The following is a 120,835-nucleotide window of genomic DNA, read 5'->3' as shown; positions in this document are numbered from 1 at the left end:
ATTTCTCAAGACCCCATCAGGGGTATGTCAGTAACGTCACTGAAAAACATTGAAATCGCCTTCCAAGACGTCCGATATATTTTAAGAAGTTACTGAAACGTTTAAATTGGTTTCACTTATTAGCGACAAGAAGCGTCAAGAAGACGAAATTTGGCGACAAGAAAACATAAAAAATAAAATTATTATGCTTCTGTGAAAAGAAATTATTCTTACAAGGAAAGTATTAGTTGGTTCGAAAACTGAAAAGCCTGCATGGCCAATCTCTGGAAACCACGAATAAAGCAAAAGCAGAATACATATAGGTACCTATCCTGTAACGCTAATACAACTAAATCACAAGTAAGACCAGAGAAAAAAACTTGTAAATCAATCATTTCTTTTGATAATTTTGACTCTGTACATAAGCAACGTGACTCAAAATATGTTTAGCAAGTATGTAAATAATAATAAAAACCCAAATATTGCTGATGATATATGCAAACTGTCATCCATATTAAGTCTGCCAAACATCCTTTTTTGAAAGAAATTGCTCAGCTAAACCACAAAGTGTTAACTTGTGTGACTTATTAACTCACACCTTTGACTTTGCTGAAAACTTTGCTTACAGTGATGATCTTAAACATATCTTATTTAATAAAAACTATACACTCATCTTCTTCTTCACAAATGTTTAATTTATTTATTTCTGAGTCCCAATTTTGGTTTACCTCAATTATTTGAAAGGTGATATTTTCAAAAGTATGTCCTGTTCTTAAGAGGTGTCTCGTAATTGGACAGTTTCTTCCTTTTGTATAAAACGACCGATAATTGTTTAGTCTGATGTTAAATGTGGTTTCTGTTTCACCAACATACTGCAGCTTGCAAGTTCCACAAGTAAGAATATAAATACTATTTTCCGTTTTGCAATTAGATGTAACATAGATGTTGTATCGCTGTTCCGTTTTGCAATTAATTGAGGTAAACCAAAATTGGGACTCAGAAATGAGAAAAAAAGAGAGAAAGGTTCTGGATGCATCAGCTACGTACTCTTGAACCTGATGGACTTAATGAGAGGGATGAAAAACAGTTTTACCCGAAAGCAAAGGAATAACTCATCAATTTTACTTCTATTTAACTAAAACAACTATTTGTTTTAATTTTTGAAAAAAATGTTTATGTACAATAAACGGTAAAAAATTGTTTTATACAGATCATTAATCAATATGTTAAACTTTTGTGTAGCTCAAGCTACAAAGATATTTTTTGTCATGCATCCGATTTCACCTTGATAGATGCACACGCCCGATGAAGCTAATTTGTTTAGCGAAATATTGCGTGAATAATATATAAAATATAACACCTAATTTTATAACACTCATTAGTGTGTTAAAGTTACATTCTTAGACACTTATATAATTCAATTTAGTAACTGCATCAGTTTATTTACAAACTGATCCACACCTAGATAGATTGAATGTTGATTGTTGCTATTTTTAGACACTATATATATATTAAAACTGACGTGGAAAGGTAACATATGGCCACCGAAAGCTCTTTTTTGAGAGCCCAGGTGGTCGTGTGGTCTAGCGGGACGGCTGCAGTGCAGGCGATTTGGTGTCACGATATCACAGTAGCATGGGTTCGAATCCCGGCGAGGGAAGAACCAAAAATTTGCGAAAGCAAATTTACAGATCTAACATTGTTGGGTTGATGTTTAGACGAGTTGTATATACATTATGTACACAGCCATGTATCACCATCATTGATGGCGATCCGATGGATACATCTGTTGTAGGGTTGTCACTGACTCAGACGTACTTATGAATATAATTATTTTCTGTGACTGTATCTTACATTAATTTGTAGGATCCTTTACTATAGATAATTTAGCTGATCTGTAACAATAACATCTTCATGCCTTATATATCATGTACTGTAGTACGCCGCTAGATTAAAACTGACGTGGAAAGGTAACATATGGCCACCGAAAGCTCTTTTTTGAGAGCCCAGGTGGTCGTGTGGTCTAGCGGGACGGCTGCAGTGCAGGCGATTTGGTGTCACGATATCACAGTAGCCCGGCGAGGGAAGAACCAAAAATTTGCGAAAGCAAATTTACAGATCTAACATTGTTGGGTTGATGTTTAGACGAGTTGTATATACATTATGTACACAGCCATGTATCACCATCATTGATGGCGATCCGATGGATACATCTGTTGTAGGGTTGTCACTGACTCAGACGTACTTATGAATATAATTATTTTCTGTGACTGTATCTTACATTAATTTGTAGGATCCTTTACTATAGATAATTTAGCTGATCTGTAACAATAACATCTTCATGCCTTATATATCATGTACTGTAGTACGCCGCTAGATTAAAACTGACGTGGAAAGGTAACATATGGCCACCGAAAGCTCTTTTTTGAGAGCCCAGGTGGTCGTGTGGTCTAGCGGGACGGCTGCAGTGCAGGCGATTTGGTGTCACGATATCACAGTAGCATGGGTTCGAATCCCGGCGAGGGAAGAACCAAAAATTTGCGAAAGCAAATTTACAGATCTAACATTGTTGGGTTGATGTTTAGACGAGTTGTATATACATTATGTACACAGCCATGTATCACCATCATTGATGGCGATCCGATGGATACATCTGTTGTAGGGTTGTCACTGACTCAGACGTACTTATGAATATAATTATTTTCTGTGACTGTATCTTACATTAATTTGTAGGATCCTTTACTATAGATAATTTAGCTGATCTGTAACAATAACATCTTCATGCCTTATATATCATGTACTGTAGTACGCCGCTAGATTAAAACTGACGTGGAAAGGTAACATATGGCCACCGAAAGCTCTTTTTTGAGAGCCCAGGTGGTCGTGTGGTCTAGCGGGACGGCTGCAGTGCAGGCGATTTGGTGTCACGATATCACAGTAGCATGGGTTCGAATCCCGGCGAGGGAAGAACCAAAAATTTGCGAAAGCAAATTTACAGATCTAACATTGTTGGGTTGATGTTTAGACGAGTTGTATATATATATATATATATATATATGCGAGTGTGAGTGGGTACTAGGTTTGTTTTGTTTGTTTGGGTGCTTTTTTGTTTTTATTGTTTGTTTTTTTTTGTTGGGGGGAGGGGGGGTCTGATATCATCGTTTCTATATTTCGATATGTTTTACGTTTTTTACTTTTTCACTTTACTGCCAATTGATCTTTATTATATTCGACCTAAACATGCATCAAATATTTGCCACTGGACGTTTAACAACCATGCAACAATAAAACAATATTTTTCTTTATATTTCATCACCACTATATTCTTTCAACTATATTTTTTGGCCTCGCTCCTAGACTCACTTTTTTCACATTATTCTAATATCTGCAAAACACCTTTAATAATATCTTCATGAATGGTGACCTTATAGCCTCATACGTGTACGCGGTAATTGAAAAAAGAACAATAAAAACAAATATAACCGCATGCTTCGTTTTTTAGAGAAATGTATAAGTCCTAGATTCTGTTACAAACTAAATTTTAACGAAAATCAAATAGCATTTTATTAATGATTATTTAATAGGAAATGTCAATTCATTTTTCCTGGACAGGGGGAAAGCATTAGGGGAAAGGGGAGGGGAAGTAAAACAAATTGTTGATTTCCCTTGAAAATAAGAGGGGAATGAAATATGACATTCCGTTTAAAAAACATATATCTTCTTAGATATCAAAAAATAAATAGTTTAATTAGTTGCTGAATAAAATCACTAAAAGAAAGTTTTGGAAAAAACGTACATTTACAGGAAATGTTTGTACCTATTCTTCAAATACACAGATCAGAAGTTTCACCTGGTAATCAATCTTAATCGGCATTGTATTTTAAACAAATACGTACAATTCCAATCAACATGTTAATGTATTTTAGATAAAAGCTTTTGCAAAGAGACATTTATACACACAGGTGTCAATATTTACACACCCTCCGATAAGTTGTCATAAATCACGCATTGGGACGCTGGTATTAATTAACGGCCAGTTTAAGAAGTCGTCTAATCAAGCTGTGACAATTTCCGCACTAGATAAGAAGTTTTAGTAGATATAAAATTATGTTAGAAAACAAATTTGGTGACCTGAACTGGGGGGGGGGGGGGGGGCACGTGCCCCCTGTGCCCCCCGGTAAATCCGCCACTGTTAGTTATACGTCCTTGCTATTTATAAAATGAAAAAAAACCGATAAAATTTCGTTTTGTAATTATCGAGATATTTGCAAATTACTGTCAGTTTGTCATTTGAACCACAGGCACTCGTCTCAGAATTCCCCCCCCCCCCCCCCCCCGTATATACCTTTATCTAACACAATATAAAGGTACAGTTTTTTTTCTGAGACGAGTGCCTGATCGTGCCTGTGATTTTGTAAATCCCGCCACTACAACTCACTTCTTATTTCCAACGGAAGTGACGCACAGTGGACTATATGCGGATGTAAACAAAAAAAAACGTCTAGAATAACATAACTTTATAAGTATCCTAAATGTGACAACAATCAACTGACATTACATTTAGAATATCCATTGGCGTTTGCTGATTTGTTATATTCTCATATAAAGCAATGGGAAAAGGTTGTGCAGTTGCAGGGTGCAGTAATTCCATCAAAACTGGACATTCCGTACACCTGTTTCCTAAAGATGAACAACAACGTCTTTTGTGGATACGCTTTGTAAAACTGACCCATGTTGATTTTTCGGAGCCAACTCAAAACTCTGCTATATGTAGTGCTCACTTCACAGACGACTGCTACGAAGTTGACAGAATCAAATTTAAGGAGCTATTTGGGATGTCCACCAACAAGAGACTTTTGCCAAATTCAGTGCCAAGTATTTACCCCAAAAGACCTCCAGAAGTGATCAACATGGTCAATGAGGCTAAGAACATGAAGAAGAAACGAAAGACATCTATAACTCCACAGAAAAGAGAAAAGGTCAAGGTCAGATTAAAGTAATAAAGAACTTTTTGTGGGGTCATTTTGGGGCCTTTTATAGCGGACTATGCAGTATGGGCTTTGCTCATTGTTGAAGGCCATACTGAGACCTATAGATGTTAATTTATGTGTCATTTTGGTCTCTTGTGGAGGGTTGTCTCATTTGCAATCATACTACAATGACAATGAATGACATCTTCTTTTTTTATTTTTTTTTCCACTTTTCCACATATATATCATAATATTTGTTATGTCCCTTCTGCTACAGGGGCCTAGGGAGCATTAAGTTTTACCCTTGTACATCTGTTTGTCTGTAAGTAGATCCCAAACTTGGTATCTGTTCTCTAGTTAGTTTGCTTCAACTAAATGATATGAAAGCTGAACAAAATGCTTATTACCACAAAACACAGATAAAAATTTAATTTTGGTGGTGTCACTATAATCATTCTAGAGTTATGCCCCTTATAATACAAATGAAAAACTTTAGTTTGCTCCAACCAAATTTCATTAAACTTTTACACAATGCTTATTTTCGCAAAAAACAATAGAAGTTTGAATTTTAGTCATGTTAGTGTTGATACTTTAACAGTTTGAGTGTCATTAATGCCCCTTAACAAATGGAATAAATTGCTTTGCTGAGTGCAGCTGCTCAACCCTGATAAGTTGGGGCAAAAATGGACACATTATTTACGCTTGATAAAGGTCTTAATTTAGATTGTATTTAAATGTTTTACACATATAAATATCACCTCAAGACAATCATCAATTCTTAATATATAATTTACAAGCAGTGTAAGGGAGGTAATCAAATGTTGTTCTTTAAATTGATTAGAATTGATTTTGATTACCTCCCTTACACTTCTTTCAATTTGTCTCAATTGTTCTTGAACCAGAAATCCTTTATTTTCTCTTTTTTTTCTAACCATCCCTTTGTAGTATGGAAACTTGTGGTATAATTTCATAGGGATTCATACACCTGCACACAAGTTATTGTCTGGAAACTACAAAAATGCTTATTTGGGCCTTTTTTTTTGGCCCCCTTATTCTTAAACAGTGGGGATCAAAACCACCAAAATCAATCCCAACCTTCCTTTATTGGTTATAAACCTTGTATTATTTTTTAATTGATTTCTATTTACTTACATGTATATGAGACAATACATTGTATCTGAAAAAGTCTAGTTTTTGGCAACTGTTGTCTGTAACTCAAACAATTGTTTTAAAAGGAAACAATGGCAATTTTAAAAATAGTACAAAAAAATTTCAGTTCTTTCCTGTTACCAAAGTGAATCAATTTTAAAAATTTTCTAATGGGAATAAGGAATAAGTTTATAACACTATTTGTGGTTTACTAGTATATCCTACAATAGTTTATCAAATGCCAATCATTGATTTTAGCATTTGCAATACAAAAGGTTTAGAAATATACTTAAATATAGTCAGATTTGTCCGTAACATGAAATAATCTTGGGTAACAGGACAACGGTAACTGGACAGAGTTGGTAACAGAAAGGATTTTTCTGCTTTATTTTAAAGTTTAAGAAAAATTTATCATTTTAGATGGTTCACAATTGTAAGATAACAGCAAACAATGTCATTTATCCTTTGAAACTGTATTTGCAAGATGAAAAATCTGCCTAGGTAATGAAAAATTGTAAAATAAATTCCTTTCTGTTACTATCTACTATTCTAGAATTGCCTAAATGTTCTCTGCTGTTATCAAAAGCAAAAAGTCTATTTTTTAACTCAATATACTGTGTATTATTTTGAAATTTATTTGATATGGTGGTGATAACTTATATCAAATGAAATGGTTGGCATATAGTAGATTAACTTTTCGATTCTTCAGTGAAATTGTCTTGAACATCCTTTCTGTTACTGGTGATGGTTATGCTGTTACTTTTTATCAGGTAACATGACAGAATGTAACAGAAAGGAATTATGCGATAGTTTTTGTCCTTTTTATCACATTAAATGTAAGTGTATTTCCTGTGACATATAACTTTTAAAAATATGATATAAAAACACACTTATGTTGTGGTGCACAATTAAAAATATTCTCAGAAAGTGTAAGAAAAGGCCATAACAGGATAGAACACCAATAAGTATTTTTCTATAAATTCTTACCTTGGATGGGCTTGAATTTTCAAACCTGTCCGCCTTTCCAACTATTTCTTTGTACTAATACATTCAAGAAATTATGCTCTTCACAATACATAATGGGAAAATAACTCTAAGTCTTGTAAATGTTTCCACAGGTAAAAAAAACATGTGGTAACAGGAGGGAAATCACCCCTGGGGACATTTTTTTTTCTTTTAAAATTTGCAAAATTTTATTACATGCTATAGTTATAATATAAAAAAACAAATTAGGGGCAAGTTTATTATATATTATATCATATAATATGTGAGAATTGGACGCCTTTTTAATTAATTTGGATATTATTTGAATGATTTAGTTTTAAAAAAAACACAGGGGACAACATGATTTTAAGGGGGGTTGAACATTTGAATTACAATATTTTATCAGAAGAAATGTAAGAATGAGTGTTTAATTGGCAGGGGTTGGTGCATTATATAATTTAGTTTACACTGAAACTTAAAATTTTCAAAATAAATAATTGAATAAAAAAATAATTGCTGGTGAAGTGGGGGACATGGAAACTCGACTTTTTCAGATATTGTCTCATATATATATATATACTAAAGTTATTAACTGGAAACCATCTGTCTTTCGATGACGCTGACAACGAAACTGACGCTGATGAAAACAACAACATGATAACAATATACTACCAAAATTTTGTTCAGTGGTATAATTTTTTTTTGTTCCTGTTCACTTACATATCAACTTTATTTTGCCTAAACCAAATGTTATAAAACTAATACACAATACTTATTACCACAAAACTCAAGAACAAAAATGCGTAGCATCATGATCAACTATTGGACAAGAAGGCTCATATGATGAAATCATAATCTTTCAGTCAGTTTAATTGAAGTCTGGAGCTGGCATGTCAGTTAACTGCTAGTAGTCTGTTGTTATTTATGTATTATTGTCATTTTGTTTATTTTCTTTGGTTACATCTTCTGACATCAGACTAGGACTTCTCTTGAACTGAATTTTAATGTGCGTATTGTTATGCGTTTATTTTTCTACATTGGTTAGAGGTATAAGGGGAGGGTTGAGATCTCACAAACATGTTTAACCCCGCCGCATTTTTGCGCCTGTCCCAAGTCAGGAGCCTCTGGCCTTTGTTAGTCTTGTATTATTTTTATATTAGTTTCTTGTGTACAATTTGGAAATTAGTATGGCGTTCATTATCACTGAACTAGTATATATTTGTTTAGGGGCCAGCTGAAGGACGCCTCTTTGTGCGGGAATTTCTCGCTACATTGAAGACCTGTTGGTGACCTTCTGCTGTTGTTTTTTATTTTGGTCGGGTTGTTGTCTCTTTGATACATTCCCCATTTCCATTCTCAATTTTATTGATATATATATCAAAATCTACTAGAAGTACAGACAAAGTGATGCATCTAGGCTCTTTAACCTATAATGGTTTAATTTTTAAATTGTTATTTGGATGGAGAGTTGTCTCATTGGCACTCACACCACATCTTCCTATATCTATCTAGCATGGCAGGACCTATATATAGTAAAGTTATATATAAAGTCTATAGGTTTCAGAAAATTGAAAACTTACCTGGATTTTGATGTGCATTGTTTTATGCAGAATATAGCAAAATAAACAAACACATGAGTTAATTCATTTGATACAGTCCTGGTTCAGTTACAGTTTAAATCACTAATTTTGGCAAATGATTATTTAATGCTTTATTGTCCATCTATTGTACATTTAAATCAAAACAAACATAACTTTATTGCAAAAAGTGAAACAATCACAACATGTATTGTATGAGGGGAGCTAGCTTCTCAAATTTCTTTTCCAACTTGGGAACGAACAAGAATGTGTCCACAGTACACGGATGCCCCACTCACACTATCATTTTCTATGATTACTGGACTGTGAAATTGGAATAAATTCTCTAATTTGGCATTAAAATTAGAATGATCTTATCAAATGGAACATGTATACTAAGTTTCAAGTTGATTGGACTTCAACTTCATCAAAAACTACCTTGACCAAAACTTTAAATTGAAGTGTAACAGACAGACGAACAGACGGACGGAGGGACAGACTGAAGAATGTACAGATGATGCACAGACCAGAAAATATAATGCCCCTCTACTATTGTAGGTGGGGCATAAAAAAAATGAACAGCAAACTCTATTTTTTACATGTAGTATTCTGAAACTGAAAATGCATTTCAACTTTATTTATCCAGGTCCAACAGTACTCTAAAACTTTGCAAGATGCACAGGTTTCACTGTGAAATTTGTAGTACAATGTATAAGGGACCAGTAGAGAGGCATTATATTTTCTGGTCTGTATCGTACATCCGTTTGTCTGTCCGTCCGTCGGTCCCACTTCAGGTTAAAGCTTTTGGTCAACATAGTTTTTGATGAAGTTGAATTCCAATCAACTTTAAACTTAGTACACATATTCCCCATGATATGATGTTTCTAAATTTAATTACAAATTAAAGTTTTGACCCCAATTTCATGATCCACTGAACATAGAAAATGATAGTGCGAGTAGGGCATCCGTGTACTATGGACTCATTCTTGTTGAATCAAAACTCCTACCCAGTTTTTAAAATTTCCAACTGCATAGATTGTATATTTCTTTTATTAAAAGGGGAATTAAAACTTTCAGTGTATTTATTTTTCGGAATATATTCACATAAATTGAACTAACTTAATATATTAAGGTTCATGTGGACCCTATGGCTAAAATAGCTGTATTTTCACCTCAAAATTTTCTCTGAGTAAAGGCAGAAACGAAAAAAAGTGTATGGAAAAATCCAGTTAAGTTATTAAAGAGCATACAAATTTAACAAGAATCTTATTTATGAAAGATCTAGATCACTCACAGACCTTAGATAAAATGTAGGTTGCATTTCTGTAAATAAAGACGATGCAAATTCCCATAGGAACTCCCATTGCATCTTATACTGTGACACTTTTTACTATGAAGTTTTCCAATGGAAAGTTTATATTGACTACTTTTTTTATTTAAAAATAAAAAAATAGTGCTGTGTAGCATATTTTCAACATTTTATGCCCAGAACTTGTTAGATTTTAAACTTATATGACTTATACTAAAATTTTGTACTCCCCTTACCTCAATTTTTTGTTCACTTCAGAATTCATTTTTCCCCACAATTCTGTTGATTCATTTATTTTCCCGGGTGCCGTTTGCAATTTTTGTGGATTAAAATGAAAACTTAAATTTTGTTGTACTGACCAAGTCTGCATACACACCTATAGAAAATTTGTTAGTCGTTGAACATTTAATTGTGTGGTTAGCCATGTTAGCTAGTACCCAAGAAATCTATGAAAATTGGTATCCCACGAATAAAAATGAATCCACAGTTTCTTAGTAGTATGTTTTAATATTGGCAACTGTCCCAAGTTATGTCTCTATAGTCTATAAGATGAAACAGAGATCATAACACAGAACCAGTATGTCAACAAATAAATTATCTATGAATATTATATATTTCTCAAAAAGAGGCATGGTTTGAGAAACAGTTGTATTGACCGAGTGCAACCTAAATTAACCGATAAAAACCTTATAAGCCTTAACACCTGACATTTATTATTGACCAATTATGATAGAACTGCAGACAGATAAACCAATGGCTTGATGAACTGATGTACCGTTGATACTTGACTGAAAGTCTTTAAAATCTGAGTCTTGAAACTTGTATTAAATCGTTAATTTTTCTGATAAACTATTTTCCTAAAAAAAAGAAAACATAAATCTTACCACTAAATATGCTTTTAAAATTTATGTTTGTTTTATTTTAGGAGATGCCTAAAAAAAGGATGAAAGCCCATAGCACAATAGTTAAGGAAAATAAAGAAAGAATGAGAAAAATGGCACACAAAAAAAGACGAGAGAAAGAAGATCAGGAAACATTAAAAGTTAGTATAGACAGTAAGGTCTGTTTTGTTTACAAAAATTAGTGGTGTCTTTATATTGCTATATATTTTCCCATGTTAGTTGTTTATAAAAATAAGAAGAAGTGGTATGATTGCAGGTGTTAAATTTATGAAAGATCTAGAGATTCATTTCTCTGTAAATTTTTATGGCTGATACAATTTGTATCTTGAAAAGTTGCTTGTTGATTTGAATTACAGTAGTGAACCTCCATAATATATAGTTCCTGTACCAGAGGCAGATTTGGGGGGGGGGGGGGGGTATGGGGGAGGGGATTTGGTTCATTATATAGGGAATCACTGAAGCATGACTGGAGTGGGCCCCCACTTATGAAAATTTCTGGATCCGCCACTGTGTACATGTGGAAAAATATGGCAAATCATTTGTGTGATCCATCACTGCAACATACAAATCAAAAAAGGAAAATTTAAAAAACTGCACTTGCAGAGAGAGTATATAAAAGTGATTATATATAATCACTTGTATATAAATAATTTTATAACAGTTAGAAATTAAAGAATTATTGGAGGTGTATAATATATGTCATGCATTTTACTATTTGTTACAGATAACACACTCCTCCACTAGATCAGACAGTGGTGCTCCAATGAAAAGGAGAAAAGAAACAGACAAATATAACATGACCACTTCAGAAATTCCTCCTGTAAAGAAAATGAAATTGGAACAAAGATTAAAATGTGGAAACAAGCAGGAAAAAGTTATAAATGTAATTGTCTGTTTAATTTCAAATGGAGTTCTTATGTATAAGTCAATTATCTTTTAAAAGAGTGGAATATTTACACTGATATATATATATTTCTTTGGACTTTTTACATCATCATTGACACATAAATCAACATGATTGTTTTCTTCAAACCTATTTTTTTTTATTACATATTTAAAATTGAGAATTGAGATGGGGAATGTGTCAGAGAGACAACAACATGACCAAAGAGCAGACAACTGCTGAAAGGACACCATGAAACTAGAAACTCCTCACACTGAGGAAATTCTTCAGCAGACCTCTAAACAAAAATGTATACCAGTTCAGTGATAATGGGTGTCATACTAAACTCAGAAATATACACAAGATACTTAAATTTAAAATCATACCAGACTAAAAAAAAAAGGCCAGAGAATATATAAAATTAGAAGATGTTGGATGTATCAATGTGCCACCTATCATCATAAACCATGTCAATGAGAAACTATTCATCAGAGAGTGAGAAATCAAATGTCAGGGATGTAAGGCTTTTACAATGAGTAAAATTTACTGTGCATGCAGGGGCGGATCCAGCCATTTTAAAAAGAGGGGGTTCCCAACCCAGAGTAAAAGGGGTGGGGGGGTGTTCCAGCTATATGCTCCCATTCAGATGCATTGATCGGCCAAACAAAGGGGGGGTTCCATACCCCAGAACCCCCCCCCCCCCCTTGGATCTGCCAATGCTGTGTATTAAGCTATACAGATTGTCTGCCATTGATTTCAATCAACTTGTGCTGCACACCCTAGATTTTAGATTGTCAAATTATTTTCATTCTGAATATAAACCAATGAAATATTTGCCACTGGAAATGTAGCAATCAACAACCAATTAATCTCTTTTTCATTTTTTATGCAACAGAAAAATATGGAAAGTGCTGATGGAATCTCAACATCATCTGTTGTCAACGTAACTGTTACTAGACGTATACTACGTTCTGATATTGGTACTGACGTCAGTATGGAAAAGGGTAACAGTTTATTAGCCTCCAGCACCAAACATTCCGACAAGACCCAGAACATAAGAAGTTTATTACCCTTGAACATGATGAATATCACTGATAAAAAGACACAGAATGCTAGAAGTTTATTACCTTTGAATATAACGGATGAAAAGACTCAGAATGCAAGAAGTTGGTTACCTTTTAATGTCACGGATGAAAAGACTCAGAATGCTAGAAGTTTATTACCTTTTAATATTACGGAAGAAAAGACACAGAATGCAAGAAGTTTGTTACCTTTGAATGTCACCACAGATAAAAAGACTCAAAATCTTAGAAGTTTGCTAACCTTTCAAATCAGTACAGATAAATCAACACAGAATTCTAGAAGTTTATTACCTTTTAAAATCACTGATAAAAAGTCACAAAATGAAAGGAGTTTATTACCCCCTAATACAGATGCTGGTAACAAGAAAGAAGATGTGAACTGTTTATTGCCTTTGAATGTGGATCATTCTAACATGAAACAGAATTCTAAATGTTTATCACCATTGAAGGCTGGCCTTAAAACAGAGAATCAAGGTGCTAGAAGTGTATTATCTTTGAATGCTGGCCAGGTTACGGAGAGTCAAAATTCTACAAGTTTGTTATCTTTAAATTCTGGTCTAGTTACTGAGGGTCAAAGTTCTACAAGTTTGTTATCTTTGGATGCTGAACAGGTTATACTTACTGAGAGTCAAAATGCTGGCCAGGTTGCCAAGAGTCAAAATTCTATAAGTTCATTATCGTTGAATGCTGGTCAGGTTACCAAAAGTCGAAATGCTAGAAGTTTATTATCGTTGAATGCTTGTCAGGTTACCAAAAGTCGAAATGCTAGAAGTTTATTATTGTTGAATGCTGGTCAGGTTACCAAAAGTCGAAATGCTAGAAGTTTATTATCTTTGGATGCCAGTCCGGTTACTAAGGGTGAAAATGCTAGAAGTTTATTATCTTTGGAAACCAGTCCGGTTACTAAGGGTGAAAATGCTGGAAGTTTATTATCTTTGGAAACCAGTCAGGTTACTAAGAGTCAAAATGCAAGAAGTTTATTATCTTTGGAAACCAGTCCGGTTACTAAGGGTGAAAATGCAAGAAGTTTATTATCTTTGGAAACCAGTTCGGTTACTAAGGGTGAAAATGCTGGAAGTTTATTATCTTTGGAAACCAGTCCGGTTACTAAGAGTCAAAATGCAAGAAGTTTATTATCTTTGGAAACCAGTCCGGTTACTAAGGGTGAAAATGCTGGAAGTTTATTATCTTTGGAAACCAGTCCGGTTACTAAGAGTCAAAATGCAAGAAGTTTATTATCTATGGATGCCAGTCAGGTTTCTAATAGTCAAAACCCTGAAAGTTTATCATCGTTGAATGCTGGTGCTGTTACAGAGAGTCAAAATGCTAGAAGTTTATTATCTTTGAAAACGAGTCCAGTTTCCAAAAGTCAGAATGCTAGAAGTTTATTACCTCTGAATATTCATGATATTAGTACTGTTTGTGATACAAAGAATTCTAGAAGTTTACTACATAATGTAAAATTACCTTTGAATACTGACACTATTATCAAGACACAGAATCAGAAAATTTTCCAGAGTACTTTCTCAGAAAATAAATCACAAAGGGAGCACTCTCAAAATAGTGTAAGTTCTATCAAGGGACCTTCTCAGACTGTTCAGAGTGTTTTGGAAACAGAGAATGTACAAGAGAATATTTTTTCTGTCTGCATTAACAGGACCAAAGGAAGTCCAGATGTTAAAATTATACAGCCATGTATTAGACAGGTAAGATAGCAAAACATAATCTATAGGATGAAAGATTCTTTTAGACTTTTTTCCCACTAGATTCATTAAGTCATTATAAAATATGAATTAAAGGGGTGTCTGTTGAGCTCAAATGTGAAAAAAAGTTGCTAATGAAAGATTTTTTCCCAGTTTGTAAATAATTGGATGTGCATGTATGTACTACATATCAACAGTCAATGAAATTTGTAAAGTTTAAAATGCAACCAGTCTAAACCAGTTACTTTTTTGTGAATAAATTTTAAGGTCATGATAAATACATGATTGTATTAACATGATTTAATAAGGCTTATTATAAGCCAGATGAGTTTATGTATGCCCATCCTAATACCTTTGTTATTAATTGGGACTAAAATTGGTGAATATCTCAACAATGAGAAATTTCATTCTGACATCTGATACTCATGATGGATATATTTGTATGCAATTTTTCCTAAAATCATAATATTCATATAATTCAAATTTTGGTTGGTCGTCTGAATGCTTTTAATAATTTCTGTATTAACAATCAATTTTCAGGAAGTGAATAAAAAGAATAGACTAGAAAATATACTAAAACAGAGTAAGCTGTGTACACATGGTCTCCAGAACGAATCAAAGAAGGAAAATCTAGAGTCTACTGCTGCGATATCTGTCACAAAACCTTCTAAGGAGAAGAAGTCACAGCGTCATCTTAGAAGAGGGTAATATATGCTGAAGGTTTTATGTTGGTTTTATATATGTGATTATGAGTTCTGTGTCAAAAAAATTAAATAATGTACAAATAACACGTTCTCATCTAAAATTAGAAATTCTCATTAACGGTAATTTGTCATAATTCGTACTCAAATAGGTCGAATTATTGCTCATAAGACAATCTTATACAAAAAAGAGAAAATAAAGGAAAAACACATTTTTATTTTATCAAGCACTTGAAAATTGTGAATCTGGCATTTTAACACCTGGTATATGCTGAACTGAATTGTAATAAATTAACTTGCATTTCTCAGGCCTGTATGCTAGCATACGTACCTGGTGTATGCTAATATCTACATTTAATGAATACATTGTATTTCTCAGGTATGTATGCTAGCATACGCACCTGGTGTATGCAGAACAGCAAATATTGAATCAGATGTTGTATTTCACAGGTCTGTATGATAGCATACGAACCCGGGTGTTTAAAAAAAAACCTTTACGTCAGTATAGTTGTGGTTTTACTTTATTGCCGATTTCGAGTTTTTTTTTTAAACTAAAAGCCTAAAACTGACCTCTTTATTTTCTCCCGTTGGTAAACAGAAAGGCAAGGCAAACCGGTAATTGAAGCGTACTTTCAGTGTTGTAAATCGATAAATGAAAATCAATTCTCAAGTTCCATGATCGCGTTATTGACCTAGAGGTATCTGTTTTGTTTGCAAATTAAAATTACGGAAAAATGATCAAAAATGATGCGAGGTTCCAAGTTCAAAGTTGTTGACAAAAATTTATATGACGTCAGGGACCTTCTGACGTAAGGCGGAGGGATATAGATGGATAGCGTTGACTTACACAAGTTACTTTTCCAGTACACTAAATTAAAATAATAGCAATTGATTACAAAACAACCTGTTTTGTTTATACTTGGTATTGGTAATTATTAAAAAGTCAAAGAAAAAAGGACTATTTATCTGCGTAGTCACGCACTCCATCTAGATGACGTCATTTAAAAATATAAACAATTTCAATCATCAATGAAGGAGTTCTCCTCACGGAGAAGAAAATGAATAAACCAGAAGCAAAACAGAATGTCCGATATATTTATGGTAAGTAAACCTAGCTGTTTTTGTACATTTTTCACGATTTCATTTAACAACCTCTTTTTTGGAGGTCGGCTTGAACATAAACACATGTACGTACACATGTAGCAAGAGGTAGAATCTATTTAAAGGGGGTGCTATGCCAGCGCTTTGTGGGAAAACTTACGTTGATTTATTGAAGGAAACTGTACTGAAGCGTCCATCTCTAAAGAAGTCATGCAGTGCCCTCCCTATCTCATCCCCCTTATAAAACTTCTGGATATTCATGTCTTATTCTTACAAATTTTAGGGAAACAACTGTCTCAGGTAAAACAAAAAGGGGAAGCTGAGCGCTCACATGTAAAAACCGGCCACACTATATAGTCTTTTTATGCCTGTTCCAAGTCGGGAGCCTGACTGTTGAAGTTGTCATTGGTTTATATTTTTCCGGTTTTTCATTTTCGTAAATTGTTTTGCTATACATTATTATTTCTTATTTTTCATTTTGGGTCCCATAGGCGGATACAAAAGGTACCTGCCCCCCTTTTGTGGGAAACATTCGGTTGATTATATAGAAATCACTGAACCTTGGCTGGAACCCCTCCCCCTTTATGAAAATATCTTAATCCGCCACTAGACTGTTTAAATCAATACTGTAACAGGGTAATTTATGGAGGGGGGGGGTCTATGGGACAAACAAATTATTTTTTTCACCAGAAACTGGAAACACTTTTTTTTCAAAAAAAACATAGCCAACTATAAAGGACCTTTAGTTCATATAAACTTTAAAATCAGTAATTGTGATATAAATGTAACGCTAAATGGGTCTTTGTTCTGTGTATTTTGGACATTCATTATTTTGGATATATGTATCTGGGATCTAATCATTCTTGCCCGTTTACATAAGGAAATAGCTATTAAATATTTCAAAATATATATATAGGCTCACTACCGTCTATATACTAGTAACGAAGTCTGTTTAATGTTCACATGTTTAATCATATAAAAGTACATGTATATATGATATATATTTAAAAGGTTCACAGCCCAGGTTCACAGTTATAAATTCCAAGACAAAACGTTACTTAGTTCCAACTCTATAAAACAACATGTTACTTCATTATAATATTTATCTCAACTTAATTGATACTTCAAGCTACTGCACCAATATAAGTGATCAATGCACTTGAAAAGTGTCTTACAAAATCGTGCTATGAACCGCTGTCCTTAAATTAGAATAAACCTTGCTTTGATAAACGTCCAAATATTATTACAATTCTACTGTGCAACTCATGTACTGTACACACTGTCACATTTAATAAACAAGATGAAAGATCATACAACAAATTAAGTATAACTGACCATTAAATCTTTGATGTAGTTGACCACGCCACATCAATGTTAAAGTGAAGTGTAAAATATTTACTCGCATATATATAATTATATGTATATAATATGTAGTTTTCATTTCTCGTTTCAGCATTATTCAAACATTGGCTATACCTTTCATGTAACTATTTATGTGTTGCTTATGAATTCAATTGTAACACTTCTTAGTGACTGGATAGGTTAAACCAATGCCTTCCTAGAAAACGATGACACCAATGAACAACACCAGTCTTTTTGCTGTTCCTGCTAATAATGTATGCATGGCTTCACTAGAAAAGGCATCAATTCTTTGGCTTTCCTGCTGGTTGAAGGATTTGTTTTTACAACTCCAGTGTATACACAATTGTTACCATAGTATATAGTTGGTTGACCTTTGTGGAATAACCGTTTCACAGATGATATCGGATATGTTTCTCACGTCATAACTACAATCCCCTTCCCTTTTCAAGAATTTGACTTACTGTATAAAGCTAGCTATCGGGTTTGTAAAAACATGAGCAACCCGACGGTGCCACATGTGGAGCAGTATCTGCTTACCCTTTTGGAGCACCAGAGATCATCCCCAGTGTTTGGTTAGGGTTCGTGTTGCTCAGACTTTGTTTGTTTTCTATGCTGTTTCTTGTGTACTTTAATTTGTATATATTTCATGTCATGGTGTTGTCAGTTTTTTTTTCGATTTATGAATTTGACTGTTCCTCTGGTATCTTTCGCCCCTCTTGAAGTCTATAACTTAGAGAATGATGAAAAATGATAGTTTTGCAATTCAAAATTTGAATACAATATAAGGCTGGTTAGAATGCAAACCATTCAGCTTGCTTTAAAATATCTAATAAGTGCCACCAAATATGCAGACATTGAAGACTGGGGGCAAACCATACACTTTATAGCTTGTTGTTCGGTGTGAGCCAAGGCTCCGTGTTGAAGGCCGTACTTTAACCTATAATGGTTTAATTTTTAAATTGTTATTTGGATGGAGAGTTGTCTCATTGGCACTCACACCACATCTTCCTATATCTACAATAACACAAGCTTACTGAACACTAGCAAGGTTTGACAATACAAGAATGTATGTAAAACTGCAATTCAATAAAACATAGATGGGTGTACAAGCAATTAAAGCTTGTATGTATCCATGCAAGAAAAATAAGTTTTCACCGTACACCAGTGTTGTATGCCAAAATACCGTGAACTGAAAATGTCAAACTAATATGCAAACTTTTATGTTCCAATGGGTATATGATTATATGTTGGCATGCCGACAATCAAACCCATGAATTCCATTGTTTTACAAGGGTTTATTGAAAAGCGGGTTGGTATAAGGGAATAAACCCCTGAGTGTTGCAGTTAAGAATTAAGAGCTTTCTTTCAAATTCAAATGAAGTTGAAGGCTATTCATAAGAAATTCCTTACATCCATGTAATTCGACCTTTTCATTTCACAATCATACACTTGCCAATACAAACATGAATCCAGAATAAAATTTTAAAATCCACACAGGCATACAAGTACCTAGCAGAAAAAAGCCAAAATAATTTTTTTAAAAATCGGTTTACATATCCTAGGTTCGTATACCAGTCAGGGGCATTACTTAAACAAGTAACAATTAAAATTACCTATACAAGTAATGTTGAAAACGAGGCTAATTAAAATATAACTTATATAAGTTATTTTTCTGAATATTATTTTTATAGGTGTCCAAGAATACAGATTTTACTAGCTTTAAATAATTTTCACAGTTATCTGGTTATTTTTCCCTTGAAATATAAAAACTAATTCTTCTGAAACACTAATTAACTTTCCGACGCACTTATCTTTCATACCGACGCTTCTGGGTCAAAGATTGGTCTCTTGGGACTATTAAATTATCATTTTCCTCTAAAATCTTGAAGGTAGACTGATATAAATAGATAGATACTTGTGAATTAATTAAGACCTGAAGTTATTTATAATTTGTAACCTAAATCAATTAAATATGTGCCTTAGATAAGTGTTATTGCTATTTTTTTCAAAATTGTTTAAAATAACTTATTCAGGTAATATTTTTGTCATTATTTTTAAAGTAACCCTTTATCTCTTTACTCCTCTCAAATCTGATAAATTCTTTATTTTATGATATAAAATGTTGTTTAAAATCATGAAAACTACATTTAGTGTAAGTTTCTATTGAAAATTAAAATAACTCTATTAAGTAATTTTATTATTTTTAAAATAAAAAAATACTTATATAAGTAATTAAAAAAAATAACTTGTTTAAGTAACGCCCCTGACTGTATACAGGCATACAGACCTTAACTATGCCAAAATAAATATATTAAAGGTTCTAAATACACCAGATGTGTATGCAGAAATACAGACCTGACAAATACTTATATACGCAGAAAGTGAGAGTTAAACATACACCAGGTCGGGATGCTAGCATACAGACCTGAAAAATACTAGTATATGCATAGAGTGAGAGTTTAACATACACCAGGTCGGTATGCTAGCACACAGACCTGACAAATACTAGTATATATGCATAGAGTGAGAGTTTAACATACACCAGGTCGGTATGCTAGCATAAAGACCTGACAAATGCTAGTATATGCATGGAGTGAGAGTTTAACATACACCAGGTCGGTATGCTAGCATACAGACCTGACAAATACTAGGATGTGAATAGAGTGGCAGTTAAGCATTAACCAGGTCGGTATGCTAGCATACAGACCTGGAAAATGCTAGTTTATGCATAGAGTGAGAGTTTAGCATTAACCAGGTCGGTATGCTAGCATACAGACCTGACAAATTCTAATATACACATACAGTGAGGTTTCAGCATACACCAGGGTGGTATGCAGGCATACAGACCTGACAAATGCAAGTAAGAGAGAAAATACTTAATTTAGCATTCTTTTCATTGAAACATCTGAAATAAAGATGGGTAAATGCTATGTTATGTATATATTTCAAAAATGACATAAAAGTATAACAAAAATGCAGAATGAGTATTTTTTTAAGGTTTATTTACTTGAACTATTTCCTTGGTGTTAAAATTGTTCATTCTAGCATCCTATGAAAAAGGTTTAAGATAAAATAATGAAATTTTGGTTCGCATTTACAAAGAAAGATCACAAATCTTGCCAAAAGATGACAAACAAATATTGTTAATGCTATACAGTCAGTTTTTTACGCGAAATATATCAATATTTCCAAATGTTGTAGCCTTTTCACACAAAAATAAGTTAAGTGGCATATGAGAATTTCTAATTTTAGATGAGAACGTGTTAAATGCAACAAAATGACAAAGAGACAACTAGATGAGAACATATGGTCTTCAAACATGCAAGGTGATTTTTCAAGATCACTCTATGTGGTGAAATTCAGTTTTTACTAGCATGGGAGTAAATTCACTTCATACCTCTCTTAAAATATTCCATATGTAATACATTGGTTGTATTTTACCAATTCCTGCATATAACATGTATAACACTATAGTGAATATGTACTTCATTGAACTTTTAGGTCTGTGGTTCATGTTTACCAAAAAAATCCACAAAAATTGGTATCCCACCAATATTAATAAATCCACAGTATATATCATTTGGGTTTTAATGCTACTTAATGACATTGTTCAAGGGTGTAGGTCTATAGTATCTTGGACCCTCTTTCCCACTTTATTTCCTCTTTGTCCTGGAACACTGTTATCTCAGTGGCAATCATACCATGTCTCATAATTCTATATCAAATGCCAATAGTAGTAATACACCTATATTGATACAAGTTTTACTTTACTTCTATTTATAGACGTAGATTTAAAGAAAAATATAAATATAAAAGCCTGCCTGAAGAAAGTGAAACAGAGACTGATAAACCAGCATCTTGTAAGTTAAATATAAAGATTCTGATTGGTTGATAAACCAGCATCTTGTAAGTTAATATAAAGATTCTGATTGGTTGATAAACCAGCATCTTGTAAGTTAATATAAAGATTCTGATTGGTCGATAAACCAGCATCTTGTAAGTTAATATAAAGATTCTGATTGGTTCATCAACAGTTAACCTTTTGGGAGAAGGTCAGCATTTTAGGTTTTTGATAATTTTAGATCTTATTAGAGTTTCTCTGTATAATGAGATTAGTAAAGATAGAATGTCTTTATCAATAGTTATCAAAGGTATAAAGCTTATAATTTGATATGCCAGAGGCGCAATTTGTCTTCATGAGACTCGTCAGTGAAGCAGAAATCTGAATTTGAAATTAACGAATATAAATATGTGCTGTCCAATACTCTTGCATGGTGTTTCTAATTATAAGCAGTAGAGTTTTATTAACATTACAAATTATAAAAAAAAGACAGCTGGATTTTCTTGCTATGTTTAAAACTTATTGGTGGTCTTGGAATTTGTTCTGCTCTTAAGTTGGACAGTTATCTTTTGTGCACTTTCCCAACTTCCAATCTCAATTTTATTCCATATTTAATTTGATTTTTTTTCAGTGCTTAAGGAATAAAAATAAAACTGTCTAACATTCTTATTGCAAAGTATTGCATAACGGTAGAGTTATATTAAGAAATAATTAGTAAGATATTCTATATTTATGGAATTTTATTTGATATTTTTCAGTGCTGAGGTCCCAAGAGATCACAGACTACCAGGTACAAGATCTAAGCTGGTTGTTATCACTATTTACACATGGAATTAATGGTGTTTTGGCAGAAGAAATGGTATTTATAAGTTTAACTATCATTTATTTTCTTGTTTATTATAGCTGCTCTGTGATGAACAAATTGTGCCTGCAATCTAGAAAATTATAATTTCACAGAGTAACCTGTCTAAATTTATAAAACAACTAAATATAGGTAATATGAAAAACAGTCTTAAATTGAAAAAAGCAAAAGGTAGAAAAACACTTAACCATAGATGGCTTAGATAACCATTAAACATCTTTATATATTATATAATATATACATTTAAAATATGTGATATGGTTGTCATTGAGACAACTCTCCACAAGATACTAAGTACATATATAAATGACACAGAAATTAACACCTACTGTAAACCAACTTAATATTGGAGATACTGTATTTAGCGTTATGCTCATACTAGTCCAATAAGTGGCGATTTAATTTTACATGTTCTTCATGTAATAAGAAAAGAAAAGATACAAGATCTAGATGATTTACATAAACATTAATTTTCTTTTCACGAAAAATAATTCCCTCTGGAAAATAAGTTGATTTACAGTATAGGTCACATTACAGGCTTCAACAATAAGCAAAGCCCATATTCTGAAGACAGCTAAAACAGACACATTTATTGTATATTTCAGGGTTTAAGTAAAACAGTACAAGCTATAGCTTTGTTGAGATACATGAAGGACTATCAACAGATATCTGGACCTCATTTGTTTATTGTACCTCTGTCTAATATAGACCACTGGCTGGTAGAATTCAAACGTTGGAGTCCTGATTCCAGATTAGTTGTGATAAAAGGCACTGCTGAACAAATAGTATGTACTATGATATAAAAAAGAAGATGTGGTATAATTGCCAATGAGACAACTCTCCACAAGAGACCAAAATGACACAGAAATCAACAACTATACATGTAGGTCACCGTACGACCTTCAACAATGATGTTTTGAATAATTTCAGATTTGTACTTTGATTGAACAGTAAGTCTCCATATTAAGGACTTGAACACAAAAGTGACTAAAAACTAAAACAAATAAAACAAATAAAATTAAAAAAACAAAAGCAAAAAAACAAAAAAACACAAACACAACCCCACAAACATAACAAATATACACAAAAACAAAAATAAAAACACAGATAAAACAGAAATAAACACACAAACCAAAAATATACACAACACAGAAATACACTCACAAACTGAACATAAAAATAGACAACACATATACACAAATAAGGAGGTGTGGTATGGCTGTTTGTGTTATGATATGTTTATTTTTGTTGTATTTATTAACAGAGACCAGCATTCAAAGACATAGTGAAGGACAATGGCTGGGATGTTTGTATTACTAGTTATGAAACATGTCTCAAAGAACCTAATGCCTTCAAAGAAATTAATTGGAGATATTTGGTTGTAGATGAAGTCCAGACCATCAATAAAGAAAAGACACAAGTAAGGGAGCTTTAAGATTTCTTTTACTTCTCATACTCAAATTGATGCTGTATAAAAAAAAAAATCACAATTTTTGAAGACAAATGTAGGGAAAAAAAGGAAAAGAACAAAAATACAGAACTCCAAGCAAAAGGAAATTAAATCTTGGTGTGAATCAACTAATCATTCACCATTTTTCTTTGATTTTTTTTTAAATAATTTCTCTTGAAAAATTGAGGCGGAATATCTTTCCAATAATAAACGTTCATTTTAGATTTCGATGCATCATTAATATGTTTATTAAATAAAATGAATAATTAAATATTTTCTATTTCAGATTTCAGAGTTTATCCAGAGTATGAAGACATCCAATAAACTGTTACTGAATGGAACCCAGACACAGAATGACATACAGGAGTTATTGGCCTTACAGAACTTCCTGATGCCTGATTCAACAAATGTAATATTTTTGTATTAATTATTAGTTTCTTGATCACATTTTAATACTCCATCCTGCCAGAAAAGCTCAATTTATATAAATGGTTATACAGTAAAAAAAAAGTATGAAAGATAAACAAAAAAGTTTTATAAACATAATTTGTTTTCTTCTTTAAACAATTAAAAACTGGCTACAGAAATTGATTTTCAAACACCAATTTTCCTTTATGGCAATTGCATTATGTATTGATTCTATGGAAGCAAATGACTTTTGTCTTTTGTAAAATGATAGAATTTGAAGGTTTGCTACACTTTCAGCCTTTTGCAGGTGGCTCAACCTGTTTTTTGCAATATTAAAGTAAAGAACCTTTCATACAATGTTTTACAAATTTTGATCATAAATTAGAGATATAAAACTAGATATGGTAGATTTTAGCTTTTGAGGTTCAGAAGTTATGGTCTTTTATTAAGTGGATAATGAAAATTTATGTTAATTCAGTACAACTTTTTTTTTTTATTTTGATAATTTGGAATTGTGACTTTGTGAACCGTTTTGTGTACTTTAAAAAGTAGTGATACAAAATCCTGAGAATTTTTGGAGATTTTCACTAGAATATCTCTTTATATAGTCATCTGTGACAAAGTCTGATATAAGAGTATTAGAATAGTTTTCTTTATGAATTTTTGACTTTAGTAAGATTTAATTTTACTGAACCACATGTCGTTGTAATTTTATTGAAAATGCCTATTAATTCAAATTTTTTTTGCATGAGACACACTTGTGATATTATTTATTGTGATTTCATGAAATGCCAAAAGCAAGGAATGCTAATGAAATTTTAAAAGTGAGTTTATATTTTTGTCAGTTTTAATGTTTTTCTCCAAATTATGAATTCACAGTACCATATGCCGTATCATGCAAATTATACGTTTGAATTTTTTTGAATTTTTCAGAATACCATCTTCAGATCAGCTAATCATTTATGTGACAAAGAACTTGTGAACTGTTTACATAGCGTAAGTATTTATTATAATTTAATGTCATTAATGATATGGTAGAATAAATTTACAAGAAGTTTGTTTCAAATGCCTTTTTAAACACAAAATAACTAAGTTCAACTGCAATTCGTCTTTTAAAATCTCATTATTTTAGCACCAAAATGAAAATAACGTCATGGCATTGGTTGACACGACTTTGATTAGAACATTTTAAACCTGAATAAATCACAATTTTTTGTGTCCCCTTTTGAAAATATTACCCAGAATGCATTAGATTTTGTAACTGCAAATTATGAAAGGATAATAGTTACTTGTTGTCAAATACTGGGTTTATTTCCTGTACCTCATTCTTAAATGATAAATATCTTTGTCAACAGAGTCTAAAATAAATTTCAATGAAAAATCACTAGATACTTAATTATTCATTTATTAAAAAAAAAAAAAAGTGGGTGGGGGGGGGCTTTGCGTCTGAGTGGTCTAGACTACTGTTTCACTAGCCTGTCAAAACTGAGATTGTGAGATCGAAACCAGGCACATGGTAGGTGTGCTTAACTGCAATCAGGTTTACTTGACGAGAATTGTCAGTTTACTTATTGTAGATTAAGGGTTCGCTCCAGACACTCTGGCTTCCCCCACTAATAAAAACTGACCACCATTAAATTGCACAATAGTGCTGAAAGTGGAATTAAACATCAATCAATCATCTTTAAAAAAATAAAAACTTATTTGAATATTTAGATTCTTCAACCATTCCTGTTGAAAACAATTAAAGCAGACTTAGAAAAGGGATTATTACCAACCAAAGAAATCTACATATATGTTGGACTTTATACTTTACAAAAAGATTGGTAAATATTAACAATCAAGATTTATTTTTTTACTTTTAAACAGTGTTATAGAAGTATCAGAATAATATGAAAGATGAGATGGCACCCCAAATGAAAGGTTTAGCTAGCTATAAAACCAGGTTTAATGCATCATTTTCTACATTAGGGACATAACACTAACTTAAAGGGGATCACATTTGATAAGATGTTATCATTTTTATCATTCTTGCATGTTATCTTATATTCTTGATATGTTGATAAATTTTTCTTACTATTATCTCCCCTTATTTAGACCCATAGCATTATCTCCCCTTATTAAGACCCATAGCATTATCTTCCCTTATTTAGACCCATAGCATTATCTCCCCTTATTAAGACCCATAGCATCATCTTCCCTTATTTAGACCCATAGCATTATCTCCCCTTATTAAGACCCATAGCATCATCTTCCCTTATTTAGACCCATAGCATTATCTCCCCTTATTAAGACCCATAGCATTATCTCCCCTAATTTAGACCCATAGCATTATCACCCCTAATTTAGACCCATATCATTATCTTCCCTTATTTAGACCCATATCATTATCTCACAGAAGATTAACTATTAATCGCATTAATTCATAAGATAAACTATTTTTAAAAAACATTAATTTCCATAAAATTAACTATTTATTGCATTAATTCATAAGATAAACTATTTATCACATTAATTTCCATAAGATTAACTATTTATTGCATCAATATCCATAAGATTTTAATACTATTTATTGCATTGCATACTATAAGTTAACTCTATGATTAACAAAACATTTAGAATTATGTTTATATATTTTTTGAATTTAGGCAAACAATACAAGCACAAGACTTAAAGGACCAACTGGATGATAACATGAAAAGGGAGGTGAGTGAGGTATGATTTCTATATCATTTTACTGGTCCGGGAACTCTGGTGATTATTTTAATTTTGATTTATTGTGTAATAGAAATGCACAATGAAACAACAGTTTTATTGGGCCTTACTGGGAAATTTAAGGAATGCCGCTTGAGAATTATGGTTGTCTAAGCCTTTAAGTCTGTTTGGAAATTCCCCAAAAGTAAAAAAGGTATTTGACATCAATTATGGAATTGGGAATGCAGCATCTTAATGTTGAGTTTTTTGCTGGAAACTTTGACAATTTCTATATAAAAAAAATACTATTTAAAGTCATAAGAAACCTCAAATAAAAAAAAAAATATGCATGTTTTTTTATAACTCAATGGATAGTTTTCATTATAAAACGTATGTACACATATTTTTTTCTGAAGAAAATTCTTTAATTTATTCATATTTAGAAGAAGTTTACTTTATTTGAATTGCTTCCTTCCAGGAAGCAATTCTCCCGACATATTTTCCATGCAAAGTGACCTCAGTGTGACCCATCTCGTAAAAATCTGGTGATCACAATAAGCATGGATGTCCTTAAAATAAACTATTATCTGAATTTACATGTTAAACACATGCTCAATTTCCATGCTTTTTTGTTTATTTTTCATCAATTGTTGACAAACAGGTGACAATCGTTAAACTTCGGCTTCAAAACACGAACTTAAATTACCTGCCATATTTTCACAACAACACTGACCAATTGAAAAAAAAATTGACGATTATACGAAATTTACACGAAAAAAATGATAAATTCGAGCACGGAAGACTAAGTTTATGATGTTTGTATGCATCGGTTCAAGAATTGGAAGAACATTATTTTTCACGGGTCACTTGTTTCTTTTGACTTTAAGGTAAACTGCTAAATTTGAAATGATCAGATTTAAACAATTTTTTTGATTCTGAGCAAAAAATGTACATTTAAATGAAATTTATTTTTTCTACAGAAAAAGATTGAAATCCTTAAACATATCTCCTTACCAAATCAGTCAAAATTGGAAATCATTCAACCATGTAAAGTAATTAATCCCAGTGTTGGACTAAAAAGTTTATTAAAAAACAATACAAGTATTGGAAACAGGACCCAGAGCAGGAAAACTCTACAAAGTATTTTACCAGCCAATAAGTCAACACAGGGATCTTTTCAAAAGAATTCTACTAAGTCTTTTCCCTTCAATGGTTTACTGACAAAAGGATCTGGTGAGGGGTCTTCTCAGAATGTTCAGATTACCTCAGATTGCAGAAATAGTCCAGAAAGAATATTTTCTGTATGTGTTGAAAGTTTGAAAGGCAGCCCAAATATCAAAATTATACAGCAAGCTGGGGTTGAAAAGGTAAGTGATTATACAAGATTATATGGCACTGGACAACACTGAAGAGTGATAACTCTTTATTAGTTAGTAAAACGTTTTAACTCAATGTGAAATTAAAGCATCTTGTAAACTTGCTAGCAGACAGCACCTCTATTTTTGCTTATTTATTTTGTGTGGAAATAATGATCTATATCAATAATGATAGAATGCATTAAAATATAGCATTTTACCTAAAATAGAGAACGGCTATTCCAGGAAACACTATACCTCTGGAACAGTAAATGAGATTTATTTTCATGAGCAAGCAAGTAAGCTAACCAAAGATGTTACCTTTACAAACAATCTCAAGACATTTGCTGTAAAATTGATTCTTTGATTATGACAGTCTAACTTAAAGAAAAATAAGAACATTTGCTATAAATAACAGCTTCAGAGATCAGGTATCTATATACACTTGTTCTCTCCTGTTTCAAATAACTACACTAAATAAACAAAATGTGTATGCAAAACATATTCATTTTTTAATCGCAAACTATATTTAAAACATCTTTATCTATTTGTATATATATGTTGTGTACAAGTTATCATTTTGTACACTTATAATTTGTACAAAAATATTGTACAAATTATAATTTGTATTTTGACTTTGTACAAATTATAATTTGTATAAAACGTGCCTGTACAAATTACAATTTATACAAAATTTGACCAAAATTCACTTATAACTTGTCATGCTTGTACAACAGTTTTAAATATGCATTTTGGTGAAAAATGCAATTAATTCACATGATAGAATTGTAATTAACTGACCACACACTAAACCTTATTAACAAAATACACCATTTATAAATAAATGTGGTGTATTTACTGTCTTCTAATTGGTTAAAATTATTAGTTTTATTTTCAATGTTGTCAATTTTGATGGCGACACGCCCACTCTGACGTTGTATATTCATACGCCAACATGTGTGAACATTGTTATTGTTAATATAAATAATATAAAATGTTCTTTGAGCCTTATTTTTGATAGAAATTTATTTATAATGAATGGAAATAATTTATTTTGAGTTAATTGAGCCATAAAACTAATTTTTGACTCTTCACATTCTGCGAAGCTGATTATGTAAAATGTGAAGAGTCAAAAATTAGTTTTATGGTTCAATTAAATCAAAATAAATTATTGCCATTCATTATAGTCAAAAATTAGTTTTATGGTTCAATAAATTCAAAATAGATAATGGCCATTCGTTAAATACACAACTACAAAAGGCAGGTTGATCTTCCAAATTTTTTAGAGAAAAAAAAAGTAAACAAATAGAATTTTTTTCAAATTTTTAATATATAAACTTCTTTTTCTTTAAAAACAAAATCATTCAATAGTACTGCTTCATTAGTTCTTATCGTTATTTTGAGGTATCTTTTTTATTCAGAAAAATTGTGTACAGAGTTTTGATGATCATGAAAAGGATATCAAAAGATTTGTTGCCACTTATTCGTTATTTCTAAAAGTCCACGAAAACAATCAAATCTTTCTTTAAGCAATATTTGAAATTGGCACATCAAAAGTTTGGATTACATGACATAATCCGCTTCACTTTTTTTGTGAACTGATTGATGGTTCAATGCCATTGGGTCTGATAATTTTATAATACAACACCAACTAGTTTTCTTATAAAATAAAAGTCCGTCTGTCTGGTCTGCATAAATTTTATTTTGTTTATAAAGTTTACTTTGTCTCAACTGATTTCCGTTAAGTGTTATGCACAGTCATAAAACAAAGATCCTTGTTGAAAAAAAACATTGACAAAAAAACGTTAAAAAAAACAACTGACATATTCCTGACTTTAGCATGAGTCATATTCCTAACCAAATGGGGTGTTTAATCTCTTCTGAGATATTTATTTTGTCTAAAAGTCTGACTGAAGAAGTTAAATACAAATATTTATTCACAGCATCGGTTTATGAGCTTCAACGCTCACTATATGAAAAAGTTAAAATTCCTGTAAAACAGGTCGCTATGGATTTGAGTCAAAAGATGGTTTGCAATACCTGATTCCATAAATCACTAAATCACCTGCTCAAACGAATAATAAAGAACTACTAGTACATTTGAATTTTGTAACTTAGGTGTACTGTATGGTCATTTAGTAGCAATTCAATAATGTCAGTCAGGGGTACTACTTATACAAGTGTATTTTATTTACTTGAAGAAGTAAAAAAAAATATACACATACAAGTAAATTTGTAGGATACTTACACAAGTGAATTTTATTTACTTGTATAGGTAAAAAAAAATTGGCTTAGTTATGTCCCTTAGGCATTCAGAATTTTTTACTTGTATAAGTAAAAAAATCATCCTTTCTTCTTTTCTTGAATTCTTAAGATTTCTTTGCTCTAATAGAATTTTAAATTGTGTACCCTTTACAGATGTCTTTAATAATCATTTAAGTGTAATTTCATGGACAATGAAAGTCCCATTTGTTTGTTATCTTCTTAACACTGCTCATTTACAAGCCCCAAAGGAGCAATTTTTGAAGGCCTTGTGCAAATATACAAGATCTTTGCTCAATCAGTTTCTTTGATGAATTAATGAGATGAAACATTGATCTTTAATGAAAAAATTTGAGCAAACCTGGGAAAAAATTTTAAAGGCATGATTTTACATCTCAAAACTTGAGGATTTTTGTTGGATTGTAAGAAAAATTTACTTATACAAGTAAATTTTTCAGAAAATTAAGGGGAGATTATTCAAACATTATTTATTTACTTATATGTGTATATTTTTTTTCACTTCTTTAAGTAAATAAAATACACTTGTACAAGTAGTACCCCTGACTGAATGTGTATCAATGCTTTTTTCGCCAAAATCCATATGAAAAATTATTGTAGAAGTTATACCGTCTTTTGGTATGTATAGCGCGCATTGATGTATTGTGCGCACCCCCTTTCTGGTCCAAGAAACGAGAGAAAAAAAGTTTCTTGTTCGTATAATACTCCTAGACATTTTCGGAAAAGTTACAGCTCCAAAATCGGCAAACAGGAAGTTTTCGGTAAACAGGAAGTTTTTTAAATGGACACCAATGTTGGAGAATTCCGTACGGAATACTTAATTTATATGAAATTAAAAGTATTCTAACAAATGAATAAGAATTTTAATAGATTGAGATAAATATTTGAATCCAAATTTAATAAATGGTTTGAGTATCAAGGACAAGCTTGAATGTCCAAATTATTGTTCTGATTCAAACAATTTAATAATAATTACGGATCAGTTTAATAATTATAATTAATGTCATTAGTGCTGTAATAAATTGTTAAAATCTCATTGTTTTCATTTTTTGTTTGATGATTCTAGCTGTTAATCCAGATTATCACACCTCAATCAACAGGTCTAATCGATGTCAAAACAATTCAGTGACAGGTTGACCTTGTTCCTAATTAAATTTGTTCAGGTGACAATTATGGGATTATCATGTTTTCAATCATTAATTCTTGAACAGTTTTTAAGAGGGTTTCTTATCGTCGAGTTGCAAGTTGCGAGTTAAGAAAGTCGAGTTGCGAGTTATAAAAGTCGAGTTGCGAGTTATAAAAGTCGAGTTGCGAGTTAAGAAAGTCGAGTTGCGAGTTAAGAAAGTCGAGTTGCAAATTAAGGAAGTCGAGTTGCGAGTTATAAAAGTCGAGTTGCGAGTTACAAAAGTCGAGTTGCGAGTTACGAAAGTCGAGTTGCGAGTTGAGAAAGTCGAGTTGCGAGTTACGAAAGTCGAGTTGCGAGTTACAAAAGTCGAGTTGCGAGTTACGAAAGTCGAGTTGCGAGTTACAAAAGTCGAGTTGCGAGTTACAAAAGTCGAGTTGCGAGTTAGGAAAGTCGAGTTGCGAGTTAGGAAAGTTGAGTTGCGAGTTACGAAAGTCGAGTTGCGAGTTACAACAGTCGAGTTGCGAGTTAAGAAAGTCGAGTTGCGAGTTCAAAAAATATTGGGATTTTGACAAATTTTACGATCGCGATATCGGGAGTCGGGTTAAGGGGTAAAAATCGGGACGATACCGCGAAAATCGGGATAGTTGGCAGGTCTGCATCACAAGTCATTAAACAAAGATATGTGTGTAGACTATCGCTAAATAACGAACGGCCAATGCGTTTGAAGATGAGGATTTGCAACAAACAAATAGAACTTAATGATTTAGAAGAGAATAAAAAAAAACGAATCTATGTTTACTTTTCATATTCCATCCATCATTTTTAAACACGCCGAACATGCGCAGATTTATTTTCATATCTGAATATAACATTCGATCACCTGAAAAAAGCGATCGATCTAAGCATTTACACTTGAAAAAAGATCGATTCAAATAAGATTGATCTTTATAAAACTACATCGATATCTGGAAGTAGACTTTTTAAGACCGATTGAAGATCGATCTTTTCCGTTTTCATTATTCCATCCATCGTTTTGAAAAACGTGTGTTTTGCCGCCAAACATAGGTAGTAATTTCCATGCAATCGTGAGAGATATGTACAATAAAAGTGAATTATGTGCTAAAATAGACAATGTGTTTACTTCTAATTTTTATTCCCAAATTGGCGTAAACTAAGGGGATATTTTGAATCCCAACCTATTCAAGATTTTTATAAATGAATTTTACCGGATGCATTTTATCAAGGATTTGTATAGTTACTATATCCTTGATTCATTCATACACATACATTATACATTTCATTACAAGTTGTCCAGCATGTACAAAGATGATCTGTAGGGAGATATTTTTCAAGGAGATATTTTTCAGTATTTTTGCTAATTTTTCATATCTCTCAAATGAGTGTTGTGTATATTTGAGAATGTGTCTGTACATAGATATTTAGGGAACTACATTTGTATATTATTACAAGTGTAAATGTTACACGAAATCTAAATGAATATAATTATGTTACTTAACAATGATAATTGTAATGATTTTATAGTTCAGGTCCTCTCTTGAATTAAATATATGTGACTTATTAAGGTCTTTCCCCTACGTGAGGAAAGACCTTATTGTTTTTCTAATGTTTTTAAGGTCTTTCCCCTACGTGAGGAAAGACCTTATTGTTTTTCTAATGTTTTTTTTTCTTTTTCTTTTTCTTTTTTTTCTTCCAACATTTGTTTGACAAGGCCTCCTCCCCTTTCTGTTGAAGTTATCAAGACCAAATATGGACCATCGATAGACCTCATCATGAACTTTTACAAGATGAACTTTTGTAGGATTTCATCATCCCCTTTAGAAGTTATCTCCCTTTTATTGATTTTTTTCAACATGGCCCCCCTTAAATGTTTTAAAAGATATCATGACCTTATTTAAACAATAGCTAGATCTTATCATGATATGTTACCATATGAGGCTGCTAAGGATTTCATCATCCCTTATGAGAGTTATGTCCCCTTGAAGCAATTTCTTTCTTTTACATTTTTAGCAAAAAGTATTCAAGACAGAATCGATTTGAAAACGGTAACATGTACAAGAACAGATGGCAATGTTATTGAACATATACAATCATTTTGTTATTAACCCTTATAAGGAGTTATTCCCCTTGAAAAATTGTGAACAGTTTTAGAATTTTTTTATTTTCAGAACCGGAAGTCGTAGAGACTTGGGACCTGCACCAATAATCTGTAATTCATGTGACCTTGAATATGCACCCAAGGTCAAAGGTCACTGAGTGCAAAAAAAAATTACGCTGCAATTTCAAGCTTACATATTAGGAAAACGATAAGACTTTGCTGCATACATACAGCGTATAAAATGTTCCTCTCGACGAGCTCTACATTTTATATTATTAACCGAAAAATGTCCGACCGTCTGTTCAAAAGTAACAACGGGATGATTCTTAAAAATCTAGTATTTTGTGTATATCTTTTTTAAGGTAACAGATATCAACCTACTATATACTGCAAAGATGATCAGTAATTCAAGACCTTCAATTTGAGGTCAATGTTACGTCATGATGCAATTTCACCTTGACCTTCACATTATACTATGACCTTGACATTGTGATCTCTGAAAGGTCAAGTGGTCCTGAGTTGAATGGTGATAGTCCCATGTCTCTACGACTTCCGGTTCTCAAGTTTGGTATTGCATCATATATTTGATGATTAATTGTGACCTTGGTGAACTTTGAAATTGTCCCAATTCTTTTTCTATAATGTTGTCCTTCAACTGTAGATCATTTATCATTTAACAGATTTGAGATATCTATTGTCGTTATAGAGATACTGCAGTTTAAAGTTTTGCGAGCGGAGGCATGTATTTCTGAATCAACAAGAGCTTACCACTTAAAATGTTTAAGAAATTGAAGAGGTTGACATAGTTATATGTTTGACCAAATACCAAAAACATTCCATGGAAAAATACACCAAAAAATCATTTTGAAATTTTCAAGTTTTGCATTGACTTTGTAAGTTTCATAACTTCTATTTATATAGTTGATATTGCATCATTATTTGTACTTTGTCAAATGGGGTCATCTGATATATCAAATTGAAGGTCTAAATAAACTCTACCTAAAAATGAAAATTTTGAACCCCCTTTTCATCCCAGTGGGCAGGGTGGGTTCATTTAGTGCAAACATTCAAATTTCTCAGATGGTAAGGTTGTCGCATATCAAATGAAAGAACATAAAGCGTACATTTCACATTTCAAATTGACGTCTCCCAAAAATGGGTTGGATGGGGTCATTGAGTGCAAAATATAAATTTTCTTTAAAGATAGGGTTGTTGTATATCAAATGAAAGGTCATGATGTGTACATTTAAAATATCAAATTCCCGACCTCAAAAAATTAGTTGGATAGGGTTATTAAGTGCAAAAATCAAACTTTCTAGAAAATGGCGTTGTCGCATATCAAATGAAAGCTCATCTACTCTGTATTACATATATCATACTTCCGATCTCAAAACTGTAGGCGGATGAGGTCATTAAGTGTTAAAAGCGAAAAGTTTGAAAAGGTATGCTTGTCGTATATCAAACGAAAGGTCGTACAAAGTACATAACGAAAACATCACTTTTACAGGAAAGACCTTTCAATTGTTTTACAAACAATTGAGATACTAGTTTTTTCTTTTTTTTCCTTTTTTTCTTCCAACATTTTTTTGACATGCCCGCCTATTGTTTCTGTTGAAGTTATAAGGACCAAATATGGACCATAGATAGACCTCACCAAGATGTATTACCAAATGACCCTGTTAAGGATTTCATCATCCCCTTTAGGAGTTATCTTCCTTTTATTGATTTTTTTCAACATGACTCCCCCTCGTTGGTTTTAAAGATATCATGACCTTAATTTGACACAATGTAGATCTCATAATGATGTATTACCATGTGAGGCTGATTAAGATTTCAGCGTCCCCTATGAGAGTTATATCCCCTTGAAACAATTTCTTTCTTTTGCATTTTTCACATAAAGTATAAGAGATAGAATCGATTTGAAAACGGCAACATGTACATGAACAGATGGCAATGCTAATAAACATGTACACTCGTTTTGTTATTAACCCTTATAAGGAGTTATTCCACTTGAAAAAATGTACATAATTTTAGAAAAACTGTATTTCGAGAACCAGAAGTCGTAGAGACTGGGGACCTTCACCAATAATCTTTAATTCATGTGACCTTTAATATACAATCAAGGTCAAAGGTCACTGAGTGCAAAAAAAAATTACGCTGCAATTTCAAGCTTACATATTAGTAAAACGATAAGACTTTGCTGCATACATATAGCATGTAAATTGTTCCTCTCGACGAGTTCTACATTTTATACAATAAGCCCAATAATGTCCGACCGTCTGTTCAAAAGTTACAACGGGATGATTCTTAAAAGTATAGTATTTTGTGTATATCTTTTAAAAGGTAACATATATCAACCTACTATCAACTGCAAAGATGATCAGTATTTCAAGACCTTCAATTTGAGGTCAATGTCAGGTCATGATGAAATTTCACCTTGACCTTCACAGTATACTATGACCTTGACCTTGTGATATTTGAAAGGTCAAGTGGTCCTGAGTTGAATGGTGGTAGTCCCATGTCTCCACGGCTTCCGGTTCTTAAGTTTGGTATTGCATCATATATTTGATGATTAATTGTGACCTTGGTGAACTTTGAAATTGTCCCATTTCTTTTTCTATAGTGTTGTCCTTTAACTGCAGATTTTTTACCATTTAACAGATTTGAGATATCTATTGTCGTTTTAGAGATAATGCAGTTTGAAATTTTTCGAGCGGCGGCAAGTATTTCTGAAACAACAACAGCTAACCACTTAAAATGTTTAAGAAATTAAAGAGATTGACATAGTTATATGTTTAACCAAATACCAAAAACATTCCATGGAAAAAAAACACCCAAAAATAAATTTGAAATTTTCATGTTTTGCATTGACTTTGTGAGTTTCATAACTTCTATTTATATAGTTGATATTGCATCATTTTTTGCACTTTGTCAAATGGGGTCATCTGATATATCAAATTGAAGGTCTCAATAAACTCTACTTAAAAATGAAAATTTTAAACCTCTTTTTCATCCCAGGTGGAAGGGTGGGGTCATTTAGTGCAAAAATTCAAATTTCTCAGATGGTAAGGTTGTCGCATATCAAATGAAAGAACATAAAGCGTACATTTAAAATTTCAAATTGACGTCCCCCAAAAATTAGTTGGATGGGGTCATTGAGTGCAAAAAAAATAATTTCTTTTACAATAGGGTTGTTGTATATCAAATGAAAGGTCATGATGTGTACATTTGAAATATCAAATTCCCAACCTCCAAAAATTGGTTGGATGGGGTTATTTAGTGCAAAATTTAAACTTTTTAGAACATGGCGTTGTCGCATATCAAATGAAAGCTCATCTACCATGTGTTACATATATCATACTTCCGATCTCAAAAATGTAGGCGGATGAGGTCGTTAAGTGTAAAAAGCGAAAAGTTTCAGAAGGTATGCTTGTCGTATATCAAACGAAAGGTCGTACAAAGAACATAACGAAAACATCACTTTTACAGGAAAGACCTTTCAATTGTTTTACAAACAATTGAGATACTAGTGTTTTTTTTTCTTTTTCTTTTTTTTCTTCCAACATTTGTTTGACAAGGCCTCATCCCCTTTCTGTTGAAGTTATCAAGACCAAATATGGATCATTGATAGACCTCATCATGAACTTTTACCAGATGAACTTTTGTAGGATTTCATCATCCCCTTTAGAAGTTATCTCCCTTTTATTGATTTTTTTCAACATGGCCCCCCTTAAATGTTTTAAAAGATATCATGACCTTATTTGGACAAAAGTTAGATCTCATCATGATGTGTTACCATATGAGACTGCTAAGGATTTCACCATTCCCTATGAGAGTTACGTCCCCTTGAAGCAATTTCTTTCTTTTACATTTTTCTCAAAAAGTATTCAAGATAGAATCGATTTGAAAACGGCAACATGTACAAGACCAAATGGCAATGATAATAAACATATACAATCATTTTGTTGCTAACCCTTATAAGGAGTTATTTCCCTTGAAAAAATATACACAATTTTTGAAAAATTGTATCTCGAGAACCGGAAGTCGTAAAGACTTGGGACCTACACCAATAATCTTAAGTTCATGTGACCTTTAATTTGCACCCAAGGTCAAAGGTCACAAGTGCAAAAAAAAATTACGCTGCAATTTCAAGCTTGCATATTAAGAAAACGATAAGAGTTTGCTGCATACTTACAGTGTATAAAATGTTCCTCTCGACGAGCTCTACATTTTATACACTGAGCTCAAAAGATTCCGACTGTCTGTTTAAAAGTTACGACGGGATGATTCTTAAAAGTATAGTATTGTGTGTATATCTTTTTAAAGGTAACATATATCAACCTACTATAAACTGCAAAGATGATCAGTAGTTCAAGACCTTCAATTTGAGGTCAATGTCAGGTCATGATGAAATTTCACCTTGACCTTCACATTATACTATGACCTTGACCTTGTGACATTTGAAAGGTCAAGTGGTCCTGAGTTGAATGGTGATAGTCCCATGTCTCTACGACTTCCGGTTCTCAAGTTTTGTATTGCATCATATAATTGATGATTAATTGTGACCTTGGTGAACTTTGAAATTGTCCACATTCTTTTTCTATAATGTTGTCCTTCAACTGTAGATCATTTATCATTTAACAGATTTGAGATATCTATTGTCGTTTTAGAGATAATGCAGTTTGAAGTTTTGCGAGCGGAGGCATGTATTTCTGAATCATCAAGAGCTTACCACGAAAAATGTTTTAGAAATTGAAGAGGTTGACATAGTTATGTGTTTGACCAAATACCAAAAACATTCCATGGAAAAAAACACCAAAAAATCAATTTGAAATTTTCATGTTTTGCATTGACTTTGTAAGTTTCATAACTTCTATTTATATAGTTGATATTGCATCATTATTTGCACTTTGTCAAATGGGGTCATCTGATATATCAAATTGAAGGTCTTAATAAACTCTACTTAAAAAATGAAAATTTTAAACCCCTTTTTCATCCCAGGGGGAAGGGTGGGGTCATTTAGTGCAAACATTCAAATTTCTCAGATGGTAAGGTTGTCGCATATCCAATGAAAGAACATAAAGCGTACATTTCAAATTTCAAATTGACGTCCCCCAAAAATTGGTTGGATGGGGTCATTGAGTGCAAAAAATAAATTTTCTTTTACGATAGGGTTGTTGTATATCAAATGAAAGGTCATGATGTATACATTTGAAATATCAAATTCCCAACCTCCAAAAATTGGTTGGATGAGGTTATTAAGTGCAAAAATCAAACTTTTTAAAACATGGCGTTGTCGCATATCAAATGAAAGCTAATCTACCCTTTGTTACATATATCATACTTCCGATCTAAAAAATGTAGGCGGATGAGGTCATTAAGTGTAAAAAGCGAAAAGTTACAGAAGGTATGCTTGTCGTATATCGAACGAAAGGTCGTACAAAGAACATTACGAAAACATCACTTTTACAGGAAAGACCTTTCAATTGTTTTACAAACAATTGAGATACTAGTTTAGAATAATATTTCGTTTCAACGTATAAAATATGGCAGTGGCTGTTTTGTCGACTCCCTTCGGGGCTATTTTACCAGCTCCAGCAGAATAGCGATTTATACAGAGTTTTGCTAATTTGCCGGTTTTAATTAAGTTAAAAATAACTTATAATTGACAATATCAAACATGTGAACACTATATAACTCAAGTTTATACCTACGTGACTCAGTTTAATAAGTTACCAAATACTTTTAAAAAATACTTATGAAATCACGATGTAGCAATAATCATTTTATACTTTCCAATTAAATCTTGCCTGTAAAATGGCGCAAATGTAGTTTTTACAATAGTATCTTTGACAGCTACATTTATAAAATAAAGAATAAAAACGGGGAATGAGTCAAAGAGACAGCAACCAAATCAAAATATACAATTCAACCAAAGGTCATTGGGTCTACAACACAGCGAAAAATCACACACCTAGAGGGAGCCCTGAGCAGGCCCCGAAACACAATATTAGATAGATAAAGAATAGAGACGCCATTCTATGCTGCTAAATATAAAGATGAACCAAAATTAAAACATATACAAGAGCAACAAAGGCTAAAGGTTCCTGACATAGGTCAGACTCAAAAAATGCGGCGGGTTTGAACTGGTTTTATTCATCCCCATCATATATAATTTGCACATCCTCATGTTTGAGTGTCAATGACAAACAATAAATTTTGCGGTCCCTAACGAATCGGTATTGCCCGGCTCTGCAGCTGGCCCAAAAAGCCCACTTTAAACGAAATCTGAAATTTAAAAATAATTAAACTGCAAGCCATCTGCTGTATTTCAAAAGGCTATCTGCTTCTTCAGAATATACTATACGTAGTTATTATCTAGTCCATTTTATTTTTACCAAGAGACTCAGATAAAGTCCAAACCACAAAAATAATCAACAACACTATGTACAATTCTATAAGCAATCATCATTCCAAAATGTTATACAGTTACACCAAAAATTAAAATATTTTAGTTTCCACATTTTTACGCAACACGACTTTGTAACTCGCAACTCGACTTTCTTAACTCGCAACTCGACTTTTGTAACTCGCAACTCGACTTTTGTAACTCGCAACTCGACTTTCTTAACTCGCAACTCGACTTCTGTAACTCGCAACTCGACTTCTGTAACTCGCAACTCGACTTTCGTAACTCGCAACTCGACTTTCTTAACTCGCAACTCGATTTTTGTAACTCGCAACTCGACTTTTGTAACTCGCAACTCGACTTTCGTAACTCGCAACTCGACTTTCTTAACTCGCAACTCGACTTTCGTAACTCGCAACTCGACTTTCGTAACTCGCAACTCGACTTTTGTAACTCGCTACTCGACTTTCGTAACTCGCATCTCGACTTTTGTAACTCGCAACTCGACTTTCGTAACTCGCAACTCGACTTTCGTAACTCGCAACTCGACTTTCTTAACTCGCAGCTCGACTTTTGTAACTCGCAACTCGACTTTCGTAACTCGTAGCTCGACTTTTGTAACTCGCAACTCGACTTTCGTAACTCGCGACTCGATACTCGACAACAAGTGAATCTCAGTTTTTAAACAGTTGTTTAAAAGTTACAAAGTAAAAACGTATTTACAAAAATAAACTTCTCATAGAGTAAATCATCACTTTACAATACTTTGTATTAAGTCACATGACTGACCCACATGACTTGCGATCACCTGATCAATACATTAGAAAAAATGGCGGTTTATATTTTCAAAACGAGCGTGGTTTATTCAATTTTCATACACTTTTCTTTAACTCTCTATGATGAACACATACCAAAACAGTAAGTTATGACAACAAGGAACACAGAGGCAAATTTAATCGACAGCAAAAGCTTTATTGTGTCTTTATTAAGACTTGGCAAATTTCCGGATTGCGAAACAGATGGACAAATTTACACAATAAACGTATCAACAAAGATATTGAATGTATTTTATTTGAATAAAACATGACAAATCAAGAACAATACGATACATATTACAATTATAACATGTAAAACATAAAAACAATCTAGGTTTTAGCAAAAATATTCCGTACTCTTCACTTCACTTGGAAATTTCTTTGTCGGAGTTTGGACCTGAAAAAAAGACTAAGAAATTGTTTGTAGTCGTGTATAACACGCACCCCTCTTGCAAGAAACATGACCTAGGGTATAAATGTGCGCGTTATACATACCAAAAGACGGTAAGTGAATTTTTGGAAAATGACGCAGTCATTGTTCCATAACTGCCGACCTGAACTTCATTACATTTCTCTGCCTACCGCGCTTGGTTTCGTATTTCCTATTTTCCATACAAACTGGAATCTGCTTGTGTTATCATTATGCATCATTGTGTAGTATTAAATCAGCCAGGACCCAGTTTACACTGGTTTTTGCTTGTATTCCACTACACTCGAACAAAGTGTTGTAGTTTGACGGGAACCAGATTTAGAATTTGTAAACTACAAAACGTAATCGGTTATTGTTCATTCCGTTTTGGTGTTTCATACCGACTTATATGGTTTGAATAAGCTTAAGACCCTTCAAACATTAATGTGATAGGTATATTAAAGATTGTTTTACAAAAGGATTGAACTGTTTTACTTTCAAAGTCGTACTATAGGGATATCTGTCATATACGGATTTCCACTCTCACCGGTTAATTTCTTCTTTTACACGTGCTTTGGAAACTTCCTGTTTAATCGCAAGTTTTAAAATTGTTTTTGAGTGAATTAAACTTATTTTAACAATCATGAAGCGTTCCAGAATCATTTGAAAGCAGTTTCTTCTTCTCTTTGATGATGGAAACTAGGTTTTCTCAAGAAAATACCGCAAACGATCGCAGAGGAATTGAAACGTACAAGTCAAGTCGGCACCTGGTTAAATTGGCATCTAGTCAAATCGGCACCTATTCGACGTCAATTCGGCATCCAATAATATTTGTTATAATATTTTCTATTCAATTAATTAATTACTGTTACCAAGTACATAGTGAATATGTTGTTGTGTATTTTGGTAAACCACGAAACGAAAGTGAATATGTAGTGTATAAAGGTAAACAACGAAGCCCTTACCAAAGCTGTTGTTTTAACAATTAGACAATTTGTGTAATTGTAAAAAACAAGTCAATTATTAAAATAAAATGGAAAACTATGAGTCCCTTTCAATAAATCAAACTTTCATGCCAAATAATTAGCAAAGGAGTAGGTCCGGTAAGACCTATTTTTGGCCCCAAAATATAGCGGTTTTACAAAATTGTTAAAATGTAAACTTTTACTTAGTTATTGGATAGCAGAATGGTTCTGCTACATAAATATGGGCTGTTTTTGACACTACAATGTACATATATTGGGTACTAGCACCATGAAGTCGTGCTAAATTACTGAAATCTTCACAATTCCATCATTTTAGTTAAATTTTAGACGGTTTCCGGGTAAAACGAAAGTGGCCGCATTCGTGTTCATCCAAAATATTGAAATGGAAGTTGTATTTGATGATAATACATAACATATGTAAAGATTGAGGATGAACACGGATGCGGCCACTTCCGTTTTTGACAAAAACCATCTGAAAAGTGACATTTTTTCTGATATTTGGTAGATTTTCCATATTTGAGCTTGAATCGGATCGTTTTTAATTACTTAATAAGTTAAAATCTTGCACATAAATTAATTGAATCATATGAAATAGACACTTAATAGACAAAAAAGTGGTCAAAATCTTTCGTCAGATGAAACTGAAATTTGAGGCCAAAATCGGTCCTTAACGGACCTACTCCTTTAAGGTGTTTGTTTTTCAGTAAAGTTTAAACAGCATTAAACCAACAATCCTGTAAAATGCTCAACTGCCTGAACTGGTTAAAATAATGCAGAAAAATTACATAATATCTCATGTATTAGTCCAAATAATTATGACGTCTGGCAAGGCTATTTTATTATTTTTCTGGGACGCCTTCCTAAGACGTTCGTAGGAAGGCGTCCCAGAAAAAAATTTAACATAGCCTTGCGGTCATAGGAAGGTGTTCCAGAATAAAATTAAAAAGCCTTGCCAGACGTAATAATTATTTGGACTACTCATATATATATATTAAAAATACACCAAAAAAGTCATTAGTTGAGAAAAATAGATATATACAAAATGTACATGAACACCCAAAAATGTGAAAGTTAGTATTTAACTCTTTTTGCTTAAATACTGAAAAAAATTCTGGCAACCCCTTTCTTATTTTTACCCTATTGCTTAAAATACTGTTAAAAATATATATTTAACATGGGTGACGAATTGACTATATCAGGTGTCGATTTTAACCAGATGCTGATTTGTCCAGGTGCCAATTTAACTAGGTGCCAGTTTGACTAGAATTCTTTGACAAATGTTTGAAACTATCTGAGTTTCATTAGACCTTTGATAGCAGTAACAAAAAGATTATTTACTTAAAATTTTGTGGGAGAAGGGGGTTCAGACTGTGTGGTATCAGGTCTGTTTGTGCCCAATACATTTTCGCACCCTACACGTCGCCCATTCACACTCCACTCATTCGCGCCTAATTTTAATTCAAATTCAAGTTGAATAATTGGAAAATCATGGTTGTTGTTTTAAATTGCTTTGGTGTAAATGCTGAATGTATTTTTAGCTTGGTATGAGTAAAACATTGAAGATTTTAAAGGAAAAAACACAAAAGATAATTGTTTTTAACAGCTTGGTCCCATTGATCTGAAACAACGAAACAATAAAACATAGAAACCAAAATATAGCAATCCACTAATATAACCAAAACATGATAAAATGTATTCAACACGCAGAAACAAACATAGTCAGAATCTCACTTCATTTTGAAACAAGTCAATGAAACAAGTTATAGCAATACACTAACCAAAACATGATTAAGAGTTATTCAACACAAAATAAAACGTTGACAAAATACCACTTTATTTAGAAAGGATTATTATTATTTTTAGCAATACCTTATCCAAAACATGATTAAGATTTATTCAACACAAAAAAAAATTGCTGTCTCACTTTATTTTGAGACAATGACAACAATTATACTTATAAGAAAACACTTGCTTACATGTACAGAGTTATTAAACACAAAACCAATTAAGATTGGGTGCGAACATGTAGGGTGTTAAAGTGAAAGGGGTGAAAATGAGTGGGCGCAAACGTGAATGGAAGCGAACGGACCCAGATTCAGACTATGTACCAGTGAGAAATATACAAGCCTTTCTACGGTATTTATTTGTACAATTCAGCTAGTCTTGACCTATTCATTTGCCTTAAAAAAACAGCCAGTTGTCACCTTCACTTCACACACACACACATATACGAATATCAATTATATGCTCACGATACATGTTGCATTGTTAAACTAATTATGGTATGTGAAAATCAAGACTTGCATAAAAACTATCCCAATATTAGAGACAGTGGCGTCATTTTTCTTCAGAGCTGTCAGCTCTTTGATTGTCAAATTTTGTACAAATTGTAATTTGTACAAGCACTTTTTTGTACAAATTACAATTCGTACAAAGTCAAAATACAAATTATAATTTGTACAAAATGATAACTTGTACACAACATATACAACACTTATTTCAATAAAGCCTCATCACAACATTATTTCTTCAATCAATATTAAAGCCTTGTTAACAACAAAGAAGCTCAATTTCATTAAAAAATATTACAGTATATTGTTTAATATTATTCATTGTTAATTTCATGTACCGTTTTTATACCCCTGCTTAAAAAAGGGGTGGGGGGTATACTGTTTTACCTCTGTCTGTCCTTCCGTCAGTCAGTCCCTCCGTCCCATGAATATTTTTCGTCGCATTTTTCTCAGGAACTACAATACAAGGATTTCTGAAATTTGGTTTCAGAGTTAATCTAAGTCAGCTATACCGTCTGATGCGTTTTCAGATTGATCACTTGACAACTTCCTGTTTACCGAACACTTGTTTGATTTTACACATGATAGCCAAGTTGAAAATTTTTGTCACATTTTTCTCAGGAACTACAATACAAGGATTTCTGAAATTTGGTTTCAGGATTTATATAAGTCAGCTATACCGTTTGATGTGTTTTCAGATTCATCACTCAACAACTTCCTGTTTACCAAACACTTGCATATTTTTACACTATTTATATTATCCACTTGTTTCACTTGTTTTTTACAGATATTAGGACAAAAGAAGGTCGACTTTGAATTGCAATCATGTCCAGATGAGCTTAGCATCAGACATAAATTAAGAAGAAATAAAAAACATAAAAGTGAACTAAATGCAAAAGTTGAAAGAAAAGATGAATATTCAAATGAAGAGGAATCAAATGAAAGTGAGGATGAAAAGAAGGAAAAATCAAGTGATAATGAAATATTTATAAAAGATAAATTAAGTACAAATGAAATTCAAGAAAAATATTTGTCTTTTGTAAAACATTATATAAATGGAGAGTTTGAATACAAGGGTACCAGAAAATTGAACTGTATACCTGCTGTAAATGACCATCAGTCAGTTTGCCCCTGTATTGTGTGTGGAGACCAGGCTGTGGGCATGTACTTTGGTATTATGGTGTGCTATAGGTATATTTTTATTATTTTTAAAGTACAAGTTAAACAGTGAAAAACCTTGGAAAGAAAATGTTCGTCAAAGTTTTCTTGGCTTCTATTTAAAAGCATGATTTGAATGTTTGGATGCAGCTTGGTATAAAACTGCTAACATACGACCTCAATCAATGACATGCAACAATGCAGGATTAAACACAGTGTTAGTCTTGTTTATAATTAATAGAAATACTGGTTAAATGGTTAGGATTTTTTTTGGTACACATATTAAACTGTTGTAGTAATAAATTTTAATTAATTGATCGTTCCTATACATAACAGATATAAAAGTAGGTCATCAATTGCAAGAGAGAAAAAATATATTTCTTAGTTAAAAGGTTACTATATGTTTTAATATATATATATTTTCCATTGCAGTTGCCGTACTTTCATAGTTGCTACTGTACAATACAGATCAATCCTCAAGTGTGAAGCACATTCTAACTGTACAATTTATTACCGTGAAGAATTTTGTCCACATTGTCGATTTAAGAAATGCCTTTGGGCTGGAGCTGTTGTTGCAGGTAAGTTCTTCATGAAACCAATCAAATTGTTTGTTTTGAAATTGATATACCCAGGTAATGTTCTGGCACTATACCACACTTGTCCAACAGCCCAACTACGTTAATTTCTATCAGGTTTAGAATTTCTACCTTCAATTTTTTTAAAAAAAAATAAGTGCTGGGCTTGTGGATGCAAATTAAAAAAAAAGGTGTGGTATGATTGCCAATAAGACACCCCTCCTCAGAAACCAAATGACACAGAAAGTTTATCATGAAGACCAGTCTGATTAAAATGAAATATCTCAGTGCTGCAGATTTTCAGATATGTTGTATGGGAGCTCTCACCAGTGACAAAGAAATAAACAATAGCAAGTGAAGAGAGGTTTGATTTTAATTAGGATGCATGAAGACTAGATTAATTGGGAAAAAAAGGAATTCAATTTGAAAGTTAGGTTCCAAAAACTGGAAAAGTTGATTTTATGGTTTGATCTACAAATATGACCAGGGTTGTTAATGTGCAAAGAGTGCAGGATATAATATTCCCATTCTTACCAGACATGGCTGAGAACTTGGAGTTGGTATCACAAAAACACTTACTACTAAGATTGGTCTTCAGTCATGAACAAATCAGTATACTTAAGATCAATCTAAGTTGTAAGTTTTTTTTGTGAAATTGACTCTTGAATGCCCCCACAGCCAAATGGAAGCCCTTATTTACCAAGGGTGGCCATATTTCTATTCTTAAATTAGTCACCATTATGACATGTGCTTATATGGCATTGCATTTCAATAAGATAACTCTTAATTTCTGTATCTTCACAATTCTTATACTTTTTATTTTGCTTTTCAGAGGTTCCACTCAGACTTCAAAAACTGAGTAAGTTTAAACAATCTCTCACAGTTAAAAAGAAAAAGGTATGTTTATGAAATATATTTTTTATCACATATATATATATAATAGTAATTACATTAGATGTATGTTTCATTATTATAGGTTATTTTGATTGGTTAACATCAATCTCGTGTCATTCTTTATTTCAAAACGAATTGCAAGAATTGAAACATACTTGATGACACACATTTCCACAATAAAGTGAATAAAAGAAAAACTTCATAATAATCCTGTTTTCATTATCATAGCAAAAAATATGTAATTATAAATATTGAATGCTTCTTTGGTAATTTCATAAGGTTGTAAAGGGGTTGAGCATGCATACATTTTACACATGAAGCACATCTGCACTTCATATGTCATATAAAATGTACTTACACTCTAATGAATACACAAAAAAAAAGCATTGAATTCTAAAAACAAAATGATGAGAAACATGAAACAAATTATTATATTGTTCATATTTATAGGCAAAACAATTTCACAAAAGTGTGAGAATAAATCTTATGCTGTATGGAGGACTGCAGCTGCTTGAATATGCTTTGTTAGACTACAGTGTCTACAAATAAGTTCAAACTCAAATCATTTCATACCTACAATATTTTTCTCAATATTTTCATGCAATCAATGTTGTTTCTTGGGTATGTTTTTCTCTACTTGATTTATGAAATCTGGAAACTCTTAATTTATATTTTAAGCAACCCAAGAGGATTTCGAAATGTTTTAAAGAGAAGACTTGTGTGAAAGTCGCCACTGACACCAGATGTGCTCCAACTATGTATTTAACCAGTGATACTGACTGTGATAACAAAGATGACTGTGATAAACTTGTTGACAATTCTGATCCAATCAAATTATCAGGAGGACAGAAAGACAATTCTTATCCAATCAAATCGTCAGGTGTACAGAAAGACAATTCTTATCCAAACAAATCGTCAGGAGGACAAAAAAAAATCAAATTTGAAAAACTGACTAAAATTTCTTGTATCAAAAGTGAAAGTTCAACAACGACTACATGTTCTGGTATTAAGGAGACTAGTGGTACTGAGATACAGCTAAAACCTTTGTCAGAAAATAATAATATGGCAGAAAATTTCCACTACTTTAAACAAAACTCAGGACCAATAAGCACAAGTGATATTTTGACTGATTGGCAAAGGCTGCATAAAAGTGTTCAGGAACAATTCCAAAAATTGAAGAATTAACAAATTTGATATAAATTTATTGATTAAAAAACAGAAAATATGTTTGAATGAGAATGCTACTCCAATATCCTTCATTTAGGAATTGGTAACAGTCTTTATATAACCCGGAGATCTTACTGATCAACAAGCAGAAAAGGAGAAATCTGTTTTCTGATTGTAAGATCAGTCTGTACAATGTAATTGTCCCCAATCGATTCAGAAAATCAATCAAATAACAAGTATCTTTACTTGTAATTCTGTCTTATTTGGAGATTCAGAGTAATCTTCCACAAAGTATCTGCATAATTTGAGTTTCCACTCCACTCAAAGTTTAGCTACATTGATGCATTGTTAAAAGTCAGCAATTTTAGCATATTTTGAGGAAATGCCACTGGGAATCTAATCATTGTTCTGGGTCAGTTTTAGAAATCAGTCAAAAGTGTTGTTCCTTCTCAATCACTCCAGACCTGCTTTTGAAGCGGTGATAGTACTATTGACATTGGGTTTTCCATTGACATTTGGCTAGGAAAGTATAAGTCAACATATTGTTAGTCATAAAATTCAAAATGGAGAACTTTGATAAAATGTTTATTTTATCTCAGAAAAGAATGTGTTTTTAATCCCCCACCTGCCAGGGGAAGGGTGCATTAATTGTTACCCTTGTCGGTGCTGCTGTTTTTCTGTCTGTCTCAAAGTTTGTTCACATATTATAATAAAGAGGCGAAAGATACAGAAATAACATCAAACTAAGTTGAAAATGAATTGACTACGCCATGGCTGAAAAAGCAAAAGATAAACAGCAAAATACAAAACAAAACATAGAAAACTAAAGACTGAACAACAGTCCCAAACCAAAATTGGATGATTTCATTTGCTCTAGAAGATTAGGCAGATTCTGCTCCACATGTGGCACCTTTAATGTTGTTCATGTAAGTACAAACCCAGTGAGTAATCAAATTGATAAGTCACAATTGGGGAAAAGGGGACAGGATTATTGTTAAGGTAGATGGGGTGTCTAAATTATAATCCATAGAAGTTTTTAATACTTTGCCAAAATGTAGTTAATGACATGCTTTTTTAAAAAAAAAGTTATAAAAAGATGGATAACCGGGTTTATTTTCACGCTACATTGTGTTCAAAATTGTCAAATTTTGTATAGATTATGAATGGAAAACCCAATTTTCTGCATTAAAGCGTGAACTACACAATAGAATTTTGAGATAATATAGGAGAAGATGGCTTTAATAGAATGCTTTCAGTTGAGAAAAAGAAAAAATAGACCCGTTTTCTTGCTACACTATAAAATCGGTAAATTTCTTATACATTCTATTGTCTGCCCTTGAATTGGAGTTGCCTCCTCTTATGGGGAAAGTTGGGGGAAAAATATAGAACAAAAGTTTTCTGTTTTTTTGTAAAATACAACCATAAATATGATCAAACAGATAATTTTCTATATTGAAGTGAAAGCTCTTAAACCATGTAAACATGAATTACCTACTACTCTAAAAATTTGCACATTCTATTAAAGATATAGACCTTGTTTTATGGTATTTCCAAATCCAAGATGGAGGAAAACTACCTAATTACCTTAAGACAATGTATAATCCATAACAGTTAACCAATTCTTGATATTATATAATAAAGATAAAAAAAAAACCAATTCTTGATGGTGTCCACAAATTTAGAAAGGGATGACTTCAACTTCACCACTCAGAATTCTTTCTTTAACAGCTTCCTTGTAAGCAGCAACCTTCTATCAAGGAAATCAATAACAATAATAACAATATACTTTTATTTGGAAACACTCAGACATATATTTACATGAGGCAAAATACATAGTTATATTTATCATGTTTATGGTTACTACAAAACAATGTTAACATATTATCATATAATTAAGAGTATAATATCAAATATCATTCAAATTAAAAATAGCAAATACATGAATTGTTGCAAAACCAGTTTGCTATCGTTTCACAAAGATTCGTACGATTTACGTTTACGATTGAACTTACGTTAAGCGTAAGATTTTACCTACGAGTGTTTCACAAAGGTGATCGCAAACGTAATGTAAACGTAAAGTAAACTTACGATTATAAAGGAAAAGGGTTGCTTTCTTTGACAGCCGCGTTCATGTCTATAAAAAGAATCGTTCTTTCAGAACAAGGAAGAAAATTAGAACCATCGTATTTTGAAATAGTTGTCAGTTTTTTTGTTAGTATAGTAATGAGGTTTAGTGAGATAAGCATGGAAAGTGTCCAATCTAATTTTAAGATTTTTTTTGCCTTGGTTTTATCATGTTTATTAGAAAAATTGACGGGTGGAGGATTTTTTTGAAAGGTCTGTTTTTGCTATTGTTGAAGAATGATGAAGTCATACAAAGAAAACCAGTTAAATTCATTGGGACTTTTTTTACTAGAAATTATAAGTATCTTTGAATTTTATTTATTAACAGGTACATAACATTTGTTAAGCATTGTGATAGTTTCTGATGCGTGTCTAGACTTTTTTTTCAAGGAGGAACCCACAACAATCAATTATGGAAATGTAAAAAGAATATGCATATTTTTTTTTCATATTTTATAACGCTATGCGGTGTATTTGTCACTGTATCATCCAACAAATATAACTTTTAATAGTCATAAGGAGATTCAAAAAACATAACATATAAAAAAGAAGATGTGGTATGATTGCCAATGAGACAACTCTCATAAAGAGAGCAAAATAACACAGAAATTAACAGTTATAGGTCACCGTAAGGCTTTTAAAAATTAGCAAAGCCCGTACCGCATAGTTGGCTATAAAAAGGCCCGAAATGATAATGTAAAACAATTCAATCGGGAAAACTAAGTTCAATAACGGCCTAATTTATATAAAATTGAATAAAAACAAATATGCAACACTTAAACAAAGACAACAATTGAAATACAGGCTCCTAACTTGGGCAGACACATACATGTACATACATGTACATACAGAATGTGGCGGATTAAACATGTTAGCGGGATCCCAACCATCCCCCTAACATGGGACAGTGGTATATCAGCACAACATAAGAACGAACTATAAAAATTATTTGAAAAAGGCTTAACTCATCAGATGGACAAACATACAAATGGACGTGGATGTGTACTTGTTTATCCCAACAACAACAAAAACACTAGGTACAGATCTGAGAATACTCACAGTTAAGTGGCAGCAAGTTCAAAGTCTCCAACAACTAATAAAAAAATCATGCATATAAGACTAAATTATCAATCCGTACACATCCAACGTCCAATGAATTTCGTGTAAAGACGTCTTAAACAGTCGGAGCAAACCATGAGCTTCTGTAAAAGCATACATGTCTACATTGTTTTTATTATTTTGTGTTGTATCTGGGGCTTGTAATTTTCCGGCCCAAATTACTTATTCATTTGGATCATGACTAATATTTCTATTTGTGTATATATCAGTAAAGGGAGAATCTTAAATCCCGCTGATGCACACCCCTTTGTCTCAATTTCTTTACGATTGCGCTATATAGCTATGCGCGTGAATTCATTGTTACTCTTAAAGGAGATATTAAGAACATAACAGGGTTGTGGTTTTCTTGTAATGTATATTATTGACTTTGTCAAATAATTTTTCTATAATCTTTATAAATTTTGCTCATTATTCTCTATTCTGCACGTTATTCGATATCCTTGTTATTTTGGACTCTTTTTCTGACTACTAGTATGGAAATCTTGGTACAACCACAAGTGGCGTAAAGGGTCGTTTTTTTCTTCAGACCCGTCGCCAATTTCATTTATGTTTTCATGATGTAACTGTCTGGAAATAGTGAGACCTTTGTATTTATTTTATATACTATTAAGAATGGAAATATTATTCTGTTCGTAGCTACATGTATAATCGGGACGATAAAGGTGAATAGAACATTTTTACATCAATATGGTCCGGGAACAATAGCATAGTCCCTAGTGTGGACAGTGTGTTAGTTGTCATTTTTTTTTAATACCCCTTCCAAATTTATTTCTTAATGTTTAATGCTTTAAATAGAAGTTATGACACTGTTAAACAAATTAGGTCCTGGATTTTAAAGTAAAGAAACCCCATTGGTGGCCTTCGGCTGTTGTCTGCTCTGTGGTTGTCGCTTTTACACATTCCCCGTTTCCTTTCTCAATGTTATTGGTCTAGCTGAAAAGGTTAAAATTAGCATTTCGGAAGCTGTCAAAGAATTTCAAGACCCCCTTAACACAAAATTTTCCATATGTTGGATAAAAGCCGACGAAGTTTTCTAAAGTTTCTATAACACACTGTAAAATATTATTGAGAAATCGCAGTTTTTTTTTTGTTTTTTTTTTCTAAAAGAAATGTATTACAAACACTTAAGCTAGTGCAAACTTTGTGCCAATTGTTTTTATACCCCCGCTTTAAAAAATCAAAGTGCTGGATAGCACCCCTTGAAAGTTTGCAACTGTAGCTGTGTATTATTCCAAAAAGGTTATAGACGTGTATTATTTCAAACATGCATTTCATCACAGCTTTGATTATTTAAACTAAACCATTGTCTCGTCGGTAATTATCAAAAATCAGTTTTTTTATGTTTATCATAAAAAGTTTTGATATTTGTTCATGATTGCAACCTTAAACTGTAGATCTAAAATAATGAAATATACATGCAGAAAGCTCTATTAATTTCTTTAAGTACCCATGCCATGTCAACTTCAAGGGCCTGTGAATTTGTATTTTTCTATTGGTTTAGGTCCTTCATATTTGTTTTTAGTAAATTAACACGCAAGTTTTACTTTTGTTTGAATTGTTCCGCATGTTTCATATCTGGGCCTTTTAAAGCTTCCTACATGTATATGTCACAAACATTTCTCATTATTGACGACCTTTATTGGGGTCTATAGTTATTAATACATTTTCATTCTTTGAACTCTTTTAGATAGCATTTTTTTTTTGCAAAAAATACTGCAACCTTACTTATAAATAAGACAGTTACAGTAACTTAAATCAATACAACTGTAAAGAAAGTGAATTTATATTAAAGGCTTTTATCAAAAAAAGGGAACATGTCAATGGGACTCAAATGATGCCCTCGTTAGCATTAACGTTATAAACTCAAGAACTGTAAATGTGACACTACCAATAGTTTTACTTGATCTGAATTATGGGTTAATAAACATTGTGTATTCATTCTAATTATACAGTATTGTGCAATATAATTGTAAGATCTTGACATTTCTTTTGTGTCAGAAATCGCAATCCAAATTCAGAGCTGTATCAAGCTTAAATGTTGTGTCCATACTTGTCCCAACTGTTCAGGGTTCGACTTCTGCGGTTGTATAAAGCTTAGCCCTGCAGAGCATCTGGTTTCATTTGTAACAAGACACAACCATAGAACAGTAAAAATAAATCCACCAAATTTCAAACTTGATCAGTGTTTGTGGTAATGAGAATTGTGTATAAGTTTCATAACATTAACATTTGGTTAAGACAAACTATACTTAGAGAACAGAAACTTAAATTTCAAGCAACTTTTCTTTTTGTAAAGTAGCATTAAACGCTAGAATGGTAAAACTAAAATTCAAACTTGACTTGTGAATTGTGGTTATAAGCATTGCCTATCAGTTTCATACAATTTGGTTCAGGCAAACTAAAGTAAGAGAACAGAAACGAATTTTGGGATATACACGGAGGTACTTATGTAAGTAAGGGAAGAATATACATACTTACAGAAGAACAAGGATAAATTTAAACTCAATACGGTGGGAGCATAACAACAGCAGTATGACCATAGGAATAAAAAGTTTATATACGCTAGATTCATAACATTTTTGTTGTAAGCCATTCGTTTGATATATTATGGTAATCATTGCCTCCGTGTTTGGATGAAAAGAAGTTGAATTTCTATTTAAATAGGGCATGCTATATAATCTATATAAATTTTGTGGTGAAAATGCAGCCATTTAAGCCAAAGGGTACACATCATCACGAACCTTAATCATTTCTACAGCACTTGTCTTCATACCCGTCCCCGAGCTATGTTATTCTAAGAAGTAGATGCTGACTCGGTTGCCCTTAATACGGATGATAAATGATACGAATTTGCGATAATACACCAGAGGTGGTATGATGTAAATTATTAGAAGAAGACTGAAGAAGAATTGACGTTGGGTCAATGTTTTTCTGCTGTCAGTTTGATCCACTTGAGCATACTGAACGATTGAAGGTCCTTATATCTACATTGGAATGTATTTAAATAACGGAATTAAAGTTTTCAAATGATTTTTGGCATCAAAACCTTTCGATCGATGTTTTAGACAAAAACAATGCATTTTACAATAAAAAAAATTATGAAAGCCGGTACCGTATTTACCTGTACTCGTCCATTACTGAGACATTAGACATACACTTATCGAGTATTTTTCTATTCTATCACCTGTGTTTTGTTATAACAAACCATTATCACTTGTCAATTATCCGACGGCTTGGTCACCTCATTCCCGATTTTTTTCGATACTCTCGGGCTTTTACCACGTTTACGTACGTACATAGTAAACAGGTAAAAGTAGAGCGGAAAATGTTCATTCATGAAATTTTCATGAATGAAACTGACGCAATCTGGCGTAGATTTCTTGTGATTTTCTCTTCAGCGTATGGAAGATCCGCGAAGTAGTGTTTGAGATACTCATTTTCAAAATTAGTTAAATTCATCTGAATCGTCGGTGAACATTCAATTCTTTTTTTATTTAAGCTGTAATCTTTTCAGTCAAATGAGAAGTTACTCAAAATTTAAAAAAAAACTTCCAAGAATCAGAGTTTTAACACTAGTACTAGTACTAAATTATCTCGGATCAGAATAATGGCGATAATCTGTCACCATAAGTTTGAGGCCGACGGCTATGGAAAGTAGCTAAAGCAAACTTTCCAAAAAAGGGGGGGGTTTACTGTTTTACCTCTGTCTGTCTTTCTGTCCGTCCGTCCCATGAATATTTTTCGTCGCATTTTTCTCAGGTCTGGAACTTCAATACAAGGATTTCTGAAATTTGGTTTCAGGGTTTATCTACTATACCGTGTGATGCGTTTTCAGATTGATCACTTGACAACTTCCTGTTTACCGAACACTTGTATGATTTTACACATGATAGCCAAGTTGAAAATGTTCGTCACATTTTTCTCAGGAACTACAATACAAGGATTTCTAAAATTTGGTTTCAGGATTTATATAAGTCAGCTATACCGTGTGATGCGTTTTCAGATTCATCACTCGACAACTTCCTGTTTACCGAACACTTGCATATTTTTACACTATTAATATTAGGGCCTTAATATTATCCACTTGCGGCGGGGGTATCATCAGTGAACAGTAGCTCGCAGTTTCATTTGTTATTCTTATTGTGAGCATTTCCGAGTTATACGGATACTAGCAGATAAATGTAGTAAATATACTAAACTCGAAGTAAAAGTTTGTGAAATACGAGATATAGTCTAGTTCAGTGATAATGAACGCCATACTAATTTCCAAATTGTACACAATAAACCAAAATTAAAATAATACAAGACTAACAAAGGCCAGAGACTCCTGACTTGGGACAGGCGCAAAAATGCGGCTGGGTTAAGCATGTTTGTGAGACCAGGGGCGTAGCTAGAAAGAAACGATGTGCAAGCACCTTCCGGCGAGCGGAGCGAGGCGAAAAAATTTTGGGACCCTTTTATGCAGGAAAATGGGTTTTTTTCGGCTTTCTGTCATAGGACAGTTGAAAGAGGAGCTACATGTAGATAGGACTTATAAACAATTTATGAATGTAAGACTATTCATAACTCAGATCTCAACCCTCCCCCTATACCTCTAGCCAATGTAAAAAAGTAAACGCATAACAAAATAAATACGCAAAATGATACATATATTAACCATGGACAAATAGAAGTTTACTGTTACTGACATACCAGACCTCAATTAAACTGATATGAAAATCAAGCATAATCCCTCCCGTTTATCATATTAGTATTGTCCTTACCTATATAAACGCCACAAAATTGCTCGTCGTCCAATATTTTGTTTTACAAGAACTTCTTTAAAAGCCATTTATTGCAGACATTATCATCTTACACATTTTTAAGTACCCATTTTCAACAATGATTTTAGTCTAATTAACATGCATACATTTGATTTAGAATTGAAACTGTGTTTCATAAAATTCTCCAGTCTTCATATTTTTAGCTCTAAATAGCAGTTCAGTACCCCCAAATATCATTGTTTCTTCAATTTCTAGCGATTGTCCTTTATTAAGGGGAGGTAACGGGACAATAAGATTTCCAAGGCGCTGACAACTAGGATCGGTAACATAGCGTGGGTTAGTGTCATCTGATATATAAACAGTACACTCTAACGTTCTCTCGTCAGGTTTAAGAGCTTGGAATATTTGTCCATAGGAATGCCCAGCTTCTACCTTTTCACCTTTTACTGCAAATTTATAGAAAACGTCTTTACAACGATCGGTCCCCTCGATTCGGACACGTTTAGTTTCCGGATGTACTTCAGAATCCCATTCTGGCCAACTCTGAATCCCGTAGGTCTTTTTCAAAATTCGCGTCTTTATCTTTTCAGGCTGATGGCCGTATAACACGGCTCCTTTAAGCACTGCAAGACCAGCTTCCTCAGGAATTATAATCTTCTTTTTAGGAAATTTATCTTTCATTTCTTTTTGTACAAGTTCACATTCTGAAAACCCCCCGACCATAATAATATATTGTATGTCTGAAACTTTCGGATGCCTGAAAAGTTGTTCGAGGTGTTTTAATAATGAGTTGATAGTAGGCTTGAAAAGGTTTCTAAACTTTTGTGGGTTTACACGTAGTCTTTGACCACTGATGGAAATTGAATCACTATATGGGGATTTCTTTATTGCTGTATCTATTCCTCCGCAGTGTTTCTTGATAATATCTATGAAACCGACAGGCATTGTAATAACTACATCGTCAGTCGTATCTGTTTTTATCGATCGTTTTTTAACTTCAAATTCGTGAATTAGTTCTGTGTAGTCCTCCAATTCTTTCAATTTTAGTTCCTGCACTACTTTTTCTCCAAACACTTTTTCCAAAAATCTAAGATAAGCATCATCAATGGCCGTCCCACCCCACGCACCACTGCTTGGCGGAACAACTTCCTCTAATAAACCGTCTGTCAGTATTTCATGGACTGTAATATCTGCTGTACCGCCTGAATACACAAAAAAACCGAATATAAAAAGCAGACTATCTGCAAACATAATTGTATTGTCATTATCTGTCAATTTAGTTTTGAAAATGGGAGCTAAATACCAATTTCTTAACAAACTGCTTTGTGATTGTATTCTGAAAGAACGTATGTTACGGATTTATTTCTATTTTCTTAAGTTTAGATAAGTTATAGTTTAAGAGGTGACGAAACAATCATTGTATCACTAGCCTAGCTGTCTGAAATTGTAAATTCGAGCTCCGCTTATGGAAGGTGGGTTTGTCTCCATCTTAATTTACTAGGGTTATTAGTTTTCCTGTCGGTGGTTGAAGGTTCTATCCGGGCAATCGGCCGGAATCCTTACCAATACAAACTGGCCACAACGAAATTCCGAAACACAGTCAATATAAAAGAGAAGATGTGGTACGATTGCCAATGAAACAACTCTCCACAAGGACCAAATGACACAGATATTAACAACTATAGGTCATCGTACGGTCAACTTATATATATGCATAAGCCACGTTTCAGTATATATCAAATATATGTTAATTACCTCCAAGGTCTACCACTACATATTTCATGCCCTCCTTGATCGTCTCAGAGAAAGTAATATTTGTTTTATTTTCTCGATCTGTCCTTAATTCTTGACAATATATAGATGCTGCTTCTGGCTCCAGTGCAATTGTCAGCTGGTATCCTTTTATTCCAGCCTGTAAAATGTATTCACAAAGCATCTTTATCTCAAAGAGTTACACGCACCTTCTGAAATAGTGGAAGATATTAGCAAGCAAAATCGAGGGAATTGTGCAAATGCAAAAAAATATTTTTTTCGAGATGGCCACGGCCATTTTCTTAAATGGCTAATTTCTTCAGTTAGAAGATATATTGATTTTTCTGGAAAACTTTTCTTTTACCTTCTTTTATTAAAAACCAATCATTAGGTTTGGCGTCTACCTTCCTTACATCATATATTTATTAAAAATGAATATTTGACACATCCAGTATTTGCGCATGCGCGAAAATGTGACAAAATTCTTTCAAAATCATTTGAACTATTTATCATATATTTAGTGTTTTCGGATTTCTAATGATATTATGAATTGGTTTAATAACATTTTTCAAAGTTATTATACACATGTGTTTTACACTTTTGCGCATGTGCAAACTATTTATAGACATCAAGAGCGATTTGTATACATTGCCAGGAAATTCTTAGGTATTCGATGAATAAGGCGAGAATGTGGTGAGTCCTGCAGAAATATCAATTGTAACTGCAGATCAGCCGCTTTTGGAAATGCCTAAGCAAATTCACTGCGAATGGCCTGATTTGTACGGACAAGATAAGTATTTATCGTCATGTTTGGTTGATTGCACATTGAAATGACTTGTTATAAAACTCTTGGTGATATATTGCGTGATAGGGGATGGACATGTTGTCCAATTAAGGCCAATATTGCACCACCAAGAACGGTAGATTCTTTTTATGTATGTTTAAATGTACCTAGGAATAGACTGACGCATCAGACATAGTTTCATAGTTTTAGAGAAAACTCAGCCGCAGAAGACTGTGTAACAGGAGCATATTATACACAATATTACAACATAGTTCATAATACAAACAGAATACATTTTTAATTTATACGTCTTTAGAAATAAGTTTAAGTTTATTACAGTTTTAAATTAGACAAGCATCTTTTCTACCTTTTGCGTAAAAATTGACAGCTTAGACAGCACATTACTATTACTATATTTAAGCATGCCAAGTACTTTTTTTCATTTGGATATTTTAAATAATATGGAGGTATGAACACCCCCTTAAATCCTTAACTTCACAATTGGTACATTTACATATATAGTGGAATACATCCACAAGACCAGCTTTACAAAGAGAACAAATTTTCTCATTTCGTGGTACATTTCTCCTGTTTCGATGGGAATCTTTGTATTTCATACCCTTAATTTACATATGTTTACTCTATGACCCGTCCTTAATTTTACCAGATATGGTTCCAAGCAAAACTTTTCTTAAAAGTGTAGATAAAATTCCCCCCTTTTTGCTTAAACTGTTAATTTCCGATTATTAAAGCTCAACTCAGAAAAATAATTATATATGTCATGCCTCTGTGACGTTCAATGATTTAAAGAAATTGAGTCATCTCGACCACAGTTTCATTCCTGGCGTTCAATTATAAAATAAGAACTTGTTCTGATTTCGGTATTATGCTCATTTCATAAGTGAGATTGTGAGATTTCGTACTTTACAAATTAGTCCATATAAAGCATGATAGGGTATTGATTTAGGTCTTGATTAAGTAAATTATGCTCGATCGTTAACGACCCATATCCAAGATATGACTTCCTTTCCCGAACGTCACCCAAAGGTGGCAATGGAATTTGAAATGATTCTTGCACTGAACGTAAGACCAGCAATTTCTTTCTTATTACACAATTGATCAGGCACAAAAACAGAATAATGCAATTGTGAAGGGCGATATTGGTGCTCTAGGATTAACCAAAGAACTCATTTAGACAAATGGATGGATGGAGTCAGTATACTAGAAGATGAATTTGAAAGATCTTGTACTTTGGGGCATTCTATAACCGATGAACGACCTAATTAAGACTCTACAAAAACACGAAACGTTGTCTTTAAACAGCTTTGAAGGATTTGTAAAGTGATGAACAAGTTAAGAAATTCATTTCTAGAAGAGTCGTCAGATTTGTAAAAAAAAATATACTCCATTTAGGAAATTGTTGAACATATAAGATATGTAAATAAACTCCAAGATATTGGTCCAAACAATACGAAGATCTTTTGAAGCCAATTTAAAACGAAGGAGAACCTGCGTTTTATAACCAGATACAAAATAAAAACTTCCTATTTTGGCTGCAAAATGAAACTGGAAACGTCTTTCTCAAAATCAAAGCTAGAGAACCTTAAAAGTGATAAGGAAACTTTTCAAGACTTTTCATTTTTTGTCACAGTAGACACTTTTACTTGGAATATTTCTTTATCCATAACAACCAAACTGCTCCTACGTCTTTATCGCAAGATGCTTCTTAAAATAGTGGTATTAAATTGCTGCAAATGGGTTTACTTGAAACATTATGCGATTTGCTGATCCAAATTAGGACGCATTATCGTCGGTGGGGCAGCAAAGGTTCATTCAAGGTCACAAAGTTGGGCAAACATAGTTGATGATTATGCAAATAATGTCATGCTGCCTTACATATAATCTTGCATCGATAAGTACTCAAGAGTAGACATTGTATTTTATGTTTACTAAATGAAATATTTTAAGGCTATGACAAGACAAATGCAAGGTTTTTGTTCCAGATGGAAAGGTGTTGGTTCCGGTTACAGGTATAACACCAAGGGTTTGGAGTAGTTTTTTCCGTGAAGATGACAACGAAACAAAAATGTTTAAAGTTTCTTAAGAGACTAATAAAAATGTGTATGCTACTCATGGTGAACATATTATTTGCAATTTCAATAAGGAAATAATGAAGAAGCAATTACACGAATGTTTGTCCATGTTGGCATGATTATGAGAAGTACTGACACAGATGTAATGGTATCTAGAATTGCAGCAATCGGAAAAATAGTAAGAATACATTGTGGATAGGTAATGGAAGGAATAAAAACTTTTGATGGCTTCCTGTACATGACATATCAAATGCATTTGGTCCTTGTGTAGCTGCTCTTCCTTTCGTCCATCCATTCAGTGGATATGACACTTTGTCGAATTGTTGAATTGTCGTGGGCAAGGGCAACAATTGAAGATTTTCCAGATGTAAAGGACTTTATTTTTGGCTTCAGTATGAAGTGAGGCACGGTGTGAATTGTTTGGCATGAAGTGGCGACATTGTGAATCAGTTTCGCCTTCAAGAGGTTCTTTTCCAGAACACAACAAAAGAGAAGTAAACCAAGAAAGAGTTGTTTGGGTTCAGCCTAATTAATGTATTCGACAGGTAAATGTACTTAGTCATGAACACTGGAGTGGATGAAAGAAAGAATCAATGACAATTGGAAACCGAAATGGACTTCTTGACTGCCGTTGCATCCTCCTGCCAGGAACTTTTGAAATGCGAAGGCAAATATCCAGCTGTGTTTGTGACTGTAAATGCTACCGTTCTGGCCTTCCTTGTACGGGTTGTTTTATAGGCAACTGTTTTATAATTATAAGACGAGCAACCTGTCTTTCTAACAAAATAAGGCATTTAAACTTAACAAAGAGTGTTATAACTTGTTAAATAAGTTGTTGAAAATTATTTAAATAATTTCTACGTATTTGCCTCCAATTTGGAACCAGAAATCACTCTTTTTCTTCATTTATGTGTTGTTTTGTCGTACTAAGGAGCTGTTTTTAACATTTTATCATAACTTTATACATTGGATTATACACATAACACATCTATCAAGGATTAACATTCCTTGTGAAATTGCTTGAAAGTATAAAAATCGAGATTTTTTACTTTTTTACCGGCATTTTGAAACCGGAAGTCACCTTAAGTTTCATTAATGTATTGTCTAGTCGTAATTTATTAACTGTCATTTGCTTTTTATCAAATCTAACATTGGATTTTACATTTAACACACCTTTCAAAGGATTAACAAATAATGCTTAATTTCTAATGACGCCATTTCCGAAATATGTGGTGGCCATCTTGAAAAATGATTATTTTTCTGGCCAGCAGCGGATTTTTTATAAGTATCATTTAGTTAACCTTTATACCAAATTTCATGCTTGTATCACGATTTGCACAATTATGTACATAATATCTACCACTAAAAAGGGAATACACCACCTATGTACCAAGTCTAAAAACGATACTATACATTTTACTGCTAATCGTTTTCATGGATCATTTTATAATGGGTGTATAAGTATACATGTACATGTTTGTACTTGCTAATTAAAGGCTATTTTTGAAGGCGCATTACCATTACATCTAAGCACAAATATCATTACGTTTGCGTGCAGCTTTTGGTTTCATTTGCGCACATTCATTTTAAATGTAAGCTCAGGTAAATATAGAGTGATTATACTTTTCTTTTTATTTGTTATTTTCGATTCTAACATCTACAAGAAGAAGCCGACCTTTACGTAAGTACCCCTGTGACTGGTGGGGTCAAAATTTTATGCAATGGTAGAGCGCTACATATAGCATATGGTTGAAGAATCAAACTTTGTTAATTGGATTTACTCACGTGCACTTGATCACAAAACTCGAACAGACTCCATGTTTGTGTTGATTTTATTTGCGTTGGACATAAAAATTTAGATCATATCAAGTAAGTTCAAATTAAGATCATGTTCATAAAAAGGGACCTTATGGTTTTAACCTTAAATTCATTGTGTAGACATATTGAAATGATATATTTACAAATTAGTTAATTGTGAATCCGTGTTGAAGGCTGTACTTTGAAATATAAAAGTTGTCTCAATGGCACTCATACCACATTCTTCTTATATCTATTATAGTATAACCTTTTCAGCCGACTTTCTCATGAACATTTTCGCCTTATCCTCCCATATAGCCGGAACAGTTAGCACATAATGTATGTCTGCTATATCAACGTCTGTTAACGTTCTCCTCAATTTGTTAATAGTTTGGTCTTTCAGGTATTTAATGGCAAAAGTGAAAATATCAATCGCTTTCATCTTAAATCCTGACTCGTCTTTAATTAGAGAATCAATGTCTACCGACTGAAATTAGAAGAAATAATTATGAAACTATCTAAATTATAACAGCTTAAATTAGTCTCTTTAGATACAATTATAACTTATAGTTCAATAGTAATCATTGTTTCCATTTCTTTTAAACGAACAATGTGTCTTATACTGATCCAGTAAAATTAGTTATAATAATATTTGTACTCCGGACAGTGATCGTTTCCGTTCCGGAACTTTTTTCCCTTACTCAATTAGTGTAGAGTAGTATTCGGGCCCGTATGCGGATCGGAACTGGAACTGCCGGGGAGTTCGATCGAGTATATTCTATTGTCATTTGATATTATGCAGCTTACTGTTGCGTTCATTAAAAAGTCATGTGCATTGATGAGAGTGAAAACAACATATGCATAAATATTATTACGTTTTTCACTACCAGTATACATGGTTTTTGATGTTTTAATATTCTATATTTTTTTCATTGTGTATACATTTGAATTGTTCATATGCCTCTAATCCGTTCGGTCATGTCTTTGATAAATAAATTAAAGTTAATATGAAAGAGACAACTACAACAGACAGGTCCATGGGTCACCCATCACTTATCATGGTTTTTGTTATTCTACTGATAAAACGAAAGAGGATTGAGATTTCACTATAGTTATGTACATGAGTGTGTAACTGTTCATCGGTAATGACATTTCTGTGATATTCTAGGTGTTTATTTTTAAATAATTTTGTTTGCTCATGGTGGGGAAAGTCAATTAATCTCTTCCGCTATCAGCCAGGCTCCTACGCCAATTCTTATTGCATACCTCATTGTAGAGGGCCATCTTGAATCTTCTAAAATAATAATACACTGCTTCTTTTGCCTCCTCGCTGTCTTCATCATCCGAATCGTTTTCGAGGCTTGACATATATTTGGTTTCTGCGTCATATCCGAAAGCTAGGAATTCTTTTTTATGATTTAAAAGAACTGAAGTTGGAGCTTTATAAGACAGTAAACTAGACCTTCTCCAATCGCACGTGTAAATGCTGTTTGGTTGACTTTTAGTTGAAAATGCATATCCAGAATACGTCGTACCAAAATCTATCGCCACAACAAATAATTTGTATCTGTACAAAGGAGAAGAGAGTACTTTTCAAGAAACAATTCAAAGTTTGAAACTATTCACCAAAAATCTCAAGTAACGAACTTCTATTTATTTTAGTTTGGTAGTTAATTCAATACTCAAAATTCATTTTCCAATATACTACAGCATGACAGATGTACTCAACATTCAATTTCCAATATACTACAGCATGACAGATGTACTCAACATTCAATTTCAAAATTGTAACGTTCAGCTTACATAACATTCACCCTTATAGTTTCAACAGTTAACATTAAATTTTGAACATCGATGTTCAACATTCTAAATTTTATTTCAACGTTTATCAAAAATATTTTCAACATTCAACTTTCGGTTTTCAACATGCAACATTCAATTTCAACTTTAAAATGTTTTCAGCATTTAATTCAACATTCAGTTTTCATCATTCAAATTGCAATTTTTAACTTTTAACTTTCACCATTGATTTTTTTACTACTTTAGATTTTAAATATTCAACCTTTAATTTTCAATAATCAGCATTAGAATTTTAACAATTAATCTTTACTTTGTAAGTCTTGTATGTTTTTTAAATTTTAGTTCAAAAGACATTTATATGTTTTGGAGTTAAGTATGATGTCCATTTTCACTGAACTAGTACATATTTTTATTTAGGGGCCAGCTGATGCCCGCTTTCGGTGCGGGATTTTCTCTCTTTTTTGAAGACCTATTGGTTACCTTCGGCTGTTGTCTACTTTTTTGGTCGGTTTGTTCTCTCTTTGACATATTCCCCATTTTCATTTTAAATTTTAGTATTTACAAAATTCAATCTTTAAATGAAGCGTGTAACAATGATTTACATCTGAGCAGGATTAACTTTCAAATTGCGTACCTAGCGTCTCTCAGTATGGACTTACATGTATGTTATTACCTAAGATTTATTCCTTGATCTGCAGATAAGTAAAAATGAAATTACTTGTTTGGACCATCAGAAAGCTTCCTTTTTACCATAGAACAATATAAACATACCTGCGTATTGGTTTATGCTGATGACCGTATAACACTGCTCCTCTAAGAACTGCAAGGTCAGTTAGTTCTGGAATGATTATTTTCTTTTTAGGAAATTTATCTTCCATTGCTCTTTGTACAAGTTCACATTTTGAAAATCCGCCAACCATTATGATATCTTGTATGTCTGAAACTTTCGGATGCTGGAAAAGTTGTTCGAGGTGTTTTAATAATGAGTTGATAGTAGGCTTGAAAAGGTCTCTAAACTTTTGTGGATTAATCCAAAGACTGTCATAATCACGGAGGCAAAGTGAATCACTATATGGGGATTTCTTTATTGCTGCATCTGTTCCTCCGCACTGTTTCTTGATGATATCCATAAAACCGACAGGTATTGTAATAACTACATCGGTAGTCGTATCTGATTTGATCAATCGTTTTTTATCTTCAAATTCGTGAATTAGATCTGTGTATTCCTTAAATTCTTTCAATTTTAGTTCCTGCATTACTCCTTCTCCAAATACTTTTTCCAAAAATCTTAGATAAGCATCATCAATAGCAATACCACCCCAAGCTCCACCACTTGGTGGAACAACTTCCTCTAGGAAATCATCCGGATGTTGTTGATAGACTGCTATATCTGCTGTTCCACCTAAATTTAAAAGAAAGAATCTTAAAGAAGCAAAACATCCCAAACTAAGAAAATTATTGAGATAAACTTCAATGAAAAAGCATCCAAACAATAGAAAAACCAAAATACACATAGAGAGCAACATGGCCAAGCTCGAAATCTTCATCAGTATCAAAATTTGCAAACAAAAGAGTAACAAATTCGAAAAGCACGAGCTTGTGCCATGTGACATTAAGCTGCCGTCTTACAGAGATTTGCATCAATATCTTTGACTTGCGATGTTTGATGCCAATAAATATTCTAAAATGTATTGGATCCTTCATTTGTCCTTTGTGAGTGTCAAATTTGATTTTAGCATGACCTTTTGGAATGTTTCAATATTTACACCCTGTTCCTTGTGCCTGCAACCAACAAACTAGTGGATAAATAACAGGAAAACAGTAATAAAAGTAGCCTTCGTTACATGTACATTAAAAGGGAACAAGTGCGGGATGTAGACATGCCGTTGAAAGGACAGATGCTTGCAATTTCAACTTTTCATTCAAGATCGAAGCCTATTGTAAACATTTCAAACAACAGAAAAAGGGATTGTTTTCTCTTGGATGCATCTTCAAAGCCTTCGTTTCATTAATGCTACAACTCTTCAAAGTTTATGGGTTCAAATTAACAAAAATCCCAAAATCCTGTAGAGTTAACTAATTCAATAAATCATCAATGTCACAAAAGTGGGCACAGAAAAGAAGATATTTTTGCTGTTACATATTAGAAGAAGCTTCGATTGAATATGATTGTAATTACCTCCAAGGTCCACCACAACGTATTTCATCCCTTTTATGTCTCGATCTGTCATGTATTCTCGACAATACACAGACGTTACTTCTGGCTCCAGTGCAATTGTTAGCATGTTTACTTGTATTCCTGCCTGTAAAACACATTCACAAAACATCTTTATTCCAAACAGTTACTTGTTACTTGAGAATTGATCACACAGGTTTATAATAATAGATGATTAATATTGGTGTTTCGGTATATTTTAATCATTGGTGATTATGTATTACTGCGCGCATGCATTAACCAACTGGTGGTTGCCAGAAATTAAGAAAAGATGCTTACATTTTAAAACTTTAAATGTGGGCAGTCTGGATTCTCCTTCGACAAAATTATCTCCCCATTACACCAGTTCGTTTTTACAATCGTAGAAATGTAAGCCATTGTAGGGATGACGCGCTACCAATTTAGCTCTTAGAAACCGAAAAATTTATCTGCTAGCTAATGAGCATCAGTTAATGTTGCTGTCTGCATTGAATCAACTTAAAACTATTGTCTGATCGGTTGTCAGGTGAAATTTTCGAAAATTCATAACATTTATAAAAAAAAATCTAATTACATATTTCGTGGAAAGACAGACTAAAAATTTTCAGTGGTTGAAGACTATAAACCCTAATTATCACATGTTATTAAGTCAAACTTCAGCCTTGATATTTAAAAATGGTAGAATTTGAAGCGCGATGATGTTTATACGTTTTCAAGACAAAATATTTCACTCAAACACGCCCAAACATAAAATGGTGCACTCGATTTTCTATTTTCAATACAATTGTTACCCTTTTTTTTTTCTTCAATCACATAATGGATGAGCAGACACGAAAGTTACTGAACTAATAGATTGATATATTCTCCTTCCGTGGTATTTTTTTTAATCGGAGGTTATGCAGTTTCTACTTCCAACTTGATAGATACCCATGTCGTCGACTTGATATTCAATTGTTTTGCTTAATTATGTAATAGATAATTTATAAACTTATGCAAATGGTGTCTTTAAAATAAAATACTTCGTAATTGAGCAGAATTTTTTTTTTTTTCTATTAACTTTTATAGTTTGTGTTACTATAGTAAACATTTGGCCATTCCAGTTAATGTCTGATAAAGGGGGATGGATAGTCCTTTCTGAGGGGTGTGAAATTTATACATCTAAGGGGGTATAATTTAAGTTTTTTTCATCGGACACATACAATTATACACAAAAAACTTCTAAGGGTCTATCAGCTGTAAATAGTTTGCAAGGTAAACATAATTACATCTTAGGATTTACAAAATGCGTATGTCAGATCTTAAGGGTGCTGCTTTCAAATTGGTATTTATACAGTTTCGTATCATACATTATCTGGTATTATATTTATGACTGAATTGAATTTTGTCCACAATACAGGGAATGGATACAAAATTCTGATGGGTACAACCCTTGCAGTAAAAAATTCTGATAGGTCAATTTTCCCCATGATAGCCCATCCACCCATTATGAACAAAAACTCTTCATCTGATAGGCCTTAATTTCAAGATCTGATAGGTAGTTTTTCATTATGTTTTTTGCATGAACCCCCTGAGGGGTTCATGCTTATATATTGGCGAGTTTTGGATGTGTCTATGGGCCACTCGATATCTCTCGGCCGGAAGTCAGAATAGAATTCTCGGAACGTCTCGAAAGTTTTCGGTCATCTATACAGGTCTTCACAGGTTGTTATCTACGTCTTTGATATGGTCCCTTGATGGCCCTTGACGACGCAATTATATTTGTTTTAAAACGACCACTGTACACTGTGTGTATCTGGGTCAATTATAACGTGGTATTGTCTGTTGTCTCGATAACAAATTATGTTTGAAGATTTAACCACGGGATACTGTGTATTTCATCATAGACTTACGGGATAGAACATTCTGTTTAAAATGTTAATTTTAGATCGGAAATCAGAAAACTAATATTCTTATCAAAAGAATTTAATTCAATCGGAATCAAAGAAATACATAAAAAATATATAATACTTTATTTATGTTTCTGAAGAAACTAACAATGATTGAAATCAGAATATTTTCAGAGTTTCAATTAAGAAATAAGTATTTTATATGACAAGATACTCTGCTTCGGTATTTTTAAATATTCATTTGTAAAGGAAACATAAAAATTAAATCGGATCCAAATAAATTCTTGCATCCTACAAAAAATGTTTATAAACAATAATCATTATATTTCTACGTTAATTATTTCATACCATTTTAGTATTAAGCCGGGTTTTATGAGTAATTATTATTTATTTTTTTGTATTATAATATATCCATAAAACGAAAAGTAAAATAAATTTATTAAATATTTAAATTTTAAACGGTCGTGAACAAAAATACTTGTGTGTTTTCAATTCATAAAGCATGATTTTAAATCCTTGCAGCTCACAACAACCGCAAAAATAATTTACAATAATCACAATAAAATTTAATTACAACCATAATGTTGATTATTTTATACTGTTTTAGTATGTTCATAAATATTATTTGGTATTTTCCCGTTTGTATATCTATAAATTAGATCTTTGGTTTTCCTGTTCGAATTGTGTACACATAAAATTTTGGGGTCCCTTATAGCTTGCTGTTTGGTCTGGGTCAAAGCCCTGCCGTACGTACTATGACCTGTATTTGTTATTATCAGGTTGGGAACAATCGTCCCTCAGACAGGGCACATATGGGGTCATTTTCCTGTTTTAAAAAAGAAAAAGAAATAATACCAAGGATTTTCATAGTGTTACATGTACCATACAAATCCTTTGAAAAACTTTAAAGAAATTACTTAAAAAGAGGAGAAATACATCATATTTTAAACAGCATTACTATTTTTAAAGAGGTACACTTATTTTGAATAATATTAAAGTAAATATGTAACATTGCCTAAGTCCAAGAATATTACATGTTTTGACCAATTTTTAATACCAGATAGATATATAGTTCTTTGGGAAAATATGAGCTCGTTTGTACTAAAAAGTTTTATTTACAAAAAAATATATTGTAACTTATATTGACTCCTCATTAAAAGGATATTTATGAAATTGACTTGTTCCCAACCTGATTATGACTTGGATGGAGAATTGCACACATACATATACCAAATCTAATTATTCAATTATTTATTGGTGAACAGGGAAAAATACTTCATAAATTAAAGAAATGATCTAGAAGAATTACCATGGAACGAAACTGTTAAAGACGTGCCACTAGATAAACATGATTTTATGTGGAATAAATATTCACGTGAAGGTTATCGGACGTTTTATGCAGAAGATGCACCAAAGATCGCCATCTTTGATTACCACAAAGCTGGATTTGAACGTCCTGCGACGGACTACTATAATAGACATTTAAGTGTTGCCATGGAAAAGGAATATGAACCGTGGAACACAGATAATAATTGTATCCATGCACGTCCGGAAACAGCTTTTATTTTGAATTATTTAAAACAGTTTATGACCGTATTCAAATCCGATCCGTATTTTGCATTCACTTTTATTTCCAGATTAACGCATGATCGGATGGAACGACCTGCAATGGCTGATCGTTTGTATAAAGATTTCTTTGAAAAATTAAACAAAAACAATACTTTAGATAACACAGTGCTATTCTTCTTTAGTGATCATGGAATAAGATTCGGAAAGGTTCGGGAAACCTTTATTGGAAAATTAGAGGAGCGATTACCGTTTGGGTTTTTTATATTCCCAAAATGGTTTTATGAAAAATATCCGAAATTAAAACGAAATTTAGAAATTAATTCACGAAGACTTACAACTCCGTTTGATATTTATGCTACTTAAATGGATATTCTTCATTTCAAGAGAAAATACATAAAAGTAGATCAACAAGCTTACTGGATGAAATTCCGGAATTTCGAACGTGTAATGACGTTGACATGTTACCTCATTGGTGCTCATGCGCAGATCACGAAATGTTGTCAACTAAAGCTGAGAGTGCAGTACAATCAGCAAAACAAATGATATATGAGCTTAACCAACAACTCAATAAAACGACTGTGTGTGAAACGTTATATTTAAATGAAATAAAAATTGGCTTCAAAACTGATATTGCCGAATAAGGTTCTGACGTTTAAAAGCAGTGATTGGGACGTTATCAATCGAACCGTAGTGTTCGGTAAACGGATAGATTCTTATGTTGACTATCAACTTATGTTAGAAACTAAACCAGGTGACGCTCTTTTTGAAGGAACTGTGCGCTACAATGAAAAGTACAAAACTTACAAATTAATGGGTGAGGTCAGCCGGATTAATATGTATGGCTCACAATCACATTGTGTAAATGACTCTCATTTAAAAAAGATTTGCTTTTGTAAAAAGCAGACTTAACGTTGGCATAAACACATAAGACAAAAGTCATTACTTGACCTTAGAAATTCCTTGAAAGTTTTACGTCAATGTGATTAACACAATATATCGAGCAAATCAACTGTACCGAGTGAACTTGGTTACTTATAATGTGATCTTTTAAAATCATTGAACAAGTCAATGTTAATGTTGACCTAGATTTCACGGTTCACGTAACATGGATATTGTTATATGCCGAGCGGGGCATGATGTCATGAAGACAGATCCTTTGTTTTTAATGATTTACATGTAATTCCTTGTTGATAAAGGAATATCAGTTTTGCTGAAACTTAATCAATATGTTATTGATCCTGTTTCATCATAACTGCTAGTTGCTATCTTGACAAGAAATCAATAAATATAATGGCACAATAAAATTGACTTGTTTAAATTTTGCATTGCATGGAGGATGAAGGAAAGTTGCAGTTTTGATGCATGTACAAAGGTTACAGTTGTAAGTGGTTTCTTTACGACGTGTTCGACTTATAGAGAGCGGAGTGTAAAAGGTTCAACATCGCTTTATGACAATAAGTATAAAAATGTTATGATCCGCTACATTTTAAAAGTTTAAGACCAAAAACATCGTTGTGATAAGCATAATGCGTCCCGGCCTATAGTCGTTAAAGCATATAGAAGTGTTTATAATCATATTTCTTTACTAATCATTGATATTATGTTGATAGTCCTAAATATAAAGCTATATTACAATTGTCACATAAACTTAACGTTAATCAAGAAAACTAATAATTCACCTATGAACCATGAAAATGAATTCAAGGTCAGATGAACCATGCCAGGCAGACATATACAGCTAACAATTCCTCCGTACAACAAATATATAGTTGACCTATAATATAGCTTATATTTTAAGAAACACAGACCAAAAAACAAAAACTTAACATTGAGCAATGAACCGGGAAAATGAGATCAAGGTCAAATTAAACCTGCGCAACTGACATATAGATCATAAAATATGTCCATACACCAAATATAGTTGATCTATTGCATATAGTAATAGAAAAAAATACCAAAACTCAAAAACTTAACTTTGACAACTGAACCATGAAAACGAGGTTAAGGTCAGATTACATCCGACAGCTAGACATGTACACCTTACAATCATTCCATAACCAAAAATAGTAGACCTGTTGCATACAGTATAAGAAAACAGAGAAAAACTCAAAACTTGACTACAACCACTGAACCATGAAAATGAGGTCAATGTCAGATGACACCTGCCAGTTGGAAATGTACTTCTTACAGTCTTTCCATACACCGAATACACTAGCCCTATTGCTTATGGTATCTGATATATGGACTTCACCACCAAAACTTAACCTTGTTCACTGATCCATGAAATGAGGTCGAGGTCAAGTGAAAACTATCTGATGGGGATGAGGATCTTGCAAGGTACGCACATACCAAATATAGTTTTCATATTACTTATGATAAGAGAGAATTTACAAAATTAACTTTTTTTTCAAGTGGTCGCTGAACCAGGAAAATGAGATTAAGGACATTCGGCATGTGACTAACAGAAACTTCGTAACATGAGGCATCTATATATACAAACTATGAAGCATCCAGGGTATCCACCTTCTAAAATATAAAGCATTCTAGGAAGTTAGCTAACGCCGCTACCGCGCCGGATCACTATCCCTATGTTGACCTTTCTGCGACAAAAGTCGCTGTCTCGACAAAGATGGGACAGATTATCACAGTAGAACAGATAATGGCAATACAAGACTATGATCACTCAATCGCGATAAATTATACGAGCATGTTAAATATAATATCGCAAAATCAAAATATCAATGTATTACCGTTTCTGCTGCTTCTCTCATAAACTGTTTGGCAGGGTCATCCCACATGGCTGGAACAGTCAACACAAAATAAAAGTCATCCACGTTCACATTGTCCCTGAATTTATTTATCAACTGCTCCTTTAAAAATTTTATAACTAGACCAAAAACTTTAATGGCTTCCATCGATTTACCAGTGTAATCTGTAATTTTTGTCGATCTTTGTATTCTCTGCAAAATATTTATAAATATAAATACATGTACTTCACTATTTTATTTAATATTTGATTGCCTGTTATATTTAATATGCCAGCTATGCTGGCACTTATGGTAGAAGCATCGTTTTGGGACAAAGAACGATAACTCTTGCTAGACGACCCATCTGAAAAGTTTCGTCACTCTCGTTAAATCTCGTACGATTATTTTTTTTTAATGGCTGCCATAATTCTCGTTTCAACGCGATCTTGAAAAAACGGGACGGATCGGAATAATTTCGATGTTAATTACGTCATGAATTTTTATTTGTTTGCAAAAACAAGAATTCAGAAATTTTGGTAACTTTTGTAGTTTATTTAAATTTTATCGTACCACGGAAATTACCGAAGTTAGGACAACAACATCTGACGCCATGTTTCGTCTGCTACAACATGTCATTATCAGTGAGGTCAAATCAAGTCACCTAAATGATAACAGGTACTGCATTTAAAAGTCACAAAATCATAGTAAACGATAACATATTTAGTGTAAAAGTTCCGTCCAGTCATGGGAACACAGTAAAAAACTCTGCAAGTAATACATTTCGGATTTTTTTTTATAATGGCCATGCGGCATGCGGGGTAGACTCCAGTGCACCGGTTGTGGTTGACCATGACTACTTATGTTCACCTGCCACATAATTCCCCATACCAAAGAACAGTGATAATGACGTTGGTTATACTGTTGATCACGGTAAGTCATGAAACCCACAGACTAATTCAAAACTAATGATTACCCCCCCCCCCCCCCCCCCATAATTCACAATCTGTCTGGTTGTTTTTTTTAAGTTGGTTAAAAAACTAACAATAAATGTGCAATTTGGGTACTCTCATGTTAGCAACTTCACAGCTACAAATTTATTTTCATAACTTCCTTTGGCAAACTCTCAACAAATCTTTTCAATGATTATGTCACATAGATCCCTTTATAACTCAAAATTAAATTGGTGACCGTGCAACTATATTGTAAACAAGAATATTCTAAAAAATAAGCACAAAATAAACTTTTGTCTGGTTCATAGAAAAAGTTGGTGAAAAAAACTCACAATATAGATGCAATTTGTGTACTTTCATGTTAGCAACTTCACAACAGAACTGCAAATTTATTTTGTATGACCAAAACAAACAAAAAAGTACAAACTTAAAGGCAATAAAATGCTTTGCCATGCACAGCCTGATACGACCGCATATGTATATTGAGCATATAAGGGAGTCAACATCAAAAGATCAATGAAGGATAAAAAACTGAATTCAAATAGTTTGGGGGTGGGGGGTTAAACTTGCTGCAAGTTTTGTTTAACCTACATTGATTTTACATATATTCATATGGGTCAATCAATTTTTACCAAATTAAGTTAAGAGGGGGGATGGGGGGTCAGTAAATAAAACTATCTGAATTAAGTTTTTTATCCTACATTAAACTTTTGATGTTGTCCCTAAATACCACAATTTTTTTTGTCAGTTGAAATCAAACATGTTTTAATTTTGGATCCTTTAAACTTCAATATGGACTAATTTGAAAACAGGTAGCAGGTAGACCCAAATATTTCTATTCAGCAGAAGTCTCTAACTACATATATCTCCTTAATTTCATATGATAATAAGTCCTACAAAAATATTGAAAATGTGTACATTTAATTTTTCTTGTAGCTTCTCATGTGAAAGCAGTACCTTTTTGGTCACTATTTATGTGTTGCGTCTAAATAAGAATTGTAACACTTCATAGTGACCGAACAGGTTAAACAAATACTTCTGAAGAAACCGAAAAAGAAGACAACTTGAAACAGCACCAGCCATGCCAGTATACATGTACATGTATGTATGAATAAAAACTCAGATCAGAATAGCATGGACAATACAGGGGCGGATCCAGCAATTTTTAAAAAGGGTGGGTTCCCAACACAGGACAAAGGGGGGAGGGGGGCCCATTCAAATGCATTGATTGGCCAAAAAAGGGGGGTTCTGACCCCTGGAACCCCCTTTCAATTTCAATACAACATGTTAGTTATATGTCCTTGTGAATATATCTTGAGGAAAGTTATCAATAAATCTGCAGATAATGCAATTTTATCAAGAGTTTTGTACATTTTCTGTTATAATTTTCATACAATCAGTGAAACATTTAAACAGGCTAAACTAAATCTTTATTGCTGAAAGTGTCAAACAATGACAAGTGTTTTATTTACCACTCATGTGTTTTTGTGAGAGAAAAAAATCTTGTGCAATATTTGGAATTAAAGGGAAAGAAGATCCTTTTTGCCTCGCACTGGCGCATGTCAATTGTGAATATATACTTACCAAATATATTTTCTTTATCTTGATACTCACAGAGACATTATCAAGAAGTACATATCATAGGAAAAATACACAAATTACAGATAAAATATTAAAAACACCCTATTTTAAGTGCATCTCCTGCCAAATCAGTATTTGTTGTATCTATATATATACTAGATAAGTATAATCAATGTAAATAAGGTAACTTTTGGAAGAAAATCCCAAAATAAAAAAATAAAATACCCCCAATAATAATGTACCATAACCCCAAAATCAATTCTAATCTTCCTTTTGTGTATTGAACCTCCTTGTGAAATTTCATGGAGATCCATTATCTTATACTCAAGTTATTGTCTAAAACCAAATGTGTCTTCTTGAAAACAACTATGACATGATTAAAAGCATTACTGGAAAGCAAATTTTTGCCATGCTTGTATTTCCCATTTCCATTCTCAATTTTATTTTGCTGTCATATAAGAACTTGAAAAGTAAGCTACATCATGTACATGTATAAACAAAAACAAATATATGCAAGAAAGGGCATAAAACCATATTGGGCTGTAGTTTTTTATTCTTAGTTTTACGAACCCTCCTACCCTACAATGCCCTAATTTTTGCCAAATAGGAAAAAAAATAAAATTAAAAATATTGATTTTTATTTTTTTTTCTCCTCCGACCCAGTGTTTTTCATGCAAAAAAAGTTCATAACTGCATGAAAGAATCTAAATTTATGCTCTTGGTGATTTAGTAAGCTGTTGCACATGGATTTTCAATTCAAACTTTGTCAAGAAAAGAAAAAATAGTTGTTACACTAGTAGAAAATCTCCTGGTGAAATAAAAAAAAAAAATTTTGATATTGACGGTTGGTATTAAAAAAAAAATCAGCAGCAGCAGTTTTTTTTGTTTTTTTTTTCGTCCTCCTACCCATTGGTTTTTTTCAAAAAATTTCGTAAAACTAAAAATATAATAACTATGGCCTAAAACCGACTCAGAATTTAATAGTACATGATATTTATGTAGAACTCACAAACTTGAGATGATCAGAAATACAAATGGTTTTTATTCGAGTCAGATTTTTATTACCCAAACCCTTCAGCGATATCAATTAAAATTATTTAGTCAAAATTTAACACTAGTATTAAGGTTTATCATAACAGTCAAATTGGCAAATATGACCTTAATAATAATTATCACCTAAAAAAATACTGTGTACAAACTGACATATGTGCGGTTTGGGAAGATTTTTATGTTTTTAGATATATAAAAGTTAAATTTATTTTGCATACCTGATAGATAAAATCATTTTTGGTAAAGATCTGGATTCAAAATAATTTTTTTGTCCTATGCTTGAACAGATTTTTTATTCATCAATTTTGGAATCAGAATATTTTTTCAGGAAAAATAGCATAACCCCTCATGCCTTTTCAAGTTCTATGTTTGTTCCCTAAACATTTTCCATCTGAACTTTCTTTTAAACATAAACAATACGTTAATGTAGCCTTCGACATTCGTTCTGAACATGCATCAAATATTTGCCACTGGATGTTAAACAACAAACAACCATCAATACATAGGACATTGTCTTAGTATAAAGCTGGCATTTAAGGTAACGCCTTCCTCATATTATGCCAGCTTTAGCTGGCACTTATGGTAGAAGCATCGTTTTTGGACAAAGAACGATAACTCTTGCTAGACGACCCATCTGAAAAGTTTCGTCACTCTCGTTAAATCTCGTACGATATTTTTTTATTAATGGCTGCCAAAATTCTCGTTTAATCGCGATCTTGTAAAAACAGGCAGAACGGAACAAATTCAATGTTAAATACGACATGAATTTTTATTTGTTTTCAAAAACAAGAATTCAGAAATGTTGGCTACTTGTGTAGCTTATTTAAATTTTATTGTACCACGGAAATTACCGAAGTAATGACAACAACATCCGACGCCACGTTTCGTCTGCTTCAACATTCCATTATCAGTGAGGTCAAAGCAAATTAACTGTCCTAAATAATCACAGGTACTTCATTCAAAAGTCACAAAATCATAGTTAACGAAAACATATTTAGCGTAAAAGTTCCGTCCAGCCATGGGAACACAGAAAAAAAACTCTGCAAGCAATATATTTCGCATTTCTTTTTACAAATTGACCATGTCGGGCATGCGGGGTAAACTCCGGTGCACTGGTTGACCATGACTCCTTATGTTCATCTGCCACATATCATTATTCCCCACACCAAGGAACAGTGATAATTATACAGTTGAATGTGATCACGGTTATTCATGTAGTCAATGGCGAATCCAGCATTTTTCATAAAAAGGGGGGGGGGGGTCTGACGGTGCGCTTCAGTCATGCTTCAGTTATTCCCTATATAATCATCATTTTTTCCCCAAAGAAAAGGGTCTCCCTCTGGATCCTTTTGTAGTCCACAGACTAATTCAAAACTTAACAAAAGTTAAAACATTCAAATAATTCACAATCTTCTTATTCTGTACTTTCTAAATGGCAAACTCTCAAGACATCTTTTCATTGATTATGTCAAACCTTATACAGTCCCAGGAAATGGAAACTGTTTTGTTTTCTCTCTCTAAGTTTAATCATAATAGGAGACTTGAGTCTGAGTATTACATTTAGAACTGACTACTGTATATATTGTATGCTTCAATATTGTCCAAAATTGGATTTTATGGGAAGATGGAGTTATTATGATAACCCATGAGAATAAACCATGATGTGTATATAGGGCATGTTACTTGGAAGAATGTGGGCTACATCCTTTAAAATTCAAGCTGCAGCAGTCGCCTGCATATTTTATGTATCAGTTTATCCCTGATCAAAACATTTTCACTCTACCAAGTACTTTATGACTATATCACTATCGGGTTCACATTTCAACCTATTTAGCAATACACACTTATGATATAACATCACAGTACAAAAATTGTACTCAGTAACCAAATTGCACCGATTCAACAAAAAATACCTGCAAAAAACTTACAAGTTTTGTTTCACCATGTGAAATTATCTTATTATCATCTTTTTACTCTGGTACATTAATTAATAAGTGATAGATTTCTCTTAGAAGAAATTTAAAGGTCTGAGTGACTATAAACTATACAGAGAACAATACCTGTTGTATTTGTTCAATGGGAAAAAAGAACTGCAAAACGTTTAAATGGACAGGTAACTATCAGGTGAATCTATGGAAAGGTTCAATTGGGTTCCAATAAAATGAGCAAATTAAATGTGTTACCATGAACATCCTTTTCTTCCAAAAATAATAGTTACAGCATGAAATAAAACAAAATCTCTTTTTATATCCCAGTTTAAAGGATTTGAAATTAACCATACATGTAAAGATGTATGGAATTTGGGTTCCTGTCTCATTACAGGATCATGGATTGTTTGGATGTTATTTCAAACTAATTTTTCAATGACTGTACATGGACTCAAAATTAAATTGGTATAACTCTATTGTAAACAAGGGAAGTCTACAAAATAAGCACAGAATAAACTTTTGCCTGGTACATAAAAAAAAGTTTGGTAAAAAAAACTGACAATTTAGGTAAAATTAGGGTATTCTCATGTTAGCAAATTTATTTTCATGACCAAAAAAAAAAGTGCAAACCTAAAGGCAATAAAATGCTTTGCCATGCACAGCCTGATACGACTGCAGATGTATATTGAGCATATAAATAACACCATTTTTTTTTTATGTCAGTTGAAATCAAACATATTTTAATTTTAGATCCTTTAGATCAATATGGAATAATTTGAAAACAGGCACAGGTAGACCCACATATTTCTATTCAGCAGAAGTCTCGAACTACATGTACATATATCTCCTTAATTCCATATGATAGTAAGTCCTACTAACTATTGAAAATGTGTACATTTAATTTTTTTCTAGCTCCTCTCATGTGAAAGCAGAACCTTTTTGGTCACTTTTTATGTGTTGCGTCTAAATAAGAATTGTAACACTTTATAGTGACTGAACAGGTTAAACAAATACTTCTTAGGAAACAGAAAAAGAAGACAACTTGAAACAGCACAGCCATGCCAGTATATGTATGTATAAAACTCAGATCAGAATAGCATGGAAAATGTGTTAGTTCTATGTCCTTGTGAATTTATTGTGAGGAAAGTTCAATAATTCTGCAGATAATGAAATTTATTCAAGTGTTTTGTACATTGCTGTTAAAATTTTCACACAATCAGTGAAACATTCAAACAAGCTAAACTGAATTTTTATTACTGAAAGTTTCAAACATTGACAAATGTTTTATTTACCAAATAACTCATGTGTTTCTGTGAGAGAAAAAAAATCATGTTCAATTTTTGGAATTAAAGGGAAAGAAGATCCTTTTCTCGCTCTGGTGCATGTCAATTGTGAATATATACTTACGGTTACCAAATATATTTTCTTTATCATGATACTCACATCAACATTATCAAGAAGTACATGTACATCATAGGAAAAATGCACAGACTACAGATAAAATGTTTAAAACACCATATTTTGAGTGCATCTCCTGCCAAATCTGTACTAGATGAGTATAATTGATGTAAATAAGGTAATTTTTGGAAGAAAAACCCAAAATAAAAAATAAAAATACCTCCTATAATGTACTATAACCATGATAACCCCAAAATCAATTCTTATCTTCCTTTTGAGTTTTGTGTATGAACCTCCTGGTAAAATTTTATGGAATTCCATTACTTAACTCAAGTTATTGTCTGAAACCAAATGTGTTTTTTTTTAACATGCTTGTATTTCCCATTCCCATTCTCAATTTTTTTTTGCTATCACATAAGAACTTGAAAAGTAAGTTACATTATGTACATGTAACAAAAGAAATATATGCAAGAAATGACATAAAACTGACTCTGAATTAAATAGTACATGTCAGATATTGATGTAGAACTCACAAACTGAAGATGATGAGAAATACAAATGTTTTTATTCGAGTCAGATTTTTTTTTACCGAAGCCCTTCAGCGCTATCATTTAAAATTATTTAGTCAAAATTTAACACTAGTATTAAGGTTTATCATAACAAATTGGCAAATACAGTCTTATTATCACCTAAAAAATACTGTGTACAGACTGACATGTGCGGTTTGGGAAGTTTTTATGTTTTTAGATATATAAAAGTTAAATTTAATTTGCATGTCTGAAAGATAAAATCATTTTTGGCAAAGATCTGGATTCAAAATATTTGTTTGTCCTATGCTTTTTTATTCATCAATTTGGGAATCAGAATATTTTTTTCAAGAAAAATAGCATTTTCCATCTGAACTTATAATTTTATTTTAGATATAAACAAAACGTTATTGTAGCCTTGGACATTCGTTCTGAACATGCATGAAATATTTGCCACAGAACGTTAAACCACCAACAACCAATCAATATCTAGGACATTATAAAGCTGGCATTTAAGGTAGCGCCTTCCTCATATTATGTTTTTATGGTATTTATTGTGATATATATTTCCACTTTCAATGCTCTTAATTTACATCATTATTCTATTTAATTTCTGTTTTATTCTTATGTCATCTATAATACTAAAATTACGAGGTCCAATTTGTCAGCCGCCATCACGTAAAAACGACGAATCAAAGAATTCAACTTTATATATAACTAATATAGTACAAAGGTATAGATTAAAAATTACACCACTCAAGGCCCTTTTGTTTTCCACGTAATTAATATTGCCAATAATTAAGAAGTTCCGGGTCGAGTCCGATACCGATACCACATGTACCAATAGTATATTTACCTGTTACCTATTACCTTATCTGTACGTTCCGCATCTGACAGGCGCACAACCAAACGGTGTATTCAGGATTAATATGCTATATACACGGGTCATAATCACAGGGAAACGTCGACACTACTAAATTGTCAAATTGTTACCTATTGTATTGTTTTAATCAGTAAGACTTTCTAAGATAACAATCCGAATACTAAAAATCTGTACTGAAAATAAGGCGCATAGGTACAGTTTTCAATTTTGTTTGCGGGCATGGCGTAAAACAGCAAATCAAAGAATTCAACTTTATTTATAACTTATTGTTTTCGTTCATTTTTTTTGTACATAAATAAGGCGTTCGTTTTCTTGTTTGAAATGTTTTAACTTTGTCATTTCAGGGCCTTTTATAACTGACTATCCGGTATAGGCTTTGCTCTTTTTTGAAGGCTGTACGATCTAGCAACTTCGTTCAACAGGTTGTAAAATTGCATGTATATACCTACTCTAGTTGATATGGCACCAACTTATTTTATAAAATTTCACTTATACTTATTTTAATTGGCCGTTTCAGAATCTAAAGAATCATGGGTAATTTCATTGTCCGTACTCCAAAATGAAAATAACGTTACGTCATTGGTTGAATTTGCATTGTTTAGAACGTTTCAAACCAATCACAACGCTTTGGTGTACGCTTTTGAAAATATTACCCAGAATGCATTAGATTCTGAAACGGCGAATTGTTAAACATTTGAACAAACCTGGTTGTTGTTATGTAACAACATTTTAAACTGATGGAAATAATAATAATCATCTTGTTCTTCATCTGCAAGTAGTTCGGAAAACCTCTTCTCAGCCTCGTATCCGAACGCTTCAAACTCCTGATTGTTGTTCAGTAAAACAGCCGTAGGGGCTTTCAACGACAACAGTTTACTGCCTTGCCAAATATTTGTACTGATCTTTGACGGATCAGCTTTTGATGAAAATGCATAGCCAGAATAAGTTGTTCCAAAGTCAATACCAACTACAAAAAGAGGGTTCCCCAAATGTGCCATGCTTCTTGTACTTTATTAGAAAACCATTCTCTGAAAGATGTAAACTGACACATTAATGGTAATGTTCTTTATGGTCATGACCTATGTGTGATACAACTTTTCTTCGTGTACTTGTAAATGATAAGTAAATTCAAAGATAAAATGATGAATATACTAGTATCAAAGTCAAATTCATATATAAAGCTTATCATATAAGGACAAAAAGATAGAAATAGCAAGATATATCGCATTACTACTTTTATTTATCGTGACACCGGAAGAAAGGACTGACCAGAAGACCAGAAGAGTCAGTGCAACTGTTTTAAATAAAGAAGGATAACTCTAGGCTTATCTAAGAGACAAATGACAAATAAGACACATAAATATACAAGATCTGTATACAAACTTACTATACATATCATTTACTAGTAAATCCTTTGTATAATTATTAGCCCAATCAACCTTTATAAAATAATTAAGTAGAAAAAAGAAGATGTGTTATGAGTGACATAACACAAATCTCCAACCATAAGTGTCTGCAAGTATTAACAAAATGATGATTTAAAAATAACTTGGCAATACTTTGTAAAGATATGATCAATGAGTTTTTTTCTTTTTTATTATTAAATTATAGTACAAAGAACAATTGAGTGAATCAGAAAATACGTCTCATCTTCAACTAAGCCCAGTGTCACGATACCACAAACAGACTATCCCACTTCGAGACAATATTTGTTTTTTCTAACATGTTAATAATACTTTCATATCTAAAGACAGTGTATTTACATTGTCATATCGGGCCTTTTATAGCTGAGTATGCGGTATGGGGTTTGCTCATTGTTGAAGGCCGCAATGTGACCTATAGTTGTTGATGTCTGTGTCATTTTGGTCTCTTGTGGTCAGTTGTCTCATTGGCAATCATACCACATCTTCTTTTTTTATATGGTTGCTAAAATATGCAATACGTAAGAGACGCAATCAGAGTTTTATTTGTCTCCCTGCTGTGCATTTCTTTAACTATAGTGAGTGTCGAAACCTGACTTAAAGGCATACCATACAGTTACAGGAAAGACAATGCAAATTAGAAACTTTTAAATGCCTTTTTATTTAAAATAAAGGAAAGTCGATACATATGAAATGATTTGTGAACAAATTTGGACCTTACTTATGTAAATTACATATTGGATATGGTTTCAAAAAAATCATTTAGTGTTAATTATTTAAAACAAAAAAGCTGGCTATCATGTCTAACAAATGGATAGAAATATCCAAAATACCAAAATTTTAAATACATGTCTAAAATGTCGACCCGATTTATCACTAAAAGTAGCTCTAGAATGTTCATGTTTTATTATTACGAGATCTTTAGAGTTGGCACTACAATTAAGGGTAAGTAGGGTAAGAAGAAACACAATTATTTTATTGGTATAAATTTAGAATAAAACAAGGCATTTTAAATGGTGGTTGGATTCTATTTGGCCTATACAATATACATTAAATTGATCAGGAATTACACAAATTATTTGTTGAATGGTACTTTTTGTACGTTCCTCACCAATCAACAACAATGGACTCCTTCAAGAAAATAATTATTTTATTGACTATCGGTTGCTTAACGTCCAGTGGCAAATATTGCATGCATGTTAAAAAAAGTAAGGTATTATAAACAGTAGGTATGAACTGTAGTAACGTCATTCTGGGATAAAGGTCTAGGATTTTAGCTGGGAAATGAGAGGTATACTAGTATTGTATAGAAATATATAATTTGCCAAGCAACAGGACACTTCAGTTTTTCTAGTGGTTCTAAACACTCTTTACACTATGTATCATATTTAACATCCCTTTTCAGACATGACGTGGCTGCGTACTTCTACATCCCGCACCCGAGCAGACGCCACAATCAGGCTACGTTTTAAATGCTCGTCGGAAGTAAACCTAAGAGAAAATATGTCTATTCCCTAGTCCCCCTTGGGGTAGCTTTAATATATATACAAAATAAAACATTGACGAATAACAACTCGCACACCAGACATGACCAGATATCCGGACTTCGTACACACAACTAAATACAAAGATTTAAAAAAAATACATAAAAAAGGGAGAATCAAATTAAAACGAACCGAGGAAATGAGGAAACAGTACATACGATGAATTACACACCAGTGTGACAAAATATACATTATAAATACAGCTGTATGTATCAAAACAAGTTATCTTGAATGTGTAGTTATAAAGAATTTTATGTTTCCTTTTTCTGTACGAGCATACTTGTCTGGAAAAATACTATGGTATCAGTGTAAATGAATGAAGCTTATTGATAGAAATATGTTGAACAATCTTTTTATCTATGTATCAAGAATGCAACTTTGTCAACAATGACACTTTCGATTTGTTAGAGGAAACAAACAAAGTTCATTGACAAGCTTACTGCAGAAAATAACTTCACAAATTAGTGTAAAATAACTTACTTTATTTTATATATGCTGCCTTCAGTGTATATGTAACAAAAAATTTGTTCCGGCGTGACATTTGTTCCACGGGAACAAATTTCATAGGAAATATGTTCCACCGGAACTTATGTCACAGAAAATATGTTCCAGCACTATAAAATTTGTTCCGGAACTAATTTTTTAACCAAGTGTGAAATAAGTTCATAGACAAGGAACTTATTTCACCAGGTGAGGAACAAATCTCACGAACATGGAACTTATTTCACTAGATAAGGAACAAATTTCACCAACCCAGAACTTATTTCACCAGGTAAAGTGTGGAACTTATTGCATAGAGATGGAACAAATTATATAGAAATTGTCTGTGAAAAAAGTTCTTCCAGAACATATTTCCTGTGACATTAGTTCCACTGGAACTTTTTTCACAGGAACAAATTTTGGCTCACATATACACTATAAAATGTTGTATTAATTTTCTGTCGCCATTTTATCGGAGTGAATTTAAAGAGGAAGTAAATTAAGAATGTCGAACGTTGTATTTCTCTCTCTTTTATTATTAGATTTGTAAAAAAAACCAAATATGTAGAAATAGTAGCTATAGGAGTAAAACCGTCGATTTATAAACTTTGATGAATCTGAGCACGTTCTTAACTTAACCTTTTAAATTATCTTTGTTGTTGCTGTTTTCCCTCCTCTTATGTCGCCGGGTATATGTTGTTTGTATACAAATAGGAAATTCTCAGAATTAGGTTTAAGATTATACTTAAGATACTGAAACTGCTGGTAGCCCCTCCCCCAGAAAACCAATAACAAACAAAATTATTCAAAAGACTATATCCCTTGCCTACGCCGACCCCCCCCCCCCCCCCCCAAAAAAAAAAACAACAAAAACACGATGATCGAGATTTATTAATATCAGGTGCAAATTGAATTTTGACACTTTTTTTTGTGTCCTGTCTGTGGAAATTAGTTTTTATTCAGTCCAGTCCCTAGCTGTACCTTATCAACAAAATAATTAAGTAACAAAAGTCCATGCATGCTTATAAAAATGCTTTCGAAATACATCAATCATTTACGTTGAAATGAGGATAACCCACGAAATTTCGAAAGAACGACCTTTAACTAGTGAATAGGTATTGATCGCAGTGCTTTACCAAAAATAGAACAATTATTTATTTTTAGAGAAAATAAGTAAATTTAAATACGACTTTATGTGTGTTTTTTTCATGCCAAAATTTGTATTGCTTACTATACGTTTTTTTTTGTATTGAATATTTATAGTTTGGACAGTTGAGAAAAAAATACAGGAATTCAAATTTTATATTTGTCGCTCGTGCCAGAGACAAACACAAAAGTTTAAGTCTCTGTTCGTGTAAACAAAGGGAATTAACTAGTATTGATTTAGATCTCCAAGGAAGAAAGTTTATCTGTAGTTATGTCCCTTGGTACAACAACTATTAACTTTTTACTTCCTGGAAGACAAATGTCTGAAAAGAAGGCTTCAAAGAACAAAAATGAAGAAGACAAGTATGTATGATGTAATAACATAACTTCACAACAATATATTGTTTGCAACTAATGCCGGTATCCTGCCTATAGTGGAGCGGCGAATGTTGAAAAAGTCGCTTAGTTAACGATTTTAAATTACCTAAATATCTCATGGAATTGTAAGGTCCTAAAATGTTTATCGATTATTCAGCTTTAGAAAAATATTTGTCGTCAATATCAAATGTGGTACAAATGACGTTAAAAATAGCCTCTACTGACGTTACCCAACTTGCATCGAATACCCCACTGCCGATTCGGTAGTCAAATCATGCGCGTAGCTACGTTTACGTCAAAACGCCCGGGCGTACACTTGAATTGGGTAAACAATATATTTTCATCTAAATAAAAATGAAAGAATTGGTTAACAGTACATCAATCTTCTAAGTCTTTCCTCAATGGATTGAAATGTGGTTTGCATTTTTTGTCGAGCTATTGACATTTATGTCGCGAAAGCGAGACATTTCGGTCCTAAATATCGTCGGCGGTGTCAATAATATAACTATATGTACATGTAGGTTCATTACGTGGTACGTGGTTAAAGTTTGAAGATACCAATCAATAACTTTGTCAAACCTTCGTAAAATTTTACGGTAGCTGGACAAAAACTGTTTATTGCCAAACGAGTATTGAGAGCAAAATGAAGAAATTATATATGATGAGTTCTGTATTTTATGAATAAAAGGATTTTTTTTTGCATCAGTTTACAATCTTGGGTTAAAATTTGTTACATATCAATTATTTTTTTAAACCTTCGTCAGTAAACTTTTTTGAATTTTTTTTTTTCATGGTTAATTTCTGTATCATTTGTTATCGTTCATTTTTCAGTTTTATACTGACAGGCGAAATTTTAATCAGACTGGCCTGGTCACCGTTTAATAACATATTGACAGGGAGGCAAGCTTTCAAATACCTTTTTCATTGAAATGAGATTACGACTTCGGCTGAGAAGGCATGGTATATATCGTCCATTACATATATTAATAACATTTTGTGTACAAATAAAATATTCTTTTTGAAGACAAAACCAGTTAAATATATTTAACAAAACTATCTGTCACAGTGATATATATGAGGGTCTGGATTGGGGACAACAGGGAGGTTTTTTTTTTGGGGGGGGCATCATTTCTATATTTCTTTGTTCTGTCATTCTTTTGGTCATTCTTATCTTATTCAGTAAGAAATATGCTTATTATTTCAGTTAAGTGTCCCTTTTGAATTTGCCGTTGTACTACACAAATGAAACCATTTATCAATTTTGATCAATATCTGATTGAAACCAAACACGGAAAAATATATATATTTCGAATTATTTGTGATAAATTAGATAATGGATAACAATCAAATAGATCAGCTGAAATTAGTTATGTCGTCCTGACGGATGTCGGGTGACATATTGTTATTATACGATTCTTTTTTTCATTCAGGCCCCTCATCAAGGTTCGGGCGTACACGTAAAAATGACCTAGCTACGCCACTGCAAATTTCACAACAAACCCGTTCTAAAAAAATAATTTTGAATGAAATTGATAAATATAGTTATCGTGAACTTCATACAATGTAAGGGAATTTCCAAATAGTCCTAAATTTAATGCTTAATGTATCTGAAAATGGTTAAAAATAACAGTGTAAAAATCATCGTTTTTCATCTAGCATTATTTGCACGTGCAGTAAAGGTGTATTTTAAAGGCACAACAATGAAACCGCCGTATAATACTTCAATCGACCCGATTCACTGTTTGAAGTTAATTCCTAATAATATAAATATTTGACTAAATATCTGCTTTTTATCCAGATTTCAAGTCCGAATATTTGTCACAGATTTACCGACATTGTTGTGGTTTCTAGTTATAGTCAAACATTCAGCGATTTAGCGAAGGTCATTTGTAGTTATTTTTAAGCATATTTCTTGTTCATTTTATAATTTCCAAAGCCTTGTGATTAATTTATGTTGTATGGTATTGCTGTATACTCGTTTTTGTTGAATTGAACTGGGAAAGTGAATTTCATTTTAGGGTTCGTTTGGTTTTCAGGTGTGTTTGATTTGTTTTTTTATTATCACATTGACAATTTAACAATCTCGTTAAAACTGGTCCCGCTAGATGCCAAAAAAAAGGAAAGTGGAAGTTTGTGTTGACAAATGCATTATCTGCGATTCTGTTGTTGATGAAATATTAATAACATCAACAGAATCTGGAAGAAAAAGACTGATTACTGCTGCAGCAAAGAGACGTGATGATGATTTATTCAGTTATTTGAACGAATTTTGCAATGAAACAGCAAGTGAATAACCCCGTATTTAGGTATCATAGGTTATGTTATAAAAGCTACACAAGTAAGAAGAATTTAAAATCAGTAGCAGCTGAAAAGGAATCATCAGATATAGATTCCGATTTATCTAATTGTTTGGTGCCTGAAAAAATGATCACAATACATAAAAGTGTATTATTTGCAAAACAAATCTCATAAAAGGGTGAAAACATTAAATACAATTTCACCTGCTGAAAGGCTAGTCAATCTTATAGATGCTGCTTTTAGAGCATGCGATGGTGAAATGATTAATCGAATAGAGCAAGATAATTTGCTCAATAATGCAGTGTATCACGCAGCATGTCTGACAACAAACTTGGCATGAAGACCAAAATTTATTCTTATTCTTGACAAAAAGTCTCTTGTTTTATCATTACTTTTTACAAGGTATCAGTCTTTTTTTACCTGTTAAAATAAGTAAGACATACTGTAATTCCTCTAAACATAAGGCTAAACTTGAGAGTTACTACAGGGATGCCATTGCCTTTTTTTGCTAAACAAGGAAAATATAAATCTAGCATTGTATTTGCTAGCGATATTTCCATTGGAGACGCTGTTAAGACAGCGAATAACATCAAAGCATGATAATTGAAAATGGTTGAGATAAAAGCCGACTTAAGTTCATGTAGCTCCACCAAAACCAACGACAAATCGGTATGCATGTACTTTATGAAGCAGCCTCAATTTTATGACAAAAAATGGAAAATGTTTATATATCTAGAGATCATTATCGTGCAAATAACCAAGTACAAATGCATATCGTTGGAAATATCAGAAGCAATGTTGTCAACCTGTTTGATAAGTTTTTTAATACTTGTCTCTTGACAAAGTCTTTGAAACATTTTCTTCAGTATCAATGAATATTTCGCATGACATTCGGAGAAAATATAACCGGGAGTTTTCCGTGTTATAGTAATGCAAAGACGGAATACCAATACTTTAAACTTTATTAGCAAGGTCCGGACAGTACCAGACCTAAGACCTAAACTGACTACAAAATGACATCCACAAGCATATATAAAAAACAGTATCTATAGAAAAGGATTAGTGTCCAACGGATTAACTTGTCATGGTCAGAGTGATTTCCATCAAGACAAACATATTTAACAATAGAATTATTAAACACAAAGAAATATAAAAGGTTAGATAGACGGATTAACAAATTGTCACTTTAGCACTTAAAATATAATGTCTGATCTTAATTTATTTGTAATCGCAAATAGTCCAAATCTTCCTGGTTATAAAAATGTGCTACTCTCGCAGAGTGCCTGGTGTCAAATTATAATAACATAATAACTCCATTTAAAGTCTTATTATGCCGGTCGTTCATGCTCGGTATTCAACCTCTCAGTTAGGACAAAACCAAGCCGTTTCGGTAATCTTGTAGCCTTAGGTCACCTTACGGCCTTCAACAATGAGCAAAGCCCAAAATGACCATACCACAGTCAGTTATAAAAGGCCCCGATAAGACCGTGTTAAACAATTCAAACGAAAAGCTTTCGGCATGTGAATTCGTATGTTAGCATCACGTACTACGTAAAATGTGGCAAAGCAGAGTTTGGTTGTCGGCAAATCTAGCCATCCGAAGTAATGGCTCCCCATGTGCCTTTGTTGAAAAACTGCGCAACATGACAAGTTAGAGCCAGTTTTCTTTGAGGGACAAATGGCATCGGACTTTCTACAAGATCTAATTAGTTTATGTAAGGGGGAACACATGTTAGCCAGCACGTGTTTGCAAGCTAGGAGCAGGGTCTCCCTTGCACTGATTTATGTTTTTTGTCAAAATGTAGGTATTTGTAATGAAATACCATGAAAATAGTTCTTGTAATATTTGGTAACTTTATTTTAATTTGCTATAATGTTTTCGACGTTTCAATTGGTATGAAAATAAACTCATCATAGATACCATAACGGTCATGTCTCAATTTTAGGAATTTGTTCTACAACACGCTTGCACTAAATTAAAAAAAATTGAGAAATATATCAAACTCCAATAACTGCATTACATTTTTTTAAGGGTTCCGCGGAACCCAGTGTCTCGCCTTCTTTTGCTGTAAATCGCAGGATCAACACAAATGAGGAAAAAATCACAGAGTGAATGTAATGTTTCCCCACAGAAAAACTAAGTCCATTTAAAAGTAAAATACGGAAAAAATGGATTTATTTTTACAAAATTTACTTCTGGATACTATCTTATGATTAAAAACAAGCTTCTATCCAAGTTTGGTAGAAATCCAGTATAGTTGAAGAAAGTTATTAAAATTCTAAAAACTTTTACCACAGAGTGAATGTAATGTTTCCCCGCAGAAAAATCGAAGTCCATTTATAAGTAAAATACGGAAAAAATGGAATTTTATTTTTACAAAATTTACTTCTGGATACTTTCTTATGATCATAAAGAAACTTCTGTCCACGTTTGGTAGAAATCCAGTAAAGTTTAAGAAAGTTATTAAAATTACAAAAACTTTAACAACATAGTGAATATTTGTGGACGACGCCGACGACACCGACGACGACGGAAAGTAGGATCGCTTAGTCTCGCTTTTTCGACTAAAGTCGAAGGCTCGACAACAAAAAAGTATCTTGTATTGAGATAGTTTGAATTTATTTTAAGAAAACTCAGTGACACGTCGAATCCTTGAAAACTGAAACGATTTTTTTAATGGCTGCATGTTTGGTTTGATTTATTAGCTATGCATTTCAGGTACTCTTTTTAACTATTAAAGTATTCAATAAATGCTATTTGTCGATGTCAATTATCAATGATATGCTCCTGTTTTCCATTAGGCATTACAATTTGTATGTATCATGGACTACCTTCAAAAAAGTTTAATAAAACGTTGACTGACGTCATGTGCAAATATGAAAAAGATTTTGTATGAACTAACGTTTTTCTACAGTATACTACTCGTATAATTTATTGAATAGATTATTAATTTTGAAAAATATCAATTTCTTGGTGATGACCTTTGACCTTGATTTTCGATATAATTGTACCAGATTTGATATTGACAACACAGTTTTTCAAAAAGTACAGGATTTCAGCTTTCAAATGAGCTATTAAAATCCCATGAGGTATTTAGGTAATTTAAATTTCTAAAATTGTCCTCTCCGCCGCTCCACTACTATGGTTACACCAAACAATAATATCATCAGAGTTCAATATGTATGTCATGATTTCTGATCTAAGTTCGGATTGTTGTCGCATTGGCACATTCCCCATTTCCAATCTCAATATCATTGTCAAAGTGTTTCATTAGTTTCAGCAAAATAGAAATGATAAACAACAAAGATTTAAACCTACACCCAAACCTATAGATACATTCAAAGTATTACTAAAGTTACGAGGACCCAGACGTTAAGCACGTTATTGCGTCATTGCCGTGAAATGCGACAGAGCAATTTGATAAATAGTCTTTCTATGAAAACTAACTAGTTCAGCTTTATGAAATTTATATCCATAGATGAGGCAGGTATTACTGTTTCCAAAAATATTAAAAATATTCTTTAACTTTTCATAATAGTTTCAAATAATGATACAAATATTACCAAAAACGTCAAAAATATGCGTGTCAGACGTAACAAATTATTCGCAAAATAACTTTTGCGGGATTTTTTGTGGTCTAATAAAAAGTTTAAAATCCGCGAAAATTCGCATGAATGATAAACGTCTAATATTATTTATGACGCCATTGCGGTTTTTCGTTTTGATCGAACGGTAAAAATTTATTTTTTCAAAAATGCATAATCTTCGCCATGGTCAGGTTTCTGAAAATGCTAAGTTATCAAAATTCATCACTTTTTGAAATATCAGATAATATAAAATTTTGTTTTTATGAATAATTCCTACAAATGTGCTTAGATAGACCATTTTAAATCCGGAATTTTACAGCACTCGCACCACAAATAAAAACGCATTGGCCTCGGGAAAATGTCTTGCAAGATTGTCCAATGTCGAATTTCGCCGCTTTTTACAAAATCACTGTCAGTTTCAACGCCATTTTATTAAATATTCAATTTGTAGCATATAAAACAGTGCTTTTTCGTAATTGTGCTTTCACCCCACAATACGATAACATACTTTTTGATAAGCTGTTAAGTCGAAATGACTTCGTTTTTTAACAAATCAAATGTCTTGCAAGTTTGTCCACTGAGCAATTTTCTTACGTTTTCAACTTTTTCGATTCGGGACGCTATACATATATGTGTTTTCAAATTATTTCTAAAAGTTTGTTCTTTGTTTTGGTGTTAAACACTACTACATGTATAAGCGACATTTGTTGTATTTTATTGACCTGTCATCAAAGGTAGGAGAAGCCGAACATCAGGCTAGCTTAAGTTAAAATAGTTACAATAACTGTCGATTAGGATCGGAGTCGAACAAATCTCGCCACGAGCGTATCTAAAAATTACCATGCTTTTTATCACTTTATATGAACTCATTAGGCCAATCATCCTCCTAGGCCATCGAATTTGAAAGCAGTTCGTATAATCATATGATATATGAACGATATTTCATTGTTTTTAAATAACAAGTACAGTCCGATTTTATGTTTTAAGATCAGAGGACAAAACAAAATAACCAAATTACAAATTTCGAAAATAGATAGAATCATAGAAACCACGATAAGAACTGCAATATATAAAAGTAGTTATAATCAAATAGAAAATGAATAACTATCTAAAATAATAAAAAAAAACAACATATGGTAATTTGTCAATAAATACTTTAAACAGTTAAAATATTAATTACAGAAAGAAAAAAAAAATCATATCCGAGACAGAGAGAATTAAATATTGTAAAGAGATAAAGAAACTAAAAAGAAAAGAGCAAAAAAATAAAAGTTACAATGAATATAAAGAAAAATACAACACAAGCCGAATTAGAAGTCCGAAAAGTTCATTTGCTTGCGTATCTACCAGTAGCAAATATTTCATACATATTCAAGACTTTGAAGTATCCATATCGATCAAAAATGATTACAATCAAAACGAAAAAAGTATACTCGATTATCGACGTAAAACGTCAAATTTTGACGTTACCAATTTGGACGCAATATCGTGCGTAACGTCTCAGTAATGCCGATTCTAGTAGTATTACATTTACTACAGATATGAGGAAGATTAAGAGGTTCTGTTATCTGTTGAGAACTGGGTTGTTGGTAACCATGTTAAATTTCCTTTTACATCTTTGAGAAAAAGCTAGACCTGTACATGTAGGAAGGGATTAGTCTATGAAAGGCCTGGACATTCTCTCTATTTTTTTATTTTTTTTTGAGCTGAAAATAGGATGGGTACCATAACAGGAAACATAGATCGTATTTTATTTGGCCTTACTAAAATCCACCCAACAGAGAGTAAATGAACTAAATTCCAGTTGATAGAAACTCGTTACTTGAGACGGTTTGTAAATAGTTCAAACTTTGAAAGGTTTCTTAAAACACTTTACTTTTTTCTTTTGTACAGAGACACATTAGATGCTGCCAAATTATTTGTTGCGGCTATAGATTTTGGTACGACGTATTCTGGATATGCATTTTCAACTAAAAGTCAACCAAACAGCATTTACACGTGCGACTGGAGAAGGTCTAGTTTACTGTCTAATAAAGCTCCAACTTCAGTTCTTTTAAATCATAAAAAAGAATTCCTAGCTTTCGGTTATGACGCAGAAACCAAATATATGTCATACCTCGAAAACGAATCGGACGATGAAGACAGCGAGGAGGAAAAAGAAGCAGTGTATTATTTTAGAAGATTTAAGATGGCCCTTCACAATCAGGTATGATTTAAGCATTGGCGTAGAAGCCTGGGTGATGGCGGAAGAGATTGATTGCCTTCCCCACCATGAGCAAACACAATTTTTTAATAACACGAGCAACACGACATGTGTCACATGTGAAGCAGGATCTGCTTACACTTCCGGAGCACATGAAATCAACCCCAGTTTTTGGTGGAGTTCGTGTTGCTTAGTCTTTAGTTTTCTATGTTGTGTCATATGTACTATAATTATTCGCAAGTTTGTCTTTTTTTCATTTTTAGCCATGGGGTTGTCAGTTTATTTTCGATCTATGAGTTTGACTGTCCCTTTGGTATCTTTCGCTCCTCTCTTCTATAATATCACAGAAATGCCATTACCGTTGACAAAAGTCTTGGAACAGTTACACACTCATGTTCATATGGTGAAATCTCAACCCTCTTTCGTTTAAAAAAAATTATCAGTAGAATAACAAAAATCAAGATAGGTGACTGCAGGTGACAAAAAGCCAATGAGACAACTCTCAATAAGAGACCAAAATAACACAGAAATTATAGGTCACCGTACGGTCCTCAACAATGAGCAAAGCCAATACCGCATAGTCAGCTATAAAAGGCCCCGAAATGGCAATGCAAACCATTTCAAACGAGAAAATTAACGGCCTAATTGAGTACAAAAATTGAAAGAAAAACAAATATGTTACAAATAACATACGACAACCACTGAATTATAGGAGTTGATTTCACAAAAAAAACTTACAACTAAGATTGGTCTTAAGTCCTGAACAAATCGGTTTACTTACGATAAATCTTAGTCGTAAGTTTTTTTTTAATCGACTCCAGGCTCTTGACTTGGGACAGTCATATACATACAGAATGTGGCGGGGCTAAACATGTTAGCGATATCCCAACCCCCCTAACCTAGGACAGTGGTATAACAGTACAACATAAAAACGAACTATAAAAATCAGTTGAAAGAGGCTTAACTCATCAGATAGACAAAAATACAAGTGGACGTGGACGGATACTTATACATCCCAACAACAAAAAGACATGTGTTTCGTTTAAAAATGGAAACATCGTGGACATTAAAATTATAATTGAATCTAAAGCGACTAATTTTACATGTTATAATTTCAATAGTTAAAAATCTATTTCCTCTAATTTTAGTCGGTAGACATGGATTCTCTTATTAAAGACGAGTCAGGATTTAAGATGAAAGCGATTGATATTTTCACTTTTGCCATTGAATACTTTAAAGACCAAACAATTAACAAATTGAAGCGAACTCTAAAAGACGTTGATATAGCAGACATACATTATGTGCTAACTGTTCCAGCTATATGGGAGGATAAGGCCAAAATGTTCATGAGAAAGTCAGCGGAAAAGGTTATACTATAAATATTAGAAGAATGTGGTATGTGTGCCACTGAGACAATTTTCCATCCAAGTCACAATTTGTAAAAGTCAACCATTATATGTATAATCAATGTAAGGCGTCAACACGGATTTGCAATTAACATTGTTAATTATATATATCATTTAAATATGTCTACACAATGAATTTAAGGTTAATTTCAATATGTCTATATACGCAATGAATTTAAGGTTAAAACCTTAAAGTCGCTTTTCATGAATATGATTTTAATATGCACTTACTTGATATGATTCGTCATTTTTTTTATGTCCAACGCAATCAAATCAACAAAAACATGGAGTTTGTTCGAGTTTTGCGATCAAGTGCACGTGAGTAAATCCAATTAACAAAGTTTTTTCTTCATCAACAAAATGCTATATGTAGCGCTCTACCTTTGCACCAAATTTACACCAGTCACAGTGGTACTAACGTAATGGACGACTTCTACTTGTAGATGTTAGATTCGAAAATAACAAATAAGTAGATAAGTATAATCTATCTATAGATGTATCCGAGCTTAAAATAAATGTGTGCAAATGTTACCAAGAGCTGCACGCAAACGTAATGATGTTTGCGCTTAAATGTAATGGTAATGGTAATGCGCTTGAATGTAATGTACCTTAAAAAATAGCCTCTAATTAGCAAAAATGTACATTAACACTTAAACACCCATTATGAAATTATCCATGAAATGATTAGCAGTAAAATATATAGTTTCGTTTTGAAACTTGGTACATAGGTGTGTATTCCATAAATATAAAGGTACATGTATACTCTTTGAGATAAAGATGTTTTGTGAATACATTTTACAGGCTGGGATAAAGGGAAACCAGCTAACAATTGCATTGGAGCCAGAAGCAGCATCCATATATTGTCAAGAATTAAGGACGGATAGAGAGAATAAAACAAATATTACTTTCTCTGAAACAATCAAGAAGGGCATGAAATATGTAGTGGTGGACCTTGGAGGTAATTAAAATCTTGTCTTATACATCCTGAAACGTGGCTTATGCATGATATATATAAGTTGACTGACTGTTTTGGTATTTCTTAGAGGCCAAGGATTCCGGCCGAGTGCCTGTATATAATCTTCAATCAACAATAGGAAAACTAATAACCCTAGTCATTAAAGATTGGAGACAAACCCACCTTCCATAAGCAGAGCTCGAATTTACAACTATTTACAGACATGCTAGTGATACAATGATGGAACCATACTATTGTTATACCTCTCTGAAACTACTTGGACCATGCACTCGGCATCCGAGGCCTCTCAAATATAAATCACTAACATACGTTCTTTAAGAACAAAACCACAAAGCTGTTTGTTTAGAAATTTTCGTTTTACCTCCCATTTTCAAAAATATAAATTTAAATTGACAGATAATGGCAAAACAAATTGATAATAATGCAGGTATGCTTTGCTTTTTTAACATTTTTATATTCTTTTTTTTTAATTTTTTCAGGCGGTACAGCGGATATCACAGTCCATGAAAGACAGCCAGATGGTTTATTAGAGGAAGTTGTTCCGCCAAGCGGTGGTGCGTGGGGTGGGACGGCCATTGATGATGCTTATCTAAGATTTTTGGAAAAAGTATTTGGAGAAAAAGTAGTGCAGGATTTAAAATTGAAGGAATTGGTGGACTATACAGAACTTATTCACGAATTTGAAGTTAAAAAACGATCGATAAAAACCGATACGACTACCGATATAGTTATAACAATGCCTGTCGGTTTGATGAATATAATTAAGAAACACTGCGGAGGAATAGATGCAGCAATAAAAAAAATCCCAACATAGTGATTCAATTTCCGTCAGTGGTCAACAAAAAATATGTGTAAACCCACAAAAGTTTAGAGACCTTTTCAAGTCTACTATCAACTCATTATTAAAACACCTCGAACAACTTTTCAGGCATCCGAAAGTTTCAGACATACAACATATTATTATGGTTGGCGGCTTTTCAGAATGTGAACTTGTACAAAGAGCAATGAAGGATACATTTCCTAAAAAGAAAATTATAATTCCTGAGGAAGCTGGCCTTGCAGTGCTCAAAGGAGCTGTGCTATACGGTTACCAGCCCGAAAAGATAAACAAACGTATTTTGAAAAAGACCTACGAGATTCAGAGTTGGCCAGAATGGGATTCTGAAGTACACCCGGAAACTAAACGTGTCCGAATCGAGGGGACTGATCGTTGTAAAGACGTTTTCTATAAATTTGCAGTGAAAGGTGAAAAGGTAGAATCTGGGCATTCCTATGGACAAATATTCCAAGCTCTTAAACCTGACAAGAGAACGTTAGAGTGTACTGTTTATATATCAGATGATACTAACCCACGCTATGTTACCGATCCTAGTTGTCAGCACCTTGGAAATCTGATTGTCCCATTACCTCCCCTTCAAAAAGGGCAATCGCTAGAAATTGAAGAAACAATGATATTTGGGGGTACTGAACTACTATTTAGAGCTAAAAATATGAAAACTGGAGAAATATATGAAACACAGTTTCAATTCTAAGTTATATATTTGCAAGTTAATAAGACTAAAATCATTGTTGAAAATGGGTTTTTAAAAATGTGTAAGATAATGTCTGCAATAAATGACTTTTAAAGAAGTTCTTGTAAAAAAAGTTATTGGACGACGGACAATTTTGTGGCGTTTATATAGGTAAGGACAATACTAATATGATAAACGAGAGGGATTATGCTTGATTTTCATATCAGTTTAATTGAGGTCTGGCATGTCAGTAACTTCTATTTGTCCATGGTTAATATATGTATCATTTTTACTATTCTGACATCGGGCCCAGTCTTCTTTTAAATGAGCTTTACTATGCTTATCGCTTCGTGTTTTTTTTTTATTTTACATTGGTTAAAGCCTGAGGCATAGTTGGAGGGTTGAGATCTCACAACACATATTTAACCCCGTCCCAAGTCAGGAGTATGGAACGCCATAGCTGTCTTATGTGTCTTTTTTATTGCTTTTCTATTATACGAAGTTGCTTTTCTATTATACGATGGTGGTTTTCTATTGTACGAAGGTGGTTTTCTATTATACGAAGGTGCCTTTCTTTTATACGATGGTGCTTTTCTATTATACGATGGTGCTTTTCCATTATACGAAAGTGCTTTTCTATTAAACGATGGTGCTTTCTATTATACGAAAGTGGTTTTCTATTATACGAAGGTGCTTTTCTATTATACGATGGTGGTTTTCTATTATACGATGGTGGTTTTCTATTATATGATGGTGCTTTTTTATTATACGAAGGTGCTTTTCTATTATACGAAGGTGCTTTTCTATTATACGAAGGTGCTTTTTTATTATGTGGATGTGGTTCCCGTGACTAACCGGAAGTGTGGCGTGTCACATGATTTGAAAACAGCGACGGGTCAATTGCTAATAAAATATGGATAAATCTTAAATCAAGAAAATCAAGTTTATATTGACTATTATATTTGAAATAAAACAATCAATTACCTAATTGATAAGTGAATTTATCAATATCTCGGAATAGACCACTTTCGAGATCATCCGTCACCGGCAATAACTCGTCAATTATGCACGCCTTTATGACGTCATTTACCAGATAGAGGGACTCGCCTGTATCCCTGCACTATTTACGTTCATCAAGCGTCTTGGTGATCGTCTTTGTGCAGGATAAACTAGAAATAATGGTTGCTCTGTAGGTACTTACTGACAATTCCCTAATGACAGCAGTGTTGATTGTCAATTTTGAGAATTCAATTTGCCGAATAATTCGTTCAATATAGAATTTATAGTTTTCCACCCACTCGCTCAACATTGGAAGGAAGTGACGACGCCCCTAAACGCACAAATGACGGTGATAAAGGCGCGTATAATTGACGAGTTTTTTCCGGTGACGGATGAACTCGAAAGTGGTCTATTCGTCCACCTGTTGACCCGGCCTGCATTATTTTCGGCGATATATCCGGGTTGCACTAAAGACAGGACGATTGCCCGGATTGGGACAGGATACATTGACCAGATGAAATATAAATAGTCAGAACTTTTTTGTTATTTGATAGATTATATCAATATTTAAAGACCTGAGAGATACTAAATTTTATGAAAATCTAACTAAAAAAAGTCGAAATGATCCGGCGACAACAAATGTCAATATAGCTTTTGTTTTACAACATTTTTAGATAAAACTAAGAAATCTGTTATGCGATATTAACCAATATAATTATTATATTTAATATTTTACAATAGTTGCACAATAAATGTAACCGGAGAGCACGTATCTACTCTGCAAATTCATATCGTCACCACCGGGATTCGAACCCCGGTCGTCTGGTTGACAGTCAGTGCGTTAACCCACTGAGCCAAATAATCGATTCCCTAGCCCAGTTGATTAAGACTGGCTATATTTGTTCTACCTGTACTAAGGGGAAACAACCCCGCTACACGATTCCCCCACCACAAGAGTCATCATATCTTCGTATACACAAACCCTGGCTATACTCCAGATAACCATCGTGGATTTTTTAGTCATTTACTTTTCGTTCAAACTCGGAGGCAGTCGAGACGAACAATACGTCGTCAGTTGAACATGAAATGTCACAAAATGATTATAAGAACATTATAAATAACAACACAGAAAGGCACTTACCTTCAGAGAATCATTCCTCTGGTTACAATTCCTCAAATGTTACAAGTTACAGTTAAAACAGTCGTTTAATAGAAAAGCACCATCGTATAATTGAAAAGCACCTTCGTATAATAGAAAACCACCATCTTATAATAGAAAAGACACATAATAAATGCTTCAAAATTATAGTGTATGTCAGAATCTTAAAGTCATAAGAAACCTCAAATAAAAAAAAAATAATGCATATGTTTTTTATAACTCAATCGATAGTTTTCATTGTAAAACTTATGTACATATACTTTTTTCTGAAGAAAATTCTTTAATTTATTCATATTTAGAAGTAGTTTACTTTATTTGAATTGCTTCCTTCCAGCAAGCAATCCTCCCGATATATTTTCCGTATGCAAGGTGACCTCAGTGTGACCCATCTCGTAAAAATTCGGTGACCACAATACGCATGGATGTCCTTAAAATAAACTATTATCTGAATTTACATGTTAAACACGTGCTCAATTTCCATGCTTTTTTGTTTATTTTTCGTCAATTGTTGACAAACAGGTGACAATCGTTAAACTTCGGCTTCAAAACACGAACTTTAATTACCTGCCATATTTTCACAACAACACTGACCGATTGAAAAAAAATTGACGATATTACGAAGTTTACACGAAAAAAATTATAAATTCGAGTACAGAAGACTAAGTTTATGATGTTTGTATGCATTGGTTTAAGAATTGGAAGAACATTATTTTTCACCGGTCACTCGTTTCTTATGACTTTAAAAGATATAATCATACTGATTCATAAAAGTATAAGTCTTTTTCCGATGGCTTCATATCCAAGCGTGTAAAATTCTCTTTTCCATGACAATTTTCAATTTTTAACCATAAAAAGACGGGAGAATTATTTTTAGACAAAAATACCATTTTATCATATACTTAGACAAGATAACATATACATTTTACCGTATGATAATAGTATTAAATTGACATAAATTTCATATTTTTCGAATTGGAGCTTAGCGGGCTGATATGAAAAGTTTATCACATGCTTCGATTGTTATCACATGCTTCGATTGTTATCACATGCCTTTCCGTAACGTTATCACATGGCATTCCGGTGATACTCGGCCAATTCCGGAAAATACACTTCAATGCTACGTTTTCAGTGAAAAACATTACAAAGTAGTGTACAAAACAATTATAATGGAAAGTATATCGTGTAAAATAATAAAAATAATTAAAAAACAAACAAATTATTAAAGAAATGCATTTTTTTATTTTATCTGAAACATAATTTAGAAAGTTTCTTTGAAAACATTGACTTTTCCGAACAATGTTCATAATGATGTATATTGTTGAATTATTTTTTTGGTCGATTCTTTTATATTAAACTGTTGTTTGTTTTTCTCTCTGTTGAGGCATATGATAGAAAAAATTTATATTGAATGTATCAAATTTTGGGTCCGACGTCCGTGAACGTTTTTACTCTTTAAACTTCGGGAACCACGGAAAAGGATCAATACATTAATCTGTTATTTTTCTTTACTGTTGAAGCATATGATAAAAAGATCATAACATGTAATTTTTCATATCGCATGTATTACCAGCCCTCGGTCAATATCAGCCCTCGAGCCATGCGGCTCTTGGGCTGATATTAAACCTAGGGCTGATAATACATGCGATATGAAAAATGCCATGTAATAATCTGATAGTATTTCCCTGTCTTTGGAGATTATTAAGATATCCACGCGAAAATAAGAAAATAACGAATACTATTTGTTATTGAAGCAAACATATGTCAGGGGTTCGCAAAACAATGACTTCTCTGTACACATTAAAGGGGCTACTTTGCTATTTATGGTAGCAAATTTTAAATCAAAAGTGACGGGTATTTTAAATATCATATTTTCAAAAAAATTACATCATTAAACAGTTCAACCATTCGAATCTATAGTAAAAGTAACTTATTTTGAGTCGCTGTATATAGACAATTACTGGCGCATGCGCATTAAAGACCGAACGAATTCTTGTACATGTCCAGGTTTAAGGAATAAACGATTTCTATTAATCCTATACATCTACGGCGCTCTCTATACCGTTGTATTAAAGCCAGTATTTGTATCTACAACGTTTTCTTACAGATACAGATCTAGAATGATCATGGTACTAGATCAAAATATACTAGGAGGTGTCCCCTTTGGATATTTTGTGAATGACAATGATCGAAAAGCTAAGAAACTGTTTATTTTTTACTACACGCGTTGCCTACATAAAATTGAGAATGGAAATGGGGAATATGTCAAAAAGAACAACCCGACTATATTTAGCGAACAACAGCCGTAGGCCACCAATTGGTCTTTAATGCAGCGAGAAACTCCTGCACCCAAAGGAATCCTTCAACTGGCCCCTAAACCACTATGAATATGTATTCTTACTAGTTCAGTGATAATGGACGTCATACTAAACTCCTAATTATACACAAAAAACTATAATTAAAAATCATTAAAGACAGACAAAGTCCAGTGGCTCATGACTTGGTCCAGGCACAAAAATTCGACGGGATTAAACATTTTTTTTACATCTCAGCCTCCCCCTATACCCCCCCCCCCCTTTTTAACAAAAGTGACGCCCTATCACCTTGACTTGTCAGGTAAAAGATCTCGCCATCTGCATTACACAGGCAATTATCTGTAATATGCTTACACTTATTTTATTTCTCCATGAAAATATTTGCACATGATTTGGGGTTTGGCCCTGTATTGGGTCATTTTTAGATCCTGACAGATTGCTCGACAGAAGAGACAGGCGGACTACAACATGGTTTGTGAATTGAATACTAGGGTTATATTGTTTCAAATCCATTGCAAATGATTTTTTAAATTTTATATGACATGTCATTTTAAAATATAGAAACTTTATTGAGTAACATCGTGAATCACTTCGGTTAGTTAACAAAATCGACAAAATATTAGATTAAGTAAGGTTGCCGGGATATAAAAAGGTGTGACTCCGGGTGGGGTTCATATAGGGAGGACTGGGCGTTAAACGGCTGTTGAGATCGAGGGACTGGTGAATAAAAAAAAAATGCTGTAAATTTTTATACAACGGAAATCTGGCAGCGGCAAGTTTTAAGCTTCTCAGTGACCAGAAAAATTCAATGGCATGCATGTATATTTACATTAGCCCTAGCTTTCTCCTCCTGTCAGAATAAAATAGTCCGATAATAGCATTTTAGGATTAATAGAAATCGTTTATTCCTCAAACCTGGACATGTACAAGAATTCGTTCGGTCTTTAATGCGCATGCGCCAGTAAATGTCTATATACAGCGACTCAAAATAAGTTACTTTTACTATAGATTCGAATGGGCAAATAGTTTTTATACCCGTATTACTTTATGTTAACATATGAATTTCTTCTTCACGTGGTTCAATATAGTTTCTTTAAGGTTTGAACTGTTTAATGATGTAATTTTTTTGAAAATATGATATTTAAAATACCCGTCACGTTTGATTTAAAATTTGCTACCATAAATAGCAAAGTAGCCCCTTTAATGTGTACAGAGAAGTCATTGTTTTGCGAACCCCTGACATCTGTTTGCTTCAATAACAAATAGTATTCGTTATTTTCTTATTTTCGCGTGGATATCTTAATAATCTCCAAAGACAGGGAAATACAATGGTATTTTTGTCTAAAAATAAATTTTTGTAATTCTCCCGTCTTTTTATGGTTGAAAATCGAAAATTGTCATGTAAAAGAGAATTTTACACGCTTGGATACGAAGCCATCGGAAAAAAACTTATACTTTTATAAATTAGTATGATTCTATCTTTTAAGATTCTGATATACACTATAATTTTGAAGATATACATGTTTACTCTACATGTGACATTAAAGTAGAAATACTTGCAATACCAGCTGGCAATACACAAGGTATACGTTTTTTGTGTATTTTCCCCTTTTCAATCATGATAGAGGATAAAGTATACAAAGGAATCATTATGTTGAAGAGTGAACTTCCAACAATTAACAATCTCAATATATTTTTCATTACAATGACAAAAATAAATCTGCTGGAAGCTTCTGAGAAAAGACTGGTGTAACGGATGCATGTCGAAATTAAAATCCTCCTTCGGATTTTAATTGAATAAAAGAATAAGCTTCATCGTTATTGCATAAATCGTTACCATCCATAAACATCAATTGGATAAGGTTCTTTGGTTGCACCAGTTATATTTATAACAGAAAAAATGGCTATGATTTTTTAAATTAAAAAAAATTTCAATAATTATTATATTTCATAATTTGTCCATAACTGTAAGATAACTAACAACAGTGACATATACTATTGTAGTATATGTCTCTTGTAGTACATGTCTCTGCTAACAATAATGATTTATTAATTTCCCTGAAGAAGAAAAAAAAACAGATATTAAACACCCCAATATTCAGTAGTATGATAAAGTTTTAAATATGTTTTAACAGAAATATTTACTAATTAACTTCTTGATAAATACATTTATCATATATTTAGTACAAAATACAGCTATTTTGTATATCTAATAAAGGTTCGTTTTTCCAGTCTGTATCATCTACCCTGTATCGCATACCCCGTATCGCATAGCTAAACCCGTATCGCATACCCCGTATCGCATATATCCCGTATCGCATACCTTTTTTTTTTTTTTTTTTTTTTTTATGTAGTCATTTTTTTTTTTTTTTTTTTGCTTAAGAAAAAATTTCCCTCAAAATAGGTCAATTTTTTGAATGACGTCATTGTTTGGTATGTAACGTCACGAACATCAAGTTTTCATATTGTATGTGACGTCACGAACATCAAGTTTTCATATTGTATGTGACGTCACGAACATCAAGTTTTCATATTTTTTGGCACACAAAACGCAACTATAAAAAATACAAAACACTCAAATAAATACAATAATAAACAAAATACTTTTAAAACAACAGCACGCAAATTGTAAGGTAACCCAGGTGCTTCGTATAAATAATTGAGCAGTTATTTTTAAGGCTTTGACACAAGACAAAAGCAGAACTGAAGGTAACCTAGTGCTATGGATCAGAAAACAGTTCATATAATATACTACTCTTCTGTTAAAATATATGATAAAGCGTATAATACATGGCAAAATCCGTATCACATGCCGTATCACCCTCGACCAATATCATCCCTCTGCCCTAAAGGCCCTTGGGCTGATATTGATGTCTCGGGATGATACGACATATGATACGGATTTTGCCATGTATTATTCTCTATGTACTGCACAAACACATCCCCCGGGATACCAATATTGATTTGTGTGATTCAAGTATTTTTTATTGTTCTCTATAGGGAGTGATGCCTGTATAAATATTATTAATTTTTCACACTTTTCTTATCATTTCAAGTTGAACACTTTCAGAGTTTTACCTTTGACGAGTTTTTGATTTGGCTAAGTTCGCTACATGTATTTTGGTAAATAACCCGTGTTTACTAAAAACTTTGTCATAGATGAGATCCGTTACATATATTTCTTTAGAAATAAACATTATTATGAAATAATCATTAAAACGTATATGAAAATAAATTAAAAAATACTCAAAACTGTAATATATTTGGAAAAGATTAATTCTTAAAAATCACACAATGGTTTGTTACTTTTACCTATTGACAATATAATACTTCCATGCTTTTACATAACAACTAAAATCAAAATCTCGCAGCATGGAGGTTTACATCTATTGACCAAATGTATGTTATGTTACATGTAGGTTCTGGTTGACGTTTTTTTTTTTCAACTGAGACCAATTGCATGCAATCTCATCAGAAATAATTATGGTTCACTTTTCACCGACATGCATGTTGCTTTGTTTTAACCAAGCTAGTTCTTACTTATAAAATAAATAAGGCCGTTAGTTTTCTCGTTTGAATTGTTTTACACTGTCATTTCGGGGCCTTTTAAAGCTGACTATAATTTCCGCAATTGTTTAGTCATGACACAGTCTTTCAAATCAATTTGTACGTGTTTGCTAAATGTAAAATGAAATTAGAAAAAATAAATCCGAATGAAAACATTTAGGATATGAACGATGACGTCCTACTAATTTTTTGGTCATCATACTGATACTTACATAACATAAGTATCAGTATGATGACCATAAAATCAGTAGGACGTCATCGTTTACGAGGCAGTAACATAAAGGTGTTAATTCTGTTTATTTGTGTTTAATTACCTTGCTATCTTTACATATAAAACATGTAAAAGATCATAAACTGGAAATAGATTTTCAACAAAATTTGATTACATATTACTTTTTATTTATTTTTACCTCATGTATCGAATAAGTGAACTCGATTTTGTTTTAAATCATTCTCTATTTTAAACTTGCAAAATTTAATAGATTTTATAGATGCATTTCGCCATCTTGCTGATCAAAGATGAAAAAAGAAACAAACGTTTCACCAAATTCGTTATTAGTAAGTCCTTCAACCAAGATTCAAGATTTCAAGATTCTTTATTTCTCAAACACCATAAAGTTACAATGGTACAAAGAAGTTCACCAAAAGGTATATAACATAACACAAACACACATGACAAGATGAGATGAAAATATGAAATACAATAAAATAAACAGTATATATATAGTAGAGAAGAGTGGTGATTAACCAGGAAGACTCACTTGAAAAACTAATGAAAAGTTCAACCAGACATGGCAAAATACAGGTAAGGGGGATGGTTGGGATCCCGCTAACATGTTTAACCCCGCCACATTATTTATGTATGTGCCTGTCCCAAGTCAGGAGCCTGTAATTCAGTGGTTGTCGTTTGTTTATATGTTACATATTTGTTTTTCGTTCATTTTTTTACATAAATAAGGCCGTTAGTTTTCTCGTTTGAATTGTTTTACGTTGTCTAATCGGGGCCTATTATAGCTGGTGGACTATGCGGTATGGGCTTTGCTCATTGTTGAAGGCCGTACGATGACATTTAGTTGTTAATTTTTGTGTCATTTTTGTCTTTTGTGGATATTTGTCTCATTGGCAATCATACCACATCTTGTTTTTATATTGTAATATTATAATTGTGTGTATTTTAAGAATATAAGTACATATCTGGTCTATGTTTCTAATACTAAAAGAGGTGTTTCTGTTATGGCCTTATAGACCATATAGGCCTATCCTCACCAGGTACCTTTCTTGTAATATTGTGTAATGCTTCGAATTTGATTTCACTTACGGGGATACATTTGTTAACAACAACATGTGCATGCATTAATGAAGGTTCAAACAGGGTCAGGGAACACTGATTAAACGATTTTTTTTTCTACGTTTGTAGCGTTCAGAAAACAATGACAAACGCCTCACAACGTTTACAAATTTTGGTTAGAAATAAATGCACTCGAAAAATTTTGTCCTGCCTTTTTTTTCAGTTGTAATCTCTGTCCTGCCTTTTTATTTTTCACTCTATCCGGTCCTGTCTTGTTTTTTTAGTTTATCCTGACTTTTTTTTACATAAATTGTCATCCTGACTTTTATTTTTGGAAGTGTCTCATCCTGCCTTTTTTTTTTACTCAAAACTCCTGTCCTGCCTATTTTTTTCAAATTTCATCCTAGCCCCCCCACCCCACCCCCATCAAAATCAAAAAGTCATATTGATCTCAAGCTAAAACCCCTGTTTTGAAACAAACTTAAATATGATCCTCATTAAATTCGATCCAAAAATAGTCACTTTATATGAAGAAATATTCAAAAAGTCGTTATAAATTCCATTGAGTCTAAAACTAATCCAAATCATATTTCTGTTATTCGGATATCTTTCTTTTTGGCCAGAAATTACCAAAAATTGTTTTAACTATCTTTCTGACTTTAAAACACTAATTCAAGATTTACGTTGTACAAAAAATATGATGAAATATTTTATGTCCCCGCTCAGATAAAAAGAAAAGGAATGAGAATTAAACCTTTCTTTTTCCTATTTTGAAACTAGTTTGTACAAAGTTCAACTTTGTCGTAATTTTAAAGCAGATAGCGGATTCGGGGAAGGGGCGAATAGGTCGTTCACCCTTGGATTGGCCTATTTATCGTGTTTTAGCATAACATCGTCAATGTTGTTTTTAGTCTCGCTACACTCGGTGATATATTTTTTTAAATTTTATAGAATAACGCCCCTTTCAAAATCCAGGAACCGCCCCTAAAGGTAAAAACAGATTTGAACTGGGCAGTATATCTGAGGTAGTTAATGCACACACCTTTGCTGTGTATTATTCAGATTATTGCACAGTAAGAACATGTCAAAGAGATTTTACCCATGTCATGTGTTGAAATTAATGTAATTTTTAAAAGAATTTTGATAGACAAATAGTACATTTCGTCAAACTGTAAATGAGTTTATAAAACTATGTATTTATTAAAATTATAAAGCATATTTCGAAAACTTACAATCTAAAAATTATCGATATTCAAAACGTCTCCTTCTGTTTAAAATTGATTTGCAGCTTTTGGCACATTCATTTGTAAAAAAACGATTTGGCACCCCAACAATAAAGACAGTTTCTCACGATTCGTAAACATGATAAAGTTTTCATCTCCACTGTTTATATATTCATAGAGTTCGTTTCTTAATTATATAATAAATCTTGAAAACTGGTCATTATCGAGAAATATGGACTGCCCACATGACAGTGGTATTGATTAAGATCGTGATAATGACTGAGCCGAAGGGCAGTCCATGTATCACGATAATGACCAGTTTTTTAAGAACTATTATTTTTATTTCATTGAGAAACCATGTTTTGGAAAATTATCATAAATTCAAAATACCTAAAGCGAACTCGAGTAGTTGTACGATTTAAAGGGCAAAGAGTGAAGACCAGTCGTAGTAATACTGCCATTCATTTTAGTGCAAATTTTCAGTATATAAATACTTAATCAAGTTCTCTTTAATTTTATAATTAACAAAAACATATGATAAACAATTCAACAACTTAAATACAATATTAAAAATAGGAATATGTTTTATAAAAGGCACATCTCTCTAAACAGAGAAACCACGCCCCACCGGTCATTAACAGAAACCACGCCCCAACGGTCATTATCAGACGGAAATCACGCCCCAACGGTCATTATCAGACGGAAATCACACCGCAACGGTCATTTTCAGACGGAAACCACGCCCCACCGGTTATTATCATGTAAAAGTTCGCAAAACGACCGGTTTTCTGGTCCGTTTTGTTCCGTTAATGACCAATGGAATTTATTACTGAAGAATAATGAATATCATGTGACCCCTTTTTAACCAATTATAAGAGAATCTTATTCTCAACTGATATGAAATAATTATATAATAGTTCTTGAAAAACTGGTCATATTGCGATATATGGACTGTCCTACGGGCAGTCCATGTATCACGATAATGTCCAGTTTTTTAAGAACTATTATATTTATTTCATTAAGAAACTATGTTTTGGAAAATTCTCATAAATACAAAATGCCTACAGCGAACTCGAGTAGTACGATTTCTATGACAAAGAGTGAAGACCAGTCGTAGTATTAAATACTGCCATTCATTTTAGTGCAATTTTTCAGTATATAAATATTTAATCAAGTTATTTTTAATTTTATAATTAACGAAAACATATAATACACAATTCAACAACTTAAATATAATATCAAAAACAGGAACATGTTTTATAAAAGGTACATCTCTCTAAACAGAGAAACCACGCCCCATCGATCATTTACAGATAAATCACGCCCCAGCGGTCATTATAAGACAATAACCACGCCCCAGCGGTCATTATCAGACGGAAACCACGCCCCACCGGCCATTATCATGTAAAAGTTCGTTAACGACCGGTTTTCTGGTCCGTTTTGTTCGGTTAATGACCGATGGAATTTTTAACTGAAGAATAATGAATGTCATGTGACCCCTTTTAATCCAATAAGAGAATCTTATTCTCAACCGATATGAAATAAATCGTCATTAAGGGGACTTTCAAGTAGTACATGTTCCTCAGTTTCCATCTTATTATCACACATGAAGCAAGCGAGTTCATGCATTCAATATGGTAAACGTTCGTAGCGCCCGGTTTTGATTCGTATAGGCGCAATCCCACACCCAGTAGCGGATTTGAGGGGTGGGGTGGGGAGGGTTCGTTTAGTTTGAATATGCTTGCCGGTTGATAAAAAAAAAAATAAGAAGGTGTAGTGTAATGGCAAATGCAATCCGCCATTCATCTTCTATTCACCAACAGTTAACTCATGTCAATGAAAAGCGGTTTCTAAATTAAAAGGTAGATTCTACGGTAAAAAAAACAAAAACACGTGTCAGAAGGAAAGTGAAGGGAAAAAAACTTGACCCGAGAGAAATTATGCCCCACACCGGGTCTCACACAGTTGGTGCCTAGTGCACACATTTAGTTTGTTCATATCATACTGACTTTTAAGCAAATTTTGAGAAATTCAATTTTCATATTTACGTCTGCGAAATTGAAAAAGTAAGAGTCATTCCACTTTGTAGAAAAAAAAAGGTTAGTTTTATTGCGTCAGGATCAATTTGAGATAATTTGGTGATTTCGCTCACTGATCCGTCCTGTTCATTTTCTTGTCATACAGCTACAAACAGTTCTCCGTGTTTACACGTCCGTGCTTTCAAATTTTAGTATTTAGAAAGATTCCTGACTGGAAGAAGTTTGTTTCGGTTACCAGCAGGTAATTTCTTTGGTAGTTTTGTTTTCTTCATAGCTATGACAAATCCCCTTTGATTCCACCTTTATAGTGAGCTTTACTTAGCCGGAACGTTTGTAAATCCCGAAATTGTCAAAGTTATTTCAGACAATAATGTTAATGACTGTCGTAACTTGTTTAGCACTCAACAAGTGCCAATACTCGTATGATAATTAATGCCTTATACTTTGACATGAAGTTTAGAGAAATGGGAAAGAGCAGCAGAACAATCGAACGGACCGCTGATACGAGTGTGATTATTCTGTGTTCACAACTACAAACAGACGACACATATATATACAAGCGAGTTGTGGGTGCAAATGGGGAACATTATCAGTGTAAAGAATGGGCGAAGATTTACCCATTCATCTACTATGTGCTTGCTATTACCCAACAATTTGTAAACTGCTGACAGCTGTACATACTCTTATCGGATGCGACACAACTTCGTCTCTATTTGGAGTAGGAAAGAAAACAGTCTACAAGACTTTGATGGACATGCAAGAATATGTAAGGTGCAGAACTTCGAGAGTACTGAGAAAGATGAAGCCCTGGTTTGTGCAAGAAAGTTAGTTTCATAGATCTTTGATCTGGAAAATCTCTTTAAATCATTCCATCACGATATGAATATAATGCGCGTCAAGCTTGCCACCAGTAAAGATGTAGATTAAGTCAGGTTACCTCCCTGTGAAGCGGCAATTTGGACCACATCACACATTGCTAACCCCCTATTCCGTCACCTTTAGAATACTGTTGGCAAAAATTAAAAAAATCATTACACCTCGTGTAATTTGAAGGGCATATGTCAACAGAAATTTTGCAGGATCTTGTGTGATCATGTAAGGAAAAATATATATGTAAAAGGTCATGTGTTTGTTAAAAACAAAACCTTACATGTACGGAGCTTTGCTCCTGTCAAAGATCAGAATTATGTACAAATTCCTAACGGATGAACCAGAAGATACTCCTAGATAAAATCTGTTTTGTGGATCATTTTGATTGGATCTTTAATAAGGTCTTTTCACTTTTCGTGGAAAGACCTATTGTTTTTCTTATGATTATTTTTTTTTCTTCTGCCGTCTGAGATGCTTCTTTGTTTTACAACATATCGAACACATATTTGGCCAATGTTGTTGCACAGTAATGGGGGTTTCAAAACTCACCCTGTGTGACTGAACACTTATTCTTATAGGAGTTATCTCCCTGCGTCCCCTTTTTCTTGTTATCTTTATATCTCTAAAACCGTAAATGATTTCAACAAAATGTTTTCACCAAATTGTTTATCTACTCTTAAGAATGGTTTGGTTTATTAAACTTGATCGGATGACATTTATAAGAGTTATTTCTCTTTGAAAATTTAAGATTGGTGATATGTTGAATAAATTCATACATTATAAGTCGTAGAGGCCTACAGTTTTTTTGATATTGAGTTCTTGGTCCATTTGGAGGAAATTGAGGTCAAGGTCATGTTCTAAATTTTGAATTTTGCTTGTTATCTTTTTTTCAAAAGAATTCGAAACAGTTAATGATATTATGTGTTTGCCAAATAACTGTTTACAATAGGGCGCAATTTCAACCTATTTTAGTCGAAGTGTTTTGGTCAACCCTTATATGAGTTTTATCCCCTTATGTATTTGAAATTAATATTACTCCACAACCATACAAGTGATTGACCTGGTTTCTTTTGATTTGAGATCACTGACTTCTGACCTTGAAATTGAGGTCAAGGTTAAATGTCAATTTGACGTTCTACATTTTGACCTTTGATAAAAAGTATTACTGGTTCATTTTAAAACAATTAAGTCTTCTGCATTTGGTTGTAGACATTTCATCATGTACCAAATCAACCGGAAATGACCGTATTTTAACCGGAAGTAGTCTATTTCAGACTATTCCTATGAAAAAGTACTTATAATTGTATTTTTTTTTTATATTAGTTCGAAGTAACAAATAACATGAACCAGGAGTGACATTTTCCAACACTGTTTTTTTTTAAATTGCTTTCTTATTATCGAGGTGGAAAGACTTTCAATTGTTCTCTGAAGAATTGGTTTTCAATTTTAATTGAAACTGTTTTCGAGGTAATAAGTGGTAATGCATTACATGCATGAGATTTTGCAATATAAACGTTTTGGACAGTAGGGTCCGATTGAAAACAATATTTATCATTTATTGCTGAGGTTGAATGTCACCCGCAGGTAACTACTGTGACTTTAACGGAATTTGTATTGAACTTGTATAATGGAACAAGCGTTTGAAAAACGCCAATTTCAGAATCAATCGATTACTAAGTAATAAGTTCCTTTTTTTTTACATTTTCGAGATAACTCATTGTTAATTTATGCAAAACTGTTACCACATTTATTTTTTACGACATCGATAATCCAAAAGTACTCATTTTGCCGAATCCAATGATATATAAAATTGTCATATAGTATGTTTGACGATTAAATAAAAAAAAAATGGGTCTGGTCACCGTACTAATTGTATAATGTAATGTCGAATCTCAATGACAGATATTATCTCTTTCTGAAGAATTGTTTATTACTTACTTACTTATCCTCTTCGTCCCATGTGGGACATAAGGACCTAAGAATTGTTTATTGCGGATGGCAGTTTGTCTTGGCTCTACATGTTCGGAATTATGTAAAGAGAGAAATCATGTTTTAATTATATTCTGTTTCAATCCATTTGTGTTATCATTTTGTTAACTTGCGTATACCACTTAAGAAATAATTCCTTCGTGTCATGCTCTATGCTTATTTTAACATGGGTAGGCATTATATTTGTCGATATTTTACACTGAGCGTTAATCTACTTTGCCCCAAATTATACCTCTACAAAAATTGAGAATTCCTGTCTATTTTTTTGTTCATAAATGCATTCCATATGCTCCATTTTGACACTAACTTATTTCAAAGCCATTCTTCTTCTTCAAAATACCCACCCTTTTCAAAATTCACTGGCGAAAGAACCAGGCTACTGACGGTTTTAAAATTTTAAGGTTAACTTACCGCCAAGATCGATCACCACATATTTTGTTCCTTTTTTAATGGTTTCCGAAAATGGTTTTATCTCTCTCAACATTAGTTCTAGGTTCCTGGCAATATATGGAGGCTGCTTCTGGTTCTAAAGCTATTATCAAATTTTGCTTTGTATCCCCGCCTAGTAAAAACATTCAGTGGAAACAAATATGACAATTAGGTAAGTGGTTGCTAAAATAGTACATAAATATTTCGAACGAGAATATGCTGACGAGATATACATATACATATGTGTGTATATAGATATAGGAAGATGTGGTGTGAGTGCCAGTGAGACAACTCTCCATCCAAATAACAATTTGAAAAAAAGTAAACCATTATAGGTCAATGTTCGGCCTTCAACACGGAGCCTTGGCTCACATCGAATAACAAGCTATAAAGGGCCCCAAAATTAGTAGTATAAAACCTTTCAAACGGTAAAAAAAACGGTCTAATCTATTTAAAAAAAGAGAAACACGTATAAATTACATTAACAAACGACAACTACTGTACATCAGATTCCTGACGTAGGACAGGTGCAAACATTTACAGCGGGATTAAACGTTTTAATGGATTCAAACCTTCTCCCTTTTCTGAGACAATAACATAACATCAGAAAATTAAAAAAACACAACGGGCCGGTTAAACAAAAATGTTTTGATCACATCAATCTAAACTGCCATTATTTGCTCTTTCTTTCTGCAAATCTATATAGCTGCACAGTACTTCAGTTTTAATTTAAGGTCTAGAGGGACTGCAATATACAAGTTACAGCAATATTGGAATCAAATTTATAGTGCCAGCATGCAGGGGCAGATTCAGACATCTTAAAAAGGAGGGAGAGGGGTCCCAACCATAAGTAAAAAGGGGTTCCATCTATATACTCCCGTTTAAATGCATTGATCGTAAAAATAAGTGGGGTTCCAATGTCTGGACCCCCTCCCCTTGATCCTCCAATGAGCATGTCCTCTTTTTATCCAAAATATTGAATCCTAATATCAGTAGTTTTATACTTCAGACTTCAGAGTCGTGTAATAAAATCTTTTGACTGCATCAACCAAAACTTACCATATTTGCTTTTTTTTAAGTAAATATATATAGCTGCACAGAAATCCAGTTATAATTTCAGGTCAAGAGGGACTGTAGTATATAAATGACTGCAATATTGGAAAGCAATGACCACAATTGTTTTTTCGCATCAATTGAGAGTGCCAGCATTCCTATTTTTATTCAAAGTATCGCATCAGAAACAAATATCAGTAGTTTTCATACCTCAGACTGACTTATGTAACAAAATTATTTGTCTGCATCAATCAAAACTGACCATATTTGACAGCATCAACGAAAACTGACCATATTTCACCGCATCAACCAAAGCTGACCATATTTGCTCTTTTTTATGTAACTCTTATAGTCACATAGTAAATCTGTAATATTTTTATGTAAGAATGGATTGTATAATCATGATGATACAAATGATAGAAGTATTGGAACACAATGCTTAGTGCTACCTAATTTCGTTTGCATCAATTTAAAGAGCCAGCATGTCCTCTTTTTATTCAGAATATTGCATCATACACAAATATCAATAGTTTTCATACCTCAGACTGACTGGTATAAAAAATTATTTGTCTGCATCAACCAAAACTGACCATATTTGCACTTTATTATGAACATGATGTCAATCTTAATAGCCGCAAAGTAAATCACTTATATTTTTATATCAGAATGGATTGATAACAAAAATAAAAGCTATATTGGAAAACAAAATTAAGCTCGCATCAGTTTTTAGTGCCAGCATGTCCTCTTTTTAATCAAAATTGTGAATCGTAAACTTATTTCAGTAGTTTTGATATCTCAGACTGACTCATGAATATAACAAAATTATTTGTCCGCATCAACCAAAACCATGAAAACTGACCATATTTGACAGCATCAACCAAAACTGACCATATGTGACAGCATCAACCAAACCTGACCATATTTCACTTTATTATGTAAATCTTAATATATATATATATATATATATATATATAGCCGCATAGTAAATCACTTGTAGTTACATATCACGATGGATTGTATAATTCAAATGACAGCAATATTGGAACACATTGGCTACACAAAAAATTTCCACATCAGCAAGTCTTCTTTTTATTCAAAATATTGAATTGTAAACAAATTTCAGTAGTTTCGATATACATGTATCAGACTGAGTCGTTTTAACAAAAATATTTGACAACATCAACCAAAACTGAACTTATTTACACTTTATCATGTAAATATACATGATGTATATGGCCTCATTGTAAACCAATAATATTTCTATGTCAGGACGGATCGTATGATAAAAATGACACTCACTTTGGAACACAATACACCTTATTGCTAATCCTGGCTGACCCGGCTTCTCGAACTTTCGAAGCATACAACAATAATTTTTCCATTGTGGCATCAGATATTTTGTTTTATGACATCAAATTTTGACGGGAACCTGTGTAATATCCAGGAATGGCAGACAAATAGCGATAAGGTGCATTTATACCATATCTATAAATTTAGCGCGTCGTTATTTCCTCTCTGTATCCATAATAATTAACTGTCACTAAAGTGACTTTTTAAGTCAGTAGTTTCTGAGGATTTATGTTTTTTTAAACAAAACTATTTTATGGCATCATCTAACATTCACATGACTGATTCATATACTTTATTCTAAAATAAAAAGTACATGTATGGAAAGTTTTCTTCTTGGAATAGTAAACTTTTAATATAATTTGAAGAAGGCAAAGAAAAATGCATGATTTGTTTTGTAGCCGAACGTGCAGGGGCAAATGTTTCATTCATGTTCAGATCGAGTATATTTTTCTGAGTTGCAGACTCCCAGATATCATTTATAATCGTTATGGATAAGTCTGTCTAAATTGACGAGATTGTACAAATGTATATAGTTTTTTTACGTTATACAACACTTTTTTCACTAATATCCCATAATTCATCCACTGTACAATTTTCGTTTGAACATTTGTCAAAACAGAATCTTAAATGAATGTAAATCCAAGACAAACAGGTAAATATACGATTAAAATTCCATGAATTAAACATTTATTGATAGAAATGACCTGTGTATAAAAGAGCTAAATATGTTTTAATTGATTTGAAATATAGAAGTTATGGATACCAATGTACAAAATGAATCTATTTGTTTGCAAGTATCAAATATTACTCGTATATCACAGGCACTTGTCTCAAATTTTTTTCCCCCTATATACCTTAATATAACACAAGGTACTTAACTAATTTTTTTGAAAAATGACACCCAGTCCCGAATTCACGTTATTTTTTATTTCTCGGTTGTCAAACCTACTTAAAGTTAATATGCCGTAAATCTAAATTGATTTATCTACACAATGGTATATGACACGACTATCATTGTTGTCGGGATCATTGGTAGCAGGCCTCAGAAGTCGGTCAACGGGATGTTTTTTGCATTCGTCTCAATTTTTGGCAACACCCAGCCCGCAGTGATTGAATTATTATAAAAAAATATTAAAATAAAAACTGTTAGCTTCCCTCTGACTATGAATTATTACCTTTATTGTAAATTCTTTACAGATTATGTGAAACAAACCCAAATAACTTTGTTATGAAACACACGTGTACACAACGACACTAATGTAGAGTTATAAATTGACCAAAATTTCCCACATTTATTTTTAGCCAGACGATTGACCAATGAGAAACCAGTATAAAATTACATGCGGACCGGGTGTTGCCAAAAATTGAGACGAATGCAAAAAAACATCCCGTTGACCGACTTCTGAGGCCTGCTACTAATGATCCCGACAACAGTGATAGTCGTGTCATATACCATTGTGTAGATAAATCAATTTAGATTTACGGCATATTAAGTTTAAGTAGGTTTGAAAACCGAGAAATAAAAAAAATGACGTGAATAATTCGGGACTGGGTGTCATTTTCTAAAAATTTAGTTAAGTACCTTGTGTTATATTAAGGTATATAGGAAATTTTTTTTTTGAGACAAGTGCCTGTGTCGTATTTGTGTGTTTTAATGTTGACATGTAACTGTAGATAGTTAATAACATCGAGGTTTCGTGCTCGTTCAATAATGAAGTGTCTAGTTACATGAACTTATTTACAAACAGAAAATATATAGTTATAAATGACTATTTAAAAATCACAGGCACTTGTCTCAAAAAAAAAATTTTCCTATATACCTTAATATAACACAAGGTACTTAACTAAATTTTTAGAAAATGACACCCAGTCCCGAATTCACGTCATTTTTTTTATTTCTCGGTTTTCAAACCTACTTAAACTTAATATGCCGTAAATCTAAATTGATTTATCTACACAATGGTATATGACACGACTATCACTGTTGTCGGGATCATTAGTAGCAGGCCTCAGAAGTCGGTCAACGGGATGTTTTTTTGCATTCGTCTCAATTTTTGGCAACACCCGGTCCGCATGTAATTTTATACTGGTTTCTCATTGGTCAATCGTCTGGCTAAAAATAAATGTGGGAAATTTTGGTCAATTTATAACTCTACATTAGTGTCGTTGTGTACACGTGTGTTTCATAACAAAGTTATTTGGGTTTGTTTCACATAATCTGTAAAGAATTTACAATAAAGGTAATAATTCATAGTCAGAGGGAAGCTAACAGTTTTTATTTTAATATTTTTTTATAATAATTCAATCACTGCGGGCTGGGTGTTGCCAAAAATTGAGACGAATGCAAAAAACATCCCGTTGACCGACTTCTGAGGCCTGCTACCAATGATCCCGACAACAATGATAGTCGTGTCATATACCATTGTGTAGATAAATCAATTTAGATTTACGGCATATTAACTTTAAGTAGGTTTGACAACCGAGAAATAAAAAATAACGTGAATTCGGGACTGGGTGTCATTTTTCAAAAAATTTAGTTAAGTACCTTGTGTTATATTAAGGTATATAGGGGGAAAAAATTTGAGACAAGTGCCTGTGTTAAAAATACTGCGAGCAAGTCACAAGTACATCAATAAGATACTTGAACGCAAACATAATAATTTATTTTTTTCTATAGAATATTTTGTTTCTGAAATTGAGTGAAATGTAAATGTATATCATACACGTTTTCATTTTATTTTTAAAACTCTTTATTAAATGGAATTACATTGATAATTTATGTGTCAATACCCGCAAATAAAAGAAAAATTGATATTAATCCAATTAAAGATACTGTTAAAGACATTAAGGTCGCTCTTGTCCTGAACGCCACTGTTTTGATAGATAAATGTACTCCATTTACTGATGTGTTGGAAGCCAAATTATTGTATATCAACCATTTGGACTAGAACTTCAAACTAAACATGTAAAAGAAAGAGCTTATACAAACATTCAAATTAACAAGGCATTAATAAATATCGACGATATGCAGTTTCAAATTATTTTCCCCAACTTAATGTACAAACGAAACAGTCAGTTGCTTAGCAGTTGAATAGTTTTTCACAAAATGTTAATGATAGTTATAGAAAAGCTTTATTATGTTATTTGCGTTTCGCAATTTGTTCTAAATCGTGATTTAAATACCACCATATTAGTGTAAGGGAATATTTAAACGACTGAATTAAATGTATTTGAAACACCATTTAAAAACACATTGAGCGCACTAATTGACATTTTTATTGACAACAAACTTCATAATGTGTCGGAATGAAATCGTAAAATGAAATTAAGTAGAAAAAATTGAAAAACAATACATTTTTCAAAGATACAAATTTGGTACGCCTAATGCGCGTTTCATGTCCATAAGTGGTACTCGAATTTAATCACTTATACATGTAGGACAAATCACATATGATTTTGAAAAGCATTAAAAATTAAAACAACCAAAGTATTGATAACTAAAGCGATATGCCGTAGTATAAAAAATATAAGTGTAACGAATAGTTCAACAAAAAAAACCAGTCAATTTTCAATATAAAAATGTAAAGATGTGGTATTATTACAAATGAGACACTTCGCCACCAGAGACCACATTATATGGAAGTTTACAACTATACGTCACCGTATTGCCTTCGACAATGAGCAAAACCAATACCACATAGTCAGCAATGCAAAATCAATTTTATGTCAATTATTGATCACGGTGTATTTGATCCCTAAAAGACCACCGTAACGAATCAGTTGTAGTTAACACTCATTAATGATACCATATTATATAACTGAAGTTAACGTTTAAAAAATGGGATTTAATAATTGAATAAACGAAAAAGAAAAGAAATATTATGAAATGAGAAGAACGTGTGTGTGGGTCGCACGTGTATGTGGATGTATACCATTTCGCAGCACCTGAAATCATATGTTTTTTTATGTCCTTGTTTTCAAAATTCCAATATGGCACATACTTTATATAATTGTATAAATAAACCAATTGTTCAAGACGTTTCGGCCATTGGCCTTCTTCTGTTCTTTATTTTTCCTCTCAACTATATGGCTGACATAACATTTGTATTTCCTTTTCAATCAT

The 120,835-nt window shown here is 32.7% G+C and overlaps 3 protein-coding genes across 5 annotated transcripts; 2 read left to right on the top strand and 1 right to left on the bottom strand.

Moving 5' to 3' along the window:
• Positions 1-4,445: 4,445 nt before the first annotated feature.
• On the top strand, positions 4,446-48,578 carry LOC134695698 (uncharacterized). Of its 2 annotated transcripts, none has more exons than XM_063557062.1 (18): positions 4,446-4,964; positions 10,894-11,010; positions 11,595-11,753; positions 12,649-14,541; positions 15,079-15,242; positions 21,486-21,562; positions 22,302-22,402; positions 23,011-23,190; positions 23,670-23,825; positions 24,142-24,264; positions 25,197-25,259; positions 25,980-26,089; positions 26,912-26,969; positions 27,938-28,324; positions 45,532-45,935; positions 46,335-46,480; positions 47,310-47,374; positions 48,050-48,578. In XM_063557062.1, the coding sequence occupies exons 1-18, from the start codon at positions 4,590-4,592 to the stop codon at positions 48,554-48,556; spliced, it is 5,085 nt and encodes a 1,694-aa protein (XP_063413132.1). In that variant the 5' UTR covers positions 4,446-4,589; the 3' UTR covers positions 48,557-48,578. The 2 variants fall into 2 exon arrangements, with proteins under 2 accessions (XP_063413132.1, XP_063413131.1); XM_063557061.1 differs by having other exon boundaries at positions 26,912-26,978.
• Positions 48,579-56,454: 7,876 nt separating this feature from the next.
• On the bottom strand, positions 56,455-85,623 carry LOC134695871 (heat shock 70 kDa protein 12A-like). Its single transcript, XM_063557337.1, has 9 exons — positions 85,568-85,623; positions 82,188-82,511; positions 73,170-73,379; positions 66,950-67,073; positions 65,542-66,172; positions 64,237-64,537; positions 63,239-63,457; positions 58,300-58,456; positions 56,455-57,746 (listed from the first exon to the last, which is right to left on the bottom strand). Exons 2-9 carry the CDS (start codon positions 82,479-82,481, stop codon positions 56,698-56,700), a joined length of 2,985 nt encoding a protein of 994 aa, XP_063413407.1. The 5' UTR covers positions 82,482-82,511; positions 85,568-85,623; the 3' UTR covers positions 56,455-56,697.
• Positions 85,624-86,353: 730 nt separating this feature from the next.
• LOC134696080 (heat shock 70 kDa protein 12B-like) lies at positions 86,354-97,740 on the top strand. Of its 2 annotated transcripts, XM_063557667.1 has the most exons (5): positions 86,354-86,437; positions 94,232-94,544; positions 95,690-95,908; positions 96,749-96,905; positions 97,403-97,740. In XM_063557667.1, the coding sequence occupies exons 1-5, from the start codon at positions 86,394-86,396 to the stop codon at positions 97,735-97,737; spliced, it is 1,068 nt and encodes a 355-aa protein (XP_063413737.1). In that variant the 5' UTR covers positions 86,354-86,393; the 3' UTR covers positions 97,738-97,740. The 2 variants fall into 2 exon arrangements, with proteins under 2 accessions (XP_063413737.1, XP_063413738.1); XM_063557668.1 differs by lacking the exon at positions 95,690-95,908.
• The last annotated feature ends 23,095 nt before the right edge of the window (positions 97,741-120,835 follow it).

Source organism: Mytilus trossulus, chromosome 14, assembly GCF_036588685.1.
Source record: "Mytilus trossulus isolate FHL-02 chromosome 14, PNRI_Mtr1.1.1.hap1, whole genome shotgun sequence".
In the NCBI taxonomy this organism is placed as follows: Eukaryota; Metazoa; Mollusca; class Bivalvia; order Mytilida; family Mytilidae; genus Mytilus; species Mytilus trossulus.
The sequence above is the reverse complement of the archived record's forward strand: the minus strand, read 5'-3'. Positions and strand labels throughout refer to the sequence as shown.

Excerpts from the sequence above, each read along its gene's own strand:
- LOC134695698 (XM_063557061.1), top strand. The coding sequence starts at position 4,590 with ATGGGAAAAGGTTGTGCAGTTGCAGGGTGCAGTAATTCCATCAAAACT. Across the intron at positions 14,542-15,078 it reads TACAGCCATGTATTAGACAG|GAAGTGAATAAAAAGAATAG; the intron begins GTAAGATAGCAA and ends ATCAATTTTCAG. Across the intron at positions 47,375-48,049 it reads TCACAGTTAAAAAGAAAAAG|CAACCCAAGAGGATTTCGAA; the intron begins GTATGTTTATGA and ends TTATATTTTAAG.
- LOC134695871 (XM_063557337.1), bottom strand. The coding sequence starts at position 82,481 with ATGGCACATTTGGGGAACCCTCTTTTTGTAGTTGGTATTGACTTTGGA. Across the intron at positions 66,173-66,949 it reads CGTTGTGGTGGACCTTGGAG|GTGGAACAGCAGATATAGCA; the intron begins GTAATTACAATC and ends TTTTAAATTTAG. Across the intron at positions 57,747-58,299 it reads TGTAGTGGTAGACCTTGGAG|GCGGTACAGCAGATATTACA; the intron begins GTAATTAACATA and ends TTGTGTATTCAG.
- LOC134696080 (XM_063557667.1), top strand. The coding sequence starts at position 86,394 with ATGTCTGAAAAGAAGGCTTCAAAGAACAAAAATGAAGAAGACAA. Across the intron at positions 94,545-95,689 it reads AGATGGCCCTTCACAATCAG|TCGGTAGACATGGATTCTCT; the intron begins GTATGATTTAAG and ends CTCTAATTTTAG. Across the intron at positions 95,909-96,748 it reads TGAGAAAGTCAGCGGAAAAG|GCTGGGATAAAGGGAAACCA; the intron begins GTTATACTATAA and ends TACATTTTACAG.